This window comes from Pangasianodon hypophthalmus, chromosome 20 (assembly GCF_027358585.1).
Source record: "Pangasianodon hypophthalmus isolate fPanHyp1 chromosome 20, fPanHyp1.pri, whole genome shotgun sequence".
In the NCBI taxonomy this organism is placed as follows: domain Eukaryota; kingdom Metazoa; phylum Chordata; class Actinopteri; order Siluriformes; family Pangasiidae; genus Pangasianodon; species Pangasianodon hypophthalmus.
This window is the reverse complement of record NC_069729.1, coordinates 19119975-19264153: the sequence shown is the minus strand read 5'-3', so window position 1 is coordinate 19264153 and position 144179 is coordinate 19119975. Positions and strand designations below refer to the sequence as shown.

The 144179-nt window shown below is 36.2% G+C and overlaps 2 protein-coding genes across 10 annotated transcripts; one reads left to right on the top strand and one right to left on the bottom strand.

Moving 5' to 3' along the window:
* The first annotated feature begins 32670 nt into the window (after positions 1 to 32670).
* epha8 (eph receptor A8) lies at positions 32671 to 118916 on the top strand. Its single transcript, XM_026932866.3, has 17 exons — positions 32671 to 32842; positions 54798 to 54862; positions 68662 to 69325; positions 97445 to 97600; positions 97856 to 98311; positions 98648 to 98772; positions 99564 to 99726; positions 103336 to 103441; positions 105121 to 105188; positions 105353 to 105478; positions 106445 to 106630; positions 107518 to 107579; positions 108830 to 109039; positions 109821 to 109970; positions 111928 to 112118; positions 112681 to 112836; positions 115638 to 118916. Exons 1-17 carry the CDS (start codon positions 32755 to 32757, stop codon positions 115750 to 115752), a joined length of 3087 nt encoding a protein of 1028 aa, XP_026788667.1. The 5' UTR covers positions 32671 to 32754; the 3' UTR covers positions 115753 to 118916.
* On the bottom strand, positions 81852 to 92682 carry LOC117596717 (inactive histone-lysine N-methyltransferase 2E-like). 9 transcript variants are annotated; one of them, XR_008300614.1, is made up of 15 exons: positions 92308 to 92681; positions 91147 to 91282; positions 90834 to 90996; positions 90516 to 90708; positions 90276 to 90377; positions 90091 to 90162; positions 89859 to 89951; positions 89012 to 89104; positions 88223 to 88315; positions 88016 to 88087; positions 87327 to 87432; positions 87013 to 87083; positions 84445 to 84540; positions 84292 to 84339; positions 83299 to 83390 (listed from the first exon to the last, which is right to left on the bottom strand). XR_008300614.1 is itself a non-coding variant. In XM_053227202.1 (14 exons), exons 1-14 carry the CDS (start codon positions 92404 to 92406, stop codon positions 83367 to 83369), a joined length of 1365 nt encoding a protein of 454 aa, XP_053083177.1. In that variant the 5' UTR covers positions 92407 to 92681; the 3' UTR covers positions 83235 to 83366. The 9 variants fall into 9 exon arrangements, 7 of the variants coding, with proteins under 7 accessions (XP_053083172.1, XP_053083174.1, XP_053083177.1 ...); XR_008300615.1 differs by having other exon boundaries at positions 83326 to 83387; XM_053227202.1 differs by lacking the exon at positions 84445 to 84540 and having other exon boundaries at positions 83235 to 83390.
* Positions 118917 to 144179: the final 25263 nt, after the last annotated feature.

Sequence of the window (144179 nt, the reverse complement as noted above, 5' to 3'; positions counted from 1 at the left end):
AAAAGCACAGGGCGCCAGTGGCGGACCTGCCAATTCTGGTGTTCAATGACAAATGCCAATCGAGCTCCACAGTCAGAAAAGATGAGTAGGGAAACAAATGTCTGTGGCCTCCACCTGTAAAACCATTCCTGTTTTGAGGGTTGTCTCATTGTTGCCCATCTAGTGCACCTGTTGTTCATTTCATTAACACCAAAGCAGCTGAAACTGATGAACAACCCCCTCTGCTACTGAACTGACCAGATCGATATCCCAGGAGTTTAATTGACTTGATGCTATACTCTGATTAAAAAGTTCCTTTAATTTTTTTGAGCAGTGTATGTTCACATGTAGGTCACATTGTTTTATTTTTTTATTTTTTTATGTCTGTTTTTTCACATGTAGATCATGTGTTTTTTTTTCATGTGATTTTCCCCCACATGATTAATTTATTTTCATTGTAATTTTTCATATATTATTTTTCCACATGTGATTTTTTCATATGATTTCTTTAATTTCGAATATGACTTTCTCACATTATTACTTATTTTCACACACACAGCACACATTTAAATTCTTTTCACATTCTTTTTCTTTAAATGTCTCATTCATTTTGAAATGTTAATTTTTCACATGTAGGCCATGTGGTTATTTTTTACATGTGATTTTTTTTCTCCACATGATTTGTTTATTTTCATGCAAATGGAGTGCAAATGTAAAACATATGTAGTGTACATGTTTTATTTTTTTCCCATGTGATCTTCACCCACTAATAATTTACATTCATAGTGCATTATTATTTTTCCGCCCAATTCATATTTTTACATATAGGTCATGTGGTTTTAGTTTACAAGTCATTTTTTTTCCATTCAATTTGTTTACTTTCTCCTTAATTGCATTTATTCTTATTTTCTAATTTTTTTCCTTCACATGTGATCACATACTGTATTATTCACATTATGACATTATGTCACATGTTTTTACTTGAGCTCACACATGCATTTTCACAGCAGAACATGACGAAATGCACCTTCACGTATTTTCCCCACATGTAATCATACATTACTCATTTATTACATGTGAAAAAAGATTGAAATACTGTGTATTGAATGATCACTGTGTGTGTGTGTGTGTGTGTGTGTGGTGAGACCCACACTGCGAGGGAGCCGTGTGTTGCATGTCACTGGGACTATTTTAGTGAGAACAGATCGGCTAGCAGACAAACCTTCACCTTTTCTTTGAGTAGGCTGATAAAACTGTTGATGTGTATATGTGTGTGTGTGTGTGTGTGTGTGGTGTGTGTGCATGTATGTGAGTTCTTGTCTTCAGCAGAGTTCAATTTCAGGTTTGTATCTAAAAAAATAACAGATATAGCAGAAATATTGAAAAAAAAGCATAGCATATATCTTTACATAAAAAAATATATATATTTTTATATATATTTAAATAACAAACTTTTTTAATAAGAAGAATTATTATTGATTATAATATTTCACCTTAATTTCCATGAATGCGCAAATAATTAAATGCACCAAAAAAAGAACAGTGACAGAAAAAAAAGAACAAAATAATTTGATTGAATTTGAAATTAAAATATACCATAAAAAGAATAAAGGTACAATAATTAAAATAATATAAAGAGATTGTAAAAGGAAAGTGCTAGTAAAAGTAAGCGAAATAATAAATGCTTAATTAAAGTTTAATTTTTTTAATGAAGTATGTCATTTTTGCAGAAAATGCTGATGTGTGTATGTAAAGGAAAATTCCAGGACGTGACCCCGAACCCGTGTTTAAAGGTTTAGCAGCAGATTGAAAGTTCCACAGGATCAGTGGTGAAGAACTGCAGATGGCATCTGGCTGCTCGTGCGCTGCAGTCACACACTGATCTGCGACTCTCACACACACTGCGCTGGCTTTCAGCTGTTTGTCTGACAGAATAAAAGCGGTCTGTCCCCAAATAGCTGCAGGAAGAGACGTCCTGTCACTGATAATGAATGTGCAGCAAGAAACTCGCAACACCTTTAAAATGTCACACGCCAACATTAGACGAGAGGAAGGCAGGGGGTGGGGCTTACACAGACCAGAGGACAAATCTGCTCGAAACAAGTGCAGGTCATGTGAGTTATCTATCTATCTATCTATCTATCTATCTATCTATCTATCTATCTATCTGTCTGTCTGTCTGTCTGTCTGTCTAATATTCTGATTATCTATCTATCTATCTATCTATCTATCTATCTGTCTGTCTAATATTCTGATTATCTATCTATCATTCTGATTATCTATCTATCTATCTATCTATCTATCTATCTATCTGTCTGTCTGGCTAATATTCTGATTATCTATCTATCATTCTGATTGTCTATCTATTTATCTAGCTATCTAGCTATCTGTCTGTCTGTCTGTCTGTCTGTCTAATATTCTGATTATCTATCTATCTATCTATCTATCTATTTATCTATCTATCTATCTGTCTGTCTATCTGTCTGTCTCTCTATGTAATATTCTGATTGTCTATCTGTCTATCTATCATTCTGATTAACTGTCTGTCTATCTATCTATCTAATCTATCTATCTATCTATCAATCTATCTGTCTGTCTGTCTGTCTATCTAATATTCTGACTATCTATCTATCTATCTATCTATCTAATATTGTGATTATGTCTATCTATCTATCTATCTATCTATCTATCTATCTATCTGTCAGTCTGTCTCTCTAATATTCTATCTATCTATCTATCTATCTATCTGTCCACCTCTCTGTCTGCCTGTGTGTGTATACAGTATATATACACTATTATTATATGTATATCTGACTATTATTCTATTCTGTTCAGTTTGTGGTCCATCAGTGAGTTTGGAGCACGCAGGTTTGTTGTTGTTCCTGATGTTCATGAGCAGGTAAGCACTCACACATTGCCACATGCATGACCGGAGTAAAACTGAGGTAGGACCTGAGTGAAAGTGACGTCGGACGCGTGCAGCACTTCAGAGTGAGCCGGCCACAGATGTACACTATTCTCCCGCGAGGCCCGGCACTCATCTTATTTTAATGCTTGTGAGAGGGGAAGCGCCGTCTCTGCCTCAGCAGGGGGCCTGTGGGGAAGTCACGGAAGGTCCGGCGCAGACGAGTACGAGCTCGGGTTCTGCACTCATCTCAGCACGCAACTGTGTAATGCCCGCACTCCACCAGCCTCACACTCATCCACATCGCTCATCAGAAATTCCAAACAACTTGAGACAGTTTGCAAATATTCCACTCCGTCCTTCAAGTGGACTGAAGCCGACATCTATGATCACACATGCATTATGTAGCTTCTTTCTCTCTCTCTCACACACACACACACACACGGGCAGGTTTTACGCTCTCAGGGGATCCGTCCTCAGCCACCATAACAGTGTTCCTGTTTACTCACCAACTCGCTTTAATCCCTTTATCAGCCCTCATGCAACTGCATTGTGTGGGAGGAGAATTAGCATCTGTTGCTCAATAGCTTTGTGTAGCCAGTTCACAGATGCTAACACTGCATTCAACTAAAGGTCGTAACTTGTAATTTCCGACTAGAGAGAACCCCGAGTCAGTGACGTCAAATCAACATGGCTGCTCACAGCATGAACAGCTAACAAAGTAGCACTTTTTACTTTTAAATCAAGTATACTGTATATACTAGTATTTACATCAATCAACGTGTGAACATATTCGCTTGTTAAATCTATAACACTGACTATACAGATCGCTGTTTTGACGAGCTAAATATACACCACTAATGACAGTTAGCTGGCTAGTTTGTTGCTAACAAAAGATGAGCATGAAGGCTTTCCCACTTTGTAGCTCAAATGCACGGAGGTCAAAAATGAGTACCAAGGTAAGCTGATGCAGCATAAGTATCTTAGCAATTCCCTCTAGTATGTAGTGCTGATTAGCACTGACAAGTATCTTTCTGTACTCAGTAGATCATTCTATAACTCAAATCAGCACTCTTTACAACCGTGGTGAGCAGGAAAGCATCTCAGAACACACAACAGTCGAACCTTGAGGCGGAAGACCACTTCGAGTTCCACTACAGTCAGCCAAGAACAGGAACCTGAGGATACAGTGGGAACAGTGGGAACATCTCCCACGCTGGACAGATGAAGATGGGAAAAACATCGCCTGGTCTTTTTCCCATCTTTTATGCATTGTGCTGCTGCCACGTGATTGGCTGATTATATAACTGCATGAATGAGCACGGGTACAGGTGTTCCTATTAAAGTGGGCATTGAGTATATGTTTATGTGCTAATTAGAGTGATCCAGATTGAACTATTCAAGTTAAAGCTAGATTTCTTTCAAAAAAATAATAAATAAGTCACACATTTTACAGTTATATCTATTTATTACTTAGATTTTCTTTACTAGAGTATTGAAATTGAATTTATCTCATGATGCTGAACCAAAAATGTTCTCACACATCCTTTTGTGATCAACTCGGTGAAACCAGGCCTCAGAAATTCGCACCATTTCCCGCCTCACGTCCAGCGTTCTGAGGATAGACTCCGGAAGTAGAAACTATTTCAGAAACTAAGAGCCTTTAATCCAGATAAAGTGCATCTTGCTGTGTTTCGGTTTTCTCGTGTTCTGTATGGTTCCCTAAAAAAGAACCACGCAGCAAATCTGGTGGCAGCTGACAACCTCCCCATGATGTGTGTGTTTGTCCTCAGAAGCACGAGACTGAAACATCCCTGGGGTTCTGCGAATCCTCTGGGGTTTACGTCTTGCACGTCCTCCGAGACCCAATTTACGTCGGACCTCGTTAGAGGGAGGAAAAGAGCTAAAGAAAGAAACTCGGGGTTGGAGAAGAGCGAGAGCGTGAGAGTGGATAAAAAATGATGCGCTGACGGGCCATGTGTTGAAGAAGCACAACAGAAAAATAAAGCGTTTATGCAAATGGAGTGAAAGGTCGCAGGTCGGCTGGCTTTAGGTGTTGCAGAGGAAAAATGACGCAGTACAGTGCAAAGCTTCACTCCACTATAAAACTACAGCAATTTAAGGCGATTGTTCTTGAAATTTTTATTAACCGGCTGCAATCGTTAATCAATACCTCAGTCTAGGTGTGTAACTGCATGATGATACGATTCGAGCAAAAATATCCTGAATGTACTGTAAGGGCTCTTGAACACATATTAGCCTGAATCAGCGAAATTGATTCTTTTGATTTGTTTGCTCTTATTTATATTCGTGTGTATTAGCGATTTCAAACTGCACATAATTAAATGAACATTAAAAGCAAAAAAGTGCTGTTTGTTGTTCAATCATTGGTCCGAAATACAGCAGTTGCAACAAACCTTTGTCAAGAAATCACAACAATCACCCGAGCACCAAGAATTCTGGGATCTGATTGGTCAGATGGTGTGGATTCATTTTCTATAACAGCAGCTCTGACAGCATTGCAGCTCGAAATCACAGGTTAATATTAATGCGCTCTTTCTAATATGTTATCGTTTCTATAGTAACGTTGTTGCATATGTGGAAATGTTTATTGAACATTTATGGAAGGAGTCTCCAGTGTCAGCACTTTGTAACAGTCAGAGATAAAGCTGTAACTTAAAATTTCGTGCTTTTTTTTTTGCGGTTAGCTGCGGTTTTTTTCCCTTATTAACCTCAAGAGAGAAAGAAGAGAGGCTTGTGAGGTAATGACTGTTCATAGCTGCTATAGTGCAAGTGAGAACAGGAACTTGGTTTGTGAATGTTCTAAAAACTTCTTTGATTAGTAAAAATTGTAATTGCTTGCAAATTGCTGTGGTATAAGAGGAATAAAACACTCCAAGATGTGCTGTTATAGGAAAAGTGAGACTGTTGCTAGAAGTGGAATTTTATGTGGCGAACACGGATGAGCGGAGTGATACACACAGTGAGATGTCTCCGTGTGGTTGTATTAAATATAAGCACTATTGGAACGCCACTCAGCCAATCAGATTAGTGAACTGGAACTAACTGTTGTATAAACTGGTACTGATTCATAGGGGAACAAATCAAACTCTTTTGCAGCTATTATATTAAATATAACGATCTTGGGCTCCTGAGTCATTCATCAAAAAGAGTTTGCCCTATCATCAGGAGTTCGTGAGTTCTGAATCCTGATGATGCCGCAGCCATCTGTAACCGAGAGACCAAGATCCCCAAACTGTCCATGTCTGGTCGGGAGAAATGGCGTCCTGTCAGTCACAGCAGCCTAGAACCTTATACCGTATGAGACTTTAAAGACAATCCCAAAAGCACCTGAAAGTCCCTGTCCTTCACGTCCTTCAAAACTGTGTTCATTTCCACATAAAACCCCAAGTCTTCCTCCTCAGCAGGGAACCACAGCCTCACCTCGCACAATTGCCGTTAGACATCTTAATGTTTCGGGAGAACTCTGCGCCTCCGTTTCCCCCGCAGAGCTCCAACCCTTCCTCCCACCGCTCAATCCACAGTTAAGATGTCTCGTCGCTAGATAACAAGCAGTCTCACTGGGGATTTTTAGAGGCTCTTTATTGTTCCACCAGAGGATGACTTTCCATGCTGCCAAGACAGAAGACGAGGGGAGAAAAAAAAGAAAAAAAAAAAAGCTCTGCTGTCAGCTAGCGTCTCTTCCGCCAGGCTCCAGGTGATGGTGTCGGCCTTCGTGACTTTTCCTTTTTTCCCCGTCTGGAAGCCGGCAGCCTTTTATAACGGATACGAGTCTGGCTGAGCAGATGAGGGTGTGAGTCAGAGGAAGAGCCAGGGATGTTTTCTGTTCAGCGTTAGCCCTGCTGTACGGTTGATATCATGTAATAACTCTTCACCTGAGCCCCGTGACATAAGCATGTCATAAGCACGTCACAATTTCCTCAGTGGCCATGACAGCTTTTAATACAACAGTGTCATATTCTTCTCATGCTAATTTTAGCTTTATAACTGATACGTACTATGAAAACTATTCCTTGGCCACAGAACGAGTGCTTATTCCTGATTTATCTTCTTCTTTTTCAGGAAGGATTTTCCTCCATCAGAAAAACCTAAAAAATTCCTAGGTCTTTTAACAAGTGTCAAAAATAGCTATTTTCTGATTAAGACACATAAGCTAAGCTGTCCTGTGATCCAAACATAAAATAAAGGGAATGAATGATTTATAGGATGTACTGTGTGGAAATATTTTACTTAAAAATTAAGTAAAATAACGCTACCTGAGACATTCGTACCATGGTACGTGTCGTAACTTATTTATACTACATAAAACATGTCATAAAACATATGGTCATTTGGAGTTGGGGTATAAAATGTGATATAAATTCTTATAACATCAGATGTTATACAGCTACTGTATAATGATATTAACATGACATGGCTAGACAACTGGATATATGCTGACATCTGCAGTGTCATGTTTATGATATGGTTATGTCAGTCTTATGAGCCGAGCAACAAATAAGTGCTGTTGAAATTTCAGTGACAAATATAATTACTAGTTATGACTGTGTGACAGATACAGAAGGAAAACATGAAGGAAAAAAAGAAGATATTGTAAAGTTTTGTAAAAAAAAAAACAACTTTTTAATCTGCTCTTTTTTTCTATCCAACCATTTTCCCCTACAAATTTCAATAATTTGAATTAAAAAGAGAATAAATAGAAATACATTATTCTATTAATTATTCTGTAATACTATTCTGCACATGCTTTTAGGTTTGCTGTTCACTCTGCAAACTGTCGGCTGTCAGCTCTGTTCTGTGTAGATTAAATGAGTTGCGGATTTTGGGTGCACACAATTACGGTAAAAACCCATTAACACACCAAAATACATAAACCTCATCATCTAGGGTGTAGGCTAAATCAAAACCGCTATGGAAAATAATGCGTGTTTGCTATAAACAGAAAAACGCTCAGCGTGGAAACAGCTTGTTCATGTTTTTCATATTCCACAGTGCCAGATTAAGCATTAAGCAATCACCAGAAAAAAAGATGAAACAGCCACTGTCTAATAATAACTTAAATATTGCATGATAACTTCAGGTTATTAGTGAATAAATCACAAATCAAACGAGATGTACTGTATAAAAGCTAATGGACTATGAATGTACAAATGAGTATAAAAAACACGAGAAAAATATTGTTTGACTTTCTTAACTTGATCTGAGTTTCTTAGAATTCTACAATAACATTTTTTTTATCAAATTTTTAACCAGCAACACACATGTCGCTAGAGAAGCCCTTTTCCACCACTTAAATGAAAATCCTGTGTACTGTCTCATAATTATGAGATAACAACTCATATTTATAAGATACCAAGTCATAATTCTGAGATAATAAGTCATAGTTTTGAGATACTAAGTCATTACTATTAGATATTAAATCATAATTTTGAGATACTAAGTCATAGTTTTGAGATACTAAGTCATTACTATTAGATATTAAATCATAATTTTGAGATACTAAGTCATAGTTTTGAGATGCTAAGTCATTACTATTAGATATTAAGTCATAGTTTTGAGATACTAAGTCATTACTATTAGATATTAAATCATAATTTTGAGATACTAAGTCATAGTTTTGAGATGCTAAGTCATTACTATTAGATATTAAATCATAATTTTGAGATACTAAGTCATAGTTTTGAGATGCTAAGTCATTACTATTAGATATTAAGTCATAATTTTGAGATACTAAGTCATAAATATGAGTTATTACATCATAACTTAAAAATAATACGTCAGAATTGAGATATCAACTCATGATTCTGAAATACCAAGTCATATTTTTGTGTTTACAAGCATATTCATAATTATGAGACAAGTCATACTAACCTTTGACTGTTACAAAGCGCTGACACTGGAGACTCCTTCCATAAATGTTAAATACACATCCTCTAACAGAAAACTTCACAATATCAATGATTACACACTTCAGAATTCCAATCAGAACCCAGAATCCAGAATTCAACAGCACTGAGGTATATACAGTATACTATATTACATAATATATAGTATGCTATATATTGTATACTCATAATATATATATATATATATATATATATATATATATATATATATATGAGTGCAGAGTCAATGAACTTTCCTGGAAAAGGATTCTTGCGTAATTTAGCCAGAGCCAAAAAAAAAAAAAAACCTCCATGGATTTGAGTTGGAAAATTGCAGATGCTGGCTTAGTTTTTAATCTCCATTGATAATGATGAGACGCTGCCGCCATGCCAATGAGCACTTTGAAAGCTTTGCCAAACTCTCATCAAGCCACAAATGGAAGCACCTGGACTTTGCTAAATGCCATGTGAACCCCGGAGCTCGGTTTTGTGGTCAATTGAGATCAAAATGGTGGTTGTTTTTACCTGCCAATTCCATGCATGTGACATTTGTTCTTTCCTTTAGCCATGTGTTACATGATCTGGACAACTCTATAAGTATTAGCTCCCTTCATAAACATGAAAAAAATGAATATTTAAAATAAATAAGAAGTGCAATGAGCATAAACATATATAAACATATATACATTCCGTATAATTTTAGTTTAGCACAATATTTTTAAACAGTATTTTCCAAATGATTGGCGCTTTCAAAAATGATGTTTAATTTTAATCATTTTTATCTCCTCCTTTTTACCGTATTCTTATTTGTGCATGTAGACAGTCTTCAATGTACAAGTGTTCAACAGGTTTCAAATCCCGAGACTGAGATGTTCATTGCAAAAATGAATTTCATGTCATTTCTGTGTTGATTTGAATATACACTTGGGGTCATATCTTGTTGAAAGACTTCCAAAGGGAATTTAAAATGTGTGCAATCTCATATTTGCTCAAAATCAACAGTAGTCTTTTTTTTTTTTTTTGGAAACTATGAACAAGCAATTACAAGAAGTGTCAATGATGTGAATGATATTTTGTTAGAGAAAAGAAAATAAAATTTTTAATTTTTTATATTTTTACCTTGTCTCTTTGAGGGTGCCAATAAATATGAAACTGACTGTACTACTTATAATAACAGTAGAGTGTATTTCTCTGGACAATGACATCCCAATATAATAATATCATTTTCTCATAGTGCCTGTGAACACCAAAGTGTCTTAATCCTTCAGTGTTGTGCATTTACTGTACATTGCCATTGGGGGTGCCAATATTTATGCAAATATATCCTTTGTTAGCTGATTCTGGCTAATTATAACATATGGTTGTGCAAATAGAAAAGTTATAACTCAAATCAGTCAATCATTTCGATCAAAATGTTTAAAACTAAATAGTAACTTACATTTTAATTATAGAATAATATTTTAATAAAACAAAGAGTAGAGAAACAAAAGTAATAAATGTTATTTAATTTCATTTCATATAACATTTTAATAATTTTTGTAAAGCAATTGCAAATGAATTGAAATGGTAAAATATGACATATAATTCCGGTTGGAGCTGTGTGTGTTGAGGAGGTGTGTCTGAAGTTCGCTGTCGACAATGTTGATGAGGATAAAGGGAAAAAGCGTGAGATGATTAGCATCCCAGGGTTTATTAGGTTAAAAAAAATGGTCTTTTGTGAAAATGGGCCCATTGATGTAAATGGCTGTGGTCATGTGACCCATATAAAGAAATGCTAATCTATAGTCAATTGCAGTGCTTTAGCTTACCTTTCAGTAATCATGAGCCAAGAGCCAGGATAAACAAGCACAATTAATGTGAAATATACAGTATTCTTAACGGCTGCTAATGTTTTTAACGGTGAGGAATTTATTGTGGGTTTGTTATTAAGGCAGCAGTAATAAGTGCTTTTGCTGTGTGTTCTGGGTCTCATGGGTTCTGCAGTATCAACGCCGAGAAAACCAATTATATGAAATCATAAGGCAAGATGACTTCATCATTACAGATAATTACTTTCATACCCTGTGGGTTGTTCTTCGGTTAGCTAAAAACAGAGCAAAATTGTCAGCGTTATTGTGCAGAGTCTCATTGTAGACATAAGACTATTACCTGTACACGCAGAAACATACTCGCTGAAAGAGACAGGCAAGAGACACCATTCAGAGTTGCTCCTTTGTAAATGTGTGTTAGGTAAGATTACTCTTTTTTTAACAGTTATTTGGGTTCAAAAGTTGAACGTTCACGAAGTTCCACCTCCAGGATCTACGGTGACCCGTAGAGTAGAGTGTCTATAAAATGATTGACAGGAGGTGCATCCGAAAACATAAACAAGCATTCCAGACCAGACGTCCGTTTTCCAAAAGGGTTTTCTCAGCAACTTAATACACTTTTGTTAAGACCACAGCTTAATGCATTTATTTTTTAAAATCATGTTCTACATATTTTACAGGTACAAGTACAGAATAAAAAAACCTTTAAGAGTTTCAAGTCCATGTCTGATGTGCGTCTTCTCAATCTGATGATGATGACATGTTCCAGATGTGCCAGTAAAGTGGGCTTAAATAAATTAGCCCCCATGGACACCAAATCCAAGGGGCAGTACAGCATTTACAGCATGGGCCAGAAAGAAATCAGCTTCATTCTGTAGATTTTTATTTCGCTATTGCTCTAGGTTTCACAAAAGTAAAAAAAAAAAAAAAGAAAAAAAATATCATGTTAAAGCATTTATTAACAATAAATAATCATCAAAAATTGAGCCTTATTTTTTTTATGTATTCTTATCTTAAAAATAAGGGAGGTACTGTGTTAGTCATTTAATTAATTTCTAAATTACAATATTTCTCCCACAAGATTGCATTAATTTGTTGCTATATAAAGTCAAAGTTTGTTCCAATGCGACTCAGTGAAGCAGAGCTTTTGCTTTTGTTGATACACGTGTTCATATTAATGATAAGACAAGATACTGTAACGCTATAAACCGCGCATCACTTGATGACACCAATTAGACAAATTAGACTTTCACTACAGGAACATTACAGTTCATTAAACTTCTCTTAAAATAACCTCACCTTGCATGTCCTCTTGGACTGAATCCCAAAATTTTCAGTTCCAGGGCAACGAGCATAAAAAAAAAAAAAAAAAAAAAAAAAAAAAACTGCAGAGGACGTTCATGGAGTTCATCACTAGTGCATCAGCATCAGGGACTATGATTTAATTATTTCATCAAACGCATGAAAAAAAGGCCTCCCTTGGTTTTATATAATTCCTTTAAAAAAAAAATGTGTTAAATCCCTGCGGTGTGATCAGTGCAATAAAGCCATTTAGTCATTAGCATAGTTATGTAACCTGAACTAATGAACTGTGCTGCAGTCGCATTGAGGGGAAAGGGAAGCTGTGCTCTTCAGAACCATCGGTTCTGTGTTCTGTACTTCTGTCTCGAAACATCAGGGTCTCCGGCAAAGCTAAAAGAAAAAAAAAAGTTGACGGAGAGTCGTTTGTAGGCAGTGTATCATGGACAGAGGTTCAACTGGGATTTAGGAAAACTGTCTTTCAGTTTCTGTGATAATATCAGGAGAGGAAAGGACTTGACTTTACTGTACTCCAGCACTCTTTTAGAAGATTTGTACTTTACTCAAAATCAAATACTCTTAATCAGGTAAATATTCTTTAAAAATTCACTTTTTACCTTCCCTTGTCATTCTGACCTTTAAAATACCCGTTACAAATCTCAAAATGCAGGCGATTATTTATTTCGTCTTAGAACGATGTTGTCTTTTGCTGGAGTTCCCGATTTCCACAAGATGAGATGTCTTATGTGTCATCCACATGAACATTTAGAAAGAAGTATGTTAATTTTAAGTTTTTTTGTTAGATCGTAAATTTTGAATATTAGTTGGTAAATTAACTACATAATGAAGTTTTGTACATTAGTTTATTAAATTAGCTAGCTAGTTATGTTTTGTATATTTGTTTGTTAAAATAGCTAGTTATGTTTTACACATTAGCTTGTTAAATTAGCTTGTAGTTACATTTTGGACATTAGCTGGTTAAATTAGCTTGTTAAATTAGCTAGATAGTTAACTTGTGTATATTAGCTTGTTAAATTGACTTGTTAAATTAGCCAGCTAGTTAAGTTTGTACATTAGCTTGTTAAATTAGCCAGCTAGTTAAGTTTGTACATTACCTTGTTAAATTAGCTAGCTAGTTAAGTTTATACATTATCTTGATGAATTAGCTTACTTAGTTAAGTTTGTAAATTAGCTTGCTAAATTAGCTAGCTAGTTAAGTTTGTACATTAGCTTGCTAAATTAGCTAGCTAGTTAAGTTTGTACATTAGCTTGTTAAATTATCCAGCTAGTTAAGTTTGTACATTAGCTTGTTAAATTAGCCAGCTAGTTAAGTTTGTACATTAGCTTGTTAAATTAGCTAGCTAGTTAAGTTTGTACATTAGCTTGCTAAATTGTTTTCATTACTAACTCATTGCAGTAGCATTATTAAACATGATCTATCCAGCATGCCACTTTCTCAGTTAGCAGTATATATTTTCTGGATGGCTGATTGCTTAGCAAACTAGCTAGTCATGAAGGGTTGGTCAATTCTTTTAATCAGTACAAAAGATTTATTTTAACTCTTGAATACTTGAGTATGTTTAAATTTAGACAATTTTTCACTCAAATAATGGTTGTCTCCAAACTTCTATTTTTAATTGATGCATAACTTCCTACAGTTCCTCTGTACTTTTCCACCCCTGGATAATTTATAGAACGCTGAAGTCATAGAAAAGTCATACATATTTTTCTTTTGTCCTTTATTTAGCTACAGTTGGGTGGCCAGATTTGATGTTTTCAGTGTTTCCTTGTCAGTTTTATCATCAAAATATCTTTTGAATCTTTTCCAGGATACACAGTAAAGCCTTTAAACTAGAAAAATAACCACTATATATTAACTATACAGGAAATATTCATTTCCTCTAGCCTCCGGGGGTGGGACATACATTCTAGACAGCACTTAACTGGTTTATTTTAAAGTTTTGACAAGATACGAATCATGAATGTTTTCCTGGAGGTGATGAATTATAAAATTAAAAGCAGAATATCTCCAAAACATTTTTTTTTCCAGATACAGTATTGTATTGGATGTGCATAAGACTAAAGAAGAGATACAAAAAGCTCTGAAATAGCAATTTAGATTTTTTGAGTATCTTAAACTGGGTAAAATTTTGTATCAGATTAGAGGTTAGAGAAATAAAAATCTTCGCAGTGTTGAACGGTTGGTATTATTCGTGTTTATTGCTCTGTTCGGTGTAATGCATTATGGTGTAACGTCTGTTCGTGTCCTGTTCATGTGCTGAGTTTATGCACAGTTTCTTCCCACAGTGCTCGTGGAAGCTGCCAGGCTCGTATCTGCTAAATTAGAGCTGGAAAGAGAGATAAGCCTCTCCAAAATGGAGAGAAAGAGAGAGAGAGATAGAGTGAGGGAGACTGAGAGAGAGAGAGAGAGAGAGATAGTCAGAGCTGGGCTCTGTATGAAAGATTAGGAACACCCGAAGCCTTTCATTTCCGCCTCTCTTCCACCAAAGTCCCTCTCTCCCACTCGCAATTTTGACGTTTGTGAGAAGTTAGACGGCTCCAGATTAGAGTCATCTGGGGTTGCTCTTTATCTTTTTTTTTTGTTTGTTTTGCTGAGGGGAGAGACGGTGGTCCTAATAATCACGGTTTGTTTTAATTATGGCCAAATGTCTAGTGCTGGAATTTAGGGACTTGCTTTGGCAGTGCTGGTGTTTTTTTTTCTGTTTTTTTAATCCTTTCAATTCCAAATTCGCTCTAAACAATCAGCAAGTGTTTACCTATTTGCTGTCTGGCTCTGTCTCTGCCTTTGGAGAGAAACACTGCCTGTCTTTTCCGATTGATTTCTCCCATCCTGTGATGCAAATGATGCATTTAAACACGATGAACACTCCATGTTTTTAATGCAGTTAATCTGAAAGATGTAGCTTATCATTTTTTAAAGAACATTAGCACACTAATTATAATCATTAACAATTGACAGATGCACATTATATAAGATGCAGTAAAGACAGCCGTAGTTTATGCACACGTTACTCCCTATAACTTGTCATATAACAGTTTTATGCGCTTCAGTAGACTACAGACTCGTTAATATTCATCACAGTGCCACATGCACAGCAGCAACAGCTGGAGAGAGAAACGAGTTCACCTGCAAACTTCTGAAAACACAATGCACATCGAGCAAGTTTTTCAGACTGACAGGAAGTTTGAGTGGATTTGATGGTTTTAAGAGTTTTTACCCAATTGCAGTTGGGTGTATATATATATATATATATATATATATATATATATATATATATATATATATATATATATATATATATATATATATATATATATATATATTACAGTGACACAATTATCATAATTTTGCCTCACAATGGATTTGAAATAAAGCAAACAAGATGTGATCGAAGTGTAAACTTTCAGCTTTAAAGGGTTTAACAAAAATACTGCATTAATCATTTAGGAATTAAAGCCATTTTTTTGCAGAGCAGATTATTTTTTTTTATACTTGGATGCAAATCTTTTGCATTCAATAACTGCCTGAAATCTGGAATGCATGGACATCTCCAAATGTTGAGTTTCCTCCCTTGAGATGCTTTGCCAGGCCTTTACTGCAGCTGCCTTCATTTGCTGCTTGTTTGTGGGTCTTTCTGCCTTCAGTTTTGTCGTCAGTACCTGAAAAGCATGCTCAAACTGGGCTGAGGTCATCGGACATTTAAGAACATTTACTTTCTTTGCCTTAAGAAGCTCTTGGGTTGCCTTCGCAGTATGTTTTGGGTTGTTATCCATCTGTACTGTGAAGCGCTGTCCTATCGGTTTTGCAGCATTTGACTGAATCTGAGCAGAAAGTATAGCTCTATACACTTCAGAATTCATCCTGCTACTTCTATCAGCAGTCACATCATCAATAAACACCAGTGACCCAGTTCCATTAGCAGCCATACATGCCCATGCCATAACACTTCCTCCACCATGTTTGACAGATGATGTGGTATGCTTTGGAACATGAGCCTGTCCTTTCCGTCTCCATACTCTTCTCTTCCCATTATTCTGGTACAGGTTAATCTTGCATTAGAACTGGGCAGGCTTTTTTTTTTAGATGTTTTCTAGAAAGGTCTAATCTGGCCATTCTGTTCTTGAGTGGTACCAGCGGTTTGCATCTTGAAGTAAACCATCTGTATTTACATTCATGAAGGCATCTCTTGATTGTAGACTATAACAGTGATACTTTTATGTCCTCCAGAATGTTCATGACTTAGCTAGATGTTGTGAAGGGGTTTTTCTTCAACAAGGAAAGAATGCTGCATTCATCCACTTTAAGAGTTTATTAAGAGTTCCCATGAACAGCTATCAAATGCAAATTCCATGCTTGGAATCAACTCTAAACCTCTTATCTCCTTAATTTGTCTTTAAATAAGGAGGAAACAGGCCACACCTGGCCATTAAACTGCTTATCAGTCAGTTGACCAATTACTTTTGAGCCTGTGATAATGGAAGAACTCTGTAAAAAAATGGCTGTAATTCCTAAATGGTTAATGCAATATTTTTGTTAAACCTCTTGAACTAAAGTTCAAAGTCTACGCTTCAGTCACATCTTGATTGCTTCATTTCCAATCCATTGTGGTTGTGTGCAGAGGCAAAATAATGAAAATTGTGTCACAGTCCAAATACTTATGAACCTGACTGTATATATATATATATATATATATATATATATATATATATATATATATATATATAAAATTACATTATTATAACTTTGAGGAATTGGAAAACAAAGTTATGCACCGCATCACAGACTCTTAGTATGAGATCAGGACAATGCCCTGGGTTTTCAGATCGACGGAGCTTGGATGTTCCAGTTTTTTTTTTTTTTCGTCTCTGCTGTGCCACAGAGAAGAAACGTTGACGCATGCCATGTTTCTCAGAATAACTCTGACATGATGGGTTGGGCTCTGGCTTGATAGAGATGTGTTATTTTTGCTGAGGAGGAACAAAAAGCCCCAAGAAAGTTTTTTTTTTTGCTTTTTTTTCTTGTCTTTTTTGCAAGATGCTCATTTTAGAAAGTGAGTGTTATTGGAAGAAATGCAAGCTCCTAAAATCCTCTAAGCACATTCGAATCAGGATGTAATGAAGGATGCCGGGCCTGTTTGGAGTTACACAAAACAATCCACGATCTAAAGAAGTAGTTCAATACAGTCAAAAGGGTCATAACTCATCCTTATGTCAACTTGACTCAGATGTTATGTCAATTTGACCTCCAATTTGAGGAAAGCAGTCTTCATGACAGCTGTGAGAGGTCATTAATCTGAAGGAATTAATTTGGAATAAATGGCCATGTAGATTTATATCAGCTGTCAGGAAGGGCTTATGTAGCCTTATGAACCCAGCTTGAACCAAGTTTTAGTCCATGCACTCTTTTCCACCTCAGCCAAGATGCTTGCTGTTTTTTTTTCTTTCATTCAGGTCAGGACCAAAACCCCACTTCTCTTTTCCCTATTCTGTCTTTCTCAGATATTCCCATGATGCTGAGCTTGTCAGTGAGGCGCACAGTCCATCCTACAGTTCATAACCTGTGTGACACTGTGTCTAAAGGTCTGATTTCTCTCTCACTTAAAGCATCACAACAGTGCAATCCCAGGCGAGTCCCGTCACACAAAAGCCTTGGGTGAAAAAAAAAATCCATGGTGAGATAACAGCCTGAGCCAGACACACATCCGTGTGAATACACAATGAGCTTAAACGTGTGGAGAACCTCTCAGAGAGAACGTTTCTGTAATGTCAGGGCATAGAGTGTAGTACCAGACTTCGAAAGCCGAGTAAGAGTCATTAACAGCTTGTTTATGTGGGAATCAATGGCAGTTTGTGCCAGAGCTGTCGACTAACATCTGATAAATAAAAATGCTAAAAGCCACAGATGCTCATTGCTTCACTTCAGAGAAGTTAACGAGCCTTCTCTTCAGAAAGTTTCTGCAAATTGGTCAATTTCTTCATCTTTCTGGTAACACTTTCTATGGAGCCCACATTCATAACTCATTATAATTGTGCTTAAAATTCTTTGTAGGTTGGTAACAATTCCTTACAAGCATTTTATAAACTTGAATAATATCTAATAAAATTATAGTAATATTCTGAAAAAAAAAAAAGAATCAGTAACACTTTCTACAAAGCCCATATTCATAACTCATTATAACTGAGCTTATTCTTTGTAAGTTGGTCAATGATTCTGTTTAAGCATTTTTTTTAAACATTAATAATGCTTCATAAAGCCCTAATAATAAAAGTATACTGTATATAATTCAATAATGTTTTCTATGAATATTCATTACTCATACCTGTGCTTATAAGTCTTTGTAAGCTGGTAACGATTCAATGTAATAGTTTGTCTAAACTGTTATAAAACTTCACAAAGCTCTAATAATGTGAAAGAAATGATTTCATAACACATTCTATGAAGCCCATGTTCACGACCCATTAGAATCGTGCTCATAATTCTTTATAAGTTGGTAACAATTCCTTATAAGCATTTTATAAACTCTTATAATACTTCATAAAGCTCTAATAATGTGATATAAGCAATTCCTTGATAATATTATTATGCTATGTGCTGTACTGCACAATTGTAACATTTAAAAATTACACGTATTTAAAAGTGTTACCGAATTATGTATACCACATTATTAGAGCTTTATGAAGCATTATTAGAGTTTATAAAAACAATTGCAAGGAATCACTGCCAACATAAAAGGATTATAAGCACAGCTTTAATGATGTATGAATGTGTGCTTTATAGGAAGTGTTACCAAATTATTTTTGTCACATTATTATAGCTTTATGAAGCATTATTAGAGTTTACAAAACCACTTACAAGGAATCATTACCAGCTTACAAAGAAATATAAGCACAGTTATAATGATTTATGAATATAGGCTTCAAATTGTTACTAAATTATTTATGGCACATTATTAGAGCTTAATGAAGCATTATAAGCTTACAGGATATCAAGAAATGCAAGGATGAGCAGACGAAAAATGAACAATGCTCCCTAAATTTCAAGCTGACGTGAAAATCAATGAGAGAATGTTTTTCCCTCTGGCCTGTCATATCGAGACCGCCATAAATTTTGCTCCAGGAAGTAAGAAAAAGCCTTAAATGTTAAACCACGATGCCTTTTGACCTTATTGGCGTGAATGTCAAAGATAAACGATCTCATAATCCCACTGACAAAAGGGATCCGTGTGGGAAATCTTTCATTGGCGCTCTTTTATCCGCCATTAATTTTATATTACTGTTATGTAACTTCAATCACATAACACGGCCATCTCTCTTCCAGTTCAAGCATTGTGGTTTTTTTCTCTTCCCCAGATACTGCACAGACTTTAACAAGTGTTTACCGTCCCTCTGAACAGTACCGCTTCTTTGTGCCACCCTCCCACAACACTTTTGCCCAACTTTAGCAGCTTTGAACGTTGTACAGTGCAGCATTGGTAACAAAGAGAGGCTTCCCCAGTCATTAATCATCGTGACAAGCCTTTTGTTGTCAGTTAGCAGCTGTGCGTAGAGGAACATTACTCTTCTATTCTGGCCCGCAGTGCCGAGGCGGCCCACGCCGTCCCCCTTTTAATGAGGAATCGGAAACCGGAGCGTCCAACTCCTGCTCTCCTATCAACTGCTAATTGAACTCCCAGCTGTTAAGAAAATGGACCCTGTGTGTGTTTCTTTTTTCCCCCTCGTTTTGGCAGATGAGTTTGTCTGGACAAAGCCCAGGAAATTCCTTGGTAGTAGTTGTAGATTTAACGAGGTTTGTTTTGGAAAAGAAAACAATTCAGACAGTCTATGTCCAATTGTACTCTCTTGAATTGAAGCCCTGTGTCATAAGACTGGCATGATGGTGTCATAAACGTGTTATACCAGCTGATGTAATGATATCGTGCATGTCAAATGTCCTACACTGAACTACAAAGTCAGTTGTTCGTATGTAAGAAAATCTAATAACACAAACAAAAATCCATGTCATTTGTCTCAGTTGTTATGTCGCCTTATGAACAAAACTTTGCTCCCCATTCGGGTCTTCTTATACACAATGCTGCAACCGTGTATGTCAGATGTCCTAAACTCTTTAAGAATTCTCTGGTTGTCCATATTGGAAAAACTCTTAAAGGTTCAACTTACACTTGCACTTTACTACAAAGTCAGTTGTTATGAAGTTCTAATGTACTGTATGTAACGGAAGAAAGTGCAACAATACAGGTCTTATGTCAACCTGACATCAAAATTAATGAAAACAGACTTTATGACAGCTGATGCCTGTTGGAATGAACCTTTATAAATGTTTATGTAGATATATGTCAGTGGTCGTAAAGGGCTTATGTAGCCTTATGAAGACATGTTACCTTCCTACACTTTTCACTCTTTAAGAGTTCTTCAGTCTTGGGGAAACCCTTAAAGGTTCTAGCAAGAACTGCACTGAACTATAAAAGCCAGTTGTTATGATGTTCTAATGTACTGTATTTAATGTAAGCAAGTGCAACAACACAGGTGGTATGAACAGTGAAAGCAGGTCTTATGTCAACTTGACATCAAAATCAAAGAAAGCAGTCTTCATGACAGCTGATTCCTGTTGGAATGGAATTTATAAATGTTTATGTAGATTTATGTCAGCTGTCATTAAGATTTTTATGAATACACATTACCTTCCACTTAGTCCATACGCTCTACACTTTTTAAGAGTTCTTCGATTGTCCATCTTGGGGAAACTGCTTAAAGGTTTGCCTAGAAGTGCACTGAACTACAAAGTCAGTTGTTATGGCGTTCTAATGTGCTGTATGTAACCTAAGCAACTACAACAACACAGGTGTTAATGACAGTGAAAGCAGGCATTATGTCAACTTTAGATTAATGTTTATGTCGATTTAAAGGGCTTATGTAGCTTTTATGAACCTTTTAAATAAAGCGTTACCTTTGCTTTAGTCCAAACAAATTTTGTTTTGGAAAAGAAAATAATTCAGTCAGTCATTTCTGAAGACTAGAACAAACTGGAACACTGTACTACTTTGGAACCCATGCATAAGATTGGCATGATGGTGTCATAAACATGTCATAGCAGCCATCATATTCTGTCATGATGTAAATATTTAACATTGCATCAGATGTCCTTTGATGAACTTTTTAAGAGTTCTTCAGTTTAAAGGCTCTGAACTTAACCCTTACTTAACCCTTAAAGAAGAACTGAGATTTGCTAAATGTTCTGTAGTTAGCATAAGCTTTCTTTGGTTCTATGGGTTGTTAAGGGTTCTTAGCTCTGAAAAAGGGGTTCTGTGTGGAAAACTTTCTAAAAGTTATAGGATTTTACACAGAACCCTCTTAGACCTAGATCTTCAGGGGTTATTTAAGGATTTATTGGATAAGTAAAGGTCTTAACTTCCTAAGTGTGTTCTACATAGAACTCTTTCTGATAGAGAAACACTTTGTTACAGGGTTCTATATAGAACCTTTAAGGGTTTCTCCTGAGGGACAACTAAAGAATCCTTAAGGCTTCCAGATTTTTAGCTTATTTTCTGAGAGTGTAACGCACTATTATTGATTTTAACGTACGGTATGTCATCTATGCTGTGACGTGTTATGACAGTTATGACATCTGTCATAAAACATTTGCATGATAATTGATGGGAAGAGTAACATGACACTCTAATATCAATTAAAGCAAACTGTTATGGCAAACTGTTAACTTATGACTGCTTATGAGATGTTTATTACACTCATGTGAGTCTTATGATGCAAGGCTCATGTAAAGAGTTAGTAAGAACGTGTAATTGCCTGTAAATTTTCCCACAGTGCCACTGAACTTCTGATAACCACTTTGTCGCATTTAAATGGGGGAAACTACCTGGCTGTGAAATATGCTAAGCCCGAGGGCCTTCCTCCACGCGTTAACGTGTGAACATGCAAAATAGCACATGGCTTTTTTTTTTTAAATAATGTGTATAAAAATGCAAAACCATCACCTAATATGTAAACATATCTAGTTGGTTTTTTTTTTTTTTTTTTTTGTTATTGCAGCTGCTGTTGTTTAGATTAGCACCCGTGTGGCATCAGGACTTAGCACGCTAACCGCCACAGGATTGCCAAGCTGCACACAATCTCTTTCTCTGCAGCATATTTGGGATGGAGAGGTTCCAGATGAACTCCATCTCACCCTGCCACCCACAAACGGATGCTGGGGCTGCTAGCTCGCTTACAGGCTCTGCTCTCAAAGTGACAAAAACGGCTAGCGCACCGTGACAAGCTTTTTTGTCTTCTCTCCTGTCCTCCCACCTTTCAGTTCGCTGCTGCCTGTCTCATTCGAGTGGGAGAGGGAAGCGAGGGAGGTAGAAGAGAGTTGTAAGCTGAAAGATGGAAGAAGAGCGAGAGACCGTGAGTGAAGGAGAGAGAGAGAGTCCGGCTTTCTCTGTCAGCTCAGCAGAAATCCCTCTCTAATGAAGTTCGTTTTAAACATAAACATTGAAAATCTGCTTCCCATACAGGTTTTATTGGATTTTGGAACTTGTGAAACTTGGACACAGTTACAATGGTATATCATTATGACATAATTATATGGCGAAACTTAATTATGTACTAAACACTGTAGGGATTATATAAATTAGTGATGGGAATTCTAGTTCTTTTCAGTGAATCAGGACAATTGGCTCAGAGAGTCGACTCATTTGATTCAACGACTCCTTGCTTTTTTCCCCCAAAACTGCCAAATGTTTCTGATTTTTGTCTATCTATCTATCTATCTATCTATCTATCTATTTATCTATCTATCTATCTATCTATCTATCTAAAATTATGCTTTGCATTGTCTTTGTTATAAAAACTATTTAAATAAATAAAGGTAAAACCACCATACTACATTTTTGGTGACAAAAAAAAAGTCCCCATTATTATTATTATTATTGTTATTGTTATTGTTATTATTATTATTATTATTATTATTATTATTATTATTATTATTATGCTGCCACAATCACATAAACACACATTTCATCATTCTCATTAGAACAGTCTCGAAAATCATTATTCTAAGCCAAACGAATCAAATGTCAAATAGATTCACTGAACACACTTGGGCACGATTGCGCTGTGCACGATCAAAGGCATGAGAGAATCAAACGCTGGTAAATTTTCACTGCTAGACGCAGAATGATGCCAAATATTCAGCAAAAACATGAATCATTACAACTTTTCATATATGTGAGTCAGCTCCGAGAAGAGCCAGTTCAAAGAGTTGACTGGTTCGTGAATGACTCACTAACGTAAAGGTGACATGGTTTGAGCACGATTCTCTCAAACAAATACATGTTTGCTAGATAAGTAAATGCATTTATCACAATAAAGTCATGCTAAATTTAATCCAAATAAAGGCAAAATTATTGGCACCCTTCATGTAAATGAGCCAAACTGATTGTTTGGAATAAAGAAGCAAGAAGAGACATTTCCTTCTGAAAGAATTCTTGTAATAGCTCACAATAATCTTTTTCTTTCTTTCTTTCTTTCTTTTTTTTAAAATTCTCCTTGAATTATAGCCATTAGTCACTAATAATAATAATAATAATAATAATAATAACAATAATAATAATTTCATTTACATTGTGCCTTTCTAACACTCAAAGTCGCTGTACAAAAAAATCCATATAATAAGAATAATCACATAATCAATTTTATGAAATCCAGGACCGAGTCTTACATGAGCATCGATCATTTTCTCAAAAGCGAGCTTTTATAAAGTAATTGCCCCTGTTCCACCTCACTATTGGAGCAATCCTCTTCCCTAAATAGAAACAGAGAAGCTAATTACCCCCTTCTTTCACACACAAAAGCAACAGCACGCCTTAATTGCAGCGACCCGTTACTGAAAAGTTCACTGGTTTAAGATCCTCTCACGATCCTCGGAGCTCTGTGATCAATACTGAGGCAAATGTGTCAACCTCAATGCTACGGTCTTAACGCTGTGAGCATGAAGCGTGCGCTAAATAATAATTTTCATTCCATTTACATAGCTTTTATTCTGGTGAGCTAGGTTTCAAACAGACAAGAGAGAAGCCGTGTTTGAAACACAAAACCATTTTTGAGTGAATCTGTTCCAAAATGGCTCACCTTAGGAGCAATGGAGAAAAAAATAAAGTAGATTAAAAAGTGGCGGTCAGGAGTCCTGCATCGATGAGCACAAAAATATAAAACCTCAATGTCATTTCAAGATAATTAATCATAATTAGGCGCTCTTTTAGTGATCATACATCACGGGAAAACATCATCTTCCTGCCAGTGATAAAGTGATAATTATCCCCCTAATTACCTTCTACTTACTGCAAGCATAAAAATGAGGAATATTAGAGACTTGTTCTGACAAGGAGCTTCTGTCGTGGACCGAGTCACTAATTCCGGGGTATTTCTGAGAGCCAGAGAAGACGCATCACTGCTTAATAGCATGTGGATCTAGTCAATAATCTGTGCGGAGAAGGAGTATCATTAGATAGAAGAATACACACCTTCAATGGAGCCCAAAGCTAATTTGCAAAAGCAGTAAATGGCATTAGTCAGAAAACTTAAGGCACTTTTCATGCAAGGCATCTCCTGTGAATCAGAAATGAGCCTTGATGTGTGTTTGAAACCTTGTGGAGCAGTTTATACAGTGATCTATGCAGCAGTGGCTCGTGACTATAGATTGTGGTGAGTCAGGACGACATTAATAACGAACCACTAGCCTTAACTAAATGAATTTGACAAGCTAACACACTTGACTTATGCTATAGGCGTCTATCTAGTGAATTGTTGGTGTAAACCTGTAATAGGCAGTTGATGAGAGTTGAATGAACTTGGATAAATGTAACTATTTACACCAGTTTTTAATTAAAGCACCCTCAGCACAGACAGATACTGTAATTCCTTTAACTGATCAACATGTCTGACACTGCCATCTCACTCTTCAGTTTGACCATATGTAAAGAAATTTAGTTTGGAGCTGTATCAAATGCACACTTTATTTCTCCATCAATGCTCAGTTGAAATCAGACGCTATAATTCTGCAAGCATTCGATGCAGTTATGATGTTTTCTGGGCGCTGATAATTGCATTCCTACGACAATTTTTTTTAGCTAGTTAAGAAGCTAGCTAGAAAAACAAATGATAATCACATCCTTTGTAATCAGGGAAAGGACTGAAAACTGTGGACTAAAAAAACGCCAGCAGTGTTCATTTTGATAACTTACCTTCAAATGAATGTTTTAAAAGAAATCCTCTATGTTCCATACGGCACATGTGATAGTTCGTGATAGTTTTTGTACATGATGCTTTAAACTAAAATGCACAACAGCCTATTTTGGATTTTTAGTAGAGAAGAAGAGCAGAAGAGATTTGTACTGAACACTTTAAAGGTCGAAATGAAAGTATAAAGAGTAAAAAGTATTCAATTTCAATAATACTCAAGTATAAATACTCCAAAATAATACTCGAGTATAGAAACAAAGTACAATCGCAAGTATTTTCCACCCCTGCTACATCACAGCCCTTAACCCTGTTAGGACGGCATTCCAGGTCTGTTGAGCTGTTAAAAAATGTTAAATTACCACTAGTTTGAGAAGATAACAAATTAATTGTGGTTAAATTATGGTTTTAGGTTTTACATCAACTAGTGTTGCTCTCGCGACAGATTTAAAGGTAGTTAAGTGAGAAAATTGCCAAAAAATGGACAAAAATGAAATATAAAAGTTAGAAAAGGATGGCAGAAGCTTGGAGATTTGCTGCACCTTTGATCCAGTCTTGTCCAAGAGACATTAATTATGCACATATTGTTGACTTTTATAACTCTTTATAACCTTTTGTACCTTAGCGAACACTTGCGCAGTGTTCTACAGTAGTTTAGAGCAAGAGAGGAATCAGCAGAGGGGGAAAAGGACATCATATAAATGATGAGAAATTTCCGCATGTCTTCTTTTTTAGAAAATGATCTGTGCGCTCTCTGAAAAGAAGAACGTATTTGGAGTTTCATGTTTATTCATGAAATTATATACATAGCATGCATTAGAAAGCAGTTCTTTACACACTTCCCGGCTGGAGAAACGACACCGTTGAGATTTTCTCAAAAGTTATAAAGACATTCCTAAAACCAGAAACTCCAAATATTGTGTATGATATCTGTTTTTTTTCTCCAAAACTACCAAATGTCACCTTTCTGTCTATCGCTTAAAACGTGAAAAAAAATCCTGCTCTAGATTCTGAAATAAAATTATACTTTGCATTGTCTTTGTTAGAAAATCTGTTAAAATAAATAAATTTATAATATATATTTGTGTTGAAAAAAAAAAAAACAGTAAAAATGATATGATATTATCATGCTGCCTCAGTCACACACAAAAGAGATTCAAACACACGTCTTACCATTCTCATTATCGCTAAATTGTTAGTCCAGGCCAAACGAATCAGATTGATTCGATTCACTGAACGCATTGTATGTACATTTCCACCGGGAAAATCAAACACGGCTAAACTGCTAAACATAGAACACGGTCACGTTTTCAGCAAAAAAGAAAAAAAAAATGAAAACAACTACTATGACTCTTTGTATATGTGAGTCGACTCTCAAAAGAGCTAGTTCAAAGAGTCGACTCATTTGTGAACGATTCAACACTAATACACATTCACATAACCCTATAATTATTCTGCTAAAATGTTCTTATGTGGTTGTGTTATGTTTGGTGTCTCCTCATAAGTCTTCTTTTCATCGAGTGCTAATTTTAGCTTGCTGACTCAATGCTAGCGCTGATTGTGTATCTCGGTCTCGGCGAGGCAGAGCTGCAGGGCTTCCCAACGTGATTAACTCCAAATCGACACTCAATCCAGCCGTGAAACCCGATTCATCTTTAAATCAGCACGCAGGTTTTAAAAAGCCCTTCCTCCTCACGTTCCTGAGCGCACACTGACCTGAACACCTTCCACTCGCTCCGGGGTTAGAGTTCACTCTCCTCCTCTGTTCACTTCGCTCGACAGTACTCTTCCTTTCTTTTCCTTCTTTTCTTTTTTAGCTTCTTTATCTTCCTTTCTAACTTTCTTTCTGTATTTTTTCTCTGTCTTTCTTTCAGTTTTTCTTTCTCTTCAGTGTTTTGTTTCTTTTCCTGTTCTATCTTTTCCTTCATTTCCTTCTTTTCCATCTTTCTTTCTTTCCTTTCAATATTTTCTTCTCTCTTTGTGTTCTGTCTTTTTCTTCTTTTCCATCTTTCTTTCTGCCTGTCTTTCTTTCTTTTCTATATTTCGTTTCTTTCTCTGCTCTTTTTTTGCTTTTTTCCTTCTGTTCCATCTTTCTTTCTTTCTTTCTTTTAAATATTTTGTTTCTTTTTTCTGCTCTTTTTTTTGCTTTTTTCCTTCTGTTCCATCTTTCTTTCTTTCTTTCTTTCTTTTAAATATTTTGTTTCTTTTTTCTGTTTTTTTTTTTGTTGCTTTTTTTCCTTCTATTCCATCTTTCTTTCTTTCTTTTAAATATTTTGTTTCTTTTTTCTGCTCTTTTTTTTTGCTTTTTTCCTTCTATTCCATCTTTCTTTCTTTCTTTATTTATTTAAAAAAAAATTTTTTCTGTTCTTTTTTTTTGCTTTTTTCCTTCTGTTCCATCTTTCTTTCTTTCTTTCTTTCTGAACAGTTATGTTCAGTTCACAATAAACTGGATGTCATCTTAATGGATAATTTAAGTATAGTTGAAAAAAGGTTTTCTGTGTTAATGTGAGAAATTGAGTCATGCACAACAAGTTTCATGGTGAAAGACTATAAACAGAAAGGCAGAGGCTCCAAATAAACAAAACATTACACTAAACGAGCACGTCACGGTCGGCCTATATATAGCCAGCACCTGATGTCCGAGTCTTCCAGAGTGACCCCCGCCATCTGCCATCACACGGTGCACAAAATGCCAACGCGGGCAGGTAATTCAAGGTTAGCGCACGCCAACTGCTCCTGCTCACCTCCTATCGGGCACAGATGCAGGTCCTGGCTGGGCGCTCCCTACACACCAGCACTGCTCCTCTCCATTACCCTCCCCAAGGCTGACACACATTCTGCTCCCAACCAACATGCTGCATGACATCATTTTAGGACGTCTGGCAAAGAAAAAGTAGAATTATTACTAAAGGGGCAAAAAAAAAATTTTTCAGCTTGTGTCTGATGTCAGAAGAAGTTCAATACGACGGCGAGACATGGAGATGCAGCTCGGGGCTTCGCATCAATGCTGCTAAATGATTGAAAAGACATTCTGCTTTATCACAGCCTACTGGAATTCGTCTGACTGCACTCTCTTTACTTGGTAAAAAGACAGTGTTCATAGGCCTACATTAAGCCTACATAAACCCTTCTGGGAATAATTTCTATGACGGTCATTAACAGTGATTTTCATGGTTTGTTAAGGCTTTCTATACATGGCAAGGCATTATACAGATCGTTATACTTTTTTATGAAAAGGTATTATAGTTTGTAGTGTTGTTTATAATGCATTTATAAATTGTTAAAATAATTATATTATTTCATGTTATTATCATAATTTTATTATTTTATTATATGGACATTATATCACCATTGTATCTTCTCATTAAGCACTATGCAAACTGGGGCTTGGTGATTTAATGCATTATAAACACTATTTATAATGCATTCTGTTAACAATTTGTTAATGCATTATAACCATTGCCAGAAAGTGTAATTCTTATGGCTATGTAACGACACTGTAATAACAGCATTACGTATGTACGGTGTAATGACACAGTCTCACGTCAAAAAAACATTATGTCATTTGACTTAGGTTCTATGTCAACATTAAAATGGACAAAAACAGGCGAACGTCTGACACTTGCTGGAGTATAAATGTTTATAAGTATTAATGTCAGTTGCCATGATGGCTTTATGTAACATACATAATTTTTTATAACACTGTTAACCAGTTGTGTTATAAGTCAGAACTAACTATTAATTCTCTTTTTATTTTATAGTTTTTGATTTCTTTCTAATTCTTCGAGCATGATATAAAATGTTATAAGATTTCATAAAACCTTTTTGTAGAGTTAATAAAGAACACATAGCATGTGACATAACCTGTCATAGTCTTAACACACCATGACAATCACTGTTAATGGTAAAGACACTGTGATATAACTCGACATAAACTGCAATGGCGACTGGACTGCATGTGATACATTTATGTCACAGTTATGTCAATCAGTTATGTCACAGTTATGTCATATATCATAAAAACGAGATATCCTTCATTGCAGTAAGAAGAGTTTTGTATAAGATTGACTACAAGAGGTTTGTCCAAGAACTCACCTGTCTAGTCAGGGTTTTTTTCTTGTTTTGTTCTGACATCGAAACAGAAGGCAGGTGTTTTCACTCGATGCAGAAACAAGCCCAAGTCGAAATGGTAATAAGGCGGCATTGTTTTCCTGCTTGTGTTTTTCTGCATATGTTTAATGAAAGTGGAACAGCTAAGCGGCTCAGACGGAGGACTCCAGAGGATTAGGAGCTAAAGAAGTCTCTCGAATACACACACACACACACACACACACACACTTGGACAAGGCAGATATTGAAAGATGAAGGCAACAAAACAACCAGTTTCCATGCAGTGTTATAAAGGCTGAAGTCAGGAACACGAAGTGTATTTTAAGGTTGAGTCAATATTGATTGATCAGAAGATGTATCACTGAGACATAACAAGACAAAGTGTGTCTGCCATGACATGTCGTAGTACACATTTCCAAAGAAACAAAAACATTTTTTTTATAAACATGAAGGTCGTATTCATGGCGAGCTATGAACACATTCATATCATGCTATAATGTGTTATAATGCATTCCTCAGGCATTATACACATTGTTATAATTATTAATGAAAATGTATTTCATGTTATAATGATCTTTATGATTATGCATCATGATGCATTATGAATTGATAGCATAACGCATTATAAGTAGTGTTCATAAGTCATTATGACATGAGTACCAAAGGAACCATGCTTACCTTCGTACAATGCATCATGAAAAGGTCTTGATTTCTATTTTCTATTTCTAAGCATAATATAAAACTTAAGAACAAAACAATTATTTTTTTGTAAATTTAAATTTTTGGTTTGAGTAAATTGTGAGACATAAAACATTGGAAATGTTTTTGATTTAATAAGCTGAATAAATTTTTTATGTATAACATTTCATGTATGTCGATAATCTATACCTGGAAATTAACTCTATATAAATTCAAATTACTTTTGTAATAATCTGGGCAGGCGTCAGTGTGTCTACCACTAAACATATCCTTCTTTCAGCAAAGTGGCTCTGGGTGATTATAATGTGTTATAAACTCTACGTATAATGAATTCTGTTAACACTTTAATACTGCATAATCAATAATGCTTATAAAATATAATGCCTTTTCATAAATAATTATAACAATATCTATAATGTCCTATGAATGCATTGTAATATATTATGAATATGTTCACAGCTCATTATACATTAGAGTTTGAGGCAACAACCATAAATCAATTATTATCTAAAATTATAATTTTTTAAACTGATGCGTAAATAATTTATAAAGTCTAGCAAGGCGATTTTATATGTGCATTATAACCATTGGCAGAAACTGTAATACTTATGGCTATGTAATGACACTGTAATAACAGTATTATGTTTGTATGGTGTAATAGAATCTTATGTCAACAAATCTGTATGTCATTTGACTTATGTTCTATATCAACTTGACATTAAAACTGACCAAAAACAAATCAATGCCTTTATGAGACATTATAGACATTGTTATAATTTTTTATGAACAACTGAAAAAAAAAAAAAAAAAAAAAAAATTAAACTGATGTGTAAATAATTTAAAAGGCTATCAAGATGCTTTAGCCGTAACTCTGATACTTTAGTTCTTCTCTATGTCATCATCATGAAGTTGGTCACATATTTATCAGATGATAATAAATCATATTTAGTGCTCATTTCCTTTTTATTTTTACTTTTCCTCAATAATTTTCGCTCTCTTGAGTTAACAAGACAAAAAAAAAATGCAGTTTGTCATGTTAGCAAGAAACTGAAAAAAAAAAAAAAATTCTCTGTCCTGAAAACCTTCCCGTAAAAGTTACAGCTTTACCTCTGAGTGTTACAAAGCGCTGACACTGGAGACTCCTTCCCTAAATGTTAAATAAACGTCTCCTTGCGTCACTATATCAACGTCACTATATCAACGTCACTATATCAACAATTAAGTGTAAATTGTTACTATAGAAATGAGAATGTATTGGAATTAAAAAACAATAAGGCAATAATATAAACCTTGCAGCTGGAACTGCTGGACCAATCAGAATTGAGCATCCAGCAGTGCCATGTTATAAAGGTGTTATAATGCTGGTTTCTGTAACTCTGTTATTTTCAACTAAATGTTACAACTACACTGCTGTACAGTGGAATCTGCTACAAAGTGAACTCGTGAACGGGTTTTAAGCATGAAATCCAAGTTTACACAATATATCCAGAAGTCAGTGAGAGATTGTGATTCAGATGTTTTGGCAGTCGGCGCTCGGAGCCTGTCGACACGTCTGAATCCGGGTTCTGGGCTCGGAGGAAAAGAGAGGTAGCGATTGTGGGCCAACACAAACTCTCCCCTGTGTTCCGAGTACACGGCATTGGCAGGCAGGCAGCGGCCCTCTCAGTTCCCTCTCTTCCTCCCTATCCCTCCATCCCTCTATTCCTTATATTCTCTCCGTCCTCTACAGCAGCTGCAGGAGCGGCGAATGTTGCGACAAACCATATACACGAGGAGAGGATTAAGTATTTATTACTAAATATGTAATATGTATTATGGGATGCATAGTATATTGTATTAGATCGAATTCGATTATTCATTTTCATTTATATATATATATGTGTGTGTGTGTGTGTGTGTTTAATTAAAGTTAAATTATATTATTTAAAATGTATTTTAGTTTTTGTAAGAAATCGACAGTATATAGTAGAGGTAATTTTAAGAAATAGTCAGCCATTATATCCTTAAAAGAAAAAAACACAAACGATGTCTAAACATGATGCAGTTCACAAACAATAAAAACAACATAATGTGTTATATTTTACATATAATATGTTATTTTAATGATTCATAATGTATAATTAATAAACACCATAAAATGCATTGCATATTCATGAATAATTACAGCAATTTGTGTAGTAATAATAATAATAATGATAATAATAATAATAATGATAATAATAATAATTCTACCAATGTGTTAATAAATAATTATAATAATAAAAACAATGTGTGTAATGCCTTATAAATGTATTCATAGGTCTTTATAGATTTGGCCTTTACAGAAAGTGCTTCCAAGTCCTGTAAACTTGTATTCCTCTATATAATTAAAAGTCAAACGTACCTAAACTTATGCATTATATTCTCTCAGACATTAGCATTCATGCTGTTTTATTCTCACCTCAAAACAGAAAACACTCTTGTACTACGCATATTAATAGAAATTCACGCATATAAATATAGGAGGAGGTGTTTTGTATCACATATTCCAAATGCTGTGCTCTGATTGGCTGCCAAATAGTGACAGACAGCTCTGAACACGCCCTCTTGAGCCGAGCCTGGCGGCGTTGCGTGTGCCCGAGTGCAGGCAGGCGGTTTTTAAGTCAGCTGAATGCACTCAGAGTTCCTGCTCTGAGCCTCAAGCTCCGCTTCCCCGCTGAGAGAGAGAGAGAGAGAGAGAGAGAGAGAGAGAGAGAGAGAGAGAGAGAGGGAGAGAGAGAGAGCGAGCGCTTCTCCTCGCGCTCCTCACATTTGCACGATGGCATCAGATCCGGGGCTGCTGCCTCTCCTTCTGTGGATTATATCCTTGCAGGTGCTGGGATCCAAAAGCACGGCCAACAATGAAGGTAAGTGTTCATGCATCATGTTGGGAGATGTGTGTATTTCTGTGGTTTGGTATCTTCCAGCTCATATATATTGGAACTTTGAAGTCATTTATGTAATGCACTGTGTGGACAGTGACAAAACTCACTGCTATGTATTATGTGTGTGTGTGTGTGTTTGTGTGTGTGTGTGTAAAAGTTTTCCTGGAGCTGTATGTGAACTCAATGGCGTGTCTCAATTCAGCCTTCAGCAGCTAGAGATGTTTTTTTTATTTTGTGTATTTGTAGATTTGTCCCAGTTCACACAACGTATGTTGTATGAAACGATGCGAAGGATAAAGACGGGGTTGGCGTTTGTCTCTTTCACAACGTCATTCTTATAAACTGTGATGAATGAAATCCATCCACTTCGTAAGAATGACAGGCATTTTTTAAAAAAATTGCTAATCAAAATTCTGTCATTACATAATTCCAAATCCAAGCCGTGGGTCCTGTGCGTATGGATTTCCACTGATCGCTGGACGGAAATGTATCGTGGCGTTCAGCATCAAATCACAGTTTTATTAATCGGTTCAACCCCTTAAACTCTCCTAACCAGTGTTTGTTTAATCATTATTTTGAATTTTGTGTTATTTTGAATCAAGTGACCTTGGTTTTGAGAAAGGAGCTATATAAATAAACCATTATTATTATTATTATTATTATTATTATTATTATTATTATTTTTATTAAAGCATTCAATGAGAGGTCCAACGTGGTACAAGAGTTTTAAATTCAAAAGTACAGGATTATCGTTTTGGACGAACAATGTTGCCCTCGTTCACTCAAATTCGCACAAATGTCTTATGAGATCGAGTTGACAGGCTGACAGGAAATCACTCTGTGTCATGCTGTTATAGGAAAATAATCAATGACAAGTGTGATGGTCTGATGATGGGGAGTTACTGTTCCCACCCTGAAGTTTATTATTTCCCTAAAACAGAAGATTATTCATCTTATAGCACAGAAATCTGCCAATGATTACAACTGTGCTTTTATTAAAGAATGACACCTCATATTTTTATCCATTTATCATTACATTGTAGAATGTCTACATGAAATAAGTTAATTCCTGTTAGCACTTACATTATAGCAGCTATAAACAGTTGCTCTCTTACCAGCCTCTTTTATCCTCTCTTTTCAAGTTAATAAGACAAAAAAAAAAAAAAACACAGCTTGTCATGTTACTAAGAATTTCCCATGTTGGAAAACATAAAGTTTACATCTCTGACGGTTACAAAGCACTGACACTGGAGACTCCTTCCATAAAGGTTAAATAATGAGTTTGTCACAGAAAACTTCATCATATTAATGATTACACACATTTTTAATCTGTGTATGTGGAGCATCCATCACGCACTTGAGAACGAGCTGTTACTATAGAAATTCTAGCTTATGATCTGTAGCTGCTGCTGAAAATGAATCAACATCTTCTGACCAATAAGCCCAGAGTTTAAGGAGATAAATGATCAATTTCTCAGGGTTCAGTCACGGATCTGATCTTGTTGTCATATGATGCTCTTTATTGGGTTAAATCCAGCATCTCCAGTGTGTTAGTGTGCTTCTCCTCTACTCGAGTACGAGCGCTTTGCGTGTCAGAGAGCCTCGGCCCTCGTCACGTAACCTTCCGCTGGGCCGCACTAAGTGATCGTACACATCGCGTGCCTGTTTGCCCACACCGGCTGCTGTCGTGTTCAGCTCAGTGCAGCGTGATGAGGAGACAGAGAGAGATAGAGAGAGTGAGAGAGAGAGAGAGAGAGAAAGCAGGGAAGCGGAGGCAAAATGAGGTCAACCGTCTTTCGATTTCAGCTTTCAGCTAAAGCTTGGGCACTTATAAAAGTCAGACGAAATAAGTTAGTTACGATGACAATGGCAGGCGTAAAAAAAAAAAAAAAAAAAGGATGAAAAAAAAACCACGTCTGGAAAATGCAAACATAATAACTCACGCTTGTTTCATCCCAAGCTCTGACGCATCGTATTCCGTTCCAACGTTTTGCAGCATCGCTGTATTAACCTGCACAAAAGCTCCTTTGAAAGAACATTCTGTGGCTTGATCTCACGTCATTTTGGAGTTCATCACAAGAGAAATCGATTTTAGAATTAAAGATGATTTAGTTCCCTGTTCCTAGATAACAGAAATGCATTTCTACGATGTGTGCATGATTGGTATGACAGAGTACTACTCATAATCTGTGAGCTGTTATAACAGAAGATATAGGAAAGGACATAAAATGAGCAGTAAGACGAATAGAATGAACAGAATGGAAAATGTACAGAAGAGTGAATTGAGAAGTGATTACCAAACAGTGCTGCCCCACTTTCAGACGTCTCAACAAAAGGCTCAAAGACAACTGAGAAGAAAAATAGCGCGATATAAAGAATATTTCATAAAGGCCTTGCAGCGGTGGTTTTTTTTTTTGATGTCTCACTCGGAGGATGTGGAAAATATTTTGCGAGTTCACAAGTTCACACCCGAGACGGCTTCCTTTTTTTTCTTCACTTCGGGTACTCATGAATTAATGATTAAAGCGCCTCAATTAATTGACCCAATAACATGATACGAAGATCCTCGTCCTTTTTTACACTCTTGATGTCTGTGTTTTTGTTCACACTGAGAATTATGTTTGCTTGAAGCTTGATGTTACAAATATATCAAAACCATGTGTGTCTGATGCATGTAAAAAACCAAAAATACAAAAAATTATAAACATGTACAGTTCTCGATTTGGTTTCCAAAGCATTATTAATGCAAAATAAATCCATAACATTAAACCTGATGCATGGTAAAAGTGGATTCGTTTCATCTGACCTCAAAATCTCAACAAAGTTCAGTTAGCAAAGCATGAAAATGACTGATCTGTGAAGCCATGTGAGCCAAACTCATTGACATTTTATATTCTTATGAGGTCCTGCATTAAAAAAAAACCTGGAATAAGGAAATTTAACCTGCAGCTGTAATATGAAGACTTTTTTCCTTTCAGAGCCTGAAACTTCATTTCCATACTTATTGCATGCTAATAGTTACAAATAGCACTGAGATATTAAAAATGCTTCTAACATTCTGGGTTTCATGAAGCTTAGAAACAGCAAACGTCATGAAGTAACGAAGGTTAGAGAAGCTGGATAGAGCTAAATATCATAAGTTTCACAAAAACACGACGTTACCAGTGAATGGTAGAATGAGCATCAGACTGAACACACACACTCTCTCTCTCTCTCTCTCTCTCTCTCTCTCCCAGCTGAGAGTCTTAACTTTACAACGAATTAATTTGAATTAATTTGAAGGTTAGAACAAAGGACAGAATCTTCAGGGTTTTTTCACTTTTTGACATTTTAAAAAAAAATTATTTTGTATTATTAAAAATGCTATTACAAGCTCCTTGAGGAGAACATTCAGATGGTGCTGCGCTGTTCTTCACATGGATTAACCTTACGGCTGCTAGTTCACACATTCAGACAGAATTCATGGCAAACCTCATAATACACATGTACTATGCCTAAATAGTAGTGACACCAATGGTGCAATGACATACTACGTGGGACTCACGTGTGTTAAGAAAGTTTTAAGAGAATAAAATAACTATTAATAACCCGACCCACAACATGTTCTACATGTATTTTTGTCTAATCTGCACATTTTTAATTAGCACACTAGTAAGTTCTCAAATCACTCACTGTTTTTCTTCCTGACTCAGTAATCATGTTTTTTTTTTGAGCTTTAACAATAATTGTCTTATTAGACCCATCATCCAGACTAAAATAACAGTTACAGACTGTTATAGACACGTAAAGACTATTATAGATTGTCATAGACAGTTACAGACTGTAACGAACTGTCATGGACTGTTATAGACTGTTATAGACACTAATAGACACTTACAGACTGTTATAGGCAGTTCTAGACTATTATAGATTGTCACTGACAGTTACAAACTGTAATGAACTATTATAAAGTAGTATAGACTGTTACAGGCAGTCATGGACTGTTATAGGCAGTTGTAGACTGTTGTAGACATTTACAGACCATAATAGATTGTTAAAAATTGTTTCAGATGGTTGTAGACAGTGACTGTTATAGACAATTATAGACTGTTATAGACTCTTATAGACAGTTACTGAGTCTTACATACAGTTACATACTGTTATAGAATGTTATAGAGTGTTACAAACAGTTACAGACTGTTTCAGCCTGTTATAGATTGCTACAAACAGTTACAGTCTGTTACAGCCTGTTTCAGCCTGTTATAGAGTGTTACAAACAGTTACAGACTGTTTCAGCCTGTTATAGAGTGCTACAAACAGTTACAGTCTGTTACAGCCTGTTATAGAGTGTTACAAACAGTTACAGTCTGTTACAGCCTGTTATAGAGTGTTACAAACAGTTACAGACTGTTTCAGCCTGTTATAGAGTGTTACAAACAGTTACAGACTGTTTCAGCCTGTTATAGAGTGTTACAAACAGTTACAGACTGTTACAGCCTGTTATAGAGTGTTACAAACAGTTACAGACTGTTACAGCCTGTTATAGAGTGTTACAAACAGTTACCGACTGTTACAGCCTGTTATAGAGTGTTACAAACAGTTACAGACTGTTACAGCCTGTTATAGAGTGCTACAAACAGTTACAGTCTGTTACAGCCTGTTATAGAGTGTTACAAACAGTTACAGACTGTTACAGCCTGTTATAGAGTGTTACAAACAGTTACAGACTGTTACAGCCTGTTATAGAGTGTTACAAACAGTTACAGACTGTTACAGCCTGTTATAGAGTGTTACAAACAGTTACAGACTGTTACAGCCTGTTATAGAGTGTTACAAACAGTTACAGACTGTTACAGCCTGTTATAGAGTGTTACAAACAGTTACAGACTGTTACAGCCTGTTATAGAGGGTTACAGAATGTTACAGACTGTTATAGACTGTCACAGACTATTCTAGACAGGTCCAGACTGTTACAGAGTGTTACAGATTGCATGTTGCATGCTGCCAATGATTTTTTTTTTGTCCCATCACAATCAATTTTCTCCTCGGCCAAACAACCAGAGAACGCATACACATTGTTCCTTGCAGTGCATTACATTGTTTAAAATCATACTTTCACACATGGTGACATTTTTGTGGTTCATGTAAGGAAAAAAAAGGAAAGCTCGCTTAAAGAGTGACAGAAAAAATACTATCCCACAGCAAGTCCTTATCTTCCCCCTGAGAGAAACAATAATTCTACAGCAGGAGTGTAAAATCCTCGCTCTTTTCTCTCCTTGTGGGAGACAGACAGTGTCGCTATGTAAGTGGAAAGCCAAATATCCCAGGATTCAACACTCAGTTTCCCGGCTTTAGGTGACTGTGCTTTCTCTTTATACCCTTTATATTCCTGCGTTTATAATCTTTATATTCATCTTTTAAACCATTCTTGTATACTGTATTTATCCCCTGTATGTACACTTTACATGCTCCTTTCACATCCCAGTTATACCTTTTATACCCTCCTTTAATTGTTTACACCTTTATACTCTTTCTTGTACACTTTATACGCTCCTTAATACCCAATTCATTTATATATATTTTGCCTCAAATACACTTAAACACCATTCTTTCATGCTTTGTTTCTTAATTAAACTCTACTCCCATATTCCTCATTATAGCTTCCTATAAACCCTTCTTATACCCTTTATACCCTCTTTGTGAACTCATTTTCACCCTTGTTACATATTTATTTACTTCCTATACACATTTTACCCTGCCTTTAAACCCTACTTTGTATAGCTTTAATATCCTTCTTTATATCCATGTATCCTCATTATAACCTTCCATAGACTTTTCTTATTCCATTTATAACATCTTATACTCTGTCTATACACTTTAAATACTTCACCCCCTATCCCTCAATGAAACCGGTCTTCTTATACTTTCCTTTCACACTCTACTATCCTAATTATACCCTTTATAACCCCCAGTTATACCCTCGTTATGCACTCTTTTACACCCTTGCTATGTATTTTTTTTTTTATCATTTTTGCACACTTCGAACCTTAATTATATATATTTTGTTCTCATTACAGCCTTTATATCCTTCGATTTTTACCCTGAATTCATATTATAACCTTCTAAACACCCTTCTTATTCCATTTATAAGCTGTTATACCATGTTTATTTGCCTTAAATAATTCTTATATCATTTACCCCATCTATTTAACCCATTATATACATTATAAGCTACTTTACAGCCTACTTGTCTCCTTTGTACCCTAATTATACACTTTACAACCTCTTTTATTACCTCTATGTTCACATTATAGCAGTTATACCCTCTTTATGCACTCATTTACATCCTTATGTATTTTTGGCCTGTTTATACACCTTATACTCTGCTTTTAGCCACACTGATCCCTTTTCTATCCTGATTATAGCCTTATAGCATTATATACTTCTTTATACTTCTGTATTCACATTATAACCTCCTAAACATGCTTCTTATTCCTTTTATAACCTGTTAAACATGTATATAATCCTTTAAATACACCTTATACTGTACATGTCCTTTTTTATACCCTTGTCCTGTTTTTATTCTCTCTTTAAACAATTTATACAGACCTTTTAGCCTTGCTTTGTATCCTAATTATACAGTTTATAACTTCCTTAATGCTTTAAATGCTTTATATCATTCATTCCCACTCTGGACCCTTCAACAGACCCTTTTATTCTCCTTTTAGATCCTCTTTATATCCTTTATTTTTTGCTCTTTTTTTTTTTTACCATATATGCCCACCTTTGTACCTTATCCTTGTACAATTTCCCCTTATACTCCTTTATCCTGTACCTGTTTTATTGAGAAGCAACACCTCATCTATAATAACAAGTAGATACAAGTAAAAGAATGCTAAAGCAGCACATAATATGTTTGTATCGCTGATAATCATGTTGTGTTTCCCCTGTAGAGAGCACAGGGAGAATTTAACACACTAAAAAAGCACTCCATCTGCAGCGGAGTTGTTACTGATCCTTATCTGCCAACTAACTTGGCAAGTGACGATTAGCTGATATCACTGAATGGGAGGGAGGAGGTGGTCTGCCAAGGTGAGCGGATAACGATAAACAGGCACCGCGGTGGGAACAAGCTGGAAGCACACACTCTAATGATAATATCTGTGCACACATACTCATCATGGGCTTAGCACTAGCCACGTGGAATTAGCAGGAAGTGCCTCTTTAAAGGAATATAATGTTTTTAAATATACACATAGATGTTCAACAGAATCACATTTTTTATCATCTGTCCTCACATTATTGCACCTGTGGGCTGTGTGTGCATGTTTAAAAATTAGTGTGGTAATACATAACTATTTTTATTATGCACTATAAATAGATAACTATGAATTTATGACTATGATATAATATTCAATTCAATATGAAATGTATTATAAGTTGTGGTCTTTACACATTATGCTCTATATATACAGTACTCTATACAGTATGTTTGGTTTCTTTGGAATTGTGTTATAGTATGTTATGAACACTACTTATAATGCATCATGTTTCCAAGTCATTATGCGTAATAAAGATGACATGACATTATCATATTATAAGTTCATAGTTCATAATAAATGTGACTTTTACAGAAAGTGTTACCATAAATCATACAATTAAATAATTATTCTATTATTCTATTCTATAATTATATAATTATAATTAAAATTATAAAATATTTTTTATAATGAACTATTGAGCACATTCATAGCATGTTATAATGCATTCATAAGACATTATACATGTTTTTATAATTATTTATGAAAATGCATTATACATTATGGCTATCTTTATGATGAACTATGAATTGTCAATTATGAATTTATGACAGTTTGTTATAATATTTAATTATTATTTCCATTAATTATAAAAGTCCCACATTTTAGTGCTTTGTTTTCTTAAAAAAAAAAAAAAAACACCACTAATACAACACTTTACAACTTTTGTAAAACTAGTGCTCTGTATTTATATATTGTGAGAAATAAAACACTGGAAATCCTGTTGAAAAAAAAAAAGTTTCTGGTGTAAAAGCAACTAATGGCTACACATTGCACTAAGCAATATGAGGCTGAACTTGCCTGAAGTAGCTGTGATTGTAAGTGTTATAAACACTGCTTATAATGCATTCTGTTAATACTGAATACTTTCATTACAAATATGGCTATAATCTATAATGGCTTTTGAATGAATGAATAATAATGAATTATGAATATACTGCCTTATTAATGCATCCTAACATGCTATGAACAAGTTATCTATTTATGACTATTCATACCTATTCATAGGTAGTCATACATATGGCCTTCATAGAAAGTTTTAAGGTGGAACTTTTCACAATTATACTGCAGCATCGTGATTGTTTTATAGTTGGCATTTTTAACTTTGCAACTTTTTCTTAACATTCTATCAACCTCAGTAAACAAGTAATCCAAGAAGGTTGTGGTCAACATCAGCCACTCAAGGACAGCTGTCCAAACCAGACGACGTGTAAATATGTCTTTGAGGTTGTAACTATAGTTACAAGTGTTATTCAGCATTATAACCGGAAAGGCGCTGACTCCAGCCCCGTCCCAAACGGCACCCGAAACCCCATGGTCCTCCTTCTCCTCCGCGTTTTGGTGACTTTGACAGAGTGAAGGCCTCACAAGGTCATGAGTGTGCAAGCCTCAAGTCCTCAAGGGTTCATGGGAGGAAAAAAAATAAAATAAAAAAAAGAGCAAGTGGAACATACTGTCTGTTTACTGATCTATACTGACAGTGCAGGGAAGAGAAGTGAAAAAGACAGAAACTATATGTAGTCAAAATTCTAGCCATATTTAACAACCAGCATCAATCAAAACACTATATTTAGAAATAAAGACACTCTGTTGTGTTGAACAGATGTTTGTGACAGACAATTCACTCTCTCTAAAACACTGGGAGAATAAATTAGTTTAAAAAAACCTGTTTGCAAGTATAATAGATTTGGTAACACTTTCTATGAAGGCCATATGTACTGTATAATATGCATAATATGACCTATGACATTCATAACATTTTATAATGCATTCATAAGGTATTATACACATTCACACATTCATTCAAATAAATAAATATATAAACAAACAATCAAGCCAGGTCTCACTATGCACTATTTAAAGGTGTATGGTTTCTTTGGAATTGGTGTTATAATGAGTTATGCTTCATTAAGATAGCTATAAAGTGTAATGCATATTTCAATAACCGTATGTCTAATGCCTAATGAATGCATTATAACATGACATTAATATGTTCAATGTTCATCGTCATAAATATGACCTTTATAGAAAGTGTTTCCATAAATCTTAAAATTAAATTATTATTCTATGTATAATTAAAAAAAATAACTATATTTTTTCCCAAGAAACTTTCCAAATTCTGCAATGTATAGGCCATACTTCCTATGATTGACCTATGAATATGTTTATAACATGTTATACTATGTCATAATGCATTAATAAAAAATGAATATGTATAAGTACTTACAACATCATTAGAATTACTCATATATAATTACAATATCGTTATAATTACTTTCCTATAGCGGTGTTTATAATGCATTATAACGAGTGTTCTTAACACTTTACTATATATCATAGTGACTTATTTTTTTTTATTCACAGCCACAGTGATATCTCCCCTGATTGTTATCTGTGTTATATAAGTATAGATTATTTACATATATATGGTAATATTAGGTTAGAATAGATTATAATAGGTTATAGTAGAGAGTTCTAAGTAAAGTGAGATCAAAATGTTTATTAAATGTACAGCACTTCCACAATTTTATAAAATCTAAAATGATAAAGGAGTCACAGTGTACAGAGTTAGAGCAATAAATACTAATCATTATTTTATGGTCATTTTAATCAATCAATCAATCAATAATAAAGCAATGCCAATGATTTACTAAGTAAGAATGAAAGATCATAAAGGCTAATAATTTAAAGCTGTAAAGCTAAAAAATGCTTATTTTTTTTATCTCATGCAACAGACAAACGTAACATGTTTCCCCCCTAATTTTTGTCATTCTATTTCCCATTCATAATGCATCATTGAGCTTGCTATAATGGGTCATGTATTATCACTAATAAATGTATAAAGTCCAATCAGTGCATTATAACATGTTCATAATTTATTACAGATGTAGAACGTTTTCTCATGTCTAATAGCCATGACCATTTGTAATACCAATTCAGAAGAATTGGAATTAACTGGCTGTAAGGAGACTAGTTCAACGGTTTGTTTCTAGTCAGTTAACCCTCAGTGAGACGTTACTCATCCCAGATCTGTCATCCCATCTGTCTGAGTGCAGCACATTTCCCTCTCGCTAGACAGTTGCCTTCTTTCCTGGCCGCCTGTGCCGAGTTTTGCTAAGTGAAGCCTCTTGTTAGCGTGACTCTGGCTGCAGACGGGCTTTAAAATCGATTCAGGCAGCTCGCAGCCTCTGTGTGGAGACAGGACGAGGCCAGAGGGGGTAAGCCTGAGGAGACGGCATCTCTCCTGGGGTTCCCTTCTGCCACGGCTCAGCTGGATTAGCAAACAAGCTCAGTGATGCTGATAGCTTCATGAAAGTTGACTTATTAGTTATTACTGGACCTAACTGTGAACCTACACTGTGTGATCACTATGGACATCTTCTGCAGTTTTCTGTGGGTTTAATGGATACAGTGAAATATTTGGATGGCAAAACTACATCCAATCAATAGATAAAATATGTAGAAAAGAAGGGAATATGATAATATGTGAAGAGAGCACACTATTTCCTTGGCAGCGTATTACTAAATTAAGTAATCTTCGAAATAAAACACTTTGTGCCATGCTGTTACAGAAAATTAATCAATGACGGAGTGGTGTTTTGAAGCGGAGTTGCTATTACCACCCCAAAGTTGATTAGTTTCCTATAACATCATGTTCCACTTATACCAACACTTATATTTTTGTATTTATTAATTACATTATTCCAGCTACAAATATTCTTTTCATCACCAGCTTCTTATTTTTTTCTTTCTCTGGAAGATAATAAGACAAAAAAAAAAGCAGCTTGTCATGTTACTAAAAAACTGCAAAATGTAAATCTGTGTCGTGAAGATTCCTGCCTTGGAAAACTTACTGACTTTTACAAAGCATTGACACTGGAGACTCCTTCCATACAGGTTAAATTAAAGTGTTAAAAAAACAAAAAACATCCAGTGAGCATCTGTTCTTGAGTGCCTTGTTGATTAGAGAAATCACAGACTAGACTGGTTCGAGCTGACAGTAGCTCAACTTAGTGCATCCGTGGTGAGCAGAAAAGTATCTCAGAGCAAACAACCACGTCGGTCTCCACTCCTGTCAGCCAAGAACAGGAATCTGAGGCTAGAGCGAACACAGACTCACCCAAACTGGACAGATAAAGATTGTGAAAATATTGCTTTTTTCATTTTGTTGTTTATGTATCCCAGCATGCAGCAGAGTGCGTTGCGAACCGAACTAGTTGTTAGTTATTTCTCCCTCCGCTTTTGTTTTCTCGGAGTGGAAATCCAAAGAAGGGGACTGAGGCATGACAGAAAGAGTGAGAGATTCTTCATGGCTCTGCCAGCAAAACAAAAACAAAGCAACAGCAATTGAGAGAACAGCGAGAGGCAGACAGAGAGAGAGAGAAAGATAAAAGACTTTCCAGTACAGGCTCTAATGGAGTCTACGCCCACAGCAGGCGTAAAAAGGCTGCTGGTGTTGAACTATATGGCGGCGTCAGTGTTGTTACAATAAACGCCCGCAGCCAGAGGGCCGCTGCAGTGTCCACGCTGACTAACTTCACATCAGCTCGCAGCTCTGAATGATGGAGTGCTCAGCGTCGCTGGAGATAAGTACTTTAGGTTTCATAAAAAAGAAATATGAAACTCAGCTTACTTATGGAACAGAGGTGGTAAAATTACCTATAATTTTGATTTAAATAAAAATGTAAGGACTCATCTAAATAAATCCTCTGGTAAAGGTTGAAGTACAGCTGCAAATTCTTCACACGAGGTGAAGTAGAAAACTCATAAATGTGCTTAAAGTATAAAAGTAAAAGAAAGACAAATGAGAAAGACACAGATTTTAGTTACTGATGCTCTCCATTCACCAAGGAACCAAGGATTGTGGGTAAGCATTAGCTAAGTCGAAATAACAGCTTTATTCCTAATCTCTCAAATATTAGCTAGCATAATAATAACTTATTAAATGCAAATAGCTCGCTGTCCCAATACAAACTGTACAAACCTTAATAATAACAAAGTGCACATAGAAGCGGATAGATTACAGTGATATTGTAGTATTAGGTCTCATCCTCACTGCCACATCTGTTAAAGTTTAGATTTATTAGGAATTTAGAGCCTTGAAGCTGTCTGATGCGAAAAAGTCACCTTATGGCTTTATGAATATATGATTTTTTTAAAGAAATGTAGCCATGTTTGAAAACATAGTCAGTAGAAACTAGAGATTTTTCTTTTGTAGTGAAGGTAGTAAGAAAAAGTCACAACTATTAAGTGGAAGAAAAACCTGAAAACACTTTATCTGATGGGTATGTAGTGTACATAGTGATGTAATAACACATTCATAAGCACATAACACACTCAAAACCTTCATCGATATAGTCTTGTCAGTGCTAATCTGTATTTTAATATAAAGTGAGATCTGATAAAGAAGGTCATATGAATAGTTATTAGCACTTAACGTCAGGTTTGTTGGTGTGACTGGTGTTTATTTTTCCTACAGTGTAATTACATTCTATTTCCTTCAGACAGCGATCCACAAACTCATTTGGATGCACGGTGATGGATCTGCTTCGCTGTTTTCAAACAGAAATAATGCATTTCTTAGACTTTATGATTTGCACATAAATCACGCCCTTGATGTAATTAAGAAAAGAAAAGAAAAAAAAAGAAAAAAAGAAAAAGAAAAGTAACACCAACGCTTATTCATGTGTCATTACACTCAAACTCATTACTGTGAAAGGTGACTAAAGTATTTATCACACCGAACCTCCAAGGTGCCATAGCGCTGAGGGCGAAATTAATAATGATTATTATGAAGAGAGTGAAAATAAAGGGGAAAAAAATAGAGAGGGGAAAAGTTCATAATATCTGTTTCACGCAGTTGCATCAGCACACGGCAGACGCTAAGCGCTTTGGCCTGATCCAGAGGAGAAAATCCTCCACTTGTTTATCGGGAGATGGGCAACGAAAAAGAAGTGAGTATATTCAGAGAAAAAGAAAGATGCGTTTGCTTAAGGACAAGATGCACAAAAAGGCCATTTGAAATCAACCGAAAATCAAACAGTGCATCAGGAGTGTCTGGTAAAGCTTTTCTGAATTGAAGAGTAATGTCAGACATCAGTGGGATTTTTTTCCCCATCACCTCTCATCTTGTTTATCCTTTGATTTCATTTTTTATCTCTCACCTTGTTTTTTTTTTTTCCTCTAAGGCTAGTAATAACATATTGCAGTACACGGTGTCACAGTGTCAGAACACAGGCAGCGTGTGGCTTTGAGACGCATACGCATGTGCACTCAGGCAAAGGCTCATCGGAACATAAATAGCAAACACCATACTGATGACACACACACACACACACACACACACACATACACTATGCCATCAAGTCATCATCGTCTCTCCCTTGTTCTGCTGAAGGAACATCATAAACTAAAAGTCTGCTGAAACACGTCCGTGGTTGTAATAAATGCCAGTCGAAGACTAAAACCTTTCATAAAACCCACTTCTTTAGAATTGCCAGTGGTAAGTGTTATAACCGCTTGTAATGCTTATAATAACGCTAATCACTGGTACAATGTGCAACTGAAGCCGCCTAGTTGAAGTTAAAGTCTTGATGTTTTTTGGTTTTGGCTCATTTACGAGTCTTGGGTCTTGACTTGACCTCAGCAAGCCCTGGTCTTGAACTTGACAGTGACACTCTTGACTACAGCTGTATTATTAAAATGAGCTTGTTATAGGAAATATGTCAAGTCAGGTTTATTTATGATTTGCACAATCAATGAACACTAAAAAAAAATAATTTGCAACAATTTGCATTTGTTTTTTTTAAGTAAACTTAACACCAGGTAATTTAATTTCAATTTCAAATTTACTTGATTGAAACTGTTAAATATTGCACAAATAAAAAACTCTTTTATTAAAGTTGTGTGAAATTTTTTTGACCAAACAAAACAAAAAAATTCTGCCAAATCGTTACAAATGTTTTGTGTCATTTTCTTTATACTTACGTGTGTATATTGAAGAATACCAATCAGCCATACAGTGCAAAGCGCACACACACCAAAGCTCGTTTACATTAAGTGACGCCCACGAAACGCCATAAAAGGTAAAGCTCACAGCGAGCTGAAAGTGTGAAATGAGGACAAAAAGGGGGAAAGGAAAAGAATTTCTCAGGGGCAGAAGTGGACGTTTTTTTGCCTCATCTCTACATCAATACAAAAAATTTAAATATAGAGAAGAGTAACGGAATCTAAAAAGGACAAAATCTGGAGACAAATTGACAAAAAAAAAGGGAATTAATTATGAATTTAGGGAGGTGAAACAAAAACTATTATTAGAGAAGAAGTGAAGAAGATTAATTCTGACACAAACAGCACATTAGGAAGAATAGATTTTAGTTGCTAATTGCATTTTAACAGCTAATTTAAATCAGTTAAACATTGTAAAGAGATAAATCAACACTCAGAGGCTCTTTCTCTGTAGAATGAAGATGCAATAATGTAAGGAATAATTTTATTTTTCACTCCTACATCACTGTGTACTGTATATTTCCCACAAGATGTGTGCATTTATTGCATTGAACAGTCAGAAATCGATGCACTTCTCGTATAAGATGTACATGTATTCAGTGTGTTGTATTCAGGAAAAGCGGTGTTGGATTCAGAATCTACTCAGCTTGAAGACTTCCTAATACACCTCTTAATGCTCAGGTTTGTCATGATAACAGCCTCAGGAACTCACAGCTTTCCAAAACACTTCTTTTCTCCTCAACTTAAAAATAACTCTGGATTTTTATTCCTCCCTCAACAGGCCAGTTCCTCCGTTCTTCCTCTTCTGAGTGACCTGAACTGTTATTGAGGTGCTGTAAGGACGTTATAGAGGAAATCTAATCCTCACTGATGTACATTCAGAGAGATGGTTGAGTGACAAACTCTTATTTTTCATGCAGGATTGAATAGAAATTTGAGTAAGAAGCATCAGAGTTAGAAAATCCCTGAGTAATTGTACTTTGTTACTGTACTTAAATAGTATTTTAGAAGATGAGTACTTTACTCATGTATGAGTGAAATTCTCTTACTCAAGTAAATTTCCAAGAGAAAAAATGTACTTTTTACATTTCCTTCAAAGTACTCTTTTTTTTTTCATTTTTCCTTTTTTTTTTTTGAGTAAGAGTTACCAATTCATATGAGATGAGATGAGATGTTTCATTTGCCTCCGGCATAAAAATTAAATATCACCCTTTAAAGTTCACCATCAAAGCTAATGTTTTTAGGTTAATGTAACTTTAGGTTTGGTAAATTAACAAGTCAATTTTTGTAAACGATTTAATCTAAACTAACAGGCTAGTTCAGTTTTGTAAATTAGCTTCTGAAATTAGCTAGCTAGTCAGGGCTTGTTTTGTTTGTTGCTAATGTGCCTTAGTATTCACTCCCACTGCATTATTAAACATTAGCCAACAAGTTTTTCATTAGTTAAATGATCCCCTTTTTATTCTTGAATGCTTGAATATGCTTAAATATAGATATTTTTTGACTCAAGCAGATTTTTGCCTCCAAATCCTTTAATTGATTAAGATATAGTCACAGGACCTATGCTTTTCAGTACACATTCTCTGTACTCTTCCCGTCCCTGTTAAACATAAACATACCCTAAATTACATACTCAAGTTGTTATAAATGATTCATAAAAACCTTATCTTCATATTAAATTAGAAAATGTCAGAGATCAAAATATGAATTATTAAAAAATGATTTAGGTAATGCTTTTTTTAAGCCTTGTCATTAACCTGATATCACCACCCTGTAACCATGTAAGGGCAGATGTTATAAGTTGTCATAACACTTTCTAGAGTATGATGAAAGATGTTGTCATTTTTTAAGTTAGGTGGCAGTGTAGCAGTAGGAGGAATCCTGGATGACATGGATGAGTCACTGGAAGGTTTCAGGAACCTCCTAAAGCCCGAACGGAATAACTCTGTATTGCTAAAATGTACTGAAGCAGGAAGAAGAGAATGCGCTTTTAGAAATAAACTTTTGGCCCAAACGTGAACCTGCCAGTCGAGATGGATCGAGGCTCGAGATGAGCCGTAGCATCACCTTCACAGATCCGTGATGAGATTATCCACTCAGCAAACTGAGACGTCTTGTTTAATTCTGTAGCTCTGGTCAGGTAAGAGCGCTAGACACAGCCCTAGACCTGGGAACTAAAAACATGTCAAGGTCCAGCTACAAAAAATTCCTTCTTTACAAAGCAATTAACATGGCTTAATGATGACAAGTTAGCTTTAATGCTTAAGCGTTTGCATTATAGATAAGAAAACATGCTCTACCAGGTCTGAGTCACTCAGAACAGATGAGACGTTTATTTTGAACCTGAAGCAGAGAATAAACTAATTCCTGTTTGTACAGTCAGCTTTCAACCTTCTGTTTCTGTCTCTGAGGTTTTTTTTATTTTTATGAATGAGCCATGTCATTGCTTCACTAATCAGACCAGAGAGGAGGAGTAAAATGAAAAATGGATTAAAGTTTGTGAAAATTCATTCCTTTCTCAAAGATCTGCCTTCAGCTAAACAGTTTAGAGAGGATCTGCTACAGAAGTCACGACGGTTCATGTTCAGAAAGCTGGAGTCGCTGAACTAGGGCCAGTTTTTTCATGTACGTTGATTGGTTCTGCTGCAGTATTTTTCAAGTGTTTGGTTTGATCTGCTGAAAAACTTTGCTCTCGGTCCATCAGTCAACGACCCCTAATCTCACCCATTCTCAACAAACACACTTTCAGAAAAAAGGTACTAAAGTGTAGCTTTGCCTGTCTCCAGCTTTGTACTATCAAAGATACTTCTCTTGTAGCTTCAGCATACATCTTTGACCTGCAAACTGGAATATAGTGCACCAATAAAAATACATTATTGCATTTTAAGAACTGCTGTTGTACCTTTTTGTGTAACACTTTAAGTGTACACTTAAAGCACCTTCTCAGGTAAAACATACATCCTAAAGAAAGCACCCTATCAGCAAGGAAAGGTAGAGAGGTCTTTTATTTGATTTCTTCTTTGAAATTTTGGTAACACTTTATTTTAAGGAACACATTTGTTATTTTTATAATAAAGCTCAAATCAGACACTTGTAAAAGGTTTATTCACTAAGCATTACTCTTTATTCATAAATACATGTATTGCTGCATAACTGGAGATCTGTTTGATGAAAATGAGTAAAAAATGCAAGTGTCTGATGTAAGAGGTCAGGCACTGATGTTGGTGAGGAGGTCTGGGGTTCAGTCGGTGTTCCAGTTCATCCCAGAGGTGTTCAGTGGGGTTGAGGTCAGGGCTCTGTGCAGGACACTCGAGTTCTTCCACTCCAACCTTCACACACCATGTCTTCATGGAGCTCGCTTTGTGCACAGGGGCATTGTCATGCTGGAGCAGGTTTGGGCCTCTTAGTTCCAGTGAAGGGAGATTGTAATGCTACAGCATACAACATTCTATACAATTGTGTGCTTCAAATTTTGTGCAACCATTTGGAGAAGAACCATATATAGGTGTGATGGTCAGGTGTTCCAATACTTTTGGCCATATAGTGTATCGTCATCTATAAAATGCAGCCGTTTTGTCTAATCTGAGCATTATTTGAGATTTTTAATGCACTTGTATTTGCATTTTGTTGTGTTTTGATACAGCATCATTAAACTGTGAGGTGTCCATGTCCACAGCGTTTCTCAGATTCTGGAGGCAGTGGTGCTCGTTTTAGAGGCCTGACCTCAAGTCAGAGCTAAATAGTTAACGTGAATGTAGCTGTTTTTGCAGGACAGCACAGTGTAGAAAGGGAGACAAAAGGGAGTCCATCAACAGTCCTTTAAAGAAGTCTGTCAATACTCAGATTGACTCTGTCAGAACGCTGTTAATTCACTTTAAATTGCTTTAGAAGATGCGGAGGCCTGGAGTGATTTGAAAGTTAACCAGGACAGGAGACTAAAGGATTACATTTAATAGACTTTTTTAAGTGTGATTGTTTGGACCCTAATGGAATTGAAAAATATGTTTACCCTTTCACTCTGACTTCAACCTGGTGGTGTAAAGGCATGTAGGGTAATGCTGTGTTTATTCAATACAAATGTATTGTAATGTGGACAAAGATGGATGTTCCAGGTAGCATGGCTTTTTGCTTCCGAGTTGGATTAGTTTTCTTCTTCTAAACCACAATAGAGCGCATTTGAGATACTGGTAGTGTATATACATGCAACACCACATGCAGTTTGTATTTATTAATAAACAACACATTGTTCTTTTAATTCATGTATAGTCACAATAACTAGCTAGTTCATGTTCTCACTTTTTAATGGTCTTTCTTGGACCAGCCTCTCTTTTTCTCTCTCTTAAAGTTAATAAGGCAAAAAACACAACTTGTCATATTAAAGAGAAGCTGTAAAGCGTAAACTCGTCAATTTGCCAACAAAATTTTTATTTATTAAAGAATGATACAATATACTTGTTTTTATTCATTAAAAGCTACATTTAAAGCCGATAAAAAAGTTTTTTTTCCTCAACAAAGAAATGATAAAATGGCTTCAGCTGTTTCTTTGTTTTTTTGTTTTCACTTGAAATACATGAAGTAAATCTTTCAGGAAGTGAAAAAAGAGAACTAATGAAAGAAGGACCATAAAGAAAGAGGAGAAAAGTTTCCCCCCCAAGGCGCTGTGCAGTGCAGGATCCCTTTTTGTTTGTTTCCAGACGTCATTTAGTGATTTATCACACACCCGGCTGTCAGCAGGGGGATTTCTGAGACGTGTAATTGTGACATGCATGTCTGACCTTGGTGCTACTGAAAGGCCACAGCTTCATCAGTCCAAGACGGCAGGAAGTGGCAGCTAGCGAGCAAACAGTGGAACGGCATATCAAGGGAGAGAGAAAGACAGAGAGAAGCAATAGAGAGATATAGAGAGGCCACCTGTTCCTGCTTTCTGACCCTCATCAGCAACAGATTTCACAAATTAGGAGTTTCATCAGCGCGCACACTAATAACCGAGATTACGACATATGCTCCCTGAGAGAGGACGAGACAGAGGGAGAAAGTCAGACCTAAAGCACCTCATTTAGGCTTCTTTCTGAGTCATGGGAAAAATTAAGCCCTGGGCTGCCATTTTTTTTAAAACCTTACACCTACAGACCACCTGTTAATGATGACACGAATACTGAGAGCAGCTCTTTGAGAGCAGTTTTAAAATGGCATCTGCTCAGCATTCATCAGTTAAATATTGTTTAAAAAGCCTGAGCATTATTACACCGGACAGTAGTATCAGTGCGCGCTCGGTCACCTTGCAGGTGTGCATTTTTTGCAAGGTGCTTCAAAATTTGGGAGCTCATAACGACCAGGTAAACATGGGACAGTTTTATGTCTTTTATCATTTATAACTCAAGAGAAGATGATGTGGCAACAATGATGCTGTTTTTTTTCCGTTAAAGAGCAGCTCCAAGAAAATAAATTCAAATTATAACAAAAATATCATCTTAAGCTGTATTGTGATCATGTCTTTGTTTAAACAAAAGTTCTTTAATTAGTGATTTTATTGATTTAAATGCTGTGGGTTGGCCATTGCCTTGTGAAATCGACACATTCTGGGGGCGGGGCTTATTTGATCCAATACTAGTGAGAGAACACTGAAAATCAGGCCTCTTAAATGTGCAGTCTTGAAGGATGGGTAGAGGTGGGAGGTTTACTGGTAGGCTATAAATGAGAAATCAAATAAATCTAGTTTCATTTGGTCATCGTTTCCACCCTCTGTAAAGCTGTTATTCGGTTTTCCCGATCGTGACGCCTCGGTAATGAGTGATGAGTAGGGCGGGGTGTATTCTCATTACTCTAATCGAGTGCATAGTTAACTGTAATGGTACTTTTTAAAAGATATATATATATAATTAAATCATGGTACTTTTACTTGAGTCTTTTAAAAATAAATATTTCACTTTGTTTTGAGTGAAAACAAGATTTTATTAGTCACATGCACAACTATATACAGTATGTAACCTGCAGTGAAATGGAAACCTGGCCTACTCCTCTTTAGTCTGTGCATTAAATTCTAAATTAGAATTAAAATTTAAAAATCAGAAATGAATAAGAAATAATAAGAAATAAGATAAGAATAAGAAATCTGAAATCTGAAATATGAAAAGAATAAGAAATATGAAATCTGAATTATATGTACACCCTGGAAATCTGTAAGCCAATTAAAAGACACGATGTGAAAAGACAGAAACCTAATCAAAATAAAGCAGCTTCCTACCAAATGCTTAGAGAGACGCAGCAATGTGTGAGACAGTGGAGACAGGTGAGCATACCTGACCCAATTTATCAGCTATCTTCAGTTTTAATTGTTTCAAAGGAAACAGTGTGATAAAGATAGACTGTGAAGCCAGCCAAATCCTGTGGAGGTATCGGCATTTCACAGACATCCAACCTGCAGAAACATGTACAGCTAAACCATTAGTTAGCTGAGGACTTAGACTAGCTAGCCATAGCTTTTACATTTTAATGCTTTACAGTATGAAAGCTTAGATGTAATGTTGATGTTTAGTAGCGAGCGTTTGTTAAATACTATATCTGAGTGCTGTTATGTTCTATAGATAATGCTCAGGAGTAAGCGCATATTTGCTAGGTAGCTAGAAACAGGTATGAATTAACAGCCTCAACAAGCTACTGAAACCCCATCAAGAAAAACTTTTCTTTCTTAAACAGCAACGTTTTTTATTCCAATTTTTATAAGCTTTAGATTATAGTGACTGTCCACTCTACAAGTCCCTGTTGTATGTTACTATAGAAATGATAATGTATTAAAAGAAGCAGATTTATATACATTTGTATTATAGCTGCATTATTGTCAGATTTGCCATTATAGAAGTTAATCAACACCTTCGGACAAATCAGAATGGTCAGAAGGGAGTTAAAGGACTCGCTCGTTTCTGCAAATCGCTAACATGGAGCGTCTTTCTGTCAGTGACACAGGACTCCTTTCCTCCCCTGGGATTATGTGTTTGGTGTTTGAACACGTGGTCGTGAAAAATAAAGGACACTAGAGTTGCTCTTTTACAGCGTTTAACCTCACACAGCCATCAGGGCCACTATTGAATAATAAATAAACGATGTGGGAAAAGCGTTTAACGCTCCGGGGCCGCTCCTTATCCCAGAGTGACCTTGGAGTTTACCCAAAGCAGGACAAGGAGGCTGGTTATCAATAAATTAGAGGGGAAAGACCCAGTGGAAATGTCGAAGTGGTGGTCGAAAATGTTTCATCATGCTAGGCGTGTGGCTCAAGGCGAGAATCGGGGCTCGGTTGGCATATCGATTCAACCGCAGAACACTTCAGATGGATCGCGTGGCAATTAATCAGATTGTCGTCCAGCATCACCTCCGAGAGAAAGTGTGCGATTCGGTAATTAATAATTATTGAATATTAAATCAATTGCTGTCAGTATCAGTGTCCTGAGTGAACAGAGTGTCTTGAAGTACAGTTCCCCGAATGTATTAACAATGTGATAGATTTATGGTTGCTGTAGAACGTACTGTAATATAAATACACTGCAGATTCAATTCCGATGATGGATTTAGAGTTGGTGCATGAACCCGTCTCTGATTTATTTCAGTATTTTAATATGTGCTTCTGTCTCTTGCAGTAAATCTCCTCGACACTTCCACAATATCAGGAGACTGGGGCTGGATGACGTATCCATCACACGGGGTAAGACAACCACTCTCACTTACAAGTTTTGAACTTTATAAATGTTTAGAAGTGTTTATAAAGGGTTTTTTTTCTGTAATGAAGTGGTGGGTTTATTGTTTTTGGCTTTTCAGACAAATATTATGACAAAAATTAAACTACAGTTGACTATGGTTCATCTTCATGGTTCAATCTTTATTAAAACAATAAATATATAAATTGATAAATAAATAAACAAACACAAAAGTGATATATTAACTTTAAACCTATAGAGATTTTGTATAGTTCTATTTTTTAAATATCTATTATTATTATTATTATTATTATTATTATTATTATTATTATAATACCATTAATTAATACAATAAATAATAAAAAAATATTAAAAATTATTGGCACCCTTATAATTAGCATACAGATATTATGACATACCTAATGTTTAGTCAAAGACCAACAATGACAACAATTTTTTTTTTCATTTTATAGTTATTTAATTTTTATTGTTTTATTTTATTTTATTTCATTTTATTTGTTTTTTTAAGGATTACAAAGCAACATCTTAGTTCACACACATAGTTTTAAAGTAACATTTAACCAGTGTTCATTTGGACTCCATAAGTGTCAATAATTGACTCTTTTTTTTTTTTTTAAAGAAAATACTATTATTTAAAACAATTCTCATGAAAATTAAAGGATAGCTCATAGTTTGGGGAAAAATTAAAAAAACTGTGTGCAAGATTTATTTTAGTTATTATATATTATATATTTATATATATATATTTAAAAAAATTATTTTTGTGTGTGCATTCTTTTAAAGGGTGCTAATCATTTTGTTGCTCACCATACACAGAACCTGAATTTAAAGTGACGTGTCTTTATTAGTGAATCTGCTTGTGTAGCAGAGTTTCTTTCTTTTCCTCCCACTCTCTTACCCACTCTCTCAAACACACACACACACACACACACACACACACTGCCTCGTCACACAGCCTCACTTGTCACTTTGACATGCTATTCAGCAGCTCACAGCGCACACAGGAGGAAACTGATAGACAGAGAGAGAGAGAGAGAGAGAGAGAGAGAGCGAGAGGGAGAGAGAGAGAGAGACAACAGGCAGAGATACAGGCAGACAAACCGAGTGACAGAGACAGACAGAAGTAAAGAGATGAGAGACAGACAGATAGACAGAGATAGAGAGACAGACAGACATACAGAAATACAGACAGAGAGAGAAAGACAGACAAATAGAGACAGAGACAGAGACAGACAGATATAAATACAGACTGAGAGAAAGAGGCAGAGAGAGAAATTCAGACAGAAAGAGGGATAAAGATAGAGAGAGACACATTGAGAAATAAAGTGACGAAGGAGTGAAGGAGAGACAGAGAGATGTAGACAGATATGGAGAGAGAGCAACAGACAGAGATACAAACAGAGAGACAGAAAGATAGATAGAGGGATAATTGATGGATGAAGCAGAGAGAGACTCAAGAACAAGCTTTACTTCATAATATCTTCATACACAGTAAATAAGAAGTCATATATGACAGGATAAAACCAAACGTATAATACTTTCTTCCATTTGTGTGTATCATTCAGTAAATAGGAACGAACTGCAGGTAGGAATTAAAGTTGTGAGGGGGGACGTGAAAAAATGTCGGCTCAGGATTGGTTCGAGGAATCATTTGAGCTAATGGTTTGGATTTGTCACTTCTTTACAGTGTCACACCTAATTTGCACGGAGTTGAGAAAATCTGAATTCACTCACTGAAACTGCAGCTCTGTGTCGTGTATGTGTGTAGAAAATAAACGGCCGCTGGTCACTCTGTCGCTTGCTGGTGTGAATGTACGGTTAGCTGCCATGCTCGCAGATCAATAGTGCAAATAGTACACATTTATTTTCACTCAGAAGGAAATAGCAGCCCACAGAAAGACATGCTGCTCGGCCATCGCTCTGTCCGTGTCACTTGTTTCCCTGGCGGTAATAAACCAAAGCGTCCTTCCATCTTGTTTACAGCCTCCATTACGGCGAGCTCGGGTTACAAAAGGATTTGCAGCATGGACACTTTCCTCCTCATGCAGCTGTCTCTTTCACAGATCCAACACTTCCATTACCTTCACATTTCCCCTCTGAATGCTGCGTGAGTTTACAGCCGACCGTGCAGCAACTCGCAATCGTCCTGACAGCAGGACAAGCCGAAGTGCAATAAGAGATTGCTCAGTGGAAATCTTCGCAACACAAACCCAGAATTTTTGATTTAGTTATTTATTTGAATATTTCCGGCTGTATCGTAGTAAAGGTGCCCTTGATCGGGTTGCACGTGCCGCAGGTGTCGTGATAAACTGGTGTCATGATCATATCAATCACAAGCGGAGGTTTATGAGGACAGAGAAGGAAATACAACACCTGAGGCAAATCTGTGTTGCACTTTGCAGTTTAACACTAGCTGCAATTTCAATGCATAGTACGTGTGGGAGAACTTTTTCCTGTCCCTTTCTAGAAAACATTTTTAGGTGGTTTTAACAAACAGACATGGCATCCAAATTCAAATGAATGAAAAAAATGTGTATGGTGTAACAGTAGCACTGAATGGTGCAGGACTAAACTACCCATCAGCCCCAGGATGTCACATGATCTCCCTAATCACTCTCACCTGTTGGTCATTATACCTTGTTAACACCACTATGTAAGTTCCAGTTTTCCAGCGTCTCATTATTAAGCTTTGCTGTTGTCGTTTGTTGTCGTGTGTACACTGTTGTCGCTTATAGTTTGTGGTTTTCCTGCCTTGCATTCAGAGTTCATGCTGATGGTTCTTGTTTTCACCTTTTTGTTTGTTTTGTTTGTACTTTCCACAAAAAAATCACTTTCATTTGCAGCCGTCACTACCTCCGATTCATGACAGAAATTTATTCTCTTACATTTTAAGTCTAAAAGATATATAGTATATTAGAAAGCAGTAATTGTTTTACTTAATGAGACTCTTTTGTGTAGAAAGTTTAGACAGAAATGCTTGAGAGATGCTGTGTGTGTTACCGTCAGCCATGTTGGATTGGGGGAGGAGCAACACTTAATGGCACAGTAAAACCCAGGATAATGGCGTAGTGACACAGAGGTGATTTCCTTCAAATCAATTTCTAAAAACATCTTTAAATTAACGGTTTGTGAGTGTGGGAACAATAGATGAAAGGGTTAAATGTACTTATTCTGGCAATGTAAGAAATTCTCTGCTACACTCACAACTAATTTTTTTTCTAAGGGCGCTTTCATACCTATTTGTCCAGATTCTGAATCCGAATCGGAGTGAAATTTGATACGTTTGGTGATGCTTTTCGGAAACTCAGCCTGGTATGGTTCATTTTCCTACCATTTTCCTGCCAAGTACTTGTAGAAATCATAAAATCACCCAAGCACAGAGAACACGGAGAACACAGAGTCGGCAGTGAAAAAAATGGAGAATTACTGTATATAAATAACTAGCATAAAACATTTTGTGCATCTCAACCATTTCTGCAGCACTTCAGTGATCTGTCCTTCTGTTCCATTTGTGCTCCAGTTTAGCAGCTTGCATGTACAAAATAAACGCTGCAACCCAAAACACACGGCATGTTTTGTTCACTTCCTGTATTTGGGTCGATTCTGGCCTGAATCACTTTGTCACTGCACCTGAAGCCGGACACACAGCACCTCGCTGGGATGCTCTCAAACCCCAATCACTTTTACCTGATGTGTTCTCACCTGCCTAACGAATCACACACACCAGGATCAAGTCAAACAGACTCAACACTGCATATGTGAAAGCGCCCTAAGAGTGTAAGTAAATATCTACTGTGGATGAAATTCAATGTTGAATTCTTCTTTTAAAAAAAAGAGGAAGAGATCATTTTGTTATCCTTGCCTTCCTTGATTTCTTGGAGAAATCAGCTTCACATAGCGATATTTACTGAAGCACTTAGACTTCTTTTAAGGTATTAGATGCATCCTGGTTTGGCTGAAGTGTATGTTTTAGCAGCACAGGAAGGAACGAGCCGAGGCTGTCAGAGGGCAAACGCTGTCATCCGTCCCCAAACAGCTGATAAGAGACCTCCAAAGAGATTAGTGTCACAGCGTCTGGACCTCCCTGTTCCTCAGGCCGTCACATTGATCTGATTTCATTCCATTTATGGCAGAAACACATAAACAACCTGGCTCTGGCAGTATGGCAGACACACACACACACACACACACACACACACCAACAGACACCTGACAGCAACAAGCAAAGGGGAAGAAATCAAAGTAAAAGCTCCGGAAGACGGATTAAAATTGGATTCAAATGGCACCTTGAGTGTGAAATCCAGGACGCCCTGTCATGTAAGAGTGGGCTTATCGAAGAGTGTGCTGTGGATTTGAGGCAGTGAAGATTGAGTGAACGGTGAAGAAGACATGAGTGTTGCTCTTGTTGGGACTTATTTTCCTGTTTCCTATCAATTCACAATCATTTCTACGTAACTGTCGAGTCAGGACAAATAAACAGCACATTCCACACAAGTTAGAGTTCATAGGGCTACATTAAACCTTCATATACCCTACATAAACCTACATAAAGATTTATAAAGCCTTATCCCAACAGACCTCAGCTGTCATTAAGCCTGTTTTTTTGATGTCAACACCTGAGCGTTGTTGACTTTTGTCGACATAACAACCTTATGACACTTCCTGTGCTGACATATAGTAACATGTCATCACTTTGTAGCTACATACATAGACAGCATGTCAGAGTTACATAACAGTGATGATGTGTGTAGAAACTGAGTATACTTATATAGCTGTCATTACATTTTATAAGACGTTAAATTTAAAATATTTAGTGTTGCTCTAAAGTATTAGCAATATTACATGGGAATTCTTTACTTAAAGGGAACGTTCAGCCTGGGAAGTGTCATAACAACCTTATAACAGAACTCTGTGTCACTTACCACTTATAACTTGATATCAAAATTGACTTTATGAGAACTGACATATACTGAAATAAACATTTATATATGATAACATAGGTTTATGTCATTTATCTTAAGAGGCTTATATAGGTGTCATGTAGCCCTGAACATTGCCCTTAAGTATTTCCAATATTACATGAAAATACACTACTTAAGGTCAGTGTTCATAGGGCTACATGATGTGAGTGAAATCTGGAAAGCATCGTAATAATCTTATGTCAACAGAAATCTATGTCACTTGCTACAGGTGTTATGTCAATTTGATTTGATGAGAACTAACGCATATGTTGCAATAAGGCTTTATACAGTCTATTTTAATGTAGATTTATGTCATTTGTCTTAAGAGGCTTATATAGGTATTATGCAGCCCTATGAATATTGCCCTTAAGTATTAGCAACTTTACAGGAAAATGCTTTATTTAAGGGGAACCTTCATAGGGCTACATACAATATAATTTAGCATGGAAAGCATAATAACAGCCTTATGTCAACAGAAATTATGTGACTTGCCTCAGATGTTATGTCAACTTGACAACAAAACTGACTTTATGAGAACCAAAGCATTTTGAAATTGGACTTTATAAATGCTAATATAGGTTTATGTCACTTACATAAGCTTATATAGGTGACGAATGTATAAGACTTTGTTCCTGGGAAGTGTCATAACAACCTTGCGTCAACAGAAATCTGTCACTTGCCTCAGGTGTTATGTCAGCTTGATATCAAAATTAACTTTATGAGAACTTTATGAGTGACGTATATTGAAATGAGCCTAATGCTAATGTAGGTTTATGTCACTTATATATAGGCTTATCTAGGTGCCATGTAGCCCTATGAACACTGCCCATGTGTAAAGTATTACCAATATTTCATAAATGTGAACAAAATTCCCAGCAACGCTAGATGGTAGGACACAGACCGATCTAAAAACCTGTGTCTCCGAGTCTATTGTTGTGGATCTTCACTTTCCTCCTGGCCATCCTGAATTATTTATGCGCCTTCATGAACTCACAATGAGGAGGATCTTTTCTGTCCAGTTGGAGAGGGAGAGAGTGCCGGCGCCTCGGCACTGCCCTCGGCACCCAGCTCCTCTCGCTGCCAGCTGCCACTCCTGACAGCCCGCGGTGGACAACTTCATTATTTTCCCATCTGCCTCCTGTTTTTGCTGTGACAAGTTCATTTTCGGCTCCTCTCCTTTCTCGCCAATCGATAGAGCTGATAAGACAGGCGCGTGGAGCAGTGACAAATGGGTTCTAAGAGTGAGATGATATGGATGTCATCATCCCTTGTCATGGCATTTTGTCATGTTGTCAGACTTTCCCATGCCCTTTTGTACCTCTCAGATCATGTGTAATGCTTGTAGATGTAATGTGCATCCAAAGCTGATTCTCTGTAACCAGGTTGGGTAATAATAATAAATTTTATATTATCTTGGTAATTTATTTCAAAACGTTTGCACAAATGGACACAGACACTGATAATCCTAATCCTACACAAAAAAGATAATGGTATGGGTAGAGACAACAAGTCTTGTCTTGAATAATGTCTTAATAAGACATAAAAATGCAGCATGAAGAATTTCCTATGTCATTGCAGCTTTATTTCTGACTAGTACAAAGCACTGACACTGGAGACTCCTTCCATAAAATGTTAAATAAACATCTCCTCACAGAAAACTTCATATCAACAATTATACCTTTTTCTTTTTAATACATTGATTATTATTATGTGTATATTATGCAGAATCTTATGAATGAGGTGTCACTATAGATATTATAATGTTTTAGAATGAGTGCATTACTATAAATCTGTTTTGTTGTGTGTTTTAAATTACTTTTTAAGTATACTTGGGTGAATAAAAAAAAATAAAAGCCCAGAGTGGTATGGTGGCACAGCAGGCAGCATTGCTGCCTCACAGCTCAAGGGTCCTTGGTTGGTTTTTGATCTTGGGTTACTGTCTGTGCCAAGTTCTCCCCATGTCAGCATGGGTTTCCTCCGGGTTCTCTAATTACCTCCTACTTCCCAGAAACACGCTGCTAGGTGAATTGGCTAAGATACATTGCCTCTAAGTGTGTGTCAATGTGTGTGTGTGTGTGTGTGTGTGCATGGTGGACTGTGATGGACTGGCATTCCATCCTGCCTACAGAGAACCTTTAAAGGTTCCTCCAGAGAGAAAACCAAAGAACCCTTAAGGCTCCTGAATGTTCTAGTATGTGAATAGAAACTTTATATTATGTTGTTCAATATTAGCGAGAGACAAAAACACAGGACACACTTTCAGAAATAACGGTACCAAACTGCTCCTTTTTGTTGTCACTGGAGTGGTACCATGAAAGCTGCATGTTTTGTATCTTCTACAGAGGAAAGTGCATGTGGTACCTTTAACTAGCTATTAGATTAGTGGTCCAAAAATATACCTTAAAATGATTTTAAAGATTTTGAGGTAAAAGATTTACAGTATACTAAAGGCACAAAAGCTGTCCCCTTGGTACCACGCCAGCGACAAAGAAAAGTACAGTTTGGTACCTTTATTTCTGCGAGTGCAAATAGACTACATCCAGATTTATATCCACATCTGTTAAGCCTTGATAACTGCTGCTTACAATCGCTTCTTTCTTCCTCCTTGGGTAATTACTAAGCAAGCACTGGAGGAACGAGCCGCGCACTTATCTCACTGAAACAGCCTCATCTTAGTGAGCTGTCAGAGGTCGTCACTTTCTCTCCCACACTTAACTCTGGTCCTGCCAATGCTCGAGTAAATATTTGTGATTAGTAACCTCAGCGGTGTAGTGAAGAAGAGAGATGTTAGGCAAATGTCACTCATGTGGTGTGCGCCAGGTCGGGAAGCAGCTGCTGTCCTGCTGTTCTGTTTGCACAGGAATCTTTGATGAGGGCTTGTTAAACTGCGATTCAAGTGGATAAGTATTTGTAGATTAGCCAGTCAGAGTAGATGACCCATTTGGTAATGTTTGTGATGTACGTAATGTGTACTGTTACACAATCTTCCCTCCTCTAAACCTGTAAAATAAATTTTATTACAGAGTGATGTGATTTAGAGGTAATGTTGACAGACCAGCTTCTTGTTACAGGAAAACTCCACCCTGGAATGTGTTTATATTAAAATATTCATGAATCTGGTGCTGATTTGTTGGCTGGTTGGTGCTGTACTTTTGCTGGGGCAGTGGTGGCTCAACGGTTAAGGCTCTGGGTGGCTGATCAGAAGGACGGGGGTTTGACCCCAGCATCACTAAGTTGCCACTGCTGGGCCCTTGAGCAAGGCGCTTAACCCTCTCTGCTCCTCCAGGGGTGCTGTATCATGGCTGACCCTGCGCTCTAACCCTAGCTTCCTAACAAGCTTGGATATGTGAAGAAAAGAATTTCACTGCGCTGTAATATATATGTGACAAATAAAGGCTTCCTCTTTAGCGATGTGTACCATGCTGACGTCACAATGCAGGACATCAACGATCTCAAACACAAGGGATAACAGTCAGGTTTCACTGTTAGATCTTAAAAACGACAAGCTTCGTTTCTCACTCACCATTTTCAAGCGACTTTCAATGTCATATTAATGAGAAATCTTGTTTAGAAGTAATAGAGACTGTGGTGCAAGTGCTGGTGCTGTTTCTGAACATTTGGGGGCCCTAAGCAACAACTTACTCAGGGTCCCACAACATTTAAGCAGTAGACCATCAGGCTATTTAACATGGCGAAACATTTGAACTCAGGAAACTCATTTCTTCATTGGTAGAGATCGTCTGAGCTAATGTTAGCCTAACACTTCTTACTCTAGATACTAGCTAACTCTTTCCATTTCAATAACATCAACAAGCAGAAGCAAGAAAGCAGACAAACTGACTTGCTCTGGGTCTGTTTCTCCTCTTCTGCTCTTTCTTTTTGTGTTTTTCCATCCCAGATAGATATGAATGCTTCATGATTGCTGCTTCTTCATGACATTTTGATGTCAGTTTCCTTAGTTATGTAGATTACAGTTTCTAATTTTTTTCACCAATCTATCTATTTTAAAAATCATGGTGCTCTAAGTGACCATTTATACCACTTATAACAAGAAACAGCACTTTGCTGTGCACTTTGGTGTGTTTGTTTGGCCATATTTCTGACCAGTGAATTAATTTTGTGAGTTTTACATAGAAATCTTTGGCCCAACACCCTCGTCAGACAATGTTTCAGTTTTGTTTTTTGGTCAGTTTAATATTGTGCAGTGTGAAACCAAACCAAATAGCAAAGAAACCGTATACATATGTACAGTATGCTTCCTTAAAACATATGACGTGATGCCAGTGTTATGAAGAAAATTTGTTACTGAATAATAATCTTGAAGATGAGCAGTAAGCCTGGAGTTTATGGGGTTTAAGTTGAAATCCAAAGTTTCTGGTTTGTGCGAGGAGGCAGCTGAGGCATTTTGTGTGTTAATGTGTTGCCGTGTTGTCATGGCGAATGCCACCCAAAGATGTTCAGTCATTATGTCCTGCTGCTGTGCTGCTGTTTAAACAGATTCAAAGGATTTTTCACTTCCCAGCTTCTTAATCTGAAATTGGATCTCAAGGAACCGAGGCCGGACTTTTCGACTTCTTTTATACTTGTTTTATAAGCGTCTTCGGTCAACAGAGACAGCTTGTGCATTCCAATGAAGCGTTGTGGTAATTTTTAGGCATTATCACAAAGGTGACGTGTTAGGATGCACTTTATCGTTTCTCCAGGGCAAACTGGGTGAAATAAACCCTGAAACGTTTCAACACCTGGAACGCTACGTTTGAGAGTAATCATGTGTACGCATTTAGTTAACAAAACGTGGCTGTGTGCACAGGAATACACACAGTACATATACACAAATATACAGAAATATACGCATGACTACGCACACGGAGTGCGCTCAGACAGGCAAAGGACTAGTTACAAATCACAAAGATACACTTAATCACTTTTTTTTACTTTATTTATACCTCAACGCTGTTGAATTCTCAATTCTGATTGGTCAGAAGGTTGTTCATTTTCTAGAACAGCAGCTCTGACAGTAGTGTAGCTGCAAATCAAAGGTTTATATTAATGTGCTTGTTCTAATATGTTATCGTTTCTATAGTAACAGCTCATTGACAGGGACTTGTACAGCCAATACTCCATATAAACAGATTAAAAACATGCGAAATGGTTGGTATGGTGAAGTTTTCTATAAGGAGACATTAATGTTTCTTTAACATTTATGGAAGGAGTCTCCAGTGTCAGTCAGAGATTAAAAAAAAAAGGCATAACTGTAAGTTTTCTGACAGCTTCAGGAGTTTTAAACTTTGCAGTTTCAAAGTAACAAGTTGTGTCTTTTTTGTCTTATTTACTTAATGAGAAATAAAATAGACATTAAATGTAACTATAAATGGATAAAAAGCCTGTCATTGATTATTTTCCTATAATAGCACCACCCAAGGAGTTTTATTCCTTACATAATATATTTGAAAAGTGAAACAGATATTTTTTAAACTAATAACGGGTGAATAAAATATTTCCAGTCTTCTGGAAAATAATGCACACAGTTTAAGAGACAGCTTTTATATATAAAACGTTTTATGAAATAATAAAAATGTGTGCATAACTCCACTGATTTCACCCAAACATCAGATATCACTGCTATAAAAACTATCAAAGCATTGTATCATGAAAGCTTAGCAGTAATTAAGGCTGTTGATCAACAGCGTAAAGTAATATTATCTGTGTGTGTCACTCGAGCTGACACCTTTCATCCAGTCCTCGCAGTATACAAACGTTCTCAGATATCATATAGTTGTCTGAAATGACAGTTTTCATATTTAGAATTGTTTTTGTCCTCCCACACTTTAGGATTTAATGCACTGAGGAAATTAAAATGGAATCTATTTTGAGAAAATTAAGTGTGAAATTTGACAAAAGCATTGCGGTAATCAGTGAACTCTTCCACTGATGTTCCAAAAGCAGCTGTGATGTGGTATTAACATATTAATCCTCGCTGAGATGCTGAAAGACTCCATCTGATAAAAATTCCCTTTTTAAGCTTTTTTTAAAGCCTTTTGTAATGTTTTGTAATGTTTGTAATGTTTAGTTCCTCTTGAAAAAGTCAAGAGAAGAAAAAAAGAGAGAAGAGTTTTGGTTTTTTGTATATATACAAAGACGTTAAACATCCGAACACCAGATTCTAAAAGTACGAGCCTCTCGATTTTACCATAACAGTAAACCTAGAATGTAACAGCACATAGCTGAGTAAAAAAGTTTGCACCTGCTTGTTTCTGGTGCTTAATTATTATTGCAGTTGAGTCTGTCAGCAGTTATCTATATTAGCAAACTTAAAAGTTTGCATCCCCAATGACTTGCTCTGGTTAATGTATTTGAATGAGACTCATTAAGGTGTAATTACTTAAAACAGTTATATTTCATGAAATAAATAACTAAATACATGCATATTTACATAAATAAATAAAATACGGTTAGAGAGTCACAAAATGCTGACATTTTTATATCAACTGTTTTACTGGTAATATGTTAATATATACGTTTTGGCCATTTTGGTTACTTGTGATATTAGAGAAATATCTCACTTTGGGTTAAAACTCTTAGGTTTATTTTCATTACTGCAATGAGAAGTTAAAGAATTTTCACTAATTTGTGAACCTTAGAAATGAGTCATTTATAATGATAATAGATTATTAAGATGGCAGGAGAATGTTGCAGTACATAACGTATGCTTATAGATCCTTGTATTTTTAAATTCTAGTGATGTTCCTAAGCAATTTTAATAGTTGATTTGAGCGTACATAAAGGAAATAAATAAACAATTGATTCATGGATGTAACTGAATATGAATACATTCTGAATTAAGAGACAATGTATTGTAAACAGCTACAAATACAGATACTTGTAAAAATAAATAAATAAAAGAACTATTTTGTGGAGAAAGGAGGTGTGCATTGGCACTGGGATCCTATTAGATGCAACAAAAAGCAGGTGATTGCCAGCAGTCAGATATGAAGCTTGTAGGACAAAGAAAGACCATACAAACATGTTGCGCATCCTTTGTAACTGCCTGGTCAAGGTCACAGTGGCTTCAATTAGGCTACTTGTTTGATTATATTTTGGGAAATAGACCTAAAAAACTAACCCTAATCCTAACTCAATTTGTTAGAAAATATTGTGAGCATGTATTAAAAAATAACTGTATTTGCAGGATTAAAAAAAAAAAAAAAACAGTCCCATGCACACCTCTAATTATGAGCTGGAGCGATGTAGCTGAGTTTGAGGAACTGTCAGAACACATTATCATGCTGACATTGCTGACAGTTCTACATTCATTGTTTTCCCAGTGTTTTCCACTGTTTCCAGGAGCATAGGATTAGGGTTCATGCATATAACTATTAAAAATGCTTTCTGGTTTAGGCCACGCCCACTTCAGTTACACATGCAGGCACTAAAGAGATACAGATACAGATAGTGTCCTTGTACACTCCTACCCCTGATCATTTTTCATACAGATGATTATTTTCATGTTTAATTACCTGATCATTTTTCTCCCTCAGATTAGAATTTAGCAAAGCAATGTCCAGTGTGACTGCTGCTATTACCTGTCTTTCTCCTTCACCTTCACGCTGACACACATATATCCTCTCCAATCTGATCCATGAAAGTTGAAGCAAATTCCCTTAGTGTCAGTTTGCCCCATTCATACACACCCCTCTGCGATTAATTACCCTTCCAAGCTTGTTCCTGGCCAGTGAGCAATCTGCAGGGTGTGTGGAGCGGTCCTGGAGATGAAAGCCGGCTTGATGGACGCTCTGTCCCATATGGTCCAGCTTGAGGTCTTTCAAAGTGCGGCTAGCCTTCAACTGGCCATCGTTATTATTTCATGAGCTAGCCGTGAGAACTGAGCTGCTTGCCTGTAGGCCATAAAACTATCGATGAGTTCTAGATTTGACGATTCTTCTCTGGCCAGCTGTTGTCAGAGAGTGTGTATCAGGGCGTGGTTTAGCATTGGAGAGTTCAGTGGTGAAGTGTCAAGTATGTGGTACTTTGGATTAAAAGAAGCCTTGATTTGTCGCATATACATTACAGCACAGGGAAATTCTTTTCCTTGCATATTCCAGCTTGTTAGGAAGTTGGGGTTTGAGAGCAGGGTCAGCCATGATACACCACCCCTGGAGCAGTGAGGGCAGCTAGGCGGTGCTGGGGCGTGAACCTCTGACCTTCTGATCAGGACGCCACGCTGCCAACACATCAAGTAGTCAGCTAAAGGCAAACTAATGTCTGTCTGACCTTCCAATCATCCATCTCCCACTCCAATTATCCAGTCATCCAACATTTAATCATCCATCTTATCTTTCCATCCATCCATCTATCCAGTGATCAATCCATACCTTCATCTACCCATTAACCTAATCATCCACCCATTCACCAATCCAATTAACTATGCATCTAATCATCCATCTTTCCATTCATCCACCCGATGCTCAATCAATCAAAGGATCCATGCAGCCATTCATCCATTTATCTAGTATTAATCCATCAATCTTATCATTCATCCATTTACTTTTACAGCATCCATCCGCCCATTCATCTAGTAATCCATCCATCCACCCACTCATTCATTCAGTCATCCATCCACCCAGTCCTCCATCCACCAATCCATCTTTCTGCTGTTGGATTGTAGTAAAATACAAAATGCACAACACATTTTACACATTTAACCCAAAGTGAACTCTCTGTTTTCCATGAATTCAGAGTAAAACTTAAAAGCTATTTGTGATGTAGATAAAATGTATGCCATTAGTGGTGTAGTCAACTCTAACATCCTCTTCCTGTTTTGGCAGTGGGATGCAATTAACGAAATGGACGAATACTTCAGTCCCATTCATACGTACCAAGTGTGCAATGTCATGAGCCCCAACCAGAACAACTGGCTCCGTACCAAATGGATCCAACGCAGCGGCGCTCACCGAGTCTACGTGGAGATCAAGTTCACGCTCCGTGACTGCAACAGCATGCCGGGCGTTCTAGGCACATGCAAGGAGACCTTCAACCTCCACTACAGTGAGACGGAGCGTGACGTGGGAACCAGCCTCCGAGAGAACCAGTTCTCCAAGATCGACACCATCGCAGCCGACGAGAGCTTCACCAACGTGGACCTGGGAGTGAGGAGGCTTAAGCTGAACACGGAAGAGCGCGGTGTGGGGCCTCTTAGCAAGCGCGGCTTCTACTTGGCCTTTCAGGACATCGGTGCCTGCATCGCCATCGTCTCGGTGCGAGTTTACTACAAGAAATGCACAGGCCTGGCGAGGAACCTGGCTGTGTTCACGGACGTGGTGACAGGAGCGGATTCCTCGTCCCTGGTGGAGGTCAGAGGTCAGTGCGTGGATCATGCTGAGGAGAAGGACACTCCCAAGATGTACTGCAGCGCTGAGGGGGAGTGGCTCGTTCCTATTGGACGGTGTGTGTGCAGTGCTGGGTTTGAGGAACACAGAGAGGCTTGCATTGGTAGGTGGCCTGTTTTTTTTTTTTTTAATTCCAGGTTAAAGCATAAAAATTATACACACAAAAACACATCCATTAATTTATTGGAATATATCTTTTTTCCTTAAATGTATATTCCTGTTTAAACAGTGTATTGATATGAGTATTCTGAGTATACTGTATTCCTATTTTCCACCTTGTTACTCCAGATAATTATCCAATTATGAGATATTTTATCACACCCTTGTGACAAGAATCAGATCAAGACCAGGATCGATGCTAGTACAACAAAATTAATTTACAACTTTAATAATCAGAACAAGAAATTAAATACAATAAAAAATATATATACTGCGCTAAAAACATAAAGCAGAGAACACTTAAAGACAAACTTTATGGCAACACGGAAGTGAAGTAACACAGCAAACTCAAACGCCAACACAAATTTGTAACATGGTAACCGTTTTTTAAACAAAAAATAAATACAGGACAGTTTTTTTTTGCTCCTAATGAAGATTTTTGGTTAGAGTTGATGAATTATTGTAAGCAGCAGTCACCATTATGAGTCACTCAGACTCCATGTTGATTATTATTCATTTCAAAATCTCCTTAATTGGTATGGGTGCAGTGCTGTACTACTGCTGCCATGTCATGGGTCGTGTGCGTGTGTGTGTGTGTGTGTGTGTGTGTGTGTGTGAGAGAGAGAGAGAGAGTGTGTGTGTGTGTGTGTGTGTGTGAGAGAGAGAGAGAGAGAGAGCGAGTGGGAGGAAAAGAAAGAAGCTCTGCTATCTTAAAGCAGATTCATTAATAAAGACACATCACTCTGTATACAGTGAATAACAAAATTATTGGCACCCTTTAAAAGAATACACAAAAAAATAAATAACCACTAAAATAAATATTGCACACTGTTCTCCCAAACTACAGAAAAATACTAGCTATCCTTTAATTGTGTGTGTGCGTGTGTGTGTGTGTGTGTTTGTGTGAATTGTCACAGGTTAAGTGTCGGAGTGATAGAGTCAGGCTTCTGCTCTCTGTGCTAATTTCACTTTCCTCCCAGTCCTACGCACAAGGCCTCAATGTCATCATGCTCAAAGCAAGTGCTTTTTAAAATGCTGATCAAAACAGAGCACGGAGTCGGTGTCCTCTCCGTGTCTCGGCACCTCGCTTTTCCAGGCTGGATGAAGAAAAAAAAAAAAAACAGGGGGGAAATATCCATTTCAAAGCGGATGAGTCAGTACATGCTCGTTGGGTGCTGGGGAGCCTTGTCAAATCCACTTCACTTAGCGACTTGATTTAACCCACTTACGCTCCTCCACACATGTTCGCCTGCCTCTGAGGGCCTGACTTATTCATAAAAGCTTGTAAACAGAGATTTATCCAATCGGATTGAGCTTGGCGAGCCGTGATGGTGTTGGTAGGGGTTCATTAACCAATAGCAAAAGGGCTAAAGTACGATGTATTTGTGTAGAGATAGATGATAAAGGCTTCAATGCAGATTTAATGTTTTTTGCATTTTATAGGGCTTGGTTAAAAAAATAAGAGATGTCTAAGGTCATTAAATGTGTTGATTGGCTGAAAAGAAGATGTTTAACAACATAGAATCCTGACGAATGAGCGAAGTTATACTACACCGCTGTTGAATTCTGGATTCTGATTGGTCAGGAGGTGTTGTTATTAATATCATTATTAATGTGCTTGTTCTAATATGTTATCGTTTCTATAGTAACAGATTGCACAGGGTCTCCACATAAATGAAGCCTAATAATAAACACCAAAGTCAGTTTAAGGATTCTTCGAGCTGTCTCCTGCTCCTGTAGTCATCATTCACGTCCTGGCGTAACTTTAGGCGCTTGGTAGTTTTATAAAGTGGTGTATAAAATATTGTTAGAATACTGTTAGAAAATGAAAACTTCACTATTTATAGAATTAAATTTGACACATTGCTAAAGACATTAGAAATTATTTTCCCGTGTATTGCATTTTTTTTTTACTTTTTGAGAAGATGTGCACACTAAAAAAAAGTTGAATATTAATATAAAGTTAACTCAGCACAAGAAATTACATTTATTACATTTATTTATTCCGAATAGTGCTTTCAACCAACTTGAATTCCTTTTTTTTTTTTGCTTCCTATATGACAGCTCTTCTATCCTCTATGACAGCTCTTGTGTGTAGCGTTATTTCATCAATCACTGAAATGCCAAACACTTTGAAAGCCACACAAAAAAATACATACACATCACAATAAACTACTGCTTTATTTATTGAGATACTTTACACACTGCAGTAGAGTATACTACAATTAGTCCATTAGTAAAACATTCCTTTAAAAATAGTTTTAAAATACTTCACAGAATCGTACTGGATTCTGTGTGTGTATTCATATTCTAATGTAATGCATAAAATTGTTCATTGGTAAATGGATGTGCTTTAGGTGTCTAATTTCTGCCTGAGACTCACTCCAGGGTTTGTGATTTTTGGCACGTTAATGTGAGCAGCTTTTGCATAATGCATGTTTTAAAAGGGTCAGAACACCTGGGGTGTGTTTGCATAATCATTTGAATGCAGTTTAAACATTTATTATAGTGGAAATAAACATCTATAGCATCCAAACACCAGCACATCAGACAGATCCATGGAAAAAAAAACCTTATAAATAAATAAATGTTTGTTTATTAGTTAATCAGCCAATAACAAATATTACAAATATTAATAAAAGTTATCATATTATTATTTATTATTAAATAATAAGACAATCATTTGGCAGCTGCACACTGCATAAAATCATGCAGCTTCAATTATGGTCACATCAAACATCAGAATGAGGAGAAAATAATGTGATCTCAGTGATTTTTGACCATGGCACGGTTGTTAGTGCCAGTTTGAGTATTTCATAATCTGCTGATCTCCTGGGATTTTCACACACAACAGTCGCTAGAGTTTACACAGAAAGGTGCGAAAATCTAAAAACATCCAGTGAGTGGCAGTTCTGCAGGAGGAAAGGCTTCGTTGATGAGAGAGATCAGGGGAGAATAGCTAGACTGGTTCGAGCTGACAGGAAGGCTGTGGTAACTCAAATAGCCACTCTTTACAACCGTGTTGAGCAGAAAAGCATCTCGTAACGCACAATATGCCACTCGTGGAAGCTGACAGCATTGTGCTCACTGTAGCCTCAGATTCTCGTTCTTGTCTAACAGGAGTGGAACCTCATGTAGGCAGTAATGGCAATACATTATTTTATTAATTTCTCATTTTAATGGCATTACTATGTTGCAAAAAAATCAGTAACTAATAAATGAAATTTTATATATATAAAATTTACTCTGTAAATAGAATGTAAACCTCACAGACACCACTCTCTTTCCTCATATTAACTCGCAGGATTAAGTTATTTGTCTGGGATTATTATTTTAAATATTACTTTGTTTACTTTATTACTCAGAATTAAAATCCCATCTGTGCTTTGGCCGAACTCTTAGCAGTAAACATTCACCATCAGTGAAGCAAAAAAAAAACCCCAGAGATTTAATGAAATGAACAGATAAATTAGTTTGTGTTGAATGAATAAATACACAATTAATAAACACAACAGCTGCATGTTGATATTACTTTAACATACTGGCTTTAGAGGGATTAAATATGTAGCATAAAATGATGATTGTAATGCATGAAGACGCAGACAAACCGGGAGGATATTGCTTTCTTTTCATCCCCAATAATTTCATATCACAGTCAACATACAGAGTGTTGTATCCGCAGTATTATTATTATTATTAATCTCTTCACTTCAGGAGGAAAAATATACAGGAATATTCAGCTCTGATAACAGATATTGTTTATGTATATATATGTATATATGTATATATATATATATATATATATATATATATATATATATATATATATATATAAATATAAATATATATATAAAATTTTTTGAGAGGTAATTTGTCTTATTTGTGTCTCAACAAGCATTGTGTGTAATAAACATTAATAAACTTAATAAATAACTATAGTGATAACCAACATTATTTTCCATATTAATTAAGACATTTTTTAGTATTAATTAATTTTAACACTAGGAGCTAAGCTCTAGAATTAAAAGGATGACAAACATTAACTTGTCATTTATTGACATTATTTTCCATTATACTACCGCGCTGTTGAATTCTGGATTCTGATTGGTCAGAAGGTGTTGATTAATTTCCTAAAACAGCAGCGCTGACAGTAGTGCAGCTACAAATCACAGGTATATATATTTACATTTTGCATTTTCTTGGCAACAAATAATTTTTTTTTCTGTTTTATTAACTATAAGAGAAAGTGAGGAACAGCTGTTTACAGCTGCTATAATATACCGTGATAACAGGAACTAATTTGTTTTCCACAACAGTAAATGTAATTATAAATGGATAAAAAGTTTGGCATGTCATTATTTAATAAATAAAAATTGTAATCATTGGCAAATTGCTGTGGTATAAGACCAATAAAAGACTTTTGGTTGTGCTGTTATAGAAAAATAATCAACTTCATGGTGGTAGCATTAACTCTGCTTTATCACACCGCCCTGTTGTTGATTATTTTCCGGTAACAGCATGACATGAAATGTTTTATTCCTATTGTACCACAGCAGATTGCCAACAGTTGTATTTTTTAATTTGCCACAGAATGATGTGGCATCATTTAATACTTTTTATCCATTCATAGTTGATTAGTTACTTATAACTGCACACAACCCCGGGGTTTTATTCCTTAACTAATTAATCATGACAAATCATTAGTTAATGGTTAATAGACTTATTAGTTAACTGTATGATAATACTTATTACTGATTTGTAACGTGCTACATTTTTAGCCACGATATTACATCAGGACCAAATGGAGATGCTGTAGGTTCTGCTTGACAATATTAAAGCCCCGTCGTGTGACTTCACTATTGTGCCGAAGCGCAGGTTTAATCTGTCGGCTGGCAGTAAAGGTGGAGGGTGACAGTGGTGAAAATGGGAGGGGGGGGTCTTTTTTCTGATAAAGGAATGAATTGTATCTCAACCAGACGGAGATTCGTCTTGTCAGTCAAATCAGACACACACACACACACACACACACACACACACACGCACGCACACACGCACGCACGCACGCATATACACACTCAGCTCTCCAGGTATGGGGAGGAATTGTCTGCACAATAACAGCTCAGGCAGACAAAAAACTCCTCCATGGTTGTTCATTCAAAATGGAGTCTTTTTCATTACTGTTTCATAATTTATTGCGATGGACTCTTGTGTTTGCCCATGTGGGTTTTTGTGATGGCTGGAAGAAAGGTTTTGGACTAAAGGGAAATGACTGCAAAGACGTCAGCTGTCGTCTGTTCACCTAGATTATGACTTGTGTCTGGGGATTTTTTCTTCCATTTCTTTCATGATGCAGAAAGTCAGACACTGCAGAAATAATAACATGTGATTACCTGGTCTAGAAAGGCAATTTTATCAGTCAGTGGACATCAGAGGTGGGTAGAGTAGTCGAAAATCTTACTGAAGAAAAAATACTGCTTTGTTAAAAAAAAAATAAAATACTCAGTTAAAAGTATGTGCTCCGGAATATTGTGATCATCAGGGTCCAGGCACTTTTGGGCATTTATGAGCATTACTGCAGGTTGTAGTAGACAGTGGTACACATAGATATAAAACAAACTGCTGATTACAATTGTTTTGGTGAAATTGTGTCATTTGAGACCATGAGCAATTTTCTCTTTTAACAAAAGCAAGAGATATTTCAATTTTAACATAACAATGTTCCAATTTTCCTTAATTGGCACAAGATTGGGCATTTTAGTGCCACCAGAGGTAGCAAACAAAACATTATGAATATTATGATAGTGTGGTACAAACAAAACTGGCTGATTGGATGTGCAATTTAGAAAAAAAATGCATTTCTGGCAGAAACATTGGCAAAGCTTAATGGTTCTTGGGGCTTTTTGTTTGGTTTGAGTCAAGGAATTGAAAGAAGCAAGAATGTTTTCTCTAAGCCTTATGGGGAAGGAGGTATGTGTTAAAACAGTGTATGAACACCATCAGAATAATCTGAATAATATTAATAAGAATAATCAAAAACAAAAGCACCTGTGGTGCTTGGACCCCTGATGACTATTTAAGTAAGAGTTAGAATGTAAAACCTACCAAAATGTAGCATGTTAAACCTGGTACACAGGATCAGAATCAAAATCAAGATCACTTAATGATCAGAAGTTATTTAAGCTTTTAACTTATAGCATCTACTACAGAAGGTGATACGGAAACTCTAATGGGAAAAAAATGCTTAAACTAGCTACTGTAATATACTTTTTTCACACCAACCGAGTTCACTCTTCACTATCAAGATAAGAAATTGATTATTACAAACTGTTGCTAGCTAGCATGTCTAATGTTAGCGGTCAGACGCAATCATAATATTTTCTCAAGTTTAATGTGGCGTACTTGTATGTGGCAATAAAGTTTTTCAGGGCATAAAATGTTTAATGCATTACAATATCTATTAATGTTACTGAAAAAATACTGAATATGTAATGCATATGACCAGGGTACAAATACTTCTGCATTAGGATTAATAGCTACACTAGACAGACTTAACTTTAATTCCGGTTGAATATGAACATGAATATTTCTTGCCACCTTCACTTTTTAAATACATTTTGAGCTCTAACGATTATAACAATATATTCAATAATGAACAGGTACGTAAGTTTGAAATTTAAATCCAGCACCACAAAGCTAATAAAACAAAAATCGAACAGACGAAAGGGCAAGACTCATTTTCTCAGTAATTTGGGGGATAAATTATATTGCTAATTCTCATTCCGACATTCCCCTTTTTTGTCGCAGGCATTGAGAGACGGATTCCTTCCTCCCTTTCGACACAGATCAATTAGACAAGCCCGGATAGGTGACAGCAATTCAGTCAGACAATTAACAGCTGTTTAATACTCATTAACACGAAAGCATTTGTCTCATCTGATGTGTGATTACACAATATTTTCAAAAGGAAAACAGTGTCTGATCTGTGCTAGATGTGACATTTCTGAGTCTTTTCAGTGATTTGAGTCATTCGTTGAGTCATCTGCTCAGTTAAATGACTCGTAAAACAATTTGTTCAGTTTGCTCGAACGTGTGTCATGCCACTGTCTAAGGCAGAAAACAAACAGCCTGACTTGTGTAAAAGCGCTAATAATTATTGCTATCTTGTGATATCTTATAATCTGTTTGTATAGTCATATTACTAAGCAATATTTTCCATATCCAGCCCAACACAGGCTGAATAGGATTCATTGATCTTACTGATTCAGCTGACTGAGAGGATGAGAGAAGATCAAATCTTGATCATGACTAAAAGATTCAGTTACTCAAAAACTAACCTGCTGAACAAGAGAGGAGTGAATTTCAGTCATGACCAAAAGAACGAGAGAGGACCAGGTTTTGGTCATGACTGAAAGATTAGCTGACTTAAAAACTAACCTGAATGAGAGTGAAAAGAATCTCAGTAATGACCAAAGGAATGGGAGAGGAATGGATTTTGGTCATGACCGAAAGATCCACTTTTGGTCTCACTTTTGACTCAATAACGTTTTTAATGAGAGAGGAGCGAAAACTGAAAGATTAGGTGATTCAAAAACTAACCTTCTGAACAAGAGTGGAGTGAATCTCAGTCATAACTGACAGAATGGGAGAGGAATGGATTTTGGTCATGACCAAAAAATTAGGTGACTTAAAAACTACAGAGGAGACAGAATCCTGGAAATGATGAAAGATTTGCTGACCCAAAAACAAACCTTCTGAATGAGAGCAGATCGAATATCAGTCATGACTGAAAGAACAAGAGAGGATTGAATTTGTGAGAATTTCAGTCAGGATCAAAAATGGGAGTGAGAGAGTCTTCAAAGTGATGCTCGCTTGACCATTTAACAATTATCTTTGTACTGCAATGTTTTTGGGATAAAATCCACTGTAGGAAAAATATTCTTAGGTGGATTAAAAAACTGGGCGTAATTATTGGGTTTTCTGTTAGGTAATGTTTTTCTATCTATCTATCTATCTATCTATCTGTTGATAGATCCATAGATCGATTGATTGATTGGAAGGAGACTCCAGTGTCAGCACTTTAACAGTCAGTTGCAAAGCTGTAAATTTAAGTTTTTCAAAATGGGAAAGTCTTCAGGACAGAGGACTTTGTGCTTTCCAGGTGACAAGCTGAATTTTTTCTTTTTTTTTTCACTCAAAGAGAGAGATCTGCTTTGTGAACATTCCCCAACATTAAATTGAAATGGGTATAATATTAAGTATTAAGTATTATATAATTAAATAAAAAAGTTAATTGTTCCTGTGGTATAAGAGGAATAACACACTTTGAGACGTGCTTCTGTGTAGTAACAGTAACTCCGCTTCATCACGTCATATTTATTTTTTTAATAATGCTCGCTAGAACTTTAGCTCAGCTGAATGTTCTTCACCACCACAAATTTGATTCCAACTTCTTTGTACATACAAACATGTTATTACATGTCATTCATTTCTCCTGTGTCTAGTCCATGTGTTTGAGCAGTTAGGCCAAAAAAGTGCTCAATAAATGGAGATAAATGTACTGAGTTGCTTCGGGCCCACTGGGGCAAAATCTAATCGTGTATTTGCTCCACTTCACAGCATTTTCCTTTCCTAATAGTGATATTGGCAGCGATGGCTCTAATAGCTGTAGTCAAGTCCCTTTTTTTCACCCGGTAAGACTCTTTAGAGAAGTGACGTGTTGCTGTGCAGCCTATTAGCACTGGTGGGAGACATTTAATAACATAATTAAAACGGGACGCCCATGGGGGGAGCGTTCAGGTAGATTAAACTTCTTCATTAGCATGAGGCTGGACCTGCTGCCAAAACACCGGAGAGTGCGAGTAATCTGAGGCTACGATCATCCCTGCTGAAAAAAATCCCAGATCTTACAGCTCGTGGGAAGTCTTTGGGCCTTTTGAAATACTCACATTTACCTAAACATGAGTGTATAATTAGAAGAATTTCAGTGATGAACATGATTTCAACATTTGTAGGAGATTTAATAAAAATAATAATAATATAGCAGAGATCTGTGGGGTCCAAGCACCTTTGCAACAATCTTTGTAAATCCACCAGACATTTACATCTATAACATATGGCATCATAGCATTAGGGTTACATAAGGGTCTCAGTGCCTAGGATCTAAGCTTCTTAGGAAAACAGTAGCTAGTGAAAAGTGGTCACTGTGTTCACTGCCAAAAATACCGGTGGCAGTTTATGTCGGGCTGTTTGCAGGGCAGGTGATCAAATTTCAGATATGTTCTACTTTATGCACTTCTCCTGTAGCTGAGGTGGTAATTCTCTCCTCCACAGACACACAGATTTAGAGCTGTCCTCATTGACGAATAGACCCCACAGACACCATGAGACATCTGAAGATAACAAGAATCTAATATCAGGTGTCATAAGATGGCATAAGAAGTGTCAGCTTCTTCTTCTATGTCAACAAGTGTCAGAAAATGGCATTAGAGTCTTGTTTCTGCAAGTGTCATGATATGACATAAGAACCTTGTGTCAACAAGTGTCATGAGATCACTTAAGTACCTAATGTCTACAATGTCAGAAGATGATATAAGGATGTTGTCAACAAGAGTTATAAACTGACATAAGAACCTCATCGACAAATGTCATAAAATAACCTTAATACCCTTATGTCATCAAGATGACAAGAGCCTTATATCAACAAATGTAGGAAGATGACATAAGAACCTACTGTCAACCTGTGTCAGAAGATGACATAAGAATGTTGTAAAGACTCATAAACTGACATAAGAACCTTGTGCACAAGTGTCATAAAACGACATAAGATCCTTATGTCAACAAATGTCCTAAGATGACATAAGACCCTTAAAATTGACATAGTAACCTTATATTAAGAAGTACCATAAGATGACATAAGACCCCTATTTTAAGAAGTGGTAGAAGATAACATAAGAACCTTACATCAAAAGGTGTCAAGAAATGTTATAAGACGACACAGGAACATTATGCCGGCAAGTGTCATGAGATGACATAAGAATCCCCCGTTTTTTTTTTTTTTCCCTTACAATAGATTTATTTATGCGCTCTTCCTGTAGCTGGAAGAGCTGCAGATTTTGATCTGTCCTCACTAATGAATAGGGTTGTTACTTTGAAGTTTTCTTCCTTGCCGTTCATAGTGTAAAGATGCTGTTGCCACAACCACGAGCCCTTCTCAACTTAATTATTTCTTCAGTCATTTCTTCTCTTTGCCAGGTCCTAACAGTAATCACAAGGTTGACATAACAGTCTGGAATGGCTTTTTATAGCGTCTACGTCGCCCATGTGCACTAACCCGAGAATGCTCACTGTCAGTTAAAGGGCCGAGCAGCTTCTCTTCCTACAGTTAATAACTCCTCAAGGTCACACTCTATTTAGGCAGGTTCAGCTCCATCTATCAAGCAGTTAGAACCAGACACCACATTTCTTTCGCAAATTGATCAGCAATTCCCCTCCTTCACTTTGCTTCTGTCACCAACAAAGTTGAAGATCACAGTTTTAAGGACAATTTGCTGCTAGTAGAGATGGTAATAAACTTATAGTGGTGTTATTTTCTCTCCTATAATACATTCAATAGCATTTACATAAATGGATTTTTTTCAGCTTTAGTTATTATGTAGGTAAGCGAGGCAGTGTGATAGACATTCTGTACAATGTTACGTGTCGAAGATACATTATATATGTGTCAAAATTCACATTTAAGGTGAAAACAAATGATTTGTTCAAATTCATTTCAGGTTTATGTAAATCTGCACAAATATTTATAGATAAAAAGGCCTTGTGTGAAAGCAGCCTAAGTATACTAACTGTCAAAACCAGTCACGAATGCAAGTCAGCCTGAGAAGTCTCATAAGATGACTTAGGATCCGTATGCCAACAAGTGTCATAAGACTACATAAGAACCTTATGTCACTGAATGCCATAAAATGACATAAGAAAATTATTTCATACATAGCATAAGATGACACAATAGCCATATACCAACAAATGTTATAAGATGACATTATGTCAATAACTGTCATGCCATAAGAGCCATATGTCAATAGGTGACAGAAATTATTTAAGAACCTTAATGTAGCAAGTGTCAGAAAATGACATAAGAACTATATGTCAAAAATTGGCATAAGATGATCTAAGAACATAATGTCAACACGTGTCATAAGATGACATTAGAACCTTACGCCCACACGTGACATAAAATGGCATAAGAACTTTGTGTCAAAACATTTCATAAGATAATGGCATATGAACCTTAACTGTCACAAGATGACATAAGAACCTTGAAAACGAGTGGCAGATAATAATGTAAGAATTATATTTCAAGAAGTTTCAAAACAAATGGAATAAGATGCCATAAGAACCTCATGTCAGCAAGTTGTGACCTTAGTATACGATATAATAATGTTCTATCTCATATTCATTCTTAACACAGATAGAAACGTATCATAAAAAGGTCATGAAGTGTGATAAGATGACATTATCATTTTATTATCATTTTATTATCTCCACTTATAGCAAATTGTCCTTTGCTTTGACAAAACAAAGTATTAAGTTACTTGACCCAAGTGTTATGGGTGAAATTGACATTGTTATTGAAAGCATATCAATGAAGCATTATCATGAAGCGCTTATGCAGGTGTTATGTAGGCCTATGAACACCAACTTGAGTAAAATGTAACCCAATATCCACCAGGAAGCTTGCCGTCCACACAGCGTCTACATGCCATCGATTAGTATTTCTAATCAAAGGTCTTGTTATTTAATGATTATGGAAAGGTCATGGCTGTATTCTTGTTTAATTTTCCTCAGATTTTAGCTCGCATTTTAAACAGATTGGCATTTCACGAGGCTGCTGTGAAGCTCGGATATCTGATTATTTATAAACAAATCATTTTTTTCCCTTCCTTTTCATTTCTTTCTCCACCCCAGCCCACTTCACTGCACACACTCCATCTTGAGACGCTGTTCCTTTGGGGGCGTATGTGTGCGTGTGCCGTGTGTGTGTGTGTGTGTGTGTGTGTGCGTGTGTGTGCGTGTGTGGGTGGATGCTGCATAGTATCAGCGTTGCTGTAATGAGCAGAGAGGTTCAGGATCCAGATGGTGCCGGTCATGATCGGTATCGCTGCAGTGTGGCCTGCAGCCTGAAGACAGATTGGCTGCCTGCAAATGTCACTAACCTCTAATAATGTCATGGCTAAAAGACGCCTCGGTTTACTGTGTGTGATGGTTCTCTCATACACAGCTCACACACACACACACCTCACACACACCTCACACACACCTCACACACACCTCACACACAGCACACACACAGCTCACACACAGCTCACACACACACACCTCACACACAGCTCACACACACACACACCTCACACACACCTCACACACACACACCTCACACACACCTCACACACAGCACACACACAGCTCACACACAGCTCACACACACACACCTCACACACAGCTCACACACACACACCTCACACACAGCTCACACACAGCTCACACACACACCTCACACACAGCTCACACACACAGCTCACACACACACACCTCACACACAGCTCACACACAGCTCACACACACAGCTCACACACACACACATACTGGTTTTTAAGTCTTACGAGGACTTTGCCGGCCAAACCAGTTGAAACGTGGTTTAAGGGGACCCACCTTTCCCTTTGTGCTACAGCAATGCCGTAAACATCAAAAAATTTGGTTTTTTTTGAGCAAGACAAATTTCACTTCAGATTTCTTCTACGCAAAATTAAACTCTTAAACACAAGACCTGACATTATGGTTGCATATAAGGACCGTCTGAGAAGCTCCCGCCTCCGACAGAATTGGTACTTATAAGGTCACACCGCTTTATCGGGACATCAGTTTAACAATACACAAAAAAAGACTTTACACTGTATTAGAAGGACAGGCATGTTTTATTGGTACTCGACTTAACACAAACACAAACACAAACATGACCACATGGTGATTTACCGGGTCATCTGTGACTTAACAGAACAAGTCCTTCTATACAACAATTACAGAACATTAAGCAACTCAGGTTAGGGATACTACAACTGAGCACTTAAAAAACATAACTGTTAACTGTTAACATAATTTTTAACTCTGTTAAATACAGTCCCCTCTGAAAAGCAAGTTCAATTATATTGTTTTTCCTATACCTAGACATCTGGGTTTAAGATCAAATGACGAATATAAAACGATAGCTCAGAATTTTAGCTTTTTTTCCTAGATTTCCTTAGATTTTTTAAACATTTTATTTTCAAGTGATGAAGTATGTTGGAACATGTGACTGGTGTTTCTTGTTGCCCAGGTGTATCCTGTTAACTTGATAGTTTAAAGAATTAGTAGCTATGAACAGCTACTCTTGTTTTGAGCGATGTATATGGGATGTATGTATGCTGGCTTGATAGTTATTGCAAGCAAGGGATATGAACCAAATATTAAGTGTTGTTTAATTTACTTTAAGAGAATTTGTGCCTATACCAAAGGTGCCATGTTTTAAGCTGTGTAACACAGATATAAAAATCAGGAAATGAAAGCTGAAATTCTAAACCATCATCTCATATTCATCTTTTGACCTCAAACCCAAACATCTTCAGCATATAGCAAAAACAGACTAACTGAGCTTGCTTTCTGTTACTTTCAGAGGAACCTTTATGTAGCATCCCATCACGATTTTCAATTACATTGGGATTTCCTTTTAAAAGTTATTCCCCTGTTTCGAACAAAATCTCGTATATTTTGTGCTGTACGGCCTGCCAGCACAGGATCCTCAGCAGCCTTGCACTGCAGACACTCTGCCATCGTGGCCAGTTTTCCTGTGGTTATATGAGACTTGAAGTGTTTCATGACAGCCATGACCTCACGTTTAGACCACTGTGTTCGTACCGTCTTTCTAGACCTCTTTCTAGTGCGTTCAGTCTCTGCTACAGTATTGTCCTGCACCACTGCTAAACAAACAAACAAATAAAAAACCTATTAGTTTCAGAAAAAACTCTGAATGCTGAGATGTCTAGATATTGTTAGTGGTCAAATATCCAAAAAGCTTGCTGTTATATGAAACATAGACATGGGTATACACCAAGCAGCCATAACATTAAAACCAGGTGCCTAATATTGTGTAGGTTCTTCTTGTGCCACCAAACAGCTCTGAGCTGTTGAGGCATGGACTCCACAAGACCTCTGAAGGTGTGCTGTGGTATCTGGCACCAAGACGTTAACAGCAGATCCTTTAAGTCCTGTAAGGGCCAGAAGGGCTAAGCTTCCATCCCCATGAGCATCAATGCACCTTGGGAGTCCATGACCCTGTCTCTGGTTCACCAGTTCTCCTTCCTTGGACCACTTTTGGTAGGTTCTAGCCACTGTATACTGGGAACAAGACCTGCTATGTTGGAGATGCTCTTACCCAGTAGTCTAGCCATCACAATTGTTGATATACTAAACTAAATCAAATTAGTTGATATACTAATATATCCCAACCCTCGACAAACGCCATCGTAGAGAAATAATCAATGTTATTCACTTCACCTTTCACTGGTTGTTATGTCTGATTGGTGTATACAACACGTATCAAAAGAATCAATTAGATTGTGATGTTTAAAATTGTGAACCTTATAGCCAGCTTATTGCACAGCAATAAAATTAAAACAGCAGGTGCTCTATGGGACATGGGCAAAGCATCTGTGTTTGAGACTAAACAAACAAGTATATAAATATGCACATCATACAACCATAAAGACTGGGAGATATGATGACATAGAGTTTTGTTTCAAATTAAAATAGGTTAAAAAAAAGATAATTATGAGTTATATGACTAAAACAAAACCACATATATAACTTAGAAAATACAACCAGAACATCCAGCTTTGGCTTCTTTTGGTGGGTGATCCTTCTGCATCGCTATAAGAAGAGATTACCACATTATTCAGCATACACAAACAGTGTGGACTGATCACGACCCAAACAATTGGGCATGTAACACATCAATATGTTAGAAAAACCTACCAATCTGCACTGGTGCACTCATAGACACATCCACATTCTCACTTTCAGTGCCATTCTCAGATTCACTTCCATCACTGCCATCAGTGTTGATATGATCTTAAAAGCAGAAGCAAAAATGAATACTACAGTATATTTCAACAAGTCCCTGACAATGTTCCTTGAACATGATATTAAGTAACAGTCTTTACCAATCTGATTGCCTAATATTAGCCTAATTCTACATAGGACACATTAGGACACCACAGGACCTTTAAAACTGTTCCCCTTCTAAAATGCAGATGCATACCTTCAATTTCAATGTCATCAAGTGATTTGCCTTGAAGTTCAGGAAGAACCCCTTTTTCCATGGCCAGTAGGAGTTTTGATATTTTAGCTAGCTGAGTTGTTGCTTCTGGGAGCCTGTAGTATTCACGATGTACACGGATGTCATGTCCCAAGAAGTCTGCAACTTGATCCAATTCATTGTTTTTTAGGTTAAGAATTTGTGAGAGAGTGGCCACATGTTTACGCAAATGTGTTGACCTAAGATGTTCTGGATTTTGAGCACCACAATGAGATGCATAGAGTCGCAGGCAGTCCTGGCCCCTGTAAGGGCTTTGGCAGTTGGGTCTGGCAAACAAGAAGGAATTGGAATCCAGTACCCCACATTCCTTTCTTTTACTGACCAAAAGTGTGAGTGCATCCACCATGTTTGGTGTAAGAAGCACAGCGACTTTCCTCCCCCTTTTACCCCTGATCTCAACCCTGCTGAAGTGGCTGCAAAGTTTCTGTTCAAATTTAGAAAGGCCCACTGCAACATCTTCATGAAGATGCGTGTTATCTCTTTCTTGGAAGCTTTTTGTCTGCATTTTGGAGACTTCCCCAGCACGTCTTCGATTAAAAAGAATTATTCTTGCAAGTGTGGTTTTAGCAAGTTCTGCATAGATTTGTGGCGATGGTGCCTTCTTCAAGTTTTCGGATGATGCATCTGCAATTGTTTCCAGGTGTTTATGAAGCAGCTGAACATCATGGGTAAATGGCAGCGTTAATGGCTTGTTAAATTTTGCTTCACTCAGTGAGTTTAAAGCATTGTGGGAGATGAGCTCTGACCACTTGCTGGTATACAGTTTTTTGAATGTTTCAGTTGACTTGATTTGCTCTTCATCCTCTGCCATTAAAGCTCTACAATGGATGATCTCACATACCTTTTGTAAGGTGTGCCCCAGTTTTAATGCTAGGCTAGGAGTTTGGTAGCAGTTCATTTCTTCATCATAGCCAGACACTGTTTTGACAGCTTGAACAACACTTGGAAAGTTGGCAGGTTTTACAGCTTCCTCAAGGCTGTGTATGTGAGAATTGCTGCGTAGAGTTAACAAAAATCTTCCAATTTCACGAAGCTTTTGTCGAATATATTCATATTTGGTAGAGTCATTTCCATGTTTATTGAAGAAAGACTGTGCTAGCTGAAGAATGCAGAAGTCATTGCGTACTACAGAGGCAACGTCATCTTCTTTCATTGCACTTAAAAGCTTCCAAACCCCAGGCGATATCTGGTGTGGGAATGTAGACTCTGCCAAGGCTGCCAAACCCAAAACCCTGGCCCTACCGTGGTGTTCATTTAGTTCTCCTGGCTTTAAAGAACATCTTCTTGCATGTCGCCATAGGTCTTTACGGACAAACATCGCTTTGCAGTACATGCAATGCACAAACTCTTTGGAATCGCAAATTCTGGTTGGTCTTCGTTTGACTTTGAGCATCCCAGTTCCTTTCTGTACAACATCGGAATTATGCTGATAGTTGCCCTTGTTTCTAAGGTTCTGCAGCAATACTTTACGTTCTTTTGAGTTCTTTGGCATTGACAGTGCTTTTGCAACTTCACCTTCTGCCATATGTGTTTTCAGAAGACGAGAGATTTTTGACTGTGGTTTCCCACAAATATAACAGTAGTTTTTCTTATTTTCAGTACAAGAAATTACAGATGACTGAAGACACTCCTCAGCTCCATCCACTTTAGCCTTGCCCTCTGCCATTAATGATTCCTCAACATCTCCAAGTAAATCACTTCCACCAGCTCCCTCTCTTACTTCCAACAGTTGCTGGCTTGCAGATGTTCCAGTGACTGTTGTTGGCAGCATTAAACTGTCTGATGCACTGCCTAAAACTGCAACTTTTGATGTTCTGTAGGTCTCAGACACTTGCTTACCCTGAACTTTGCTTGAAAGATTATCTGAGGTTTGTGTATAGCTCGCTTCACTGTCATAGTCTACATCAGTCAACTGCTCCTCATAAAGTAAACCAACTTCTTCTCTGGCCTTAACACACACTTTGCCCTTGCTTCCACCTTCAGGATTCAACTTGGCAATCTGGGAATAAATAGCCTTTCGTTTCTCCATATTCAAGGGGCATTCTCCTTGTAACTCTACTGAACTCTCAGATTCACTGTCTGACTCTGACTTTGGCACATATTCTTCATCTGATAGTGATTCATCCTCACCAGAACTTACTCTCTAGTACCAGAAAACAAACGATCACTAGAAATTGCACTTGCAAATGACTAAAATTTATATAATGAATTATAAATGCACTCACCCATGATAATGACTCGCTCTCATTCTTTCTAAGTTTTACAAAGCAGGACTTGTGCCAAAAACAATTGCAGACTGCAAAAGAGAGAGAAGTAAATAAGTAAGAATGTAAGATTTCAATACAAATAAAACTAAAAACACCACAACTGTTGCCTTAACTCAATATAAAAAGATGAAGCTTAGAATTTTATTAATAATTTTCAAACCTTATGAATTTATGAGACCAGGACCACTGTCTGGAAACAATGGGCCAATTGGACAAACCATACCAGTTATAAATTAACTGCCATCTTAAATACTGTAAAGTACATTACTGACCTTTGCATCTCAGACCAATCCATTTGAGTGATGCTACAGGTCCAACACATGCTGCACATTTGTTCATGCTCGAAACAGTTGCGAGGACCATTTCATGTTTACAATTCTGTGAATAGAATTAACAAAACTCATTTGACATCACAACCAAAAATATTTGTCTAAAAGTAACTCTAGTGGAGGAATAACATGGAAAGCAAAATCCATTTATTTGATGTTAGATGATGTGCACTTTGGGCATTTTCACAACTCAAATACAAATACAGACAAAAAGAGCATGCCTGTTAGAGGTTTTAGTCTTGACTTTATATAACAAAAGCTGAGGTGACAAAATATTAAAACTGTATCTGGATATTCTAGATACTGCATCAGCATTCTCTTTCACACGTCTTCATTTTAATTCTGGATGTGTTTAAGTATGAGGCAATGGTGACAAAAAAGCAAAATGTACGTTTTTAAAACAAATCAAAAATGATCAGAATAACTGATAAATATAGGTTTTGATAGCAGAACATGTTGCTCACTAATGTGATATTCGACATACTGTATGAACGGCTTTGGTCATTACACATACAGTAGATATTTGAAATTATGCAACATGAAATAAATTATACAAATAATGAAGGAAATTATTGATGATGTATTCCATAGAAATTCATAAGCCAGAAATAATGTCTATCCAGCAAACTTACTTTTTCTGTTTTCTCACTTGGTGCTATTGTATCTTTTTCCTCAGGCCCAGATTGCTCCTTCACAATGGTAATCTGAAATATTAGACAACAAAATGTTAAGGTTACAAATTAACCAGGCTAGGAGTGTTTTCTGTTTAGTTTAGTGAAATTAGCAGGCAATGGGTATCCTTTTGGACATAATTAATCAGAAGATGATCTCAAAATTACCTTTTCTGTCTCCTTTCTTGGAACCTCAGACTCCATCTGGTCCTTTATAGTCGTCAGCACTGTTGTAACCTCAGTAATGGTTCCAGCTGTATTCTAAAAACAAAAATAACAAGAGATTTCTATGATGATAAACCACCACCCAAGTCAGATCAATACACATTTACAGTGCACCACTCCCAGTGACTCTGAAGAAGCAGATAAATACCTAATAATGTATATGGTGTTCATGATATAGCTTCACAAAGTGAAGTCCCTCGAGACCAGGTTTCTGTCAGACGCTTTACACACAGCTGCTGATGTGCATTTACTATCACATGTCTACAAGGTCCCTTTAATACCCAGTGTACTGCTAAACCACTGCTGTGCCACACACAAGCTGATGAACACAGAGTCATCATATAAATCAGTACTGTCCTCATATACCATGTACTAGTCAAACACACTGACACACACTAATATTCCTCTGGTAGAGGATCCTTATAGCATAGTTCCTAAAGGTTCTCATTAGACACAGTGTTCTCATAAAACAGGTCTCAGCCATACACATCACATACACACACTAACTACATTCTTAATATAGTGCCTACAACTGCAGACACTTCTATCTCTGTGCTCAAGAAATGTTTCCAGTGCGAGGAGCAGCTCACAGACACACTTCACTATTACAGTGCACCAGTCCCAGTGACTTTAAACAGACAGTGTACTGTGATTAAAAACTCCCTCAAACTCCGCAAACTGCACAGAACAATTAGGGAGATAATTAATCAGATGATGATTTCTACAATTTACCTTTTCTGTCTCTCCTCCTGGAACATCAGTCTCCAACTTGTCCATCACAGACGTCAGCTCTGATGTAACCTCAGTGACGGCTCCAGCTATATTCTAAAAACAGACATCACAAAACATTTTTCTCATTTCACACTTGTTACACACACAGTATTCCCAAGAAGAATTTGGAATCAGCGATTTTCTGTAACAGTTGTGCTGGAAGTTTCCAACGAGTTTCAATCAACAAATTTTCAGTTCATCCACAGTAGCGCATCAGCAGTCTTCCATCATTGCATCTCTCAAATGCTCTATAGGGTTTAGGTCAGGGCTCTGGGAAGTGTTCATATGTGCACTGTATATACAGTATATTAGGGAAGTGCACTGTATATATGGTATACTATTTATACCCATATAATGGACATCCATCAGTGATAATGATGCCCCTAAAAACAGTGCTGTAGCTGATTAACTCATAACTGCACCCCACACACTGTAACGTGTGTGTCACTGCTGTACTCACGGTAGACCACATATATACTCAGTGCTGCTCCTATAATGGTCCCCTACTACTGAGGGATGAGAATATAACACACTGCACATAGTAAAAGGAATGAACTCTAGTCAGTAACTATACATCTATTAAATGCCAATTTAAGATAATGTATGTGGTGTACATGATATAGCTTCACAAAGTGAAGTCCCTCGAGACCAGGTTTGTGTCAGATGCTTTACACACAGCTGCTGATGTGCATTTACTATCACATGTCTACAAGGTCCCTTTAATACCCAGTGTACTGATAAACCACTGCTGTGCCACACACAAGCTGATAGGGGGATCATTAATCAAAACATGATTTCTATAGTTTACCTTTTCTGTCTCTCCACCCGGAACATCAGTCTCCAACTTGTCCATCACAGACGTCAGCTCTGACGTAACCTCAGTGACGGCTCCAGCTATATTCTAAAAACAGACATCATAAAACATTTATTATTAATAAAACCAAATTTTCAATACTTATTATTCAAGCTTGTAAATTGGGTATAGAATTGTATATGTAGAATCAACAGGTTTTAATTCATTATATATTTCTGTAAATGACCTGTTCTGTTTGGTTGATGGTTGCCTGGGTATCTTCGGTCACAGGGGTAAAGGGGTCTGCCTCAGAAACAGCCTACAGAACAGGTTAAAGAGCAAGATGAAAGGCATGTATTAAAACTGGAGCACTGCTTGGTTTCAGCAGACCATGTTAGCCATCTTCCAATTCTTTCACTGACTACAGGATACCTGGTGCTGTGACAGAGACTGATTGTCTTTCACCCTCCTGGCCTCACTCAATGCCATAGTGCTGTTTTCCTCTGGTGGCAGTTGGTGTTCTTCAGCTACAATCTGTGAAGATTTGTTATGACAGTGTAAAATATTGGGAATATAATTAGATGATTGTAGCATGTAATGATTTGTAAGTTATGTTTGTACCGGCATGTTTAAGCGTGGCCCAATAACACTGAATAGTTCAATCTTCAATACCTTATTTCTCCAAGGCAACTCAGAATTGCCATAGTCGTATGTGATTTCTTCTCCAGGGTCGATGCTCCTAGTCGCAAATAAACACAGATGAGGCTTTCCCTCTACAGTGATTATTTTCATTTTGCTGTTTGGGCTGATGTGGTCATCATTGACAAGTCTCCCAAGGGAACCATCTTCTCTGGAAGCATCGACACTGAAGCATGATATAAGACAACACATAACATCTTGTGGCTGCACAGAAGACCTTTTCAAAACTTTATGCATTAGCATGATCTTACAGAAAACATTATATGAAGAACAATGCAATGTTATACATACCATAAGAGTCTTCCATTGAAACGGAATTCATACATGAACGCTTTCATGGCATCGTGATATAACTTCTGTCGTCGTTCACATTCAGCTTTGTTTATGAGTTGTCCTCTGTACTCCAAAAGAAAATCTCCCTTATCAAAATGAACACAACTGAATACTCCACGTCCTGTATGAGAAAGCACAACACCTGTTAGTCCAGTGTTTATTCAAACTGAGCAGCACATCTGCAGTGTTCTCTAACATCCTGATGCTCCTAAATAAGAATAATAATTTTTTAAACAAAAAAAATAACAAAGAATGACATATTAAGACTTACCTATAAATGAATTTATATATTTCACATCAAATCCCTCCTTGTCTTTGGCAGCAGATGTGAAATATTCAGCCTCCTGTTTGGGATTGTCTCTCCTCCTCCTCCTCAGCTTCATCTCACACAGTCTGTACACCGGGCGCTGTGTGTCCATGCACAACTCATCCTTAGTACTTTAGTTCATTTAGTTTATACTTAGGTTTGAAGCCTTAAAACACTTTGGCCTGTATATAAGTTATTGTTATATAAATGTAAAGCAATGTACATTTCCTGTGAGCCTACCGAGGGCTCCATCAGTGATGCTGAGGGATGTGCTGTTACTCTGCTGTGACGTCACCGCAGCACCAGCACACACAGCTGATAAACAAACCACACCACTCTCATTTATATACTATATATAAAAATATATAATAAACATATATATAATAAATATATATAGTTATTTAAAGGTGCGAACTAGCTTATTTACGAGGCGTGTAGAGACTGTCAGGGGTCAGAGAGAGTAAAACCCGCAGCTGCAGCATGATAAAATGTTAGTGTTAAATCGCGCGCCCCCGACGCGCGCCCCCGACACGCACTACAGCGGCGCGAGCTAACAGGAAGTGGTGCAGCCAAACTAAGCAACTGCAGCCAACTAACAGTTAATAGAGTTCGCTCCGGGATTAATAAAATAACACCGAAATAAACACTTCTCCAGTCTCCATGCTGTTTGTTGTTTACCGGTTGTTGCTTGTGTTCAGCTAACGCAGGCCACTCGAAACCATTTGAGCTACAAACCATACACCCGCACTGTGTTCCGGAAGAGATGATTTAAAGATCAGCGATGTCGCACATTAGCATTAAATATCATTAGCAACGCTACCATGCTAATTTACCGATATTTCCCGTTTATATTAATTAAACCAAATTCACATAAACCATAACCTACACTTAAACTCATTCATTAAAAATACATTTGCCAAGTTTTTAAAGTAGAGAATTCTGTGATTATTATGGTAACTAGCAGGATTTTTAAGATATACTCATTAGACTAAACATGTACCCCATTCTCATGAGCATAATCTTTTATTTTTTAATCTGAATATGTATAAACTAAAGTAAACGTGCATTTTGCAATATAATCATATAAAGTACATTTAATAAAGTGTATAAAGTTAATTCTCATACCTGTTTTTTAAAGATTGACGTATTATGAGTTCCGCATGATGACGCGCTGCACATAGAGAAACTCCGCCCACAAACCGAGACACGTGACATGAATGACATCGGCCGCAGCCAATCAGAGCGCGAATTAGGCGAGTCAGCGGTAGCCAATCAGAAGGCTCAAATTTTGTGTGAGTGTGTAAGTTGGTGCAATACCAAGACCAGACTAAAGGGGGCGCTATATTAAATTCCGAGTTAACACTGTGTAAAGTCAGTTTCAGGGGTATGTGGTGTAAGTGGACTTCGACCGAAACTTTGAATTTTAGCTTCTCTTACTTAGATATATATAGATATATTAGAGGAATTATGGGGACACTGTCCCCGTCCTCATAATTCCAAATGTCCCCGTAGTGTCGGTACGTAATCAGGTCAAAAGTCCTCATAAGCCACAAAAACCAACGCACACAGCTCATACACAGCTCACACACACACACACACACAGCTCACACACAGTTCACACACAGTTCACACACCCAGCTCACACACAGCTCACACACACAGCTCATACACAGCTCACACACACACACACAGCTCACACACAGCTCACACACAGTTCACACACAGCTCACACACACAGCTCATACACAGCTCACACACACACACACACACACACACAGTTCACACACAGCTCACACACACACAGCTCACACACAGCTCACACACAGCTCACACACACAGCTCACACACACACAGTTCACACACAGTTCACACACCCAGCTCACACACAGTTCACACACACACCTCACACACACACACACACACCTCACACCCAGCTCACACACAGTTCACACACACACCTCACACACACACAGTTCTCACACACATAGCTCTTTCTCTCTCTCTCTCTGTCTCTCTCTCACACACACATACACACACACACACAGCTCAGTTTCTGTGAGAAACTTTCTTTGGCATTTATGGAAGGAGTCTCCAGTGTCAGAGTTAAAGCTGTAACTTTAAAAGAAAGGCTGCTGACAGAATGATTGAATGTTTACAGCTGCTATAGCATAAGTGAGCAGCACTCTCACCAAGTGTTTTATTTCTTACTTAGTCTTAGTATGAAACCAAATCATTCAAGGTTATATTGATTTTTATGCTGTTGTTCTTTCCTGGCCTTGATGTCAACCTGCAAGGAACGTTCGATTAAACTGACCTATTTATCTATTTCCACTAATCAGAGCGTCAGTGCGATGACTCCAGTGAGACTTATCATTACAGGAAGCGAGGTAACTTGTACCAGCTAGACTTCTACATGACTTAGCCTTGTACTTCTGAGAACTCAAAGCCGGAGTCTGCTGTAACCCCTACAGTGCGCAGAGGGAAATCCGTACCCACGTACAGGACACGTGTACAGAGGCCCAGTGATGAAGTAGTCCATTTCCAGCTATGATTTCTCTGACAGAATCGTTCATCACTTAGACGAATCCTCCCTGCTTGTTAGCAGCTGTTGTTTGGTCCCTGATGAGATGTCGGGATTTTGAAGAGTCTTCAGTTGTGTGTAAATGCATATTGATGTGGAAGACAAAATAGAAATTCTGGTCTTATATACAAAGACCAACACATTGTAATTTCATCTTAGATAATTGTTAATTATTCATTTTGTGTACATTTTACATTGTCATGTATTCCACCTCTCAACTGCACATGCCTTTCATTCATGTCATATGCTTTTGATTTGGTTTTGGTCCTTTCATTGCCCCTATTGGTGTCACTGGCCTCCATTACATGTCATTTCTCTTCTCTAATCATGCATAAATAATTCATGTACAGTTCTGTGCAAAAGTTTTAGGCACATGCAAAGAAATGCTATGGCGCAAAGACGCCTTCAAAAAAATGAAATTAAATGTTTCTACATTTTAAAAAAATACTATAAAGGGCAGTAAACAGTAATAAATTAAACAAAGTCAATATTTGCTGCAATGACCCTTTGGGCTAAAAAAACCAGTATCTCAGGTGCAGTGTGTGCAGTTTTATAAGGAAATGAGCTGTAAGTGTTTCTGAGCATCTTACAGAAGCAGCCACAGTTCTTCTGGAGACTTTGACTGTCGACTCGCTTCTTATTTCTGCAGCGAAACCCAGCAGCCTTCATTATGTTTTTATCTGAAAAGTGTCTCTTAATTTATCTGCTGCTTTCTTTACTGACATACAAACATTTTTGTGCAACATTTAATTTTGTGCTGGAAAACTAATGTTTGGAATCTAAAATGTTTTTTGTACTGAATCAATAATGTAGAAGTCATTAAAAAAGAAGTCAGAAAAATAAAAGTCTGTAAGAAAGTTTGTACTAAAAAAAATAGAGTGCCTAAGACTTGCACAGTACTGTAGATTTTTATATGTTCATCAAATTCAGAGAAGAACAATACAAATATGACCTTGCTCTGGGTATCTATAGTTTTCCGAGCAAAAGAACTGGAACACAGAACTCCGATGAGATTGGATTGCAGCATTAGTTTGGTTATGGATTCCCTGTTGTTTCTGTCCCTTAGTGCAAAGTCTTATTATGCTTTTTTATCCCATTAAGTCTGAGCCTTGTATTTGGAGTATACTATTTTCTCTGGTCCTGTGTTTTGCCTGTAGATTGCCCAAAATTTAACACACAAAATATAACGCACTCCTTCCACAAATGCCACAAAAGTTTTTTACAATCTCAGAAAAAAATATACTAAGTTGTACCAGTTCATTTCACTGAGGTGTCCCTCAAGGGTGTATCTTTGGTACTTTTTTTTTTTTTTATATGGAAGCGAATGAAGTGTACCTCTAAGCTAATTAGTACAATTAGTGATCTTTAACAGTATGTCATTATACAGAATACCTTGATCACTTTTTATTAAACATACACTACATTCGGTTTGCCAGGTGAAAAATAAACATCAAAGGAACCAAAGATGTAGCCTTGATGTTCTCCCAACCAATGATACACACTTCTCAGAGGAAAAGTTTGTGTATCAAATTACTCAAGCAAAGTTTACAGGAAATTTCAACAAGACTTCTTTGGGTTTCATCCAGTTTTGACCCTGAGCCCCGTCCTTCACCTTAACTTTAACTTTTCAAAATTCTTTTAAATCTGCAGGCGTGAGACCATGCGATGGAAGCAAGTTGTTGAAATTGGATGTGGTCCATGCCTCGGTCCAGAGTGTGAACTTTTTTTTCACAAAGACAACCTTGACTAAGCTTGACTAAGCCATGATCTGTATTGCATGTGACTTTATTACATGGAGCAACAGGGCAGCATTTTCAAAAGTTAAAGCTCAGAAATCCCCAAGGAGCAGTTTGGAGTTTCGTTTTATTAGAGAATCTTGGAACCAGCACAGAGATTTTCAGAGATCCCATGCATAGTTAATGCTGTAGATGTCAAATATGTGGAAAAAAACACATTTCCACCACATTTATTCATTTATATCAAGAGTAAAAATATCAAGGTCAACACACGATGGCTGTAAATATTCATTAAAATTCATAGTGATGCAAATCCCCCCTGCAGTGGGTGCATTCCACTGACAGGTGCTGACAAACCAAACAATATGCCGATATGGAGGGAAAAAAGAGAAAACCGGAAAAAAAAGACTCAATCCTAATACAAAATGAGTATAACCTGAGGATTAAAGTGGCCTAAATATTCATTACACATTAAATCCTTATATACCATTTTTTTTCCCCCTGAAAAACAACCAAAATGTCACCAAGAAGTATCATGATCAATTTATAAACAAGAGACGATCTTACACTCCATCCACTGCACAGTGGCTGTTTAGGAGTGCATTGCTGTTTGCAAGTGTGTCGTTTGATATGTGTTACTGATTGTGTAGCTGCTGGTAATCTGTCAGAACTTCAAAGCCCTGAGAAGGTTCCACACTTGATGAGCGTGCAGTCTTGATGCTTATCGTGGCCTGCTTCTCCACTCAAGAAAAAAAAAAAAAAAAGAACAAAAGAAAAACATCATAGTATGCAGAGGATTAATGGGATGAAATGAGTGAAGAAACCAGACAGGGATAAATATGGCAATCAGGAATTCTTTCAGCTTCCCTGGGGGGAGGATTGTTCTAGAGGGAAAAAAAAGACCCTGAAATTGTTTAAATTGCTAATTCATGTATCTTCAGTCATGTATCTTTTTTTCCTCTTATCAGTATGCTTGGTCCGTCAACAGCTACGATCTCATTAAACACTCCAAACTGCAGAGCTGACTACAGTGCTGTGATGCTTATGTGCAGCAAATATCTGAAACTATTCTTTGGTCAGTTTAATGACTGTCTGGTCAACGAACAGCAGTAATATTTCCAACATGAAACCAAACATCAGTATGATCCAAACCAACATGGTCTCACACTTTTAATTGCTTTTTAATATGAAGAGTTTCAGGATTAACCCCTTACACTTTGGTAGTTGCATACAGTTACTTATCTTAAAGCATTATATTCAGTAACTAATATGGATTAATCAGTAAATTTAATGAAACTAATAAAAAAGTCCATAGTTGCAAGAATGAGGAATCTCAAATGGGTCCACCCAGCACCCTAATGATTTTCTGTTTCACCCCCTGAGTTAACTCCTTAAGTGTTCTTTTTTTGTTTGTTTTTTTTTTTCAAAAGGTTTCAAGTAGAGCCACTGTAGAAAGCTAGAATCCATAAATATCCAAAACAACTCTGGTGGAACACTTTTTCCCAAAAGTGTAGGTTTTAAGAGTAAGGTTTAACACTAGTGTGAGGAACAGGGTTACATATATTGATTATATTTTCATTCATTCATCTTCAGTAAGCTCTATCCTGGTCAAGGCTGTGGGGAATACAAAGCATGTCCTGGAAACATACACCAGTCTATCGCAAGGCATCACGTACACATACTTATTCACACCAAGGGGAAATTTACAGTCACAAACATGTTTTTGGGAGCAGCGAGGAAACCAGAGAACCCAGAGGAAACCCTCAGAGACACAGGAAGAGCAATGTAAAACTTCCCACTGACAGTAACCCAAGCTCAGGATTGAACCAGGGACCTAGCTCTGTAAATCCAACCATATCACACTTGCTTGATTAAATTTGTAAAATTTCTAACAAAATTAAGTTGATGTAACATGATCTTTGTCATGTTTTTCATGTTCTTCCAGCCTGTGAAGTGGGATACTATAAACCTTTGGCTGGAAGCCAGCTTTGTAGAAAATGTCCTCTTCACAGCCACTCAGAGACCAGAGCGGCTCTCACTTGCCCTTGTGACGCCAACTACTTCCGTGCACCTGCTGACCCTCCTGGAGCTCCTTGCACAAGTATGCTGCAATATAGCCTGCTTGAGATTATTTTTAAGTTTATTTGAATTAAGTGGGTATATGCAAATGTCCAAGACATCAGAAGAGTAAAAAATAACATAGCTAGAACCCTTAAGAAAGCTAAGAGACCAGGTTTTTTTTTGAAAAATAATTCTTAAATTACACTTTGATCTGCAAGTCTGATAACTTCAGTCACCTTCATCCTCTTGCAGTTAACCCATAATTAATTGCTAACTGGCTCTTGTGTCCCTACAGAACCTCCCTCGGCCCCTGTAAATGTGATTTCATCTGTAAACGGGACCACCGTTAACCTGGAATGGGGTTCCCCTCTGGACACAGGCGGCCGTGAGGATATCATCTATGATGTGCAGTGCCAGAAATGTGTAAAGGATGGATGTGAGGTCTGCAATGTCGGAGGAACCTCTGGCAATGGAATATTAGGAGCTGCTGTTGGAGCCCAAGGAAGTGCCGGTGGAGGAACGACTGGGAGTGGAGGAGGTTTAGGTGGAAATGGATTGGTGTCACGAACAGGAGTCACCTCAATCAGGTTCATCCCCCAGCAGAAGGGACTGACGGAGCCATGGGTGAACGTGCTCAACCTCATGGCCCACACTAACTACAGCTTCCGCATCCTGGTGATGAACGGGGTGACGCACTTGAGCAAGGACCCGCTGCCTTACGTCATAGTCAACATTACGACAAATCAGGCAGGTAGGAGACTTTTATTGTGTGTTGAGTAGCTGACAAAGGTGGTTTCTCTAGGGTTTTGGGTTTGGAAAGAACTTGCTTGAACTAGAACAATTTCTTCAGTTGTCTCCTTGGTTTAATGTAAAACTGACAACAGTGGTTTCTTTGCTTTCTCTACAAGAGAGGGTTCCTAGTAGAACCCTTTAGAAAGCTAAAAACCCTTAACTTAGCTTAACGAACTTAAAGCTACTTTGCTGAACTGACTATTAAAAGTTATCCACAGCTATGTATAACTTCAGACATGTAATACAATTCCAAAGACAATAAATTTGAATATGACTTTATTTTCTGCATTTCCAGCTCCCTCTCAGGTGATGGCTATCCGTCAAGAGAATGCTAGCACAAATAGCATCACCCTCATGTGGCATGAACCTGAGCAGCCCAATGGAGTAATCCTGGAGTATGATATAAAATATTATGAAAAGGTGGGACAACTTACCTTTATGTGGAATTTGTTTAGTGTCTGGAGGTTAATTGTGAAAAATAAGTGCGTGAATAAAGAGCATCAAGTATTGTATTTCATTTCTAAACAAATTTGATAGCAGGGATGTGACAATGTGACTCAAAAAAAAGCTTCACAAAGTAACCAGAGTGAACCATTAGAGAAGGGTCACGTTTGTTTACGGGCTAGGTCGCGCGCAGATCGTGCAATTCAATCACATGGCTCGATGGCAGCTCCATTTAATTGAATGGAAATTACCAACCAGTGGCGGTTTGTCACGATTTAGTCTGATTATTAAAAGTGACAATGAACGGCAAACAGCATGAGCCATGCCAAGCACTGGGGAGCCGTTAATTGCAGAGCGAGCCGGGAGCTTTGCCGCCTAATGGGCCAAGAGGGATCTCAGCTGTGTGAGGGAATTAGCAAACAGTGGTCGGCACCACATGGAGAGCAAATGAGATTTACATGCAGTTGCTTATGAGGTTGTGAAGTGCTTGAAGTGCTTTTCAAGGTAAAGGCCTGATTTATAAATGGCGGCATCAGGTGGAAGGTCATAATATAAGAAGGTTCTTGTGAGAAGATTTTGGTACACCAAAAATGTGTACTGCTCTTAACTAGGATCTTCATTAGCATAATTGCCAATTTGATGGGTCATGCTTTAAAAAAAAACTTATCTAATATAAGTTTGATAAGGCTGAATTATCACAGCATATACCACCAGCCACCTGTTCAGGCTGGGAAAGTTCACAGAATCTGTCTGGAATTTTCCCATAGGACAAGGAGCAGCAGAGCTATTCCACCCTGAAGTCAAAGACAACAAGCGCTAAAGTGTCTGGGCTCAAACCTGGCACAAGCTACATCTTTCAGATCAGGGCCAGGACCTCGGCTGGCTGCGGACGCTTCAGCCCCTCCGTGGAGATCCAGACTGGAAAAGCGGGTGAGAATCTGACATAGTGTTAACAAACTTTTCTTTATAGGGAAATAACTTTTGTGAAAACACAAAAAAATATATCTCGAATATTACTACATTCAATTACTAGCATTCATACTATTATTTTTTTTTGTAAATAATAGTAAGAGCAATAATAGTTTTCTATAAGAAACAATATTCAAAATGTATTCATGTAAAAATAAAGAAATAAACTATTTATGAATTAATTATAAAAATGTATAAAATAAAATGACAACAAAATACAGTAGAATAGAATAGAAAAAGCATTTGAATATAATACCACAGAATACAATACAATACAGTAGAATACATTAGAATGTAGCAAAATAGAAAATAACATATTCCAGTAGAAAACAATATGACAGAATACAACATAGTAGAATCTGATTCAGTACAATGTGATAGAATGCAATAAAATATAATCCAACAAATTAGAACAAAAAACAGAATAAAATACAAATCAACAAACAACAACAGAATACAGTAAAATATAATACAACTAAGCAGAATAAACAAAAACCTAAACTCTACTCAGAATAGAATGCAGGACAACACAACAGAATAGAAAAGACTGCAATACAGTAGAATACAGTACCATAATAATACAATAATACAATACAACAAGATAGAATACAGCAAAATACAGAATACTGTACAATACAGCATAATAGAATATAACAAATAAAATGCAATAGAATAGAATACAAAAGAATTGGATAGCATCAATTACAACAAAATACAGTAGGATACTGTACAATACAACAGAATACAACCTAATGGAATTAGATAGAATACAACACAACAGAACTGATTAGAATACAGTAGAAAAGAATACAACACAATAGAATATAATATAATACAATACAGTACAATAAAATAAATGGTAAAATAATTGAATAGAATTTAATGTAATAAAATACAATACAATACAATTAAACAAAATACAGTAGAATAAAATACAACAGAATATAACACAACAGAAATGAAATAGAATAAAATACAATACACCTCAACAAAACTGAATGTAACAAAATACAGTAAAATCCAATAAAACAGAAAAAACCTAAACTCTATTCAGAATAGAACGCAACACAACAAAATAGAAATGAATACAGTACAGTAGAATACAGTACCATACAGCATAATAGAATACAGCAAAATACAGCAGAAGACTATACAATACAATCTAATAAAATATATCAGAATATAATAAAACAGAAATGATTAGCATAGAATACAACAACATACTGTAGAATAGTATGTAATAAAACAGAATATAAACTAATAAACTAAGACAACAGAATCGATTAGAATACAATAGAAAAGAATACAACACAACACAACACAATAGAATAGAATAGAATAGAATAGACTACAATAAATTATAAAAATAATCGAATAGAATTTAATGCAATAGAATTCATTAGAATTGAATGCAATGGAGCAAAATGGACTGCAATACAAAAAATAGATTACAGTAGAATAGAATACATCAAAATTGAATAGAATTAAATGCAATAGAATACAATACAATTAAACAAAAGACAATAGAATACAATACAATAGAATATAACACAACAGATATGCAATAGAATGCAGTAGAATAAAATACAATACACATCAATAAAATTGAATGCAATAAAATACAGTAAAATACAATATAACAGAAAAAACCTAAACTCTATTCAGAATAAAATGCAACACAACAAAATAGAAATGAATACAGTACAGTAGAATGCAATACCATACAACATAATAGAATACAGCTGAATGCAAGACAATTCAACAAAATAGAATATGGCAAAATACAGCATACAATACAACCTAATAGAATATATCAGAATATAATAAAAGAGAAATGAATAGCATAGAATACAACAAAATACTGTAGAATAGCATGTGATACAACACAACACAGTAGAATAGAATAGAATAGAATAGAATAGAATACACTACAATAAATTATAAAAATAATCGAATAGAATTGAATGCAACAGAATTCATTAGAACTGAATGCAATGGAGCAAAATGCACTGCAATACAAAAAATAGATTACGGTAGAATAGAGTACATCAAAATTGAATAGAATTTAATGCAATAGAATACAGTACAATACAATTGAACAAAATACAGTAGAATACAAAAGAATAAAACACAGCAGAATTGAAATAGAATGCAATAGAATAAAACGATTAGTTAAAAAGTTAAAAAGGTTACAAGACAACATAATCGATTAGAATACAATAGAAAAGAATACAACACAACACAACACTATAGAATAGAATAGAATAGAATAGACTACAATAAATTATAAAGTAATTGAATAGAATTTAATGCAACAGAATTCATTAGGATTGAATGGAGCAAAATGGACTGCAATACAAAAATAGATTACAGTAGAATAGAGTACATCAAAATTGAATAGAATTTAATGCAATAGAATACAATACAATACAATTAAACAAAATACAGTAGAATACAAAACAATAAAACACAGCAGAATTGAAATAGAATGCAATAGAATAAAATGATTAGTTAAAAAGTTAAAAAAAGGTTACAAGACAACATAATCGATTAGAATACAATAGAAAAGAATACAACACAACACTATAGAATAGAATAGAATAGAATAGAATAGAATACACTACAATAAATTATAAAATAATTGAATAGAATTTAAGGCAACAGAATTCATTAGAATTGACTGCAATGGAGCAAAATGCACTGCAATACTAAAAATAGATTACAGTAGAATAGAGTACATCAGAATTGAATAGAATTTAATACAATACAATAGAATACAATTAAACAAAATAAAATAAAACATACAGAATTGAGGTAGGATGCAATAGAATAAAAAGATTAGCTAAAAAGATTACAAGACAACAGCATCGATTAGAATACAATAGAAAAAAAATACAACACAACACAATACTGTAGAATAGAATGCAATAGAATTTTTTTATAATAAAACTGATGAAGGAGTCTTAAATTTTTGCCAGAATTAAGCAAGATGCTAAATGAATTCCACGAAGTCTAAGGAGAAGATAAATCTGAGCGGTTCCAGTCCAGTGCGCTGAGAGGAAGTATTATCACTGGATTTATTACTGAGATACAGTTATTCGGGCGATCTGGATTCTAAAGCTGTACTGATTTAGTGACACAGAAAACATCAATAAGTCATCATGTTGGACAGAACGGTTTGAGGAAGCGTTCAGAGCGGATTGATTGTGATTTTATTACAGGGTCACCTTGCACCGCATCCCGAGTGCACTCTTATAATCTCTTTGGTTATTGGTAGGTCATAAGAGATATCTGATATAACTGACCCTAAAAAAAGTTTTTAAAAAAACAGCTCATGTGTGTTCTCGGGAGGTTGAGCTGAACGGCGTGGTTGATCTTTTCATCGCTGTGAGATAAAGATATCTGAATATCTGACAGCTAAATATCACAGAACAGTTTGAGGTTGACTTGATTGAAAAAATGATTTGCTAATAATTTGCATACATATTATCATATATCTGATAAGTTTTTATCTTTCCTTTTGTATCCCTGTATTTCTGTATTTTGCATGACTTTTCTGTCATCTTCCAGCCCCCTTGCGTTACAACACTGTGACGATTATCTGGATCTCCATGGCGCTGGTGTCAGGGCTCATCACGTTTTTGGCTCTTATCATCTGCAGAAAACGGCAAGAGGAGTACTTTGAATTGTCTGCCTTTTCTTTTTTCTAATTTTTTCTTTTAAACTAGCACGTGATACAGGAAATGAGCATCTGTTGATTTGTTTTATAGCATGATCGATCAATACTCGTTGTTGTTATTTAGACTTAATATCTCATTATTTCAAAATAGCATGACATTATTATAAACTAAATATCTCATTATTCTAACTTAATAACTCAACAAGATATGATGTCATTACGTTATCTCGTTATTTCACATAACGTGTTATTTCTAGTTACTATCTGGTTATTTTGAGTTAATAACTTAATTTCTTGCTAATATCTTGTCAATATCTCATTATTTCAACGTTAAAAACTCATCATTTCATGATATGGTCATTATTTTGAGTTAATACCTCATTATTTCATTAGATTATGCCTTTATTTCAATGTAATACCTTGTTATTACAAGATAGTAGTACATTATTCTAAACAAAATATCTCATTATTTTGAATTAATAACTTGTTAATTCAAGATTTTATGTCATTATTCTAAATTATCTCATTATTTCATTAGATAATGTGGTCATTATTACTTAATATCTCATTTTTAACCTAATAATATGTCATTTCAAGTTATTATATGATTATTTTGACTGAACATCATGTTATTGTAAACAATTTTGTCATTATTTCAAGATAATACATTATTATTTTTACTTAATATCTCTATTTTTACTTAATATCTCATAAGTACTAGTTAATATCGTATAAGTTATTGCCGCATTATTACCATTATTTCATTGTATTATGTAATAATTTCTACTTAATGATCTCAATATTTCCAGATATTACATGGTTATTTCTGCTTAATGACTCCCAATTTTTAGTTAATAACGTCTTATTATCTCATTCTCATTGTTTCAAGATATGTCATTATTTGAGTTATCTTGTTATTTCATGATATAAAGCCATTGTTTTGTTATCAGCTCATTATTTTAAGATATAATTCCATTATTTTTAGTCAACTTGTTATTTCGAGATATTTCTTATTCCGAGTTATTTCATTATTTTGAGATATAACACCATCTTTTTATTTGAAGATGTTAGAGATCTTAACTCAGTATTTCAACATATTATGTTGTTATTTCTACTTAATACTGCAGTATTTCAACTTAATAACTATAACTTTCTAGTTAATATCTTGTTATTTTCACATATTATCTCTTTATGTAACATCATAACAATCACCCAGTAAGACTAATTTATTGAATATTACTTCAATCTTAATAATAACTAGTCAATGACAATTCTTATTCCATATGCTGTTTCCCAGATAAGTGATTTAAGTAAGAACTGATTTAAGTAAGTAAATCAGTTCACGTACACGTCTAATGATCAGTTTATAGTCCAAATCATGCAAATATGCATTCGTGTCATATCTGAAACAGCAGAAATGTGACAGAAATGAATCACTTGAATGGGCATGAACTACTCCTCAAGCAAGAGCAGGATAAAGATAGCGCAACTAGCGCAAGAGGGGATAAAGATATTTTATTATATTTCATTTCCACATAAAGGTATCACAGCATGAAATACGGGACAGAATGACAGAGAGAAGGGTATGAGAGAGGATACGTAAGGGTTTCTTGTCACATTACAAGAATTTACACCTTTTCCTGTGTTCTCAAAATTCTTCTTCAACTTTTCTCCAGACATTGTGGCTACAGCAAGGCTTTCCAGGATTCAGATGAGGAGAAGATGCATTACCAGAATGGCAATGGTAAATAAATAAATAAATAAATAAATAAATAAATAAATAAATTTTGGTTGCAAAGCCAATATCCAGCCCCGGCTGCTCCCTGGACGCTCCAGTGATTATTACTGTGATTGAAAACTGCTTTCATCCTGCAATATGTGACCAAATGCTAATTCTGTTTATTCTAGTATCATTTCCAGAAGCCAGATTTTATATTGATCCCCACACATACGAGGACCCATGCCAGGCTGTCCACGAGTTTGCCAGAGAAATTGAAGCTTCCCGGATCAAAATTGAGAAAATTATTGGTTCAGGTATGTTTGGACTGCGCAGCCTTGTGACAGTAAGTGCGTACTGAGATTTAAGACATTCGTATTACCATTTTTCAATGGAGTGAGTGTGAGGTGAATGTTAATGTGCTAATCAGACACATTACGAGACTCAATATGGACTCTTCTAAAACGTGTCACTCCTAATAACCCTATTCCGTATGATTTGGTTCAGTACGTTCAGGTGTACAGCCGGGTTCAAAAATCTTTTCTCAAAAACTGATACTTTTACTCAGTTACCATTTCTTATTTAATTATATATTATATATTAGAGACAAATACATTTAGCTGTGTGAAAAGTTTCTGAAGTATTAAATTAAAAATATGGAAATGGATTTCCTCTTCCATGGCATACAATTTAATGCAAAAGTTTACATACCCTTAGGGCAAAATAAAAGAAGAAAATAAATTTATTTATTTATTTATTTATTTATTTATTTATTTATTTATTTATTTATTTGGTGCTTTAGCTTTCACAGCTGTTATTATTACAAGAGCTTAAAAATAGTCAAACCGTTTAAGATATTAATAATGAAACAAATATAATTCTGTTTTCATCTTTCTCTCTAAATGGGATATATATATATATATATATTTTAAATTATTTTAAAATTTTCCAGGTTTTTTTTTTTTCATATTGACATCTGTGTAATAGAATTTCTTTCTTCCTTTTTCTCTTTTTTTTATTTTCACTTTTTGTTGCGCCACTTGGGTGCCCATTATACATTATTGTTGCTACTATTTTCAACTTTTTTTTTACTTTTACTAACAAAGAAGGATATAATCAATATTATTTAACTAAATATATTAGATTTTCATAATTAATGAAATTATAAAATATAGCTTTTGATAATTAACCTGAACTTTGGACCCTGCTGTAGTTCTTGAATCATATATAGTGTCACAAATGTCTGGAATAAAAGTAGAGCAGTGTAACTATCTGTGCTCCAGGAGAGTTTGGGGAAGTGTGTTACGGCCGTATGAGGCTGCCCGGGAAGCGGGACGTCCCTGTGGCCCTGAAGACTCTGAAGGTCGGCTACACTGAGAAACAGAGGCGAGATTTTCTGAGCGAAGCCAGCATCATGGCCCAGTTTGACCATCCCAATGTCATCCGTCTGGAGGGAGTGGTGACACGAAGTAAGCTTTCTAATCATGCAAGTCATTTATAAAGTCAACTTGACTCGCATTATAATCTCCAGGACATTTTACCACTCACCTTAACAACTTTTATAGCCTCTTAATTGTTAATCACACACAGGAAATTCCTAGCATTGTCTAGAAACCATTCAGATGAGTGGAAAAGAGTCTTTAACACAAAACTAGTCTAGTTATTTTAACTTAAGACCTGTGTTCATAAGGCTACATAAAACCTACGCTGTATATAAGCTCTTCACGGCATAATCAATCATTTTCTTGGAGTTGGAGTCAGGATGTCATGACGTTCATATGTAAATCACTTGGCTCAGGTTTGACGTCAAGTTCACCTAAAAACAGACAACTTTATAAACCTGACAGGTTCATGTCAGTTGTCAGGAAGAGCTAATGTAGGTGTAATGTAAACTTAAGAACATACACAGCCTTCAAATAAGGCTAGATGTGGAAGCTAAATAACTTTGAAGTACAAATATTGTCAAATTTCTGAATACCTGAATTAACATATATAGTTATGGTTATTTTTTCCAGAAAAGCACTTCCACATCTCATCAGTTACTGTGCTATGATAGGATAAAAATTAAATGAATAATAATTGTTCCTTTTAAAAAAAAAACTTTGAAGAAACATTTTGTTATATTATTCCCTGACACTTTCACATTTCCTCAGAAGACGTGTATATAAGGCTATACTCACTTTATCTGCAATATTATATTTTATAATTTTGTGCCGTACATGTTTAATTTTTATTATTCTGAATACTCTTGCTTGCACACTCTACTTTTTTGGGATCATTGTAAATCTGTGAATTTCTCTCTGGAATTAATAAAGTGATCTATCTATCTATCTATCTATCTATCTATCCTTCCCAGGTAAACCTGTAATGATCATTACTGAATACATGGAGAACGGCTCTCTCGATTCATTCTTAAGGGTGTGTAAACTTTAATGTCTCTATTTTAAGAAACTAGAAGTATATTTCACCAAAACTACACTCGACAAAGTGCTTATGGTCTTATGTAGCTTGTACATATTGATATAATGTATATAATTTATATTTTACATACGTTGAAATTCTGCTCTTAATTTAAATACATTGATCTATGAATGACTTTCTAGCCTTGGCATCTGCTACGTCAAGTAAGAAACTGTTTTACAATAAAAAAACAATCAGTCTGCCTAAAGTTGTCTAAAACCTCAGTCGGAATGAAATCTTTGCAAAAGTTTACTCCATTTTCCATCATTTTTGAAGGTATCCAGATTTTAAACATAAGAATAATTGTGGTTGAGACACCTGCAAAAGAGAGATATATTTCAGATCAGGAGTCTCAGGTCTGGAGTTTTCAGAATTACACAGTATATAGTGGAAAATATGAACATTTGAACATCTGATGGGTTTCCAAGGCCACCACACATCTAAGAAGAGTAAAATGGTAACCTGATCCCTAAATACAGCCTTAATCTTTGGTTTTGGGGTTTTTTATATCACTTGAGCTCTGTTAAGTACGACCCCGTGCTTAATTTGTGAAACAGGAGGTACTGGAACACTACCAGTGGGTCTTATAAAAGCACGTTTAAAAGCCCTTTAAAGAGCATAGCAATGTCAATGAAGAAAGACTTCCTTAGCTTACCTAATTATCCAAACTACTCCGCAATGAAGTCATGTAACAGTCTGCTCCCAATGACTTGATTTGCTCTGTGGCATTTCAACATCTTTTAGAAATCCAAAAATGTATATGTACGAGTAGGCTGTGATTTGTAGCTACCTATTGGTCATCATGGAAATGAGCTGATTTTATATTCAGAAGGTGACACAGAAAGAATGATCATTCATTATAATGATTTTATTATTATTATTACTTTATTTAATTCTGGAATGATCTGGCACAAATTAAGTACAGCTTAAGCTTACTTTAGCAGTTTCCATAGCATGGCTCAGCATACAGACAGGCAATGTGTTAGAATCCTGACAAAGAAGATCAGTATTGCAAAAGACTAGAACACAGGGATGATGGGAAAACTAGCAAACTGAGAATCCAGAAAATCCAGGACAAACAAGAGACATGGTGTGGAAGACTGTGCAACATGACAGGACTATAAATTACATGCACAAGGTGAGGACAGGTAAGGAAATAGGACCAGAAGTGGTGTTTCCATAACACCTTGATATATCTGTCCTTACAGAGACATGACGGTCAGTTCACCATCATTCAGCTGGTCGGGATCCTCCGAGGCATCGCTGCCGGCATGACGTATCTGTCGGATCTCGGCTACGTCCACCGGGACCTGGCTGCGAGGAACATCCTGGTCAACAGCAATCTGGTCTGCAAGGTTTCAGACTTTGGCCTGTCACGGGTGCTGGAGGACGACCCAGATGCAGCATACACAACCACTGTGAGTTACATTCAAAATAAAGAGTAGGATATTTATAACCGGTCATAATCGGTGTATAATGCAATGTCATAAGCTATTACAAGTCGTACATAGATTTGCATGCATGACACACTATAATGTAGGAAAACAAGACAACATCCAGGTTAAATAAGATATTATGGTAACACTTCCTATGGAGGCCATACTGTATGTACAATGGCCTATGAGAACATTCATAAAATGCATCCATAAGACATTATAGACTACATTATCATTATTTATGAAAAGGCATTAGAGGTTATTGCTATGTTTATTATGAATTTATAAATTAATTTTAAAAAGTGGGTTTAAGTATATATTTAAGGTTATAACACCATATATATATATATATATATATATATATATATATATATATATATATATATATATATATATATATATATATATATATATATCACCAATACCAAAGACTTCAGCCACCATTCACTTGTTAAAGAATAAAAATCAGGTCTTGTGATGCTCTATACAAAGATCAGCTCAGTTTCTTTGGTACTGGTGTTATAATGTGTTATGAGCACAACTTACAGTTCATGTTAGCAATTGATAATGCATCTTAAAAATAGTTATAAAGTGTGATACATTGTATAAATAATTATAATGATGTGTATAATGCTTTATAAATGCATTATAATGTGATATGAATGTGTTCGTAGCTCATTATAGATATGACCTGAAACTAATTATTATTCCATTTCAGTGAAATTAAACACACTTTATGAAACAGCAACTTTTTGCATGCCAGGGTGGAAAGATCCCGATCCGCTGGACGGCCCCCGAAGCCATCGCGTACCGCAAGTTCTCCTCGTCCAGCGACGTGTGGAGTTACGGAGTGGTGATGTGGGAGGTGATGTCCTATGGAGAGCGGCCATACTGGAACCTCACCAACAGAGATGTGGGTACCAGTCGTTAGAAATGTTACAAGGCTAGGATGTGATTTATACATGCTGCATTACCTAATCTTAACCATTTCCTTGATAAAATAAAATAAAATAAAATAAAATAAAATAAAATAAAATAAAATAAAATAAAATAAAATAAAATAAAATAAAATAAAATAAAATAAAATAAAATAAAATAAAATAAAAATAAGAACAATTATAGGAATTTGAGTAATTTTATTCATTGATGTGAACAACAACAAAAAATACTGGCATGGATATTGGCAATTTGACTCTGTTGATTTTCTTTTGTTGATCTACTTTATTAAAATAAACATGCTTAGTTAATTTCATTATCTGTCTAATAAAAACATTAAGGAGTGATAAATCTGTTGTAATAAAGCTGTGCTTCAGTACCAAGTAAATTAAATAAAAATTGAGTTAATTGAGTAATTTATAATTATAATTATCAATTATATTTCCCCACTTTAAAGCTGATGAAATCGAGGGTGTTTTGTTTAAGGATACTGTTGTATATTTGACCAGTATTGTGTATGTTATGTTTCTTTCCTACAGTAAATGCATATCAATCTATTTCTCCAATAGGCATGAAAAATTCAGTTATAAACATCATATATATTGAATTATTTTCAGATCATTTTGACCTCCAAACATTTTTCAAAGATTATTGTTTATACTGCTAATAAATGAGATGAACATTAAATTATATTGGGTAAGAATAAAATAAATGAAGAATAAAATAAAGAAGAGAGTATTATTCATTATATCTAATGTCCATCTTTTTAATAGCAATATAAATAATATTTATGGATTAAAAAAGTGGCTTACACATCAGCTGTGAATGGCTTATGAGCCTAGTATAAGATGATTGTGTTACAAATCATTGCTGAAATGAGAACAAAAAAGACACTAGTGTTGTTGTTTGTGTGTGCAAGTAATAAAGTCAGTACATTTATGAATAAAAATCTACACATGTACGAATTGCTTATGAACATGCTGTAAGCTGAGGTTATTATAAAGCATCACCAAAATGAGAACATAAGAGCGCTAGCGTGTCTTTTTGTCTGCAGGTAATAAAATCAGTTTATTTATGAATTAAAAGACCTACACATCTATGAATGCTTTATGAACATGTTATAAGGTGAGATTTTACAAAATGTTACCAAAAATAGAATGTATACTAGTGTATCAACTTGTGTTACCTGAACAAAAAACCAACACACTAGTACCCTTATGCTCTCATTTTGGAAACTGATGAACGGCTTATGAACATGTTATAACATGAGGTTATAAGCATTGCCAAAATGATAGCATGCAGGCAATGTCTCGTTGGTGTTTGTGCCAGCAGGTAATTCAGTTCAGACATCTATGAATGGCTTATGAACATTATAAGATGAGGTAATTGAATAGCAATGCTAAAATGGGGAGGGAACTTCTCATTTGTGTTGGTGTTTGTGTATACAGCTAGTCAGATTATTCATGAATAAAAATTCGTACACATCATTTATGAATGGTTTGTGAACACTGCTTGTGTAAGCTGACGTTATTACAAAGTGTTATCAGTGTGTTGGTGCTTGCATGTGCAGGTAATAAAATCAGTTTATTTACAAATTAAAAAGGATTACATATCTATGAATGCCATATGAAGATGTTATAAGCTGAGGTTATTGCAAAGCATTTCCAAAAAAAGAACATAAGATTACTAGTGTGTTGGTGTTTGCGGGTAATAAAGTCAGTTAAGAACAGGTTATAACATGAGATTATAAGCTTTACTACAATGATAACATATGAGTACTGGCTTGTTGGTGTTTGTGTGTACAGGTAATAAAATCAGTTTATTTATGAATTAAAGAGAATTAGGTACCTATGAATCAAGTACCTATGAATGGCTTGTGAACATTATAAGCTGAAAACATAAGGGTACTAGCATGTTGGTGTTTGTGTGTGCAGGTAATAAAGTCAGTAGAAGAAGGCTACAGGCTTCCAGCGCCGATGGGCTGCCCCGCTGCTCTCCACACACTCATGCTGGACTGCTGGCAGAAGGAGCGCAGCGAACGGCCCAGGTTCTGCCAGATCGTCACGGTCCTGGACAAGCTTATCCGCAACCCAGAGAACCTCAAGTCAATGGCCACATTGTGCAGGTAGAGAGCCGGCAATCGATACACAGGCTTTTTTTTTTTGCAGGGATTTGCTCAACAAATGCACTCTGTTTGTGACAGATATGATCCCTTATTGAAGGCACACAAAGTTGTGGTGAGAAAGTTTTCTGCTCAATGCCTGGGAATAACCCGACTTGTCTTAAGAACGAGGGTCTCAGACACCGCGTGTACATTTTCCAATAAACCCGTCTCAAATAGATGTGTTCTGTGTTAAATAAAAAGGGCTCTGCTCTATATTGACATTGATCCGTACCGAATCAAAAAGACTCATAGAGGGTTTGAGCTAGAGCCAGGCGTCCTGCAATTGGACTTGTATAAATTGCTCATGCGCCAGAGGGTCGGTGATGCATATCATGATGGGGAGCAAAGTGACGACGCGGGAGGATTTCATCCCTACATTAATCTACCCAAAACCAGCCATTTTTTTCCACAATCAGGTCTTACCTCCTGCACTTCTCCATCATTTCATCTTGTATTGATTTTCTGCCTGAGCTGGTTGAATTTCAAAGCTTTCCCTCATTCCCTACTTCTCTCTCTCTTTCAGACTGAACAGCCCATTGATGAACAGAAGCATTCCTGATTTCACAACCTGCAGATCAGTGAACGACTGGCTGGACACCATCAAGATGGGCCGCTACAAAAACCACTTTGCGGCAGGAGGTTATCACACACTCGGTCACGTGATGAGCATGAATCAACAGTAAGTTATAACCGCGCATATATGCAAACACGTCAAGTCCGCACCGCACCACTGTGTGCTGGAAAGTCGTTATTTTTCTATATGAATAAGCAGATGGAAACGAAATGGAAGAAATAATGAGAGTAACCCATCACACGAATCCTATATACATCATAATATAAATGGATTTAAATGCATGATGGATTGTAATAAATAGCATCATTATAAACAAGTACTCACTTATGTGTAGGTCTTAAGATTTTTATTAAGAAGTTAAGAAGTTTTATTTGTTGCAATTTTCTACTTTGAACATATTTTTAAGTTATGATGCATTCATAAGGCATTATACATGCTGTTATAATTAACAGTGAAAAAGCATTACACTTTATAGCTATCTTTACATCATGTTACCATGATGCATTATAAGGAGCGTTCACAACACATTATATCCGCAAGCCCCACATGGAACAGTGCATCATGAGATAGATATAATAGTGACATAGTGTGTTATGAACACTATCATGCATCATGGTAACAAGTCATAATGCATTTTAAGATACGTAGCTAGAAAGACTAATGCATTTCCATTAATAATCATACAGTGTGTGTAATACCCTATTAATGCATTATAACATGATATGAATGTGTTCATAGTTTATTATAGACCTGTCTTGATTTTTTTGTAACACTTTCTTTGACGGTCATAGTTATAACGAACTATGAACACATTCATATCATGTTATAAAGCATTCATAGGGTATTATACACACATGCTATAATTATTTATAAAAATGCATTACACTTTATAGTAATATATATTATGCATTATGAATTGTTAACATAATGAATAGTAAGTAGTGCTTAAAACACATTATAACACCATTACCAAAGAAACCAAGCCGTTATAAAACTAGGGCCGAATTTCTTTGGTATTGATATATTGTGTTATAAACAGTGCTTATAATGCATTCTGTTATCAATTTAAAAATGCATTATAAACATTGCTATAACTGTAATACCTTTTCGTAAATAATTATACCAATGTGAATAGTGCCTTATGAATGCATTATAACAGCAAATGAATGTGTTCATTGGTGAATTTACAAACTAGGGCTGAATTTCTTTGGTGTTATAATGCATTATAAACAATACCTAAAATATATTCTGTCAACAATTTACAGATAACCATTGCTATAAACTGTAATGCCTTTTCATAAATAATTAACCAATGTGTATAATGCTTTAAGAATGCATTCTAACATGTTATGAATGTGTTCATAGGTTCATTATGTTTATGGCCTTCATAGAAAGTGTTACCAGCAAAACTTTAAATTCTTTTGAATTAGAGTGCATTATTACAGTAATACATAAATTAAGTATAATAAACTAAGCAAAAAAAAAATGCATGTGATTTAAACTGTCATGGCAACAAAGATTTATTTTTAACCTCAACTCAGCACAAGAGAAATTTTCCCAGTACTGCAAATCGCAGATCCACTATCGGCTGAAAGATCAGACAGAATTTATTTATGATTCCTTCGCGAGTTCACAAGAAGGTCAAGCTTTAAAAAAAAGGAAAATTGCAGAAACATTCTTGCAGAATGTTTTCCATCCAGCTTGTTGTAATGTTGGGAGGGGAAAAAAAGCTAGAAACGTTTGCATATTAATGAAGTGAAAATGTAATAATGTTAAAAATACAGTTAACAAGCAGAGGTAAAGCTGTAACATTACGTTTTCCACCAAGTGTTCAGCAGAGGAGTTTGCACTTTTACAGTTTCTCTATAACAAGCTTTTTTTTTTACTTATTAATCCTATTAACTTCAAGAGAGAGAAAAAAGGAGGCTGGTGACTATAAACATATAAAAAGTAGTCCTTTAATAAATTAAATATTGCTATTGTTGGCAAATTGTTGGCTGTGATCTAAGAAGAATAAAACACTGTCATTGGAAAACAATCGACTTGGCTTAGTCATGACAGAGGAGTGGACTAAGAACTTACAAGAACGATCTGAAGGGTTTAGGTTTCTTACATTTTACACCATTTTGAGACCATTAAAGTGAAAATACTGTATATTCATCATGACTGTTTAGCCTGTTAGCTAGCTGGATTACAGTTACAGTGGATGCAACATTAGCTTAGCACATGAAGCGTAGCCAAAGTTACATTTCCCCCACATTTGAATTAGCCTGCTACTAAACTAGTATATAATTATAATTGCACTTGTTCTAATACATTATCATTTATTTAGTAAAAACTAAGTAACAGGTACGGCAGACACTCGTATAATCTATGTCTAATAATAAATGGATGAAAAATGTGTTAGTTAACAAAGAAGAATGTGTAATCATTGATGTTCTGTAAGGAGGTGTTTATGGAAGGAGTCTCCAGTGTCAGCAGTAAAACTGTTCTGTAACAGGACATTAAACACTTCGGGACGTAGTGTTATAGCAGAATAATCAACTTTAGGATAGCTTTAACAGTAGCTCTTTCCCATAGCAGCATCTATAAAGGGTTTAGTTCGTTACTTATGCTATGACAGTTGTCATTAAGTGCATATAACATTAGTCATAAAACAATTCTAACTCTGAAAACACTGTAAAATTCTATTGTGTGATATAAGCTATAATGATAAACGTTTTGTCATATACGGCGATTCGTGATATGATATAGCCGTACAACATGTTTATGACACGTTATGATATTTTATAATGCAATATAGCACTCCCACATTCACATTAGTTTATTCGAATTGTTTCTTTAGTATGAAATCTCCAATCCCCTAAGTTTTGCTAATTTGGATTCTCTCTCACGTCTCCTCACAGTGACATTCAGAAGCTGGGGGTCACGCTGATGGGTCATCAGAAGAAGATCATGACCAGCGTCCAGGTGATGCGAGCGCAGGTGTTAAACCAGAGCGTGCCGTCGGTGCACGTATAATCACCTGCTGTGTCAATATAAATACATAATCATCTGATCTGTGTTTTCGGGTCGTGTGTTACGAACTCTTAAAGACTCTCCTCTAGAAAGAGAACTTCAAGAGGACTCTGAACTCCAAGGGTTTCCTCCTCGGCACTGGATTTTTTTTTTACAGGAAAATCCCTGCATTCTTTCTCCAATCTCTTGGACCTTTTTTGTTTGTTTCTTCTTTCGCTAAATGGATGGCCTGCCTCAAGGACCACAGATAATTTAAATATTGGTGTATATAAAGGAAGATTTTATGAATGTCTCTGATGTATAGGTGAGAACGGGAGCACTTCACAACCTAATCAGCGTTAATGATACAGTGAGTGTTTCTAAATGTTGACAATTTAAAAAAAAAAAAAACAGGCTGAGAAGAAGCGAGGTATATAGAATAAGTCCTAAGCATATAAGCTATAATCTAAGAGCCGTTATCTGGTTTCTCAGCAAAGCTGCATATCGCACATGGAAAAATGATGAATTGAAAATGATGAATGAATTAGTCACAAAATTAGTACCAATTTGCATAACAAAGGAAATGAAAGTGATATGTAATCAAATGTCAAAATAATTATTGATGCCAGTAGAAAGCTAGGGGGAAAAATTTTCTTTTTTTTTTTCCCCGCTTTTTTAATACTTTATAAACCATATAAAATATGTTCTGCATCCCTTTAACATTGATATCTTTGGCTTTTCATGGACTAATTAATTATGTGCATACTGTATCAGCCACTTAAAGGTCATTTGTGACGTTTTTTTCAGCCTGTCAGTGAGCGCGCTGAACGAGCTTTAGTTTCTGTCTGCTGATTCAAAAGAATAGGAGACTGCTCGACTAGAACGTTCCTCAAATAAATGTGAAGCTCATCGATTTGTGCCGCTACATTTCACCTATTAAACTATGATTCAGACCACAGCGTTAAACAAGAGTCCATATTTTACTAATAATCTACTTTCAAGTGAAGTGATGTGGTAAATAATATGGTAATAAAATAATATATCTTAATAAATACTACAAAATTTGCACGACAGTTGCAAGAAAAGACGCCAAGGTTACAGTTAGGCTTAGGGGCAGGGATACTCATCACTTTTCTTACAACTTAATTTGTATGAAATCAAATAAAATTTCCATCACTTGTACAAATTTTTTCATGAGAAATCTATCCATGAAGTTCATATTCACAAAGTTTTACCTCTGTGCTGATGATGTTGTGTAAGTTCAGTTGCAAGATGTAAGCACTTTCATAAAAACCCTAATAATGCCCATAAAAACTCCAATAAAGTACTAGAATTAATTAATTGATTAACATTGATATTGATATTTTCAATAAATACCAATCAGTAAAATGTAAAAAGAAAAAATTTAGTAAAAATTGTTTATAGTTTAAAATGTATTGCCTGTGATATACTTGTAATATAGTTTATTTTTCTACAGTATAGACAGGGAATATTTAAGTCCACACTTATAATGAAATGTGTAATTAAATTTAAACTGATGTTACTGTAAAAAAGTATTTTAATAACTTTTAAAAGTGGAAATGAGAAGAATAGTTATACTGCGCACACGTCGACAGCCATTTTTCTCCTCGCAGCCCTCAAATTGGTGACTAACTTGTTTCATGTACTTTCCATAACATTAAACGTAACTACAAATGGATAAAAAAGTATGACTTCATTCTTTAATAAATAAACACTGGCAAATTGCTGCGGTATAATAGGAATAAACCATTTCAGGATGTGCTGTTGTAGGAAAGGAATCAACTTCGGGGTGGTGATGATACGTCTGCTTCATCACACCACCACATCGTTTATTAGTTACCTATAACAGCACAGCCCCAAGTATAGTATTAAGGAATGTATACATAAGGAATAACACACGACACACTGTGTAGATATGTGAATATATTGCACTCCAGGGTGGAATGGGGTGCATTTTTTTCTTATAACATCATGTCTGTAGTGTGTTATTCCACTTACACCACAATGATTCTTCCAATGATCACAATGTTTAATTTATTAATAAATGACACATTGTGAATTTTAATGGTTTATATGTTAAATGTTGGGAAACGTCCGAGAAACAAGTTCCTGTTCTCACTTACATTATAGCTGCAATAAAACAGCTGTTCCCTCACCAGCGCCCCCCTCCCCCCCCCCCTCTCTCTGTCTCTCTCTCTCTCTCTCTCTCTCTCTCTCTCTCTCTCTCTCTGGTGAGGGACTGGTGAGGGAACGGCCATTTCTCCTAAACTCCTCTGCCCTGAAGACTTTCCTGAGCTGGAATCTTTGACTGTTACTAAGCACTTTGTAAGAAACTCCTTCCATAAATGTTAAATAAATGTCTCCTAACAAAAGTTTCACCACATCAATGATTATACAGTACATTTTTCTTTGTTGAACGACAACATGTTTTTTTTAATGCATTTTTTTATTACTAGTCTTAGATTATGTGGAGCGTCCACTGCACAAGTCCCTGTGAATGAGATAATGTGAGATAACAATAACATATCAGAACAAACTCATTAATATAATATAAAAATAATATAATAATATAAACCTGCCTTTCATGTTACAGCAGGAACAGCATGCACACCTCCCGACCAATCAGAATCGAGCATTCAGTATCGAGTGCACTACAAGTGCACTGTGCTATTACAATAATATTTAAGGATAATAATATTAAATAATATTTAAATGATATTTAAGGAATAAAACAGCATGTGTCATGCTGTTGTAGGAAAATAATCAAAGACAGAGTGGAGGGAAAGTTAAAAACCAGAAGGATTGTTTTATTCATTAAATATTATAGTACTTTATTGGAGGTATAAAAGGCATTATTTGATTTTATAAAAATGAAAAAATGATTGGGGAAATCACAAAGAATTACATATTAACAGGTTTATAAACACTTATTAATTAAATTTGAATCATTTAGCGGCATTGTGAACGGATCGAATGCAGGGTATTTTCATGTGCATCATCAGGGTTGTTGCAATAAGGTGTTAAACTGGACAACAGAAAGGGATTGATGGGGTCTTGTGAATCATTCACCTGTACATAAGGATAAAAAAATAAATATAAAAATGTTCTTTCTGTACTTTTTCAAAGAGCAATACTCTCCTGTATGCACCAGTGAGTGCGAATAAAGTTCAAACACTGCCATCAGTGGTCTCGCAGTGACTTTATGGATCAGTGTGTGTGTCTTCATCATTATCATCATCATCCTCACCCATGTCACCACCATGATAATGCAACACAGGAAGATGCCACCGGCATCCACGGTGTCCCACTTCCAATTTTCAGCTGTCTGTGTTCCTCCCTGAGGCCAGACTGGGCCAACATATCATCTTCTGTCTGCAAACTTCTCTCATCTGTGTATCGTAATTGACCTGGGCATGAAGCTGGAAACACAGCAATTACTTACTACAGCAGCAGAACCAGCAGAACTGGAAGAACAAGCAGAAGTGACAGAACAAGCAGAATCTGGCAGAACCAGCAGAACCAGCAGAACTGGAAGAACAAGCAGAAGTGACAGAACAAGCAGAATCTGGCAGAACCAGCAGAACTGGCAGAACTGGAAGAACCAGCAGAACTGACAGAACAAGCAGAACTGTCAGAACCTGCGGAACTGGCAGAACCAACAGAACTGGCAGAACTGGAAGAACCAGCAGAACTGACAGAACCAGCAGAACTGGCAGAACCAGCAGAACTGGCAGAACTGACAGAACCAACAGAACTGGCAGAACCAACAGAACTGGCAGAACTGACAGAACCAGCAGAACTGGAAGAACCAGCAGAAGAGACAGGACCAGCAGAACTGACAGAACCTGCAGAACTGACAGAACCAGCAGAACTGGAAGAACCAGCAGAAGAGACAGAACCAGCAGAACTGACAGAACCAGCAGAACCAGCAGAACCAGCAGAATTGGCAGAACCAGCAGAACCGGACCTGTAAACTAGACACACTTGTACGCCGAGCATTACATCACTTAAAAAGGAAAGATTTGAATTAATGCATGCCCTTAGTTTAAATTCCTCACAGTTCAGTTGAACGAGACTGTGGAAATGTAAGAGGACGATTATACGATCCCTTACAAAAAAAAGTCACAAGCATTTTACATATTTACATGTTATGTTTCACACATTTTTTACAGTTTGTGCATGTGCAAACTTTTAATATATTTCAAGTGTGATTTTTTTTTTAACATTTTCATTTTATTTCATTATTCATTTCAATATTGTCATCATTTTTACACGTAATTAATTTCAACATTATATGAAATTATATAATTTCATAATTCATTTCTTTTCATATTTTTCACACAACTCCTATATTTTCACATGATTCAGTTTTCATATGATTAATTTTACACATGTTTTTTTTTATATCTAATTAATTTTTCACTTGTGATTCTTTTATACGATTCATTTATTTTTGATGAGATTTTTACAATTTATTTATTTTTCACATTGGTTTTTTACATGATTTCCTGTTAATTTTCTTTTTACACATAATTCATTTATTTTTGTGAGATTTTTGTTTACATGATTCATATATTTTCACGTGATTCTTTGGATCGATTAATTTATTTTCACATATGATTTTTACACATGACTCATTTATGTTCATATGACTTTTTTACGATTCATGTATTTTTCACATGTGACCTACATAATTCATCAAAATTTTAATTACATTTCATATTCATATTCTCACATGAATGCAGTGACATTCAGAGGATAAAGCAACAGCAAACAAAAGCCACTCAAACTTTATTTGATATGCACAATACACAGTTTTATAAATGCACATATGAATTATGTATTCATGAGGCACTGGCATGGCTGTGCATATACAGCATATATATTATGCATCCGGTCCATGGTGTTAAATATTAACTAGATAGACATGGATAGACAAAATGATTAAGAGATTAATAAATAAATATATACACTCGCCGTCCACTTCATTAGGAACACCTGCACTCCTGCTCATTCATTCAATTATCCAGTCAGCCAATCGGCAGGTAAATGCATAAACTCATGCAGATACAGCTCAAGAGTTTCAGCTAATGCTCACATCAAATATCAGAAAGGAGGAAAAAATGTGACCTCAGTGACTCTGACCGTGTCCAAGATGTGCAGACTTGATTATTTAATAAAAATGTGACGTGTATCAACAATACTATTTCTCCTCATTTCACTGAATTTTTATGTTATAACAAAATTCCTGTAGCTGACACTCAAGGATGCTTCTACTCAGCTGAATAAGCAAAATAAAAAAGTAGTAAAAAACAATTTTTTAAAAAAAAGGATGTGCACTGTTCCTGACCCTGTACAACACGAATAAGGATTTCCCTTCCCTCAGAGCAAAACTGTATGACTTAGCCTGGTAACATAAGCCTGACTGTTTAGTAATTCAGTCAGTCTCTCATCAGCATATATGCAAATCAGCTTCGTATCTATGCATGGCCTTCCCTTTTCTATCATCCACATGCTCCTGGCTCCTTATTTCCCCTCCCGACTTTCCCTTTGATGTTATTAAGCAAAGTCTGTCACTGATGATCCGTATTTGCATGCAGGTCCTGCTTGGCAAATTAATAAGGCCCTTGAGATATCCACTAGACAGAGAAGAAATTAAGCACTCTTCCTTTTCAGGGAACGGAAAACAAATGTGGCGGGTCATGCTGAATCAGGGGGTCTCGTCGCTCTGGTTAGTCACACAGCAGCATGACCGCAGATTCAACTTCACGGAGCTTATTACAAAAAGAGATTTAGCACAATGGGGCTGAAAAACGATGCGTCGACTCTGTGCGAGCTTTACGGAGGGCTTTTCGGAGAGACCGTTCCGCAAATCACAAATAACACGTACGAAATCGCTACGAATCTATATGCTTACTCTATAAATTAGCAGTATGTTTACAAATTTAAGAAATATTTCCAACATTTCACTTGGGCTTCAAAATTAGACAACAGAACATCCAGCTATCTTTATGTAAGACTTAAAGAATGTCATGCTGCTATAGGAAAATAATCAACAGCAGGATGTTGTGATCAAGCGGCATTACTGTTACAAACCCAACGTTAATTATTTTCCTACAACAGCATGTCAAGAAGTGTTTGATTGCTCTTATACCACAGTAATTGACCAACTGTTACTGTCCACTATGTGTTATGATGCTAGGTTGCCATCCTGAAGTTGATTATTTTCCTATAAGAGTACATCCCAAAGTGTTTTATTCCTCTTTTCTCTAGAAGTTTATTAGACAAAAAAAAAAAAAAAGTATGTTACTGAGAAATCACAAAAACTCCTCTGTCCTGAAGATGTCGGAAAACTATGGAAAATTAGTGAGTATCTTCTGATCAATCAGATTTGAGAATTGTGTGGTATAAGCTCATTTAAATGAATTCCGTGTCACAAAATTCAATTTCACGATTCACAAAACTAATTCTTTTACATTAAATTAGTTTCACAACTCAAAACAAATTTTCAGTGGCTGACTAATGAATTCTGTGGTGCAAAACAAATGTTATGGCTTTAATTTTGTGTTCAATAAAATAACTTTTCTTAATACTTTCTTTGAATCTTTTTTCTTTCTGTAGAAATTTTTGGTAAGAATTGGGTCACCACTAAATAGAGAAATATGAATGAATTAACTGCAAGACAAACGTTAATAAGGACCTCCACTCGAGTGAATGTCACACAGTATTGGTTAGGTGACTGTCCAACACTGGCAGACAATTAGATTAGCATAGCTAAGTAGATTAGCATTAACTGGTGTCTGAACCCGATACAGTGGTCACTCGGTCTGAAATAAATTTCCCTCAGGAACAAAAAAATTCCATAGTGGTGCTAGCCTCTCGCTAACCTTTCTTAAGAATAGGATTAGCATGTCATAATTCATAACAATGGCAAAACTCTTCAGTTGATAAGGAGTTGCTCATAAGTAATTTAATGTATTTCTCGCTCTCTGCATTTTGGTGCCATCCAACAAAGACAGGATCTTGCACAGGAAGTGTAGATGCTACGAGAACAAGCTGTAGACTTTTAAACATCATCATTCAAATCGAAGCTCAATATAATCAGAGCTAAATGATAACTTTCCAAACTCGCATGACTTTCATGACAAACCCAAACTGCACCACTGTCACAGACAAATTTTGTAAAAAATTTTTAGTAATTATTAAATTAACTGAAGCATTTGACAGGTTTTGGCTGTAACAATCCAGAAACAACATTCCTGCAATGTTCTTAAAACATCTGCCATAATTCAGATTATGCAAATGATCAGCATAAAGTTCACTCCTCTGAGGTTGCCAGATTGCCAGATTGGGGTTTTAAATAGTGTTTGGTCCACTGCCTTTAAACACAAGCACTCATCTTTAAGCCCTTCATGATGCAACACAAAAGTGAAAAACAATTTAAAAATGCGAAATAACAAAGACTAATACACTATATTGTTTGTGGACATCTGACCAATCACGCCCATATGTCCTTTTTGAACATACTACTTCATAAAGTGGTTATAGTGTTATTAAAACACCCAGGAAACAAGACCTGTAAAGCCTTCTGCCCATTTAACATTTCTATCAGCTGTGATGCTGCAGCTGCTGTTGTGAAAGTTTGCATTAGCATGAGCAAGTGCCGAATCATCAGTTGATTAGCTGCAATGTTCGAGATGTCTTACGTGTTTACTTTTTAAGTGACCTTGAAGAGCACGGCGTGACTTTAACACGTTCATCAAACTAAAACTAAGTGAATGCAAACCTTACAAATGATCCTGGGATGTTTACGCAAATTAGCCCGGCATACGTAAATGGTCCTGTTATGCAAATACAATCAAAAAAATATGTTTCAGCAATTATATTTGCATCATGTGCCCTTGCTCGATGTGTGTCTTTAAACTGTCTGGAAGGCTGGATCTCCTCTGATATCTCTGTATGTCCGGCAGGCAGGAAAGCAAGAAGGCAGCCCGTGGGAGTCAGGACTGTGTGATAGCACTTTCAAAATGATAGTTTAGCCCAGGAGAGCACTTGACATGCAATCTTTCTCCACCCTCACATCAGAGCAAAGCAAAGCACAAGCAGTAGGGTAAACACCAAAGCCCAGGGCACACGGCAAGACCAACAGAGAGCACCATGAAAAGGAGGGGAAGGCAAAGCTTTCAGCGCTGTATTCATCACACGTTAGAACGGCAAGAGTGCTGCACAATTACCGCTCTGTCCATCAACAACACGCTCAAGCTCCAGGGCCTCAATTCTCCTCAAACGTCCGTGTTTATTCTCCTCCTCCCCCCTATCCTGGCATTCATACCCGACAGCTGCAAATAGACACAAGATAATGTATTGGTGGTTGAATAAAAAAATACCTCGCCAAGGGAAACAAATGAACAAGCATCGTCTATTTGTTTGCTCATCAAAGGTCCAATTCGGCCATGTCTCATTAATGTTTGTCAAGCTTCAGGTCAAGATTTGATAAGACAGCTGGATGACCTTACCCAGACGTAATCTGATATGATGGATCTGATCCGCAACCTTGACTGCGTGTATAACACGTCCACAAACATGCACTCTTTCAAAATGACAGCTATCTCAGGCCTGAAATAAACTTCTCAAATCACAGAATTGAAGGAGGTTCTTAGTTTTATGCATGCTGTCCATCAAACAAAAGGTGGTGGGGCGGTGAACACCCGAAAGAGTGAATGTTCTAAATATATTTCAGATCCCATAAATTCTGCTCCAGTTTGAAAAGATTTGCGATTAATTTACAAAATAATTCAGTGACAAAATGAACACACAAAATTACTTTAGCACGAGAGAATGAATTCATTATTCAGTTATTGAGTAAAATTTCTTTCCTTCATGTCACAGAAATAAGTAAGAAATAAAACACTTCAGGACGTACTGTTACCAACCCTGAAGTTGATTATTTTCCTATCACAGCATATCCTGGAGTGTTGTATTCCTTTTATATCACAGCAATTTGCCAATGATTACAATTTAATAAAAAAAAAAAAAGACACATCACACTTTTTATGACATATGTATTTATATTTACATGTAATTTTTGGTCTACAGCCACAAAACAAGATAGTTTCTTTTTTACTTATGTTATAGCAACTATAAACAGACGTTCCCTCATTATCTTATTTTTTCTCCCCTCTGCTGAAGTTAATAAGACCAAAAATGAAAGCATAAATTCCTCTGTCCTGAGGATGTCAGAAAACTTAAAGCTACGTTGCTACCTTTGACTGTTACAAAGAGCTGACACCGGAGACTCTTTCCATAAATGTTAAATTAACATCTCCTTACAGAAAACTTCACCATATCATTGATTATACGTGTTTAAAACTCCATTTTTGTGGCGTTCACCATGAACACCTTCTGACCAATCAGAATAGAGAATTCAACTGCACTGTGGTATAAATTTTCAATTACAAAATTAATTCCATGTCAAAAATTCCATTAATTTTGTTAAGCAAGATGTACAATGAATGTTTGAGACCAAACAAATGAAAAACAAACCATTATGGATGGGCATTTTGTAGCATCAAATTGTCTACAGAGTGCTACAGAATGTATTTGAGGCCACATATTGGTGTATTTGTAGACCAATGAAAATGTTTTCCACAAAAAGTATCCTCTTTCATCCTCTAACTGAGAATTTGATTCACTCTTGGACTTCAAATGACTTCAAAAATGTTTTTTTGTTGTTGGTTCAGTGCATGAAATGAAAAGGGTGAATGAAATTCTCATTTCGAGGATGAAAGAAGCTACACAAAGAATTGAATTTATACAGACAGGTGGATTAGAGAAAAAAATAAAAGCATAAAGCGTGTTAGTAAGGTATTGGGCCACCACAAAACACCAGCACAGCTTCAAGCTCTGGAAGTGGAGCGATGAACACCATTCTTGATGACTAAAACCCTGTCTAAACATTGATCCAAAATTCCTAAGTGTTCAATTGTGTTAAGATGTGGTGAGTGTTAAGGTCAAAGCATTTGATGATGATTTGCATCATTTACATCCTCATCAAACCATTCAGTGAGCCCTTGGCCCCTGTGGATTGGGGCGGGGTCATCCTGGAAGAGACCACACCCATCAGGATAGAAAGGTTTCATCATAGGATAAAGGGGAGAGTTTTCTTGGTTCACCCTCCTTGTGTTTCGCAGTCAGGTGTATGGTTTGTGTGTCAGTTTAGTAGTCATCTTTTGTTCTGCTTCTGTTCTGTTTGGAACCAATTAAACCATTTAACTTTTAGAAGATGTGTACTTTATACAGTGTTTAAGCTCTCGCATGAAATCAAGACTTAAAACAAAGGAATACAGTAGAAACTATAGTAGCTGGCGTAAGTTTACACCTGATGCGGTAGCATATTTTAAACCAGACATGAGGTAATAATTTGAGATTATTAGACTGAGGTAGTGTAGTGTAGTGTATGTTTTCTATATATAATCCAAATGTCAATATTAAATCAAGGGTGTGTCCGGCCATAATGAGTGGGTCCTGATTAATCTCTGCTGAATCTACTGAACCGTTACCAAAGAGAAATACAAAAGGCTTGACTAAACAAGTAGATTTTTAGCCTAGACTTGAGACTGTGCCTGAATCCTGAACACTAATTAGAAGACTGTTACATAACTGTGGGGCTTTGTAACAAAGCTCTGCCCCTGCTGTAGCCTTCACTGTTCTAGGTACCAGCAAAGAGCCTGCACCTTTTGATCGAAGCAGACATGGCAGATTATAAAGTTCACTCAGGTACTAAGGCATGACAACTTTCAGTGCTTTATAGGTCATTAGTAGTATTTTATAATCAATGCAAAATTTTACTAGGGGTAAATGCAGTGTGGATAAGATAGGGGAGATGTAGTCATATCTTCTGGCTGAAGTAAGGACCCTGGCTGCTGCATTGTGGACTAACTGGAGCATGTTTATGCACCTACTGGAAAATCCAGTTCAATCTAGAGATAAAAAAAGCATGAACTTGTTTTTCTGCATCATGTAGTGACATTACATTTCTTATCTTGGCAATATTTCTGAAATGAAAAAGGTTGTCCTAGTAATATTATCTACATGACCTTCAAATGAGAGACTATAGTCAATAATCACACCAAGGTCTTTTACTGCTGCACGTGATGTAACTTAAAGGCCATCCTAAGTTCCTATCAAATCAGAGAGCTTACTTCGAGCTGCCTGTGGTCCTAGTAGATGTATTCTGTTTTGTCAGAATTAAGTAGGAGGAAGTTACTCAGCATCCAGTGTCTAATGTCTCTTACACATTTCTCAACTTTATTAAGCTGGTGTTGTTTATCTAGCAGGGTGTCATCAGCATAACAGTGGAAGCTAATACCATGTTTACAAATAATTGTACCCAGAGTTAGCACACAAAGAGAAAAAAGCAGTGGGCCTAAAAAAAACCCTTGTGGAACACCAAACTTTACTTTGGTATGCATAGAGAAGTCAGCATTTACGATAACGATAACGATAACAATCAGTCAAATAAGACCAGGGCCAGGAGAGGGCCATTCCCTTAATTCCAAAAACATCTTTAGTCTACATAGAAGAATATTATGATTAATGATATCAAAATCTGCACTAAGGTTAAATACCACAAGCAAGGAGACACAACCCCGACTCGAGGCCAGTAGATGGTCATTTACCACTTTAACCAGTGCAAAGGGGAGGTTTGATATTGGCCTATTGTCGGGCCGCTGACAGGGGTCAAGATCAGGTTTTTTTAATCACAGGTTAGAGAACTGTTGTGAAAAAATATTTTGTAATAGAATAGCCTTTAAAATAAAGTGAACGCACATACAAATCGAGTTCAAAAACCACACCCCCTACTATGTAATCAGTTCAAGTAAACATTACACTTTTTTCTAGTTTTTTGAGCAAAACAATATTAGATTTAATCCAGTTTAAAGTATGTAAAATATACATTATTAGTTTTAGCCACATATTTGCATTAATTAATTTAGTACAGAACTTAAAGCATTTAAGTAATTCTAATGATTTGCTTTTCTGTATAAAAAATCACAGCTTTGTTTTTGTCATATTTACTGAATCACTGAATAATTGTTTTGTGTGTATGGAATTTGATGCTCCTCAACTAAAGAGCCATTTCCATTAAAACTATCATGTTCTCTTATTTATGACTTTTTCATGTCCTCAAACTATAGTGGTAATTATGTAGATGGCCCGTGTATGGTACGTTCTTTCATTTTTCACTTAAAAATTTTTAAAAATACACGCAAACTAGACATTCAAAACAGTGGAAAATAATAAATATTGCAGAAAGCTCTCATATTTCTCCTTAGCTTGTTTTTTTAGCATTTCAGACTCATTTTGTGGCTAAAATTAATGAACGATCTCAAATGAACCAGATGTGTATCAGCAATTAGCAATCAGAAATTACTGGGTAGCTAGTAGCAATAAAAGTGCAGATTAAAGGTTGCTGTTTATGAGTCCTGTGCTGCTAATATGGATCACTCCTGTACAAGAGAGCGAGAGTTAGCGCATGACTAAAAAAAAATCAGGATGTTTCAAGTGCTGCAATTTAAGAACAAATTATATATTTCTGTATATCTTGATCCCATTTTTATCATTTGGTGGAACAATTAGAAACAATGGCAAACATGTCAGTGATTTATTTTTTAAAAATTAAAATTTTTTTTTAAAAAATTAACTTATTAACTATATTTCAGCACGGCCATGAAAATCAAAAATAAAATTATAAAGATGATTCCTTGTTTTCGCATTTTCATTTCAAAACGAAATGGAAATGGAATTGATTTCTAAAGATTTTATGAATATATTGTTCATTTAAATGTACAAAAGTACTGGAAGTAGTAAAAACAGCCTCATCATGTCAATAAAGTGGCTACAGAGTGCTGTCTATCACATGATGATCTCTGTCTTGTTTTGCTGTTTCTTTTCCAGTGCATCTAAGGAAACTCATTATTTGAAAAAGCAACAACCGACTCCTGAGCTGACAGCTTATTAGTCCTCATCCTTTTCTTTCGAAATACATCTGAGTCTGTAATTAGATCATCTCTCCATATTCTTCCCACTCACTGCTGCTTCTGAGTGAAAGCTCCATATTTTCACCTTCTTCACTTTTCATAAATGTACTCTTTTTTTTATAAATATCCTTTTAAAAGGAACTGATTTTCTCCTTGGAGTATTTGGAGACATGAGAGATGATAACAGCGCACATGTCAGAATGAATTAACGCTAAGAATCAAGATGTCTAAAAAATGGCGGGTTTGTGTCTACTTTTAACATGTACTGACAATTTGAGAATGTCGTTATAAATAGCTGTGTTTATGTGAAAATACAGAAATTGTGATTTAAGTGTGTTCCTGAAGTCCATTTTTGTTTTTGGTTTTTTGTTGTTGTTGTTGTTGTTTTTTTTGTTTGTTTGTTTTTTTTGCAGCTCATCACATTTCAGGAATACCAAAAAGTTCTCTGTTATGAAGACTTCGACATAGAGGAAAACTTACTGATTGTTGCAAAGTGCTGACACTGGAGGGAAATGTAACTTTAGCTACACTTCAGTTGCTAAACTAACACCAGCTCCACTAAAATTACCCAGCTTGCTAGCAGGCTGAAAAATGGGCACAAACTATCGTAAAAAGTAAGAAACTCAACCCCCAAGTCTTTCTCAGAACTTCTTAGTCCACTCACTTGCCACGTCTGCATTTGACACGTACCATTTTAGATGTAAAACTTTAACGAGTTAATTAGAAGATTCTGATTGTCTCAGAGAGGGGTGGATCCGCCCCTACAGTGATAAGGAGAATGAATCAGGATTGCTGTAGCACCTGAAGCAGCTGGACGCCAGCACACAGCTGTGGACGCTCCACGGGGGAACCGCACCATCATCCCTGTCTCTCCTGATTGAATGAGTACTTTACAGCCACTCATTATCATTAACCAAGCAGACAGGCAGCTGACAAAAAAACCCTGAACATTACACATAGGATTCAGGAGTGCAGTTTCTTAAAATGAGTTCACAGCACTGTCACAGCAATGAAGAGGCAGAGTCAGTACTAATGATATCTCAAATCCAGAATAAAAGGATTTAGAAGCTCTACGGTCCTCTATAAGGTCAGATGTTCAGAATATAAATACCAGCTGTCTATGGTGCAGAAAAGAGGTAAATATTTTGTTGATTTCGTTGCTGTGGGAAAAGAATGGGCTCAAATGCTCTGGCTTTCAAGTAGCACAGGCTTTAGGAAGCCTGTGCTACTTAGTCTGAGGTCAACATTTGCTAGCTGCTCCAAGTTAATTTGCTTTTGCTACCTAGCCTGATTTATCATTTACTAACTGAGGTAATTTAGGCTAGTATTTTCTATTATGAGGTAGGCCTTATTTCTGTTAGTATGCGCTACTTATTTTGAGGTGATTTAGCATTCTGTAGCTATTCTGAGGCAATTAATATCAGCATTTGCTTGCTAATCTGAGGTAATTTCTGTTATCTTGTCCTACCTAATCTTTCTCATTCGCTAGGTAATCTGAGGTAATTTAGGTTAGTAGTTGATCGCTATCCTGAGGTAGGCCTAATTTCTGTTAACATGTGCTACCTAGTCTGAGGTAATTTAGCTCACTCACTATTGCAGTGATTTCTGCTAGCATGCTCTACCTAGTCTGAGGTAATTTAGCATTCTATAGTTAGTCCGAAGTAATGCATTTTAGCATTCTCTCTTGTGCATTAGGGGGCGTGGTTGAGCATAGAAACCAGCAGGTAAAGTGTGATTGTTCCCACCTGTGTTATTACTGGAAGCCCACTTATGTGTGTGTTTTCCTTTCAGTAGGGTTTATAATTTAGCATTTGCTCTCTATTCTGAGGTAATTTCTGTTAGGTTCTAATTTCTGAGGTAGACTTTGCTGACTAATCCAAGGTAATTTATCTTAGCATTTATCTTAGGTAATTTATCTTAGGTAATTTCTGCTAGGTCCTTCTGTCTGAGATATGTTAGCATTTGCTAACTAATCTGAGATAATTTATCTTAGCATTCACTCACTATTCTGAGGTAATTTCTGCTAGGTCCTAATGTTGGAGATATGTTAGCATTTGCTAACTAATCTGAGGTAATTTACCTTAGCATTCACTCACTATTCTGAGGAAATTTCTGTTAGCATGTGCCACCTAATCTGAGGTTATATATATTTGCAAGCTAATTTGAGGCTTGCAGGTGATACAGTTTTTATAATTAGAGCTATTCAGAGGTAATTTATGTTAGTATTCTCTCACTAATACAAAGTAGGCTTAATTTCTGTTAGCATATGCTACCTAGTCTGAGGAAATTTATCATTCTATAGCTAATCTGATGTAATGTCTGTTAGCATGAGCAACCTAGTTTGAGGTCATTTATAGTTCACTAGTTAATCTGAGGTAATTTACCTAATCTTCTCTCAGCCTATTACTTTTCTGTGTGACTGACGCTAATCGTAATAGATATCTGAATGCAAGTGGAATGAAATAAGCTGAGAACTTTTTTAATGGAAGACTTATATATTTAATCTTTGTGAGGAAAAAACCAACCTTATGTGTTATTTAAACTTTCTTATACAGCTTTGTGAGGATTGAAAGCTTTTTATGAACGTGGGGTCATAAAAAGAAAGTGCTGGTGTTTTCAAAGGCATGCTAATGGATTGGGCTCTGGAGGGTTTGGACTGTAGCTTACTCGGTGTCATAATAAAAAGAATCTCCAGATCCCTGCTTGGTTTGAGCCTGAGTCAGAGGTCAATTGTTTGAAGTGAAAATTGTGGCGCTAATCCTCATTGTACTGCCGAGAAAACGGCCCGCTCTTCAACAATTAGTGAAGACTTTTCAAGGTGCCCGTCCACATCACAACATCTAGTGCTCTTATGTGTAAATGGAGGCAAGGACGGTGCGGTCGATAGAGAGTTGTTTTTTTTTTCCTGTTTGATGAAGTCTGAAACACTAAATGTGTTTGGAACACAACCTGATTTTTTTGCCATCAAATATTTGCTATAAGTACTTTAAGAAGTTTAACTTTGAAAACATAACAGCTTTGTGTTGTTCCAGTGAGCCTGAAAGACACGACGGCATGAAAAGATTTTACTTGCAGGCTTCTGAAATTCATAATGAGCTTTAATAAGCTACTAAAGCTTTTACAAATATTGAAGCGGTTCGAAAGTATTCCAGTGGAGCTTTAACGAAGCATCATTTTAATATTTTAATATTAAGCTCAAATCTTTTGACGGCAAAAACTCATTAATGTTTCAAAGTGGGATTTTCTCTGGCTGCATTTTGACATGACTGTTCACAAACTCTGAACACTGCTTTCAAATTGGCCTGAACAATATGATATAAACAAAACTATTGTTCATATCAAGAAAACTTTCATGCTTAATACAAAAATTCAACAAGTGTTTTAAGATTATAATTTGTCACATTGTGCGAGATGATCTCAATAAAATCTTGTCTGAATTCTATAACAGGCTGTGCGGTAACGTGTTCTCCATGACAGATTATACGATTGACCTGCAATTACTACGTTCTTTTTGTCATTAATCAACATGATCTAGGCTCATGCAGAAAATGGGCTTGCATAATTACAAACATTCCTCAAAGTGAGTTTGAGGTAATAAGAACATTTTTTCTGTCCATTAGCTTGCTTAGTTTACGATTCACTGACCCGTGAGTTTTGTGTAATCCAAAACCATCCTGCTGGTGGCTTTTAGATGAGGGTCGTAGCAGATCTCACATTCTTAACATCTTTAAACTGTTGAAATCTTTCAAACTAAAGATCTTAACAACAAAATTTTCAACCCTGCCAGAACTTTGTTGCTGGCCATCTTTGGTTGCAATGTGACCGTGAACATGTCACATTCTGTATACAATGACTGCTGATCTCAGCTCACGGCCAAAGAATTCTTTTGCGAGCTGAAAATGGTACAGTGTAAACCCAGCTTAAGGCACAGTTTTGTCAATATGAGTGTGTCTGAAACTTAAAAATGTTCAAAAATGCATCAAAAATGTTTCCAACGAATGCTGCCTTCTGAGATTCTATCATGTGTCTTTTTTCAGCTTGGGTGTAGCAACTAGTCTGGACAAAAATTGCAGCAGTAAACAAAAGTTTTTGAGTAAAAACTATATATATATATATATCTCTGACAATAGCTGGCCTAGTTCCAAAATATTCATTTTATTATGCAATGAATTATGCAGTATATACAGATACTATTGTAATGCCTTAAAACATGGAAGTAGTCAAAAAAAAAAACTGGATACAAAGGAATGAATGGCTTTAATTAAAGATTATAAGAATCTAATATAACCATATGAAATTACAAGAATAGTGAGAAACAAGAGATGAGAACCATTTCGTTCATTTTCAGTAGCTGTTTTATCCTGTGCTGGGTTGCTGTGTATCCAGACCCTATTCCAGGAATACTGGACAGAGTAATACACTTTGGATGGGACACCTGTCCATCGCAGGGCACCAGGCACACACACACATTCACACACATAGCCAGTTCACCTGCTGGTATGTTTTTGGGAGATGGGAAGGAGCCAGAAAACCCAGAGGAAGCCCACATGAACACATGTAGACCATGAAGTCTCACAAAAGATGAACAAGAAGAAGACGATGATGATGATGATGATGATGATGAAGAAGCCTTTATTTGTCACATATATACATTACATCACAGTGAAATTCTTTTCTTGACATAACCCAGCTTGTTAGGAAGTTGGGTCAGAGTGCAGGGTCTACATAATATAATAACATAACGTAATATTGCCTTAATAACTCAGAACAAGTCAAAGATGACACGGATAAAAGACTCAAGTAACAAAAACCAATGAGCTAACAGGAGAGGAGAAAACTAAACCTAAACAATAATATAAGCTCATTAAAAACTCTGGGAACCATGTCATGTACTGAGAGGGGTGATTCATGACAGCCCTGACCACCTCTCTCACACATTAGCCTTTCCATCTGTTGTCCCTTTGTCTCTGATCATGTCTTCTTATCAGAGAGACATTCAAAAATCCAGCCCATGGTCCAGATGAGGTTAGCTGAGAGTGTATAAACACAGGTGGCTGTAGTGGCACCAAAAAGCAGTTATTATATCAGAGAGACATCCTCTTATACTGACAAGACCCTGAATGGTGGCTACTCTCACTCTCCACGTCTCTCACTCTGTCTCTCTCTCTTATTGTGCCAAGAGGAGGTTGGCAAGAGTCAATCTCCCTCTCCATTTGGAAGCAAAGGATAGGAAAATTACGAATGAAGGCAATCCACCCCTACATTCAAAGAAAGTTTGATACTACATCAAAGAAGTAGTATCAAATGCTGCTTCACTATAAGGCTTTAGCAACCACAGGTTTATTTACGTAACTGGATTTTTTGTTTCAGAGTAAGGGAGGGAAAATGGGGTACACAGTAAACTTTGCCGCTGGCAGCTTGCCTAGCGGCTGTGCCTTTGATCAAAGGGTGGGCTGCCGGTCAAGTGGGAAAACCTTGCTCTGAACGCCGAGCTCTACATGCAACCCAATGCTCTAAAATCCCAGAGAACCAGAGGGCAAAGAGAGGGCACGCCAATCAAGCACTATATCAACAGGCTCATACTTTGTAGGATGGAGTTATGAAAGGCTCAGGAAGTGAAATGAGAATGAAATGAGCACATCATCCAGGATGGGTTAAAATACACATTTACATACATAATACAAAATATTTCAGATGTAAATGTATTCAAATACAAAATATGATTTTTTTTGAGACAATAGAAATGCATTTTGGGGTGGGAGTCAGGTCATTAATGCCACTTTACTTGATAAGGTTGATAATTTTAGCATTCTGGTGAATGATAGCTGATGCTAATGCCTGGTATCATTCTGAAACCATCCTCTGTTATACCGTCTGTTTAGTTTTAACATCTAACATCTTTCTGTGTAAAAAAAAAAATTACAATTCTGTATGCCAATTTGTGTACCTTGTACTCTGATTGGACAATGTGTGCTTGGTGTGTCTACTTTTACTCTCTCCTCCAAAGGCAGTTTAGAACTTGAAAAGAAAATGTATGATAGAGTAATGCTGCATTCAACTGGAGGCTGTAACTCATTCCTGACCTCCGACCAGAAAAAAACAAAGAAAAGCCTCCTCAACTCGGAAATTCCTACTTGGAAACTCACAGGATGGTCTCCTTAACTCAGAGTTCAGCAACTGACGTCAAATCAACATGGCCGCTCACAGTATCAACAGTAAACAAAGCAGCACTTCCTACTGTATATACTGTATTTGCAATCAACATATTGACATATTTACTTATCACGTCTATAACACTGACCATACAGTTCACTGTTTTGAGGAAGGAAATATACATCACTCATCACAGTTAGCTGGCTAGGTTGTTGCTAACCAAAGACAAACATTGGAGTTGTCCGTGTTTTTGTGCCACTTGAACTATGTAATTTGAACACAGAGCGGTCAAAAATGACATCATTTAATGACATCATTTTTTGTCAAGTCAAATGCAGCATAAAGAACCAACCATATTTATTATGTGCTATGACTGCTGATGTTATTGTTACTGATGTGTCCCAAATGGAGTTCAAATCTAGGGGGCATGTCATTCAGTGTAATGACTTGACACAACTGTCACTGATAGGCTGTATGAATCTACAGTCTGAGCTAGAAATAAATCAGCCCTAGTCTCACGTCTCACTTCTTCATACCATTCTGTGTACTTTTCTTACGAACATTGGCGGTGCTGTTGTGCTCAATTCCTCAAAAGTCCAAAATAATCCACTTTAAGACATATGTTAACAGCAAGAAAATATGATGTGGGTGCCGAGAATTAGAATAGAAGAGGAAACTTGTCTCCACTGTGTATCCTCCAAATGGTGCTTATAACAACACAGATGTAACACCTCTATCTTCTTTCTCATCCCATTCATGCAGATTAATTACTTTCTCAGCCGTTTTTGTTTTATCAGCTTATTGCATTTGAATGAACAAAGACATACCTGCATCAATCTTAATTACTTTACTGATGTCAAAAGTAACACAAGGCTTTGGGTAAATGTTAGCCTAGCTGGCAGTGCAGGGGCGGGGAGGTAAAGTCTCCTTCAAACAGAGATGAGGGAATCGATAAATATCACTCGGGCTGATTGGGCCTAATTAGAATTGTACAGAAGAAGAGGGGAAAAAATGCAGTGCTGGGGAAAAGCTGTTTAGATTCGAGTTGGCGAGGCTGTCAGAGACAATTAAGCTGCAGTGTTGTTGGGAAAAAAAGGCAGTAGAATAAATTAAGAGTGTGTGTGTGTGTGTGCAGCTAAGACCATCGCTATCTGAAGGTCAACAAAATTAAAGAGTAAAGTAGCGTGACTTGTGAACGTGGTGTCACTTTATTTGCCGGTCCATATTAATTCAAAGTATAAAAAAAAAAACATTGAATAAGTTTTGACTTATTTTTAGACTGTAGCCTTAGATGCCTGCTCTTGGCTGACAGGACTGGAACTTGATGTGGTCCTCTGCTAATGTAGCTCATTCCCCTTGTGCGTTCTGAGATGCTTTTCTGCTATCAGTATGTAATAGGACCCACTCATTAATGGCAAACACACACTTGACTTAATACTGATATAGTTTAATTAAATATTGAAAACATAGTCACACTACCCCAGTCTGTCTTAGTCATAATACATGCACTTCGCCACAGGCTCTTAATGCTGCTAGATCAGCATATCTCGCCACCCTACTAGAGGATAACAAAAATAATCCCAGCTTCTTATGTAATACAATAGCAAAGTTAACTAGGAGCAAGACCATAACAGAAGCACAAAAAACAAAGGTATATAGTAGCAATGACCTTTGATGTAGTAGTGTTGAAATTTTTCAATGACAAAAATGAAAATATTAGGCAAAAATTCAGAGTATTAATTTAAAGTCAGACAGTTTGATAACTAACTATGTAGAAAACAATACAACCACATCAACAGAGCAATTAGAATCTTTTACTGCCATCCAACAGGCTGAACTAATTTCAATGATTTCTTCAAAATTATCAACTTATGTACTAGAGCCCTACACACATTTCGTCAAACAGATACTACCAGAAGCAGCATGAAGCAAAGTCAAGGTCAAGAAACAGGCTTAGGTCAGGCAATAAATATACAAACAGTATATATAAACAATATAAACAGGGCAAAATACAAAAACCAGCAAAGTCAAAACCAGAATAGCCATCACAGGAATAACAGGCTTAATAATGTCAGATGCACAAAACAAACTGAGCGATACTTGGCACCGAGTGTGGTGTGAGAGTTTCTTTTATGCTGTGAGGTGATATGGAATAGGTGTGTGTGATCAGAAGTACGGTGATTGGGAAGGAGTTAGTGGTAGTGGGTTCTGGGACATAGTCTGGGGCGGCCATGTTTGTAGGCCACGGTGTGTTCTGGGAAGTTGAGTTCATTGACTGGATTGACTTGACACTATTAAAAATAATCAATTTCTCCCTTAACACTGGCTATCCTTAAAGCTAGCAGTTATCAAACCCTTGATCAAAAAACCTAACCTCAGCCCTTGTCACCTGTCTAACTATAAGCCAATATCAAACCTACAGGCCAATATCAAACCTCCCCCTTATCTCCAAGATCCAGAAAAAGGTTGTACTTGCATAGGAATAACTCTTTCATGCACTCTTTCGTTTAGGATTTAGGACTCATCACAGTACTGAGACAGCACTGGTTAACGTGGTAAATGACCTACTACTGGGCTCCGATTGGGGTTGTGTCTCCTTGCTTTTGTTGCTTGATCATAATATTCTTCTAGAGAGACTAGAAAATTGTGTTGGAGTTAAGGGAACAGCTCTCTTCTTGCTCAGGTCTTATTTGTCTGATCGCTATCAGTTTGTAGATGTCAATGGTGATGTCTCTGTGCATACTAATTTACAGTTTGGTGTTATTAAGGTTATTAAGGTGTTATTTGTTGTTAATAAGGCTCTGTTTTAGGCCATACCTTATACGGGATATAAAGGAATGTTATATGGCGTATTTCAGAGGTCACAACACTTTATTATGTGTTTGTGTGCATGCTGATCTACAGAGATGGCCCAAGTGTGTGCACGTAACTGCATCCAGTCCGATCCAGCTGTCAGCTGTGAGGTTTGGCTCCAGCTGCACGCCGCTGTTCTGGACTGCTGTGCCAGTGGAGATGTCTGCACCCTCACTAAGGTCTCGCTGTGTATTATTTCACTCCACACACACAGTCTGTGCAGCACGCTGATCACACACGTTTATTTTCAGATCGAGCCGATGCGCGATTATAGGGTTTGAGACTTATTCAAAGATTTTTAATTTATTTTAATGCTTAATTGCTTACTGGATGCTATCCAAGAAGAAATAAAGAAAAAAGAAACCAATGAAGGAGGGAGGGAGAGAGAAAGAAAGAATGGAAAAAATAAGTAAGAAAGAAAGAAAGAAAGGAAGGAAGGAAGGAAGGAAGGAAGGAAGGGAGAGACAGGTAGAATGAAAGAAATGAGAAAGAAAGAAGAGAAAGATTCACAAAAGGCAAAAAATAGAAAGAAAAATTTCAGAGATGACATGAGAAAAAAGAATGAAAAGGAGAAAGAAAAGAAGGAAGGAAGGAAGGAAAAGAAGAAAGAAAGATTATGTTTAACTCTAATTTGTCAAAGTTGCCTTTTTTTCATTTTAAAAAGAGTGCAAAAGTTTGCATCCCCCATGATTATGGGTAGAAAAAGACTTCTATTTTTATCTCAGCCCAATTTTTATATTTATGTATATCTTTATTTTGCAGTCAATTTATCTGCAAGGGAAAGAAAAATGGAGAAGTTAAAATTGAAATGAAACAAGACATTAATCCTAAACATAAGGCAACAATCGTTTGAAAGAAATCAGTGGTCAGAAAATCTTAGAAACTGGTTTATATTAAATACTTTTGCATATACGTAAATGTAGGTGTAGGTAATTTATGCTTTACCCGGGTTTATGTCTGACACCCAATATCTAATAATAAAATCACTTTTCTACACGTTTGTAATACAACACTGTGCTGTTATAGCAGTAAATGCGTGAACGCAGAGTCGGGATAGAGCCAAGTCCTTGGGCCTCTTTTGTTTACACCTGTTGGCGGTCGTGATCACAGCGTGACGGGCAGCTGTCCAGGAAATTAGCAACAGATAAATGCTGCAGCAGGCAGGTGGGCTTTCTCTCCTAGGACTATCTGATTAATGAAAACAACACTAGGCGCTCGGAGAAAACAGACATCTGGGGGAAAAAAATGCTGGAAAACTCCAACTAGTAGCTCTGGAGATGCTAGGGACATGTTTATAACTTCTATAACTTAAGTGATAAAACTGTCATTTTTATTTAATAACCTAAAAATTGAAGTAGGTTGCAAATTGCTGTGCTGCTGTGGTATAAGAGGAATAAAACATTTATAATAACGGCAAACAAGACATGTTGGAAAATTATCAACTTCCAGGTGGTAACAGTAACTCCACTATATCACAGCATCCTGTTGTTTATTATTTTCCTATAACTGCATGACAACATGTGTTTTATTCCTTACATAGCAAATACTATACAGTATATACCATTATTTCTAAGTTCCTATTTAAATGTAAGCAAATGTGTGATATTGATCATGTAAAATGCTTTGTACAAAAGGTCAGATTTTCCTCATGCCTAATCTCATCTATTGAAGCATGTGATCAGACAACACTCCAATGGATTTGATCTAAAATGGATCACAAGGTTTTGCACAAATTTGTGGAGTCCTTGTGGAGCAAAAAGGGGATGTACCAAATACTCAGAAAACTCTGTAATTCATGTAAATATTTCAAAGATTGCACTTGTCACTCAAGTTGTTGTCAATAAAATAATTTGTACTAAAAGTTAATGTATTAAATTCAAAAGGAACTTCAAAATAGAAGCAGTTTCACCAGTAGACTTTTAGACCCCACTATATGGGGTCATATATATATATATATATATATATATATATATATATATATATATATATATATATATATTATGGCAGACAAGAATGTGAATACTACACTTATCTGATTTTTCAGCTAAAGAACTGGTTAGAGCAAACAGCAATCACTGAAAGTTAGCACCAATCACTGAAATTTAGCAGCTTCTCATTGTGGTTACTTTCACCTCATGCCAACTTTATCTAGGTGAATTTTGACCTGTAAATTTACAAGCATCAGGCTTCTGAGGCAGCCAAAAAAAGAGGGTGGGGCTGTTGACTCTGGTCAGTAAAAAATGGCTACACCAGACTTTTGCTTCACCTTTTTCTAACTGTTGCTTGGTGCACATCTGAAAAAAAAAAATAATAATTCACCCTGCGGAAATGGCAACTCACTGAAAGTTAGCGGCTTTTGGTTGCGGTGAACTTTGACCTGTAAATTCACAAGCCTCTGTCTTGTGACCCAGTCGAAAAAAGATGGTATTTTAATCTGTGACAAACACTAGTTAAAACGCATTCTGTTAACACTTCATAACTGCGTAATGCATATTCATAACAATGTATAAAGTGTCTTATGAATACATCATAACAGGGTTTGAATGTGTTCATAAGTCACTATACACATGGCCTTCATAAAACATGTTGTAGGTTTATTCAGAACGTATGTAGGTTTATATCAACTGTCATAAAGGGCGTATGTAGGTGTAGCATAGCTCTGCAAACACAGCTCCACAGCTAAGTCAAGTGTTACCATTATATGAGTATAATTATTATTCTAAAAAGTTGAAGGGAAAATCTGCTCTAGTCTAATATAAAGTTTTTATTATAAAATAAACATTTTCAATAAGGGAATTGCTGACTTGAATATTTTACATTATGCTCAGAAGTTAGAGCAGTTAGCACTTTTTTTTCAGTTCCATGATCTGGAAATTCAGTGTTTCTCTGCTTGCTAGGATTTTCTTGTTAGCAATGCTCGCAATATTCAGAGTGAAACTAATACTTTTGTTTTGGTTTTACACTAATAATAAGTAAACAAGCCAAAAAAGATTTTTAAAAAAAGTAGGCTGAAGGGCATGTAGGGCTGAAAATGTATTTGAAAAACTTATAAAATAAACTCTACCAAACCCAAGTGTGCACAGAATTCACAAAAACCACCCAAGCACACAGTTCCAATGCTAAATAAATGTTTCAATAATTATCTAAATAACTATTTTAGACATTTTATGTGTCTTACCAATGTTTATTTTCATTTTTTGTTCATCAGTCCGAATGTCCAGCGCTACAGTTCTGTCCTTTGGCTCGGTTTAGGAGAGAGCATCTACAAAAAAGTTCTGCAGCCCAAAACACACAATGGTTTTGTTCACTTCTGCAGTGGAGTCGATTCAGAGTCAAATCATCTACTCACTACAATAGAGTTCACTTGGAATAGCTCTGTAATAGCTTGCTTATGTTTAAATGCATCTTATAGTGACTAGAGGTTCACATGCAAGTTATTTAAAACAGAAGAACCCAGAAGACATGGTGGTACATTTCCAAAAATATATATATATTAACGTAAAGAGAAAACGATGACTTATACATACACTTCTGTGGCTTGCTTTCATTTCTGTGCGATATTACATTCATGCTCTTTTTGAGAAAGTTTCTGAAATGAAACAGAAAATTTGCGTAATCATCAGTATTTACCAAAGGTCTTATTTCTCTCTTCATGTGTCTATATGGAGGTCTGAGCTCATCTGTAGGATGATAAATCAGAGACAGGACCAGATTCAGAGCAGGCTGAAACAGAGAGAGGGAAATTATCTATACTCACTTCATTAACACTTTATATGAAGGTCATATGAACACATTCATTTCATGTTATCATGCATTAATAAGGCATTATATACATTGTTATAATTAATCATGAGAATGTATTACACTTTATAGCTGTCTTTACTGTGCATTATGAACATTGATGACATAACGATGGCTTATGACTGCATTATAACACTGCAAAGAATGACATAAGTGAAAATATCTTGAATATTGTCAATTGTCTCTAGTATTTCATTTTATAAGATTACAATCAACCAAATATATGATTATTAAACCTAAATTTCTGACAATTCTTTAGTACTTTTTCAGCTTTAATAATGATAACAATATGTAGAGTGCCTTATGAATGCATTATGACACTGCAAAACTGACCTAATACTTATACTCTAATAATATTCTAATACTTATTTCTAGACACTTCATTACTAATTATATGCTATAATAATGCTAAAAATGTGTACAATGCCTTATGAATGTGTTATAATACTGCAAAAAAAGACTATTAATGATTATTGATTATTAAACCTATTTTTAGACCTTGATTTACTAATTTCAAGCTTGAAATAGTGTTGTTCTATTAGCAGATAATTGTTTCAAATCAGGAAAATTATTAGCAGGTTAAATATTCATCTATTGGATTTAATAATCCCATAATAAGAAATATTAGATACATTTTCCCATATTAAAGATATTTTCACTGGCTAAGATAACATTTTTGCAGTGAGCATGTTATTAATAGGTCATATTCATATGGCCTTCAAAGAAAGTTATCGTGATGTCATTTTAACATGTCAAAAATATAATATTTGTTCCTAGATCTTGCTATGCCATTGTCTGCTATATATATACTGTACGTGTTTACCGTGTGATCAGAGTGCAATCAGAACAGAGTGGGGTCTCCATCCGTTCCGGCCTGTTTCCCATCCTGTTTCCTGTCGGAATTTGTAGTGGGTAAATAACATCTGTTCTGTAACAGCATGTAACACCAGTTATATCAAGTTTGAGATGCTAAACGAATCAATAAGCTCAGCAGGCAAATTGAGATGCACAGTCTGTAGCGCGACTGTCATTTTAGTCTCCTGTTTTCTTTCGGCTTGTTTCAGTGAACTCCGGTACGACTCCGGTACGTGCCCTTTTGCTCCTAAGGCATAAGCTTTAAATCTTCCTGATAAGGAATTAATTAAACAAGTCAATTAAATAAACCAATATTGTTATGAGTTTAATATTAAAGCCTCAAGTTTTTAATTAAAACGGACTACTCCTCACATAACAACTAAGTCACTCCATTCACATATACACATAAAAACAGCAACAAGGCTATTAGTTAAAAACATTTCAAACATGTGATGATAAACAGGAAACTGAAATTTTACACAGATCGTGTGCTGACTGCTAGAATTTCTAAGCATGCTGAAAAATATTCAAATGAGCAAATCCCTGATTGGACACTGGGACACTGCAATACTATATCTAATGTCAAATATTTATTTTATATGTTAACTTTCAATTAAATTAATTTTATATTAAATAAAGCAGTAAGAACAATTATTATTTCAGTAATAATTTTGCTGGCTTATGTCATAAGCCCTTTATGACAGTTGACATATACCTACATACTTTCAACAAATATATATGTGGTGACCTAACATGATGCATTCATAAGGCATTTCACAGAATTACTTTAGTATAAGTTAGAATTACTTATGAAGATGCATTACACATTTATGAAGGGTTAACAGAATGCATTATAATTCGAGTTCATTACAAATTATATCGGAACTGTAGCAGAGTCTGTGTTATAGTACAATTCACCATTAGTATCTACAATGTTTCAATGAATAGATGTTATAAGCTACTATAATGCTTATATAATCTCAAATTATCAGGTTGTAGAATCTTTATAAAGCGTTGTTGATCTATGAAACTTTTCTGAATGTAATAGGATGAACACAATTAACTAACCTGAAATCAGGACATATAATCATTATAAAGCATTTTGGATCTATGAAACCTTCCTGAATGTGATAGGAAAAAAGCGAGTTGTTTGCTATAATGCATTATAACACCGATATACGTGTAGCAGAGTATGTGTTATAATACCATTCAGCATTGGTGTCTACAGTGTTTCTATGAGCAGATGTTATAAGCTATTGTAATGTGTTTTGTAACCTGAAATTATCAGGTCATGTAGTCATTATAAAACCGTTATAAAGCATTATGGCTGTATGAAACCTTTGCTATAATACAGTAAGCTGTGACATTTATATACAAAAAAGAAACTTCATCAGGCTTTTTATCATTTTGTCTTTTTTTTTCATATTCTGTACCTAGTAATATATTTGTTTTATGAAGCATATTAACATTTTCGTACATATTCATTTCAATTTATTTTAACAGAACACAGAACTCCAGAATTATTGGCACCCCTAAGGAGAATAAGCACAAATTATTGTAGAAAAAAATAAGCATAAAGAGATGCTGTATAGTTTGAATTTAGCACAACATTTTTTCATGGCTTGGTTTTCTGGTTCAAAAAGTATTGGCACCCCACAATTAAAGTAAAGTGAAGCCAGAGAAAATACAGCAATAATAATAATAATAATAATAATAATAATAATAATA

What these genes read in the sequence shown, in the direction of transcription:
- LOC117596717 (XM_053227197.1), bottom strand. Translation starts at nt 86,816, where the DNA reads ATGGAGAAACGAAAGGCTATTTATTCCCAGATTGCCAAGTTGAATCCT. An exon ending in GAGTGCACCAGTGCAGATTG is followed by an intron (nt 84,340 to 84,444) that starts GTAGGTTTTTCT and finishes CTCTTCTTATAG; the next exon opens with CGATGCAGAAGGATCACCCA. An exon ending in AGCCAAAGCTGGATGTTCTG is followed by an intron (nt 83,391 to 84,291) that starts GTTGTATTTTCT and finishes TTGTTTGTTTAG; the next exon opens with CAGTGGTGCAGGACAATACT.
- epha8 (XM_026932866.3), top strand. Translation starts at nt 32,755, where the DNA reads ATGGCATCAGATCCGGGGCTGCTGCCTCTCCTTCTGTGGATTATATCC. An exon ending in GATCCAGACTGGAAAAGCGG is followed by an intron (nt 99,727 to 103,335) that starts GTGAGAATCTGA and finishes GTCATCTTCCAG; the next exon opens with CCCCCTTGCGTTACAACACT. An exon ending in GTGATGAGCATGAATCAACA is followed by an intron (nt 112,837 to 115,637) that starts GTAAGTTATAAC and finishes GTCTCCTCACAG; the next exon opens with TGACATTCAGAAGCTGGGGG.